The sequence below is a fragment of the Pholis gunnellus genome, assembly GCF_910591455.1.
Source record: "Pholis gunnellus genome assembly, chromosome: 24".
In the NCBI taxonomy this organism is placed as follows: Eukaryota; Metazoa; Chordata; class Actinopteri; order Perciformes; family Pholidae; genus Pholis; species Pholis gunnellus.
Window position 1 is genome coordinate 6,201,814 of NC_136551.1, and position 131,624 is coordinate 6,333,437.

General features: G+C 44.4%; 8 protein-coding genes across 8 annotated transcripts; 5 read left to right on the forward strand and 3 right to left on the reverse strand.

Annotated features, from left to right (window-relative positions):
* Positions 1-1,347: 1,347 nt before the first annotated feature.
* Positions 1,348-2,334, forward strand: LOC306715166 (beta-1,3-galactosyltransferase 1-like; the record flags this gene model as incomplete). The annotated part of the gene is made up of 1 exon (XM_079185444.1): positions 1,348-2,334. The coding sequence occupies one exon, from the start codon at positions 1,348-1,350 to the stop codon at positions 2,332-2,334; it is 987 nt and encodes a 328-aa protein (XP_079041570.1).
* A 16,570-nt stretch (positions 2,335-18,904) lies between these two features.
* On the reverse strand, positions 18,905-31,674 carry abcb11b (ATP-binding cassette, sub-family B (MDR/TAP), member 11b; the record flags this gene model as incomplete). Its single annotated transcript, XM_079185352.1, has 25 exons — positions 31,639-31,674; positions 31,255-31,553; positions 31,024-31,111; positions 30,012-30,145; positions 29,749-29,920; positions 28,897-29,021; positions 28,644-28,818; positions 28,374-28,487; positions 28,142-28,252; positions 27,938-28,063; positions 27,293-27,496; positions 27,005-27,175; positions 26,466-26,667; positions 26,292-26,361; positions 25,770-25,890; positions 25,431-25,601; positions 25,142-25,246; positions 24,644-24,805; positions 24,089-24,292; positions 23,150-23,391; positions 22,183-22,339; positions 21,550-21,747; positions 20,256-20,462; positions 19,544-19,690; positions 18,905-19,105 (listed from the first exon to the last, which is right to left on the reverse strand). The coding sequence occupies exons 2-25, from the start codon at positions 31,521-31,523 to the stop codon at positions 18,905-18,907; spliced, it is 3,876 nt and encodes a 1,291-aa protein (XP_079041478.1). The 5' UTR covers positions 31,524-31,553; positions 31,639-31,674.
* Positions 31,675-39,274: 7,600 nt separating this feature from the next.
* LOC306715346 (retinol dehydrogenase 7-like) lies at positions 39,275-41,901 on the forward strand. The gene is made up of 5 exons (XM_079185673.1): positions 39,275-39,365; positions 40,192-40,506; positions 41,018-41,276; positions 41,365-41,528; positions 41,624-41,901. Exons 2-5 carry the CDS (start codon positions 40,194-40,196, stop codon positions 41,845-41,847), a joined length of 960 nt encoding a protein of 319 aa, XP_079041799.1. The 5' UTR covers positions 39,275-39,365; positions 40,192-40,193; the 3' UTR covers positions 41,848-41,901.
* An 868-nt stretch (positions 41,902-42,769) lies between these two features.
* atp5f1b (ATP synthase F1 subunit beta) lies at positions 42,770-46,327 on the reverse strand. Its single transcript, XM_079185945.1, has 10 exons — positions 46,172-46,327; positions 45,123-45,293; positions 44,864-45,038; positions 44,582-44,703; positions 44,265-44,449; positions 44,009-44,167; positions 43,744-43,866; positions 43,411-43,623; positions 43,122-43,323; positions 42,770-43,035 (listed from the first exon to the last, which is right to left on the reverse strand). The coding sequence occupies exons 1-10, from the start codon at positions 46,272-46,274 to the stop codon at positions 42,938-42,940; spliced, it is 1,551 nt and encodes a 516-aa protein (XP_079042071.1). The 5' UTR covers positions 46,275-46,327; the 3' UTR covers positions 42,770-42,937.
* A 7,149-nt stretch (positions 46,328-53,476) lies between these two features.
* LOC306715086 (uncharacterized protein) lies at positions 53,477-79,307 on the forward strand. The gene is made up of 36 exons (XM_079185317.1): positions 53,477-53,662; positions 53,806-53,963; positions 55,182-55,756; positions 57,328-57,348; positions 57,438-57,500; positions 59,554-59,607; positions 59,745-59,789; positions 59,957-59,983; positions 60,405-60,449; positions 60,553-60,597; positions 61,375-61,428; positions 62,667-62,735; positions 62,840-62,908; positions 63,767-63,835; positions 67,000-67,068; positions 67,962-68,030; positions 68,789-68,857; positions 68,989-69,057; positions 69,145-69,216; positions 69,315-69,383; positions 69,509-69,580; positions 69,731-69,799; positions 70,180-70,248; positions 70,620-70,688; positions 71,487-71,555; positions 71,927-71,995; positions 73,130-73,198; positions 73,313-73,381; positions 73,476-73,556; positions 73,705-73,740; positions 74,172-74,208; positions 74,399-74,956; positions 75,829-76,082; positions 76,164-76,377; positions 77,962-78,156; positions 78,342-79,307. Exons 2-35 carry the CDS (start codon positions 53,813-53,815, stop codon positions 78,147-78,149), a joined length of 3,627 nt encoding a protein of 1,208 aa, XP_079041443.1. The 5' UTR covers positions 53,477-53,662; positions 53,806-53,812; the 3' UTR covers positions 78,150-78,156; positions 78,342-79,307.
* Positions 79,308-81,945: 2,638 nt separating this feature from the next.
* Positions 81,946-87,706, forward strand: LOC306715598 (kelch-like protein 41b). The gene is made up of 6 exons (XM_079186019.1): positions 81,946-83,158; positions 83,944-84,101; positions 84,444-84,551; positions 85,970-86,155; positions 87,036-87,182; positions 87,261-87,706. Exons 1-6 carry the CDS (start codon positions 82,052-82,054, stop codon positions 87,370-87,372), a joined length of 1,818 nt encoding a protein of 605 aa, XP_079042145.1. The 5' UTR covers positions 81,946-82,051; the 3' UTR covers positions 87,373-87,706.
* Positions 87,707-89,856: 2,150 nt separating this feature from the next.
* On the forward strand, positions 89,857-90,861 carry LOC306715304 (2-oxoglutarate receptor 1-like; the record flags this gene model as incomplete). The annotated part of the gene is made up of 1 exon (XM_079185621.1): positions 89,857-90,861. One exon carries the CDS (start codon positions 89,857-89,859, stop codon positions 90,859-90,861), a length of 1,005 nt encoding a protein of 334 aa, XP_079041747.1.
* A 2,305-nt stretch (positions 90,862-93,166) lies between these two features.
* Positions 93,167-110,502, reverse strand: LOC306715445 (heparan-sulfate 6-O-sulfotransferase 3-B-like). Its single transcript, XM_079185821.1, has 2 exons — positions 109,700-110,502; positions 93,167-94,550 (listed from the first exon to the last, which is right to left on the reverse strand). The coding sequence occupies exons 1-2, from the start codon at positions 110,239-110,241 to the stop codon at positions 93,803-93,805; spliced, it is 1,290 nt and encodes a 429-aa protein (XP_079041947.1). The 5' UTR covers positions 110,242-110,502; the 3' UTR covers positions 93,167-93,802.
* Positions 110,503-131,624: the final 21,122 nt, after the last annotated feature.

Sequence of the window (131,624 nt, forward strand, 5' to 3'; positions counted from 1 at the left end):
ATTCCACCGGACCATGAGATTGATGACTCTGCTTCAGAAAGAGATAGTAGAGACGGGGGTGGGGGGGGATATGCGAAAAGCCCTGATGAAAAGAACCGACAGAAAATCCGGAGTCTGATAAAAGAATGAGCCGGCTTTATCTCGGCCCTTCCATCTTAAAACAGAGCACAAGCAGCATCTTGGCACATTTCAGTATCTCTAATAGGATCTATCCCACTTTTCTCCTTTTTTTTTTGCTCATCGTCAGTCATGCGTTATCCCCAGAATATAAAAGAAAAAAAGATTATGTCTGCAGCACATAAAAGTCTGTTTGTAAAGAAGGATTAGTTCGACACCAAACATCCTGTGAATTGATCATCCGGCGCCGCCGCTGAATGAATACAGGAGGCGAGCATCATGGCATAATGAAGCCGTATTTGGAGCTCGAATTCATCCGCTCGCGGTCGGTCAACTGTGGCCAATTAGAGCGGCCGTGCTAAAGGTTGCTTTAGCACGAACAAAGGAGGAGCGGAGTAAAAAAATATGTAAATATCCAGACGGCGAGTTCAGCTCGACACTGAGGTGTGGAAAGGGTGAGGCGGGAGGAAGTGGATGTTAATCTCTTCACATGAGAACGATTCATTTTCACCTCCTCTGCCTCGATGCCTCTCTGTCTCACCCCTCCTCCTCCTGCTCCTCCTCAGACTGCCGGAGTGGCTCTGATTCGCCGGCCTGTGTCTGGTCCAGGGGGGGTTAAGAGGGAGATAAACAGCGTTTGCAAACAGAAAGCGGTCGGAGCCGGGGCCCCATCGGCCAGAGCGTTTCCTGGGATATGCACTTTCTTCAGACCACATTCGGCATTATCGGCGGCGCTGATAGACTGATAGGGTAACTGGCGGTGGCGCCCGCCGAGCCGGTGCTGCTGTTATGGGCTGTCATGAATACTGAGTAAAGCATTTCGTTAGATGTGTCACACGCACTTTGCCGCTATAAATGCCTCTACGTGGAAATGAGATGCACATTTACTCGACATGCTTGTCACACTGTTTCATTATGTATTTGTGATTTACCTCGCGACTGACTGTCTGCATTCTCGTCTTTTCTTTTCTTTAGACTCCACCACAGAGGGCTAAAAGCATCCTGGCGAGCTGCGATGGGACCCGGTGAGGCCTTTGACGCGAGAAGACGTCGCCACAGCAGCGCTCCCTTTCAGTCGCACCGACTCTAGGCGGTAGAGAAGCCCATTATCTTGAGATTGATGTCGCGTCGCGGAGGCAGCCTCCAGCTGCGCCGTCAGGTCCGAGACAACCCCATGGAGGCGTGGCCTCGACGTTTCCAACGCTGCTAACGCCAGCCGAGTGAACAGCGATGCCTTCGAAGGTCTCCTGCTTGTACTTGCTGACCGTGGTTTGCTGGGCCAGCGCTCTGTGGTACCTGAGTCTGTCCCGCCCCTCCTCCTCCTACGGGGGCCAGCTGACCATCCCCATACGCAAAACGCCCAAGGCAGACAAGAACGGCACCTTCAGCAACATCCGCACGCGTTCGCTCAACCCGCACGACTTTGGCTACCTCATAAACGAGGCCAAGAAGTGCGAGGCGGAGCCCCCCTTCCTCGTCATCCTGATCAGCACCACCCACAAGGAATTCGACGCCCGCCAGGCCATCCGGGAGACATGGGGCGACGAGAGCACGCTCCCGGACGTGCGCGTGGTCACGCTCTTCCTGCTGGGCCGCAGCACCGACGTCGTCCTCAACCAGATGGTGGAGCAGGAGAGCCAGATCTTCCACGACGTCGTGGTGGAGGATTTCATCGACTCGTACCACAACCTGACGCTCAAGACGCTGATGGGCATGCGCTGGGTGGCCACGTTTTGCTCCAAGGCCCAGTATGTCCTGAAGACGGACAGTGACATCTTTGTCAACATGGAGAACCTCATCTTCAACCTACTGAAGCCCACCACCAAGCCCAGGAGGAGGTACTTCACCGGCTACGTCATCAACGGCGGGCCGATCAGAGACATGCGCAGCAAGTGGTACATGCCAAGGGATCTGTACCCCGAGAGCAAGTACCCGCCCTTCTGCTCCGGCACCGGCTACGTCTTCTCGGCGGACGTGGCCGAGCTCATATACCAGACCTCTTTGCACACCCGGCTGCTGCACCTGGAGGACGTGTACGTCGGCGTGTGCCTCCGCAAGCTGGGCATCCACCCGTTCCAGAACAGCGGCTTCAACCACTGGAAGATGGCCTACAGCCTTTGCCGCTACCGCCGGGTGGTCACCGTCCACCAGATCTCCCCGGAGGAGATGCACCGCATCTGGAACGACATGACCAGCAAGAAGCACCTGAAATGTTAGCAGGATTAGCACCAGAGAGTCGGGGAGGCACGGAATGGTCCTCTTATCGCCGGCGTCTCCGTCATTGGCAAATTGGCAGTATTGACGAAGCTTCCGGGGCTTTGTCCAGGCGCTGATTGCTTTGCAAGGAGTCTCTATAGTGCAAGGCCGAAGCAAACTCCTCTGTATTCTGTGTCCTTTCACACTCCAACATGTTCAAGAGCTCAGAACTCACAAAACAGCCACAAAGTTGGAAACACCCCCCCCCCCCCAAAAAAAAAAAAAATGAGCGAAATGTTCAGGTGGTTGGTTGTCATTGCCAGCAGCATTATGGTTTTTACAGGAAAATACCCGACAGGACGCTCAGAGGCTTGTGTTTGAGTACACAAACTGTCCCCGATTGCTAAAACTGCAGATTACACAAACACGATTCGCCTCTTGGGTCCATCACAAGCTGTAATCATGAATGTCCCTCGTGTTCTCTTCAGTTGTCGTGCTTTTCCGAGCGAGGTGTTAATGTTGGATGTAGTGTCTGGCGCCGCAGCAGCAGCAGCCGCCGTCGTCATGGCGAGGACCTTGGTGAGTTTTACAGTGAGGCGACTCATAATTGACTCATATGACTGTAGTATTCTTTTTCGGAATCGGACATATTTTCTTACAACCGAGCCGCTGATGTTTGTACGGTGCAGTGAGGGGGAACAAAGAAGTATCCGGACAGCGTTCAGATATCGGCGGCTCGTATTCCAAAGTGAATGTCACTTCTGTTAACGTGTAACGTGCGGTTGTTTGTCCCAGGCAGTGCTGTGAGCAGACTATTATATTTTCTATTACTTGAACATGGAGGAGAACAGATGTACTGTTCGCGCAGTGAGGACGAATATATCACACTTTTGAGTGCTTTCTTCGTTTCAATAACTTGAGATTAAATAAAGCGCTTTTGTAAGACTCAAACTTGTATTTATTGCCGAAAATGACTCTGCTGCATGTATGACACACAACCTGTGAGTGAACGCACCGGCATTAGTGAGGATTACGCTCCGAGGGGCTTCGGTGTCGACTGTTAGAAAAACATGAGCCGTAGAAATGGAAGCGTCTCATTAGGGCCGCCGTTCATCGCGGCAGCTGTGCTCAGTTTGAAGCGGGTCGCAGCTCTCGACGCTTCACCGACGGGGAGGACTGACGGGAAGCTGGGTGCTTCCCCACTACATGCAGGTGTGTGTGTGTGTGTGTGTGTGTGTGATGGAGAAATGACGCATCCGTGTAATTGGCAGCTAAATGGCTGTTTTCCAAAACGTCTTAACGAGGAATTACAGGGGCGAGTGGATTTTTTAATTAAAATACAATGCATAAACCTTTGTTTTTAAAGTGCCTTATAGGTTCTCCACATTGTTTCTATTATTTTATTTGTATTTGGTTTCTCCCCTGTGGAGAGCAGCAGCGTCTCCTCCTCCTCCGGTCCCCGCTGGGAGCCCACACCGACACCAGGACGTATCGCTGGGACCGCTAGATGGAAGTGGGGGGGAAGGTGGCACAGGAGGACCAGGACTGAGTGTAGCAGACTGTCCGACTCAGCTGCAGGAAAATGAGGTTTTTCTAAAGGGACTCTTGCTCATGGAAACGCTACTGTCTGTTCTTGTTACACAGAACAGACAGTGTTCTTGAACACAAAATCAACACTAAATGGAAGCTCTTTGTAGTAAAAATGAAATGAAAAATATTTGCATATTCACAAACCGGCCTGTGTGTCTCAATAGATCCTGAAATGGTAAATGTACTTTTCTCGCCATTTTATGGTCAATTTTAGGGATTCGAATGATTTCCGAGGAGAAGTGACAGATGCTAACCTTCAGTACTCACATAAGACGAACCAAAAATGTGCACGTTTTCCTGACAGCGGAATATTTAGTTGTACTTTAACCACGGATGTTTAGACGGTGATACTCTGCAGTGCAAATGTGTCCAATTCATAAGGAAAACGCTTATTTGTCATGTTTGCCCTCTAGTGACCACTCTAAACCAGAATATTACGACTGTGAAGCCTGTTATGTTCATGATGTCGTAAACACGGGCCATCTGTCATGAACAGATTGGAATCCTTAAGATGATGATGATAATGTTTGTGTTTTTCCTCGTAGGTTAGGAGCTTTTCATCTTTACCATGACGATTGTGAAGTGCATACATATGTGTAGGCATGATGTCAGTATGGGAAATCTGCACCGGGTATTTCCGTAATTAGGTTTCTCCAGTCTCTGATGCCTACAGGTGTGTGTGTGTGTGTGTGTGTGTGTGTAGGTGTGTGTGTGTGTGTGTTGGCTCTGTGATCCCTTTGTTCCGGGCATCATCATCATCGTCATCTGAGGGAGCAGCACAACACTCCGGCGGGATTTGGTGCCGGGAAAAAGAGAAAAGAAAAATGCCCTCTGTTCTTTACTCGCAAAGATAAATATAAAAAAAAAAAAAAATGTGGGAAGCACTTGTGGCGAGGCTCCTTCCTCAAACACTTCCCTCGGGGAAACCTTGCGAGAGCTCGTAGGCAGAAAAACACACCACTGCTGTTGTGATTTCCTCACGATAAGAACTATTCCCCCGCTTGACAGCTTCGCGTCAAACGCTTCCTTTTGATTCTCCAGAACGGTTTTGGGAAATAATTGAAACGGTTTTATTCCCGTGTATGTGTTGAGGGTTCTTTAGGTTTATCGTGTGTGAAAGAAAAGAAACCCCGAACAGCCACAGTATGTTATCAGTTAATGACTTTATTTTTTATCACCCTCCAAAAAAAAAAAGTATAAACAGTCTGCCCAATAGTACACATGTGAAATAATTGTTATTCACAGCTTCTTATCCTCAGTGCTGTGTTTTGCATTCCTCTGATCACCCCCTATGGCATATGCAATTTGATACAATATGCTGAGTAATAGAAAGTCTGCTCCGTAATTGGCCAAACAACCCAGTGGTGGTGCATTTAAAAGGCTCAAGCTTGGGGAAAATGAAAAGCGAGTGATTATTCCGGGGCCTGTGGTAAATGAACCTCATAACGAGCGAGGCGGAGTGCGAGACAATTGGGAACGCTCCGGTTTCAAAAACAAAGCAGCGGAGGTCAGGCCTGTGGAGCCTTGAGTGGAGAGGAGGGAGAAAAAAACCAGCCCTCTTACGACACAAAGTAGACCTCGCTTTGGCATCGTAGTCTAGTTAGATGGTGTTGAGGCTGGAGGCGAATTTCTTAATGCTGCATAATCCTCTGCAGAGAGGATCTCGTGGAAAAGCAGCGTCCTCGTATCCATATTCATAGTCTTATGCATATTCCTTTTCTTTGAATACGTTTTCCGGGGCCTCTCAGTTTGCATGACCTCCTCATGACCTGTCCTCTGAGGCTCGAGAGGATGCGAGTTTACGGGGGGGGGGAAATAGCCGCGGAATGATTCGGCGGCGTGCAATCTGCCATCTGTGCCCGGCGCAGTTATGCCAAGGTGAGAGAAAGTGGCTCATCAAGAGCAGCTGGGGAGCCGGCGAACAATCCTCTTCGTCCTCCAGCAGAAGAGTGGCACGCCGGGAAGCGATGTGCGAGCGGCTGCTTTTAACTCGGCCTGGAGGGGTTTTGGGGGGGTCTGCTGGATGTTCTTTTGTTGCTCGATAGCTGACTGGGATGTCTGGAGGTGCAGTTTAGTGTAAGTACGTGAATGTCGACACGTTCGTTCGGATGTCTTACGTTTTTGATTGCTTTAAAAAAGCAATATATCTTTTCATTCTGTTCTGAAAGTTCTGTTTGGAGAAATAGCTGATAATTAAGCGTGTCTTTAATGATTGATTAAATGACCTCTACTGATCAATATTAGACGTTTTATCTTGTATTATACATTCATTGATTATTTTCAATTCTCTTCATTTTGACTCGAGGTTCTCAACAAGCACAGCATCAGTCAGCAGTCGCTCGCCTCCCCCCTGCAGGAAGCGTGGCAGTGAGCGATATTTACTTGCCATTCAAAGGTCAAACCGTGACTCAGCTCAGCGATTAAAAGCACAGAAGCTATTAATCTTTGTCCCGACATTTGATAAATATACAGCAAACACAAGTCGATTTTGAACGTCGGCGTGCCTCTGAGACTCAACATTGAAATTTGTTGTGAGATTACTTCTCTGCAAAAACAAATCAACGGCAGAGGGGCAGAATAAGCTCCAGACTTATGCTTCCTGATGTGTTCGCCTTTGCGTCGCTGCATAAATGACTTGTCACTTGTTCTACAGCCAGTCACATTCCGCGTGGCTCACATCTTGCGATTATTATTGTGTGTGTGTCCGGCAGCAGTAAGTTAACCCCTGCTGCAGAACAACTCCGATACTAAGACAAAACCTTGATGTGGATTTCTGCCAGGAGAAACTGTCCTTGTCGTTTCAGCAGCATGAATTATTTTCTGTCATCCATAACAGATAGATGGGATTTAAATGGGAAGCATACATCAGGACGGGAGGCAGGGAGACCGCAAGCATTTGACAGAGATAAGTGTGACAGCCAGGCTGAATTTGAATTCCGTAAGCGATAAATTAACTCTTAAATCCCTGGGATGGAGTCTCCTGTGGAAGCATGGAGCTCAACCTCACCTACTTCCAAAAGCAGCACGCTCATATTTATGACCAGCTGCAAGGAGGATTATTTGCATATTTGCATGAGAGTGGAGTCTGATAAATAACTAATGAGCTTGTGAATATCGAGATCATTGGTTTCAGAGAGGTGGGACAGGAACAACATACCTGCAACGTAATTTAGCATACCTGGGGAAGTGTGTGACTCATATTTATGTCTTGAGGCTCATGCAGTATGCACAGTCCCTGTGAGTTATTCTGTTTGATGCATATGAAGGTTATCCATGTGCTCCTTTCTTCTGCTTGCATCCAGGCTCGCTCTCTCTCTCTCTCTCTCTCTCTCTCTCTCTCTCTGGGCAAGTTTGCATTCATACTACTTTCACTTGTACAAATGAGTGGCAGAGGCTGGACGCTTCAACACTTTATCCATTACTTTTAGCTCACTCGTTTTAGTTTATTATCCATTACTTTTAGCTAATTATTTGAGCTATTTATCCATTACCTTTAGCTGATTATTTTAACTATTATCCATTACTTTTAGCTCACTCGTTTTAGCTATTTACTCATATCTTTTAGCTAACTATTATAGCTGTTTATCCATTACCTTTAGCTATCTATTTTAAGCTAGTTAGCCATTACATTTAGCTAACCCGGCCCCAGATAAGACGATGAGGATGGATGGATCGATGGATGTTCCTCAAGTCCGCTATGATATGATATATTATACACCCAGCGGCTCACGCTACCGCGGTGTTTAATCACAGGTGTAATTGATGCAATTGTCACAGCCAATCCAGTAAGCCAGTATGCACAATTCCACCTGAATGGAACAGGGCTTACTTTCATCTGAACACATATAATATTTTTTTTTGTTATTGCTTGCACTGCTCCACAATTTGCCCCCATAACACGAGGCAACTGCAGAAGTACCCCCTAGGATGCCAGTTGTGCCCCACTGTGCTCACACTGTGACACGTTGTCTTGATAAATCATGTATTTTTTACAGACTGGTGTACAACCACAGCTCACGTTAAACTGAGCATAAAACAGGCTTGTGATTCAAAAGAGATGCATCAACAAGATTTTGCACTTAAATAAACATTACATTCTTAAAAATACATAAGTCGTAATTGCAATCCTTTCATATTTATTCCCAAAGTCTAGAATTACGGAATGTGTCCACTTTGCATGTGACTTCCCGTTGATGTAATACGAGGACACGAAATCCTTGTTGTCTTAATTAGTTAAGTGAAATGAAGCCGCCGAGGCCTGAAGCTACGTTGCAAGATACTTTTGGGAAAACGGTTAATTAGCTATACTGTTGCATGTACTCAAAGAACCGAATCAGACCGCCCTCCAAAACATGAACTCTTTTTACAGTTGAAATTTAGGGATTTTAACTCCGTCCCAAGACACAGAGCTGCTTTTTTGTACATCTATGTTTCATCTTTGACGGCCAATTCTCCAATGTGAGATCAACACAGACTTCTGTGGAAGGTCTGAAGTGGTCTCATGATAACACAACTTCCTCATACATTTTCTTACTGTAATTGGTGAGCTTTAGATGCTTTTGTTTTCAGTCAGACTTTCCCTGTTCTCAGTTGTTATGCTAGGCTAAGCTAATTGTCTCCTGGCTCCAGCCTATTGAACAGACGTGAGACTTGTATCAATCTTCTCATCTAACTCCCAGCTACAAAGTGCATGCGTTTCCTAAAATATTGAACTATTGCTTCATCGTATTTCACAGCCATAGTTGAGGTTTGCCACTCCCAAACGTCTCTTTCTTCCTCACTGCCCTGTGTGAAAAGCCTCTTGGTCTTTTTCACTGGGTCATTTATTCCAATATCGTTCCAACAACCCACTGCGCTAAAGGCTTTTAACGTTGATTTATCGGGGCTCGGTCACATTTACGTCTCATTCTTTACACCTGGAATAGAGATCCGGATTACCTTTTGTCCGCGCAGTTGCACTTAAATGCTATTGTGAGTCGATTGCCTCATATGGGATTTGCAATTAATCTCTATTAAAACCACATCCATCTCACGCCATACCTGAAGCCGCTGTCTCGCGCGCAAACCCTGGGGAATGTGCCTGAAGAGACGGTGGGAAATAAAAAAGTGTGTGTGGGGGGGGGGGGGGGGGGTTTAAAGGACAGAAAAACAATTCACTCGTGATACGTAGAGGTGATTCACAAGAATAATGGCAGGCTGTGTTTTCTCTTTAACTGCATACCTGTCTGCTTTTTGCCTCTCACTTTCTGAGCCCCGTCTCTGATAATCTGAGCTGGTCTTAAGCCTCCATCTAAATTTGACTTTGGAGTGATTCCGTCCTCACTGCGAGGCCCGAGAAATCCTCAGCAGATGACTGAGACTGTGTGGCTGTCTCCGTGCTGCTGACAGACGACACGGCTTTCAACGTGAAAACAAGGCTATTTCGAGCAGAGATGGAATGCATGAATTTATAGACAGAGTATGTGTGTGTGTGTGTGTGTGTGTGTGTGTGTGTGTGTGTGTGTGTGTGTGTGTGTAAACCTAACAGACGTTTTTCTTTGCACTTGTTTGACATTGTTTTCCGAAACCTGTCAACACGGAATGCTTTGTTGAGAACAGCGTAGAGGGAAATGCGAGCGTTTTGTGCCTGTCACGGTACTTTTATCCCCGAGACGTTTACACACACTGCACACGGATACGCTTCGGAAAATGAGTTCCTGTTGATCTGGATTGCACAGCAGCCATCTTACATTTGCTAATTTGCCTTCGGCTCACGTAATTTGCTACTAGTAGTTAGATTTAGCACGGTAGAGAGAACAACCAAGTTAATAAGTATACAAACTTTAAGTTTCGACAAGTTAACACAAATTCAGAGATAACTCAATCAGGCGGAATACCACCATGAATTACATTTACATTTCAGTTCAATACTTGGTTAATTATGCACTTAGTTACGGTACATTCCACCTCAAACATTGGCCTGTCTGACACTTTATGAATGCTGCTGCATGCCAAGGTCTCGTAAATTCATTTGGTGAGATCCCAAAATGACAGAACTGAGGTCAAACATGTTCAGCAACTGAATCTCCACTGATCCTGATTAGTTTTTTAAGCAATTCCCTTTCTCGACATGATGCCGTGCCACTCCGCCTGACCTCGTGTAATCATGTCAGCTCCTCTCTCTCCACCATTCTGGACCGATAAGCTCGCGCCGTTTGCAGGCCTCTCCCCGTCCACCGCACGAATCCAGGCCGGGGACGCGGCTAAGACATGACTGACAGCGTGGAGCCAGAGTAGATGAAAAAATTTAAAAAAATCCCGCGTGGGGTCAAGGCTAGCTTTGCGTAAAGAATAATCAATCACATCTCAGGTGTCTGGGAGATTAATAGCTGCCATTATTCATACTGGACTCCAGGTGCTCCGTGTTGATGTGAGTGTATGAATGTGTCTGAGGAGGAATGGATAGCATCACCTCCACGGAGACAGCCGATAAAAGTTTTTAGCCATAATCAAGCGGCAAAATCGATTCAGCAAAGTGCTGCTACTCGGGAAAAGTGAAGGTGGGGGGACTCAATTACCCAGCATGCTGAGGTCAGACGTGCAAAGGAGGAAACGCAAGGTCAAGCGTTACATTATATCTTCTCCCTCACTCCTATCACTTCCAATTGACTTAATACAAGAGAGCTGTTCTTTCATCCCCGAGCTCCGGAAGATAATGGACAATGAAATTAGGTGTCGGCGGGCTCGAGTCGGCGGGATGGGGGATTGGGGAGGATGTGATGGCTCGAGGCTGATGGGAGATAATCGCAGGACACAATAACTGGCAGCCAGGAGAACTTGCCCTCGGGGACCTTCTTCGTGGTCATAATAAGCGTAACCTTGTCTGGCTCGGTAAAGAAAGTCAAATACGTGCGCGCTAACATTTACTTTGGGTACGTGGACGCCCGTAAATAAAAGCTCAATAACATCCTCGTTCTCTCACACTTAACGGAAGCTCACATGTGAGTTATGTCACTGTCAGCTCAACTCCCCCCCCCCACCCCCCCACCCAGAGCAGTATTGAATCACACACACACACACACACATGGAAGGAGTGTACACCTCCCCAATCATGACAAATCATCCTTTTTCCACTGGCTGTCTCACTTCAGGGGCCTGTGACAACAGTGTGTCAGCCCAGATGAGGAAGAAGGCTCACCGACGTGGAGTCATTGAACACGGCGACCCGCTTTGACTTTCATGTTACCGGGGCTGCTTTATTTCATCGCGCTCTTTGAGGTTTTGTCCCGCTGATTGGACAAAGTCTCTCAGATCATGACTTTAATCATCCCAGTTGATCTTCTTTTCTTTTTGCTGAACAGCCGGCAAGTTGAAGCAGTTTAATCTCAAACTTTGTCTGACACGGAGTTTCAATGTTTTGACATGTATTGCTTTTTTTTTTTTATTCTTGCAATTGCAAATTCTGGATAACAGTAATCAGTCCTTCCTCTGGTTGTGGGCGTTCAGCTCGCTGACTATACACTGTAACAGACCGGTGTCTGTCCGTGCTAATTACTCATGCAAAGAGGCACAGCGCAGTAATTACACCCTGCCGACAGGATAAACACACGCACACATGTTGTAGACACAGGTCCCGCCATTGCAAGGAAAAAACACCAAAACAAAAGGAATCGTGGCTCAGTTAGTTCACCTGAAACCACCTGACTCACAAAAAAATAATAATATTGATGCTCAAAAAAGTAAGTGCATGACTATTTTGTCCATCTTAACATACAGAGAGAGAGAGAGAGAGAGAGAGAGAGAGAGAGAGAGAGAGAGAGAGAGAGAGAGAGAGAGAGAGAGAGAGAGAGAGAGAGAGAGAGAGAGAGAGAGAGAGAGAGAGCTCGTCGCTTTCAGCTGAGGGGTTAAACATGTGGGTGGAAAGCAATATGTTTTTGTGGCTGCATTGCATTGTGGTCTACGGAGACCGGCGTCGTGTGAGACATTGGTATCTTTGCCTGTGAACCCCGGAGCAGAATGATGCATCTAAAGAGAATACTCAATGGGACTGATGCTTACCTTTGTGTTAAACTTAGAATGACCTAAAAGGAAAGCATATCCTCAACATTAATCTAAACATATATTTTCTTTATTGCAGGTCGTTCTCTCTGCCGGATCTTCTGGCTCTCCACATTTTGAAAACCCTCTGATTGTAAGGTAGGTCAAATATAAACACGTCTTAATCATAATACCATTTTTACTTGCATGGTCACTGACTTTTGGCATCGGAGATCGAAGCACTTGTTACCCCTCTGGCGTTCATTTTTCATGTGTCAATACACGTAAACCTACGTTTTATTTTGAAAGGACAGTATGTATGTAATGTCCTTTCAAAATAAAACTTAGGTTTAGGCAACAAAACACTTTAGGATTTAGGAAAAGAGCGAGGTTCTGGCGACTCACGTGACGGACGAAAGTAATATACACTAATGCTACAGAGCTAAATAAGCGCATTTTCTCATTCAAACATTTTCTTATTCCTATATTTCTGTCGTGGTGGCAGCAGCACGCTGCCGGATGTTCACGGTAGATGCATTTCCTCAATTACTTCAATCATGGGTCTTGGGTTTGCACTAGTTGGATGTAATATGTCTATAATAACAAGAAAGAACATGGCTCCTGCGGAGCTGGTATTTCTGCAAACGGCATGCTTTCGTTATCAAAGACCGGCGAACGGAGTGATGTCTTTAGTTCTTCTTCTACGTCAGTCTGTCACAGCTCTCTGAGTGGGACGCCACAGTGCAACAAGACTCAATGAGCTGGGCGTGTGACAGCCGAGCTCAGAAGTTGTCAGCCAAGGTCAATCATGGCCTCGTTTGCCGTGGAGCCATTAGCTAATCCCGCTCATGGGCCTGTTCAGAGACTGTATCTGATTGGGAATGTGCTCTCAGAAGGCGTGCGACTCAGACTGCAGCGCATCAATGTTAGCACTGGGGCTCGATCCAGGGGGATTGAACGAGGGGGAGGTGAGAAATATCGGGGGGCCGAGGTGCGACAAATCACACGGAGCGCGGCGGCTCCGGCTCCTGGGAGCAGCGGTTGCATCCGCAATGACCGGGTTGAGGAGTTTAATACAGCTGTCCACACACCGGTTTATATTCATCCCAGTGGGGACATTTCTTTTTATCGCCGGGGTCAGGAGAGCGAGGGTCCCCGAGGAGCTCGTAAGCCGGCATCTGTGGATTGGAAGACGATTGTCTCGCCCTGCTTTCCAAGTGAATCAGGAGATTAACCGCAGACCCCGTGCATCTGAATCCGGCTCTCCCACTGAGCGACGTCCGGGGGTCAAAGAGCGGCAGAGCACACAGATGCAGTGAGCTCAGCATGACATCCGTCCAGGCCGGCCTGCGTGTGTACAGAACGTCGGGCTCACATCCTGTTGTCACATCCTTTCCACCAGGGTGCGTTTGATTTCACAAACAGCCGCGAGTGGCGTCGACAGGCTGTGCAAAATGTATTCATAAATGCCAAACGGCACATTAGCAGGGTTCACTTCTGTGGCCCTCAAATGAAAGAAGTACAGCAGGAAAGCAAATAATCACCTGGATTTTTTAAATCCACGCATCCCTGTTATTTAGAAACAGGGAATTTAGCCTGACGAAGGTCTGCACTTAATGCAAGCAGCGCCGTGTGAAAAGCCTCCACAACTTGCCCGCAGAAATGGAAAATATCACTTGAATGCCTCGGTAATAGACGGGCGTACCCGAGGGCCAGTTCCTCAGAACTCGACAATACTCGCGGGCTATAATTTGCAATTTATGTCTTGCTCTTATAACCGTGATTTTTTTATCAGGATTCAGCGTTAGGAGAAACGGTTAACGGTCCAGATAAGGAGGACATTGAGTCCTGTCGTCGTTCCTTGATATGTGCCGACGCCACCTGCAGAATACTGGATGCTCTCCTTCACAGTACAGTACAGCTGGAGGGTCACCTTGGAGCTGCAAAGAGATTTTTTGAATAAAAAAAAAAAATGCAAGCTATGCAGGTTAAATTGAATATTATTTTTAAAGACCCATTCTTAAACAGAGACTAAATAGCTACATAGGATATGGGAGGATGATAATTAATTTTGAGATGAGGGTTAAAAGAATAAAAATCCCCTAACATCAAATAAAACAGAATGTGAAGAGGTTACAGTGTTGATCGTGTGCAGAGGTGTGTGTGTGTGTGTGTGTGTGTGTGTGTGTGTGTGTGTGTGGGTGTGTGTGTGTGGGTGTGTGTGTGTGTGTGTGTGTGTGTGTGTGTGTGTGTGTGAGGTCCCAAAGAAACCCCAAAAAATCCCTTCCACACTTCTATTAATGAATGACTGCAAAGTTAGGGCCCTCTTCTAAGTCAGCCCCTCCCTGTTGTCACAGTCCCCCCTACTATTGGTGCTGTAATAATGATTAAGATACTGAAAAACTTTAATGGTATGACTGCCATCGGTAATGAGGAAATTAGGCTCTCGATACATTGCGGATCCTCTCCACTTCCCCTTAAAGTTAATGATACGTCCTCGAGTGTGAATTTATTCTACAATGACCGCTGTAATCTCAGTTTTTAATGGGACTGAACCTGACCGAGGGAAAGACCGAGGTCCATCGGCCTCTAACGTTTGCAGCTGGGAGAGTCAAGCCCAGACCCAAATGAATACATATCAAAGTAATATCCGATTCATGACAGAAAACTAATGAGATCCCCTTATGCCGCTACGTTAAATGCTAGTAATAGCTACACGTTTTGTTCATTAATAAAGGTCAAGCGGCTGTTTTCAGTATTGCAGGCAGAGCAGGAATATGAACTTCCTCTTCTCTCCAGCCTGAAGCCGGGTCTCATTTCAATTCCTTCTCTTCTCTGCAACATTTAAATTCTGACTCCACGCGCCACCGCCCTCGGGCCCGCTATCGACAAGGCAGAAAGAAAAAAAAACACAAGGGGGGGTCTCCTCCTCCATCTTATTTACCCCCCCCCTCCCCTCTTCGCACGCAAGCACCAACCAATTTGCCGGCCACCCTCTCAGTGAGCTGCAATGGCTTCTGGACTGTCAGCGCTTTGCGGAAAGCGGCAGGGCGAGTCAGTAAAACAAATTATCCTTATGGGAAATTAAGGGGAAGGTGTAATTATGATGCAATAATCAGTGTGAATGCACCTGCACCAAACGAAGGGAGTTTACTTTGTGACCTAACCATCAATATCCTATTCGAGCTTAATGGATAACATTTAACGAGCTCTTAAGAAAATCGTACTTATATTTAACACCCGGCCCACATTTGGAAGGAGAAAAGAAGCAGTGTTGCTTCGAATGTTCTCTGTGCTTCGGCTGGGCTTGTTTATGTGGCCCGAGATCATAGGAGGCGAACAGAGGGGCTCGCTTATCGCACCCGACAGAGACGCGTCCCCTCGGCCTCCGGCGTCTGTTTCCATCAATCCGAGTTGCACTGACACTACATGGCACAAAGTCAAACCGCGTCCTCGCGCTGGGTGAATTGGCGCGGGAGGGCCCAGCGAGATTAGATCGCATCCGAGGAATGCTAATTTCGCCCAGGAGTCTGCAAGACTGGAGATGTTGTGATTAAAGACTCAATTTCCCAGAGGTCAGCGCGGCGTGATCACATATTACCCCTGACTGATGGAGTGCCTGCGACATCTGCGCACTGCTGGCGGAGCGGCCTGCGTCAACACCTGTTAACACGGAGTAGGGAAGCGGGTGAAATATTCCCGTCATGAATTCAGTCCGTTAAGTAGCTGTGTCATGCTATCAAACTGCTTCTTCGTGGTTTGGTTTATGTAAGCTGGGAAAAGAGGAAAAAAAGGTGGAGAGAGAGGCCTACAGCAGCTCCCGGCTATAAAGCGGCCAAAGCCCTGAAATGCTGCCATCCAGCATTATCTTCACGTAGCAGGGAGCCTCTGCCGTGCATGATCCCAACACGAGTCTCAGAGGGAAAGGCTTTTCAGAGCAGCAGGTTCTCGTAATGCGATTGTGCTTCGCTGCGACGGCACCAACTGCCACTGACGGCGCTTTTCTCTGTTCATTGCAATCACGTCATCTGGTCATTTGAACAACCGACTGACAGCTAGAATAATACATTTCTGTTTTTGAAGGGGAATTTTTTTTATCCTCCAAATCGCATATACTTTTCGGGTTCTTCCACGGCCTACCATTCATCTTTAGGTGGCTCCTCTGACGGTTCCTTGCAGGCAGCATGTGATTGGTATTCATTTCTGCTGCAGGGTTGCTGGCACGGAAACTTGCTCCAGATATGTAATCCATCACGGTGCCCGCTTCCTTGCCCTTGTTTTTCAGTCAGAGTCATTCTATCATCATGCGGTGACGCGGATGAAAGCAGGAGCTATTTTCTCTAATTTAGCGGCTGCATTATATATATGGAGCCCCAAAACTGACTAAAAGACAGTATATAAGCACAGTATAAATAAATCCGTAAATGCTATGAGTATCATTTTTTGTTAACAATTTAGATTCAAATTTTCCTTATTTACAGATGAGTTTAAATCTGTAAATAAGTAAAGTTAAAAGAGGCAGAAATTGCCAAAATCCTATATTGGTTTCTGTTCATGGTCTAAGGGCCCACTAAAAAGATTACCATGCAAATATAAACGTAAGATGTAAATGTGTAATATTAGGGTGTAACAAACAGAGCAGCCAGAAATGGTAAAATATTGGTTTATGTGCCAAGAGGTCAAGATGGAGATCATTTCACTAAATTTAGTCCAGTGTTTGAACAAGGATGTATATACAGATTATTGGAAATATTTTTAATTTACCGCAGGCCTTTTAAAAACTGTTGGTTGGCCCATGGGTCGTAGTTTGGCCACCCCAGAGTTGCCTGGCAAACATTAATATGCTAATACAAAATGAATAAACTGGAAGTTAAAAATTGTAAATTTGCAAGTCAAAAATTAACAGAAGAGTCAAATTTATTTTGGTGCATTTTATTTATTACATCTACATATTTGAACCAGCTGAAGAAAAAAAAAGCTTTTCTCATTTCTTACCCATTGGAGGTTAAGATACAAGAATAAAGCTTTACTGTCCTTTTTACATTCCATTTTTATTATTTAATTAATAGCGTCGTTAACTAATGTATTCCGTTAAATAGTTTTGACTCCTCTGATGAAATAATTGTCGGCTTTAGGGTTCCATAGCTTTCAAGGACAGTTTGCCTACCGTTTGTTGTCAGACTTTGTTCGAAGTGTCCTTGAACGCACCACTAGTTAGCCCTACACGCCCATGACACAGGCACACAGGTGATTTCACTCATATAGGTGATTAGTCAGGACTGGGTGGGCGTGGACGGACTAATTAACCTCTTTCTGACACCCCTGTTGCACATGTTAAGGGCGGGAAAAACATTACCACTCTTATTGGTCCATAGAGTTCAGAGTCTAATCACCTAGTGAAGCTCCTCCCACCTCCAATGTGAGCAGAGGTCCAATTAGCTTAACTGAAAACACCTGTGGTGGTGATGTGATAGACATCAGATATTTGACCACTAGCAGGAAGGTTGTGAACATTGCTGATGATACTTGATCTCATTTTTATCAATGGGAATTTTATCACTCCACAACACAATTAAAGGGTTTAAAACTATTAGATAAAACTGGTTTTCAGCAACAACTTTACTTCAAAGAAGTTGAAATGCACCGATCTTGCTGGATTTCAGAGAATACCCACAATTACAGTATTTGCAAGTAAGTGCCCACTTCTGTGTGACGTCTCTTCAATAGCTGCCAACGGAGCCCAGGTGCTCGTAAAGACTGCAAGCCAGTTTATCAGAGCTCACCGGGACACGTTTGACTAATGAGGCCATTCTTCATAATCACACAAACGCTACGCGTGGAACAGTCAAGCTCAGACACTTTGTTTTTTATTTAATTCCCGCATAAAAAAAATAACAGCATGCATACAGCATTAAAGTTACAATCAGATGACAGTGAAAAACAGACAGAATAAGGAGCTGGGAGGAGGAATACATCTTATGAACCAATTAAATGTAGTTATTTAAAAACGGAACAGTTTGAAATGGATTCTGTCTAATAACATTAAAAAAAAAGGAACCATTTGACATTTGGGAAATACACTTATTCTCTTTCTTGCTGAGAGCTAGACGGGGAAGACGGCTACCACTCTCATGTCTATATGCTAAATATGAAGTTCAAGCCAGCAGGTGATTAGCTTAGCCTAAAGCTGGCAGCAGCTAGTTAGCTTAGCGTTAAGACTGAAAACAAGGGGAAATGGCTAGCCTGGCTCTGTTGACACCTCAAATAGTATAGATAGTGAGCTTTAGAGACTGAGCCGGTCTAGCTGTTTCAGTCTTTATGCTACGCTAACTAGCTGCTGGATATAGCTTCATAGTTAACATATAGACATGAGAGGTATCAATGTTTTCATCTAACTAAGACAGAAAGCAAAAAGGCTGATTTCTGGAACTATTGCATTTTGTCAAAACCGTTGATAAAATTCTATATTTCATATTTAATTATAATACATAAATATTCTGATCACATTTAGCAAGAACAATAGATTCCCTCTGTCACAGTGAGGGTACAGGAAATGGTAACTGTATGTGAAGGTAGAACTGGCGTAACTGCAATGTGTTTGGACATGAATAATAAATAATACTTCTGGAATTCATCTTCATGTCCGTCGATTGTTGTTAAAGGACTGGTTTGGAGCAGTAGACTGTGGTGAATTGTGGGATACACTTCTGAATAATGCTGCATCAAGTGCAGGTCATAGATTAACAATTGCCAACATAACCCAAAGGCAATTAGTAACTTCCTTACCCCCAATTGGGTGTGTAGCTCACAAAAAGGGACCCCAACCCAAAAATAAATACTGTAAGAGTGAACAGGTGTATGTTCTTTTCTTTAAAAAAAAAAAATCTGAGATGAATCCGGTCTCTGTCCATGTACAGCAATTTCATTGCTCCTTAACGTTCCCTTCGCTGCCTCGCTAATTGGCCACTCTTCCCCCTCGAGCATGTTAGCTGATTGGTGCTCCCGTGGTAACCAACTTGTAGTAGGCTCCATTCAGTGCCATGAGCTGGTCGTGCGTTCCTTTCTCAATCACATAGCCCCTGGACATGACGGCGATGATGTCCGAGTTCTGAATGGTGGACAGGCGATGGGCGATGACGATGCACGTCCGGCCCTCTCTGGCTTTGTCCAGGGCGTCTTGCACGGTCTGTCGTGACACAAACAACAAACACGAAGCGCTGTTCAGTTCTCCCCACACAGAAGACACACGAGCCTCACAATTATAGCAATTTCACAATCGCATGCTGATTCCTATCATTAGAATGTTCCAGTGCATCAGTGCACCGCAGAGGCCTCTTTGCTCCTCAGCGTGGTTCAGCCGTTTGAGGTGGAAAAGCTACTGCACACACACACACACACACACACACACAAAGAGGCTCTACTGGAGGCTGGTACGAACTGTGCACTGCTGGAGATAATAATAGAGATGATGAATGATAATGATGCTAATGATAATAATAATTAACTGCCGACCCGCCTTGCTCTCTGTGCCCGACGAATATCAAGCAGCTGCGCTGTACTGTGATGGGAAGTGTGTGGGTTCCACACACGGTGACGGCACTGAACAGAGTTTGATGAGGCGTACCTTCTCGCTCTCCGTGTCCAGGGCGGAGGTGGCCTCGTCCAGGAGCAGGATCTTGGGGTCGCGTATGATCGCCCTGGCGATGGCAATGCGCTGCTTCTGACCGCGAGACAACTGGGAACCCTGGGCACCGACGTTCGTGTTGTATTTCTGGAGGCAGGAGGAAAAATGATGGTGAGTCATATCCCCCCTTCACACAAGATTCAGTGTGCTTTGTGAACATTGTTCATTGTATTCGGACCGGAGGAACTTTTTCATTGTTTACAGTGATTTGTCGAACACATGAGCCAATGCAGTACCAGCAACCGACATTTTTAATAAACTGTTAGCCGTGTAAACACCGAAGAAAACCATCGAGCCGAAGAGCCAATTCGCTTTAGAGAAATCGCAACAGCTACTTTCGTGATGGATATTTTGCTTGCGTTAATATGACTGTGTTATTTATGCAAGTTGTTTATTTATTCTTATATTACCAAAAAAAATCTGAGTTTGCAGCAAACTCTTCACCTGGGACTGTATGCACAAAAGTCTTAACGTAGCACCGAACTTTCTGCAGTGTTAATGAACTTGAAATATCTGCGCTGTCAGCGGGTTGACTCATCCATCAAACCACAGTTGTAGCCTCCATAGAATAATTATATAGTAATTCCTTTCTAGTTAATGTTGTAGATGGGCCTCTGCGTTTGAGTCCTCGCCACAGACATGTCCACAGTACCTCAGGAAGCGACATGACAAAGTCGTGGAGCTGGGCCTTCTTGGCGGCAGAGATGACCTCATTCAGGCCGATTTCCCGCGAGTTGTCGCCGTACTTGATGTTCTCCTCGATGCTGCAGTCAAACAAGATGGGCTCCTGGGACACGATGCCAATCTTGGAGCGCAGGAAGGGCACGTTGACGCGGGTCGAGACGTGGCCATCAATCAGCTGCAGGAAGGAATTGATTTTACCATTAGGAGAAAGCAATATAATAACCAAAGACTGGAAATACAATCCACTTAATGAGCCATCATAACACCATCTCTGCCGTGATTTCTCCCCTAACTATGCAGAGGTGACGCTGTCCTTTTTTAAATCTCAAACAGGGAATCAGGACTCGCCGTTTCCAAACCACTTCCAACTCAATTAAGGCCATTTGAATGTTGGCAGGGATCCCTTACTGGCACAAAGGCAAACCTCCATCCTGGGTGGAGTGCCCCCTTTTTTTTATATAAAGCACAAAGTCAGCATAAATGTCTGATTGATGAATGAATTGAAGCGATACGAGAGTCAGAACTACGTCAGTAACTGAATGCCCAGTAATTATTCTTTGACTTTGACACAACTGAGCCTCGTGAGAATGTAAGCTGAAAGCAGACTATACATATGAATTATTTCACAACAAGATATCTGACATTTTGATAAAGGTCAGCATTTGTTGCGATAATGTTTCAGTCCTCCCATTTGTACATATCCTAGTATAACTGATGAGTGAATGAAGGTGCTCAAACCTGCATAAACTGTAGCTTTGCCTCTTGTAGGCAGTGGAGACCAGCTGTAAGCTGTAACTAGCGGTTAGCAAACCTATTGCCTATTTACAAATCAAGCAGACACGTAGCAACATTAGCTGTTTGTGTTTACCTGGCAAATGGAAGTCCAATATTAACTCTCCTTTTGGCTCCGTTTTTGGTCTCCACCAGCCTCTCATTAGCTGCTAAATGCTCTTTGATCACCAGCTAGCTGCTAACTTTGTCCATTAGCCGTTTGTTGCTCAGCTGACAGCGTACAGAAAGATGGTGTACAACCTTTCTCACAGGCTTATAGCACTTAATAGGACTGAATTTAACTTAACCTTGTGTAAAATCAGAGCCCCTTTAAAATCAACAACAAAAAGTCAAAACCATATTTTCCCTCCAATTGCGATTATTAAGTAGCATGAAATAAAAGTACCTCAAATTTGTACCATTAACAGAATATAATATGAAAAAATCATAAGGCACTTTGCATTCAAAGTGCATCTGCAGCGTGTCCTCACCACTCTGCCCTGGTCGGGGTCATAGAACCTCTCCAGCAGCTGCACGCTGGTGCTCTTCCCGCAGCCGCTGCTGCCCACAAAGGCCAGCGTCTGGCCAGGCTTCACCGACACGTTCAGCCCATTCAGGACCTGGATGTCTGGCCTGGTGGGGTAGGTGAACTTGCAGTCAATGAACTCGAGGTTCCCTTGGAAGTTTTCCTGAAAACGCAGCGGAGGGAGGGAGAGAGGGGGAGGAAAGAATAACAGAACAAAGGTTATAGGTTTCTCCGTGTGTTAGGGTGCCACCTCCTGTCCACCTCCTCTGGTAATAAAGAGTTTAATTTGGCTTAATTGTCTAATGCAGGTTTTTTATTATTCAAAATGCCTTGCATCTTTTAAAAGGGCTCTGGAGTGTATTTTTCCTTTGCATGTACAATGTTTGATAGAAGGACTAACAATCCTTCCTTGTCGCCTCCATCTACACATCTCTCTTTCATGACTAATGCAAAATTAATGAGCAAAGCAATAAAGGAATAATAAATTAGACTTTTCATCGTGGAGAGAGCAAGCAGCACTCATTTTGTTCTTATACGCTCAGCGTGCAATATGGTGGAATAGCAGATAATACGTAGCATGTAACATATGCCCTCGTACCCATTTATCTCCCTTATCGCTGTAGACGCTGATCTGAGGCACGCGGTCCAGCAGCTGGAAGAAACGTGCCGCTGAGATCTTGGCCTTGGCGTAGTCTGGTGTGTAAGAGGAGGCTCTGCCGAGGGCCGTGCCGCTGGTGACGATGGCTGAGATGACCCTGCCAGAGAAACCAACATAATGTAACTAATTATTAATAATCACCGGGGCCTTTCTCCCTCCCCTGGAACAGTGATTTATGTATTTATTATAAAGTCATAATTATTAATATACTCAAGAAAACAAAGCCAGTTTCTAAAACTATGTTATGGTTTGCATTCTTTAGCAATAGCTGTTACATTTATACATTATGTCTGTACAGTAGTTAAGTGGGGTAGGGGGTGACCTATATCTGTAGGCCAACCAGGAAGTTAGCATGCCGACTCATTTCCAGGTTTCACGACTCATTCCTGCAGCCCTTTATGGCAGTGACAGGGTCCGCCATGTTTAAAAAAATACAAATAAGCCTGGAATTTAAGGAGATATATTGTGCACATACATTAGTGTATCTAGATTGCCTACCAACCCTCTAACTGTGAAATAAGATCACACAGGAAGTTTTGTGGGCCGTCTAGATCAGAAAACATGTGATTCAACAAGCCATTCAGATTTGGCTCCCCTTCCTATGTCACATGCAGGCTCATTACAATATACCGCCCCCCCCCCCCATCTGAGTATCTCTACCTGGCTACATTTACAAAGGTGAGCCTTTTCGGGAGGGGGGGCTTAAAGAGACGGGCGCTAAAACGGAGCGTTTCAGACGGAGGGAGAATACAGGTATATTCAGTCAGACAGTATGTCCGAATAGAAACCCCAAATACAAGTATGACCCTGGAAATTAGCATATGTCCCCTTTAAGTTTGGATTAAACAGCAGTAAGGATAAGGAAGCGCACAGAATGGCACCAGACCCGACAGCCTTCTCCTCTCACCTGAACACCAAGCTGAAGTGGAGCCCCTCCTGTCGCACCAAGTAACCTCCGAACCTGTAGGAGGCGGAGTTGGTCAAAAAGATGACGCACTGGGCGAACCCATAGCAGGCCCCGTACACCTTCGCCTTCTTCAGGGCCGCGTGGTACGGAGCGTGTAGCTGGGCCTCGTACATGTCCACAAAAAGCCCCTCTTTCCCCAGGCCCGCGATGGTGCGGATGTTGTTCAGCGCCTCGCCGGAAATCTGCAAGTAAAAGACTCCTGTTGAAGTTCTGGTGCCAGATTAAAACGGCACAGTTAAGACCAGGCAAAAAAAGAAGTTGTAATTAATTCCTCAGGTCTTTAACGTGTGAAGACTTATGATAGAGATAAAGCATTTGCTCAGTTTTTATCTATCTTATCTTATCTTATGCTGCTGCAGAAAGCCAATTTCCCCCATAGGGATCATTAAACTTTCATCTAATCCACTTTATTGGGATGGCTGGAGTTTACTGCATTGGAATAGATGAGATAGTTTAAAGGAAGTTGACAGTAAATTGATTGCAAACTGTAACATAGTGATTTTTGATCCACTACGTGTTGTCTGTACCATGACAACATCTTAGGCCTGGGTGGCCCCAGTAGGTATTGAGCCGGACAGCTCTGTGCCTGGCTTGCCAAATTACAGCAGCAGCTAATAAAAAGCTACTGTACCAAGATCTGAGTTCAGCTGGAGGGCTGCGGAGCTTTTATTCAGTGATGAGAAAAACTGAAACCTGGAGCCTAAAATAGACACTGTGTTTAAGCTGTCTCTTATCTGCTGTCAGCTGAAGTCGCCCTCCACCAGACATTTATCAGGAATAATGACACGTCGCTCAGAATACTGTGGAACGTTCAAACTGGATGCTGATAAAGTCGCCAGCGACGGGCGAAGCTGTGCAGTACAAACAACAATGTCTGACCCGTCCGGCGGTCTCCATCGCCTGCTTGTCCTGCTTGGCGAACCCCGTTAGCATCTTGGCCTGGAAGGCGCCCGACAGGGCGATGAACGGCAAGAAGCACAGGATGAGCAGCGTGAGCTTCCAGCTGAAGACGAAGGACATGAGGACGGCCACGCCGATGTTGGTCATAGAGTTGACGATCATGCCGATCTGCGAACCCGTGGCCTTCGAGGAAGACAAGTGGAAAAGACTGGCTTGTGTTACTGTGCAACGTTCAGGTTCTCCTCATGGATTGAACCAGATTATCCAAGCAGAGTTCAATGCACATTTTAAATCAGGATACCACTGCCATGTTTCTACAGTAGCCCAGAACAGACAAACCAAACACTGGCTCTAGATAGCAGCTCTAGCGCTTTTACCTGAAGGCCATCATAGTTCAGTTGGACGCAATCTACAACCTCACCACTAGAGGACACTAAATCCCACTCACCGCTCCTTATGTTTGGATTAGCGCCGAATATGGGACCGAATCACTTTTCAAAATCCCTCTCTCCTAAAACGGGGGCCTGAACTCACTCCTTGAACTTGTGAGGCATCAGTCGCCAGACGGGTGGTCAGAGCCCCGGGGCTGTTCCTGTGATCGTCAAACCAGCCGATCTCTTGGCCCAGCATGGCGTGGAAGCCCATCCGCCGCAACCGGCGCGTCAGCAGCTCTCCAGACTTGGAGAAAGCGTAAGCCTGGAGACACACACACACACACACACACAAACACACGGTAAGTATTTCTAATTAAATCCAAAATACTATCACAGTGATCTTCAACATAATGTAAAACCAATCTGAGAAAATTGCGTCTTTGCCTCCCCCTACCCCAAAGGGTGTCAGAACTCTTGGATCAATCATAGAACAGTGTCTCTGCTAAACGGAATATCTTTTTTATCCCTAGAAGGTATTAATTCGACAAAAAAAATTATATATATATCTCTTGTGACTTTTCCCTCCAACCTTGAACCGGTGAGGCCGGCGGAGAACCACTAAAGCAATCAGTCGTGCTGAAGCAGCCTGCTATTCTACCTGCAGCATCTGGGTGAAGAAAGAGACCACGCCGATCATGACGAAGAACAGGCAGATACCATCAATCTCCTTCCTCTGAACCACGGGGTCTGTTATTGAGAATGTCTACACACACAGAGAGAGAGAAAGAAAACAGAACAGAAACATGTTAATATAGACCATCATACACAAACACTTTCAAAGGACTGTACTATAGGCTTGCACATGGTTAGCGTTGGGAATTGGGAATTTCGCTCTTATCGTTTATTTTTGTGTATTTCAGAACTTCCGATGACATCCGGAACCTCACCGCCAGGATTTGACTGAACAGCAGAGAGTAGACGGGGTTGACCCCTCCATTTATGGCTGCACCAAAGGATCCAAAAAGCATATAAGGCCACTCAGGTCTGTTGTACTTTAGGATTCTGGCAACTGGAGCAGGCTCCACCGGTTCCTCCTCCTCCTCCTCTGGGACGGCATCCTGAGCATTCACACAGACAAATACACATCAGTCGGCAGTCAAAGCTGTTATCCGATTATACGATCCGAGGATTAATATAGAAAAAATGAACGCAAAGTGGTTTGGCACTCCCAACGGTATGTAACTATTGTGGACCTGCTTCAACCACCCACATATAAAATTGGATACCGTGGATTTGTCTGCCTGTGACACGGAGTAGGCTCTGGGGCCGAGCTCTCCAACGATGGATACAGAAGACTCTGGGATCAGATTGGACAGCTGCGATCGGGAGCGCTGGCGAATAGAGGCTCTGCAAAAAGAAAAAAACTTCCAAAGTCAAAGGAGAAAAAAAAGAAAAAACATGAATATTCATTGAACACAGGAATGTATTTTCTGCTGCTGGTGTTCTCCGTGCACTCATTATTGGGTGCTTGTAACGGTGGCGTTCGAGGACCTCAAGCCTCCTCTGCTGTTTGCAGCACTTATAAGTGGCTCTGGATGATAGTGTCAGCTAAATGCTGCAAATGTCGAAGTAATTGTAACAGGGCAATTAAGTAAAATGAAGGCGCCAGTTCCTGCCATGACACAAAATGACTACTGTAATAATCCTATTTGTATGCACAGTCAGGACCGTGGAAATGGATACGACAGTTTACACAAATAAACAAATGAGTGATGAAGGGCGTGGGGAGGGGGGGGGGGGAGTAATACCTCAAACTGGCACGGTAGCTGCCTGCTCTGGATAGATTTAGCCTCTCTGGCTCTTCTTCCTTGTCAGCCACTAATGCAAGAGATCCAACAAAGGGCGACGATCACAATCAGATCCTCACAGTTTCCACATAAATATCTCTCCCTCCCCCACCTCCCCTTGGAGTTTGGACCTACTTTGCCGAGCCTTCTCGTTCAGAGCCTTGTCCCCCTGACTCTGCAGCGTGACCAGCGTGAAGTAGACACCCTTCCTCTCCAGCAGTTCGTCGTGTTTGCCCTGCTCCACAGCTCGGCCGTGCTCGAAGCCGACGATGACGTCGGCGTTCTTTATGGTGGACAGCCGGTGGGCGATGGAGATGGTGGTGCGACCCAAGCGTACCTGTGGCGAAACCAAACATGTCCGGGCATTATTTCTGCTGGGAATTAAGAACAACGGTCTTCTCTGCTTTACACCCTGTGAAGACCTATTTCATAATCAGTAGTGATAAATCAGTGGGGTAATCATTTAAGTTGGGGTATTGAATATTTTTAGTACATACTCAAAGAGGTATAGTTTTTATGTTGCCTGTTGTCAAAATATAAAAGGTCATCTTCTTCAAAAAACTAAAAAGATTACTGGAAACTACATTTCTAATTTAAACTGTTTTTTTCATAGTCCTGCTGGCAACGCAGTGAAACCATAAATGAGATGAGAACAGAAGCTAATTCAGACTTACTTTATCCAAAGCCTCTTGAACTATCGCCTCGCTCTCGTTGTCGAGTGCAGAGGTCGCCATGTCCAGCAGCAGGATACGAGGATTCCTGACCAGCGCTCGAGCGATGGCGATGCGCTGCTTCTGGCCGCCGCTCATCTGACCTCCACCCTCCCCCACCGAGGTCTCGAATTTCTGTCCGATTTGTTATTTTTTTTTAAATGACAGGGGAAGTTATTAAGCCCGTTGGTGGTTTAAAAACTCTGAATTTTCACATGAGCACTTAGAAATCTTGAAACTGCTGCTCTTCACCTGCGGCAGGTCCATGATGAAGTCGTAGGCGTTGGCCTGCTTTGCGGCGGCGATGATGTCTTCCATTGAGACGCCGGGCCGACCGTAGCGGATATTCTCAGCAATGCTGGTGGCGAACAGCACGGGCTCCTGCTCCACGATGCCAATCAGCGAGCGCAGCCACTGGATGTTCAGCCCTCTGATGTCATGACCGTCCAGGGTCACCTGAGTTGGAGGTGAAGAGTTTAGCTGGTTGTGCTAAAATTGATGGACGATGCTATTAAAGTACTTTGCTTGCTATAATGCGTTTTGTTTTTTTGCAACAATGCTAGTTTCAACTGGTAAGGTTGTTAGTCTTGTGCATAACCTTCATTGTGCTGTAAGAGGCTATTTCCTCCTCTAAAAGCAATAAGAGAGTAAGGTGTGCAAAGACCTCTAATTGCAGTAAAAGTGAAAAATGAGGCTGTTAGGACCCATTGGCTGAATAATGAAACAGATTATCATGTATTTCTATCACCCTCGGGGGATGGTTACTTTTGAATCTACTAGAATAAAGCTCAAAAGGAATGAGTCGGCAGCTGCAGCGTGTCGAGGGAATCTTCAATGTCGGGGGTTGACAAAAAGCACCACTGAGGAAAGAATCATCGTCTCGGCCGTCAAACCCACCATGCCCTCTTTAGGGTCATAGAAGCGCTGGAAGAGCTGAATGGCGGTACTCTTCCCGGCTCCGCTCGGGCCGACGAAGGCTGTGGTCTGCCCCGACTTCACTGGAACGCTGAGCTGGTCCAGGATCTGAGTAGAGATCACATGACGAAATCAAAATTCCACCCTCGGCTATACATGACAACGAGTGCAGAAGCACGCAAGTACCTTGACTTCAGGTCTGGAGGGGTAGTGGAAGGTCACATTGTGAAACTCAACATCTCCTTTGACCTTGTCAAGCTTATATCCAGCCTCAGATAGACAATCAATCTCCGGCTCCTGGCAGTAGAACATTTAAAAGAAATTTGACTTGTAAACCTGAAGCAATGGTTTCCTGTACAAAATATAGTACCTTGTAAGGGTTAAAATCTTGCAAAATTAGAACATGAAGCATTCTCACTCTATCAATAGTCTCGAAGATGATGGTAGCAGCTCCACGGCCTGAAGCGAATGCCTCCAGACATGGGGAGGCCTGCCCCAAATTCATGGCTGCTATCAAAACACCGAAGAACACCTAGAAGGAAGAGGTCAGTATATTTATAGCTCCAAAGGCTCTCTTGAAATTCAATATGTGAATGATTTGAAGTACATTTGCTCCAGTGCTGATCTGTCAGCAGTGGTTGTGATGAACCATATTGGAGCCACTATGGTGATAGTACTGGTGTAATACCTGCAGTAGTGTTCCTGGGGTGTACTCGTCAGCATCCAGCACCAGGCTGGAGCCATACCAGAAGGCCAGACCATAGCACAGGAAGATGATCAGCCACATATATCCGGTGAAGAAGCCCATGATCAGACCCTTCCTGATGCCCCAGCGCTGCGCTGAGATCAGGTTCTTGTCGTACCTGTAGAGGAGAAGAGCTCACCTCAGCTGCATATTAGGAAGAAAGTCAATCTTCAACTTTCATCTGGCAAATTTCTACCTTTGCACTTCTTTTGACTCCCCACCGAAAGCAGCCACAGTCCTGATGGAGGAGAGGACCTCGTCTGCTATGGCTCCGGCTTTGGCGTAGGCCTGCAGCTCCAGCCCCGTTAGCTTAGCAACAAACTACAGGAAAGACAGAGGGAGAAGAAGAGTAATCAGAAAGTAGACCGGAGTCAAGTCAAAAAAATAAATCAAAAGGGGTCAAGTCAACAAGTCAATAGAAGTCAAGCCAAGTTGACAAGTAAAGACAAGTTAAGAAGTCAAGTCAACAAGTCCCTAGAAGACAAGACAAGTCAACAGGTAAAGACAAGTTAAGAAGTCAAGTCAACAAGTCCCTAGAAGACAAGTCAAGTCAACAAGTTAAGAAAAGTCAAGTCAACAAGTCCCTAGAAGACAAGTCAAGTCAACAAGTCAAGACAAGTTATGAAGTCAAGTCAACAAGTCCATAGAAGACAAGTCTAGTCGTCAAGTCGACAAGTCTCTAGAAGACAAGTCAAGTTGGCAAGTTAAGAAAAGTCAAGTCTAGTCAACAAGTCACCAGGTAAAGATACATATGGAAGTAAAATCGTCAAGTCCTCAAGTCAAGAGAAGTTAAGTCGACAAGTGAAGACAAGTCATCAAGTTGACCAAGTAAGCCAAGTCGAGTCATCAAGTCGACAAGGTAAGCCAAGTCGTCAAGTTGACAAGAAGGCTTAAGACAAGTCTAGTGAACGAGTACAGACAAGTGTAGTCATCAAGTCAATGGAAGTCAAGTCAACAAGTAGGCTAAAGACAGAGTTAAGTCAACGAGACAGGTCTAGTCAACAAATCAAGTCAACAGATGATAAATCAAGTGAAGAGAAATTCTCACCAGAGCCATAAGACCAGCTCCAACACCGATCAGTGGACTTGCTGCGACAATGACAAGTGTTAACTTCCATCCTTTCACAAAGCCAATGCAGAAACCACACACAAAGGTGGTGAAGCGCTGCAGGAAAATGGCGACTTGGTCCGCAATGGCATCGTTGATCTTGTTGATATCACTGTAACAGAGACGGAACCACGTTAACATGTGACACATCAACACTCCAAATACACTCCGGACAGAAGTCATGTCGTCATTGCCTCACTCACTCCGACATGCGAGTGTTGAGCTCCCCTACAGAGGTGCAGTCGAACCAGCCGATCTCCATCCTCATCACTTTGCTGAAGTACATTTTCCTGATGAGCTGAATCTGCCTGGCAGCGGTCGTCACCCACAAGGAGATCTGTCAGTCGTAAAAAGAGCGGTTGCACTCGTGTTTGTTAGATATAAAAGCAAGCAGGGCAACAAGACGGCATCAAGACCCTGACCTTTGACCTCTTAACATGGCTTTTATATGATGAAGTTCAGCTTATTCAACATAAGGAGTACGGCTCGGCCTCAGAAAACAGCTGTATAATGACTTCTGTGACTTTGGAGGAGCCTTTTCAATTTGAGAAAAAAATACTTTGATGATGATAATGGGAAATGTAAGATCAAGCAATTTTCACCAATTCTAGGGAGTAACACTCAGGATATCTCCGCCTCTCCTGCTTTGATTAGATCAAAATCTGTCTCTGGTAAGCCTCCTATCTTTATGAAAAGGTAATACAATCTCTTAACTATTAAGTGCTCTATAAGCCAATAGTGTTTTAAAGTCAAAGTAGTCCCTAAATAAGATTCAAACCAGTTTTTAAATGTGCCACAAGGTCTCTTCCAGTTTTCCAGTCTAGTAATATGTTGTGGCCGACCGTGTTGAATGCAGCCGTTAGATCTAATAATTGCTTGGAATAACAGTACTTGTTCATGAGTGAGGGGACTAGATCGATAAAGGCTTTAAAAGTGCACGCTTCAGGGCCTGTGGCAAAACAGCCGGAGATAACAAAAGAGTTGTGCAGAACATCTGGTGCCATGCAGTTAAAACATATCATTAAAAAGGCTGTCGTCAGAATATCAAAGCCACCGGAGGAGGCTTTGAGAGGTTGCACAATACCCTTCAAGATGAAGAGGTGATATGATCAAAATGTGTCATGCTGACTGAATTGGCTTCAGGTGGATGACACGACGCTAATCTAATTTTAAATCAGTCTCTTTGTGTGAATACGATGACATTTTAAGACCAACCTGAAAGTATCCCAGCAGGAACACAGCTGCTCCAATTCCAACATAATAGAAGGCAAAATTGGTCATTTCATGTTCAATGTCGAGAATCCTGGGAAACAGCACAAATACAGTAAATGAATAATGTATGAACTACAGAGCCACATGCACTTCAACGCAGAAACTTCAAACCTTACACTATATTTGATGGAGGAAAAAAAAGTTGCCCTCATGCATTTCTCACAACCCACTTACCCACACGTCCTGTTCAGCGGTGTGAGCATCTCCCATATCGAATTGTTCATGAAGCTCGAGTTCGACCACGGCGGGATCCGGTCGTCCGGCGCCGTGTAGTTCCTCTTCCACTGGATGGTGTTGTTCACGCACTCCTTCCTGTCGTCCCTCAGCATGTTGAGCTCGATGTCGTACTCGATGAAGGTGTCGGTGAGCAGGCCAAACACCAGCAGCATGAGGGGCTGGGCCGAGCCGTGCACCACGGCGCACACGCTGCCCACCACCATCATCAGCACGTCGTGGCACGTGGCGAAGCGGAACTGGACGGAGGGCGTTAACAACACTCGCATTAGGCGGACGAACCTCAAAGTGGAGCTGAAGAAAGATGAAGAATGAACATCTTACCAGCTGAAAGAAGCCAACCCGTATCGCTGGTTGAGCTGCATTCTCCCGATTACTGTTTGGAATAGAACACCGATCAGTTTTTTACTGGAGGTGAATGTGTGAAAGTGCCTCTATTGCCATCTTGTACTCACTTCCCGTCATCGTTGGATGTTTTTGTGGTCCTGCATGGAAAAAGACAAAACACACGGTGAGCTGCTGAACTTAACACTTTGAAAAAAAAGTACAAAACACATGTTTAAAAAGGTGCAGTGTGTCGGATTGTGCACTGAAGACATACTTTTTAAATATCATATTCCATCTCTGCCAATAGATCCCACTAAATCCTACACATTGGCCCTTTAAGAAGTCATATTAATGCACAATGTAGCATGAATTTCTGTTGTAATGGATCATCAGGTAACAACTGTTAATTTAAAGTCCCTTCTATCAACCTCTCGTGTCCCCTTTCCCTCATCAGCCCTGAAGATATTTAACCAACCCTTTTACCACTCAGTCGCTGGCAGATGGTCAAAGCTTTTATGATGCTATGGCTTTGCCGACCTGTAAGCCTCTTCCTGACCTTTGCCTCAAGTCAAGTTGTGTGTGTGTGTGTGTTTGGGTCCTCATCCCATTGTTGCTGGAATTCACCAGTCGTGACACTTTAATCTATCAACTTTTTGTTTCGTTAATGATCCTGTATGGTGGTCCTGAAAGCTCAATGCACTGCAAATTAAGAGGGATTAATCAGTGATGAAAACAACCCTTAATTGAAGCCCAATCTTGCATTTAATCATGCAATAAATCATTTCTATTGCACATGGAATGCATTACTTAAAAATGTGTTTTGTACCCGTATTATAAAGTGTTACCTATTTTCTGATGCAGCAGCGCTGTTAAAGACACAAACAACTAGAAACCTCACCAACAAGTCTAGTAAGGACAAGTCTAGTCAACAAGTCGACAAGGAAAGACGTCAAGTCGACAAGGAAAGAGTACATCCCAAGTCTCTTAATTGTCATTTCCTCGCTCCTCGCTCCTCGCTTGAACCGGAAGTTGTTCGGCCGTCCCAAAGCTCTCATTTATCTCGGAGGAGTCGAGGATCGAGGAGCGAGGAGGGATCTCCGAGGAGCCATGAGCGAGGACGCACGAGAACAGCCTTCCAGGAAGTCTTTTAACGGCAGACACGCCCCCTCATTGTTCATCTGTTATGTGATTGGACGCTGCAGCCGATCAGACTGATAAGATTGTTTTCAACATGTAAACAGTGAAGATGGATCGCAGATTCAACTCTAGTTTATATTTGTTTCGTTTTCTGATTCACCATCTGGTTTAAATAAATGTTCATTGCAGTCCGAACAACAAAAGGACCACAAACAACTTTCTTCATTTATTAGAAAGATTTGTCTTTTCATGATCTGATATTTGCCTCAATAACTTTTATTATGGAAACAATTAAAGTCAGAGCTTTTTACATAATTTATCATAATTTCATTCAGTCACATGAGGCTGATCATTCCTGAGTGTCTGATTTGATGAGTTTTATAATTTGAGTTTAACCTGAAACATGGAGCCTAATAAATTAATTCCAGTAGTCAAGAGAAACAATAATCATATTCTGGGTTAATTTAAATTTATGTCGCAATCTGAATTTCAAAACGTACAGATGCAAATCATGTCTTTATTAGTTATTAGTATTATTAGATACTATTTTTAAGTACAGTGATCATGTGAACAGACACAAACTTATCAAAAGTCTCTCCAGCTGTTAAAGCCGACTGACAGCTGATCCAGCTGTGACCGGCTGTGATCAGCGGTTATCAGCTGATCCGCCATCATCAGAAACAGACGTCGCTTCACGTGACGCAACTGAGGAAAGGACATCTCGTGTCATAAAAATTATTTCCTCGTGTCCTCTCTCCTCTCATGGTTTCCTCCATGCATCCCTGGTGCGAGGGACTAAGACGCAAGGAAAGGACCCAAGTGAGGGAAACGAGGATGCAATTAAGAGACTTGGGATGTACCCACGGAAAGACGACAAGTAAAGACAAGACAAGGCAACAAGTAACATAAGTATTACTAGAAAACATTCATCATTTATAACCCTTAAAACTACATCCAAGATGATTCCTAAAAAACTCAAACAGTCCAAAGAATACTTACTTATAGGAGCCAGCTGGTTCTGCAACACAAGGATAGAATAAGCATTCAACTCTTTTAAAAATTACATCCGTATATTTAACTTTTGTTTCATTCAAATTAAATAACAGATCTCCATATCGTTTGATCACTTTTGGGGCATTGCTGTTTAACTTTCATTGAGCATTACCTTCACTGGAAAAGTCGTAGCTGTGGTTTTCCTGTCCCAGTTTTTTGATGCTGTGCAACTTCACTGATCCAGTCGGCATGTTGACTCATCTAGGAAAAAGCAAAAAGAGAGCACGTTTCACAAAGTCCAAGACCAGAACAATTAGTGTTTTGTAATGACGGTAAAGTCAAAAATTAAATCCCACTTGAGAGTACATTTATTTTGGACTTTCACGAGAGAATGAGACATACCTACTACACGTTTCCTTTTTTTAAAGAGAAATCTATCTTATCCACGATTGAAACCAAAATCAGCAGCACTCCTGCACTGAAGTCCAGCAGCCAGACATCCAGTTGTTACGTCCCCCAGCTAATTGTTGTAGTGGCAGCTCGTCGCGACTCACTGAGGATCTCAGCAGCGAGTCACATGTTCTTATTGGACAGAATTAGCTGGGACTCGGGGTCAGCGTGTGTTGTTTGAGGGTAAGTGTCCTGTCGGTTTATGCTGCTCAAAAGGCCAGTGACCTCAGCAGGGCAAATATTTTACCTGCGGAGGCCCTGCGCTGTTTGTGCATCCTCCACTATCTGAACGCGACCGATTTGCTTTAGAAGGGGATTATGTTATCCTTCGGAGAGTATTCTTTAGATGTCAAATTATTTAGTTAATGGGGGCGGCAGCAGCTCAGCCCGTGGGGATCCGGCTTGGGTACCGGAGGGTGTGCGATTCGAGTCCTATGTGTACTTGGCACACTTGGCACACACCAGGCGAGGTGCTAGTTCACCTAATGGGCACTGCCGACTAACTGACCCCATCACTCCAACGTCTCTCCGGCTGCATGTCAATGCCTCCCGTGTGTGCATGTTTGGCCTGAAATAAAAGACAAAAATGGAATAAAGTAATTCTTCTTCTGAATCAAATGCTCGTGTGTGTTAGCATTTCCATAAAAACAGGCGTTACCGACGCATTCTGCTGACTTTATGACTCTTCTGCGCTTTTGCTACGGCTACATCGTGTCTGCACATTTAATATCCCATCACACATTGGAAGCTACAACACATGCATGAGAGCACGGGTTGTGTTTAGATGTAGCTGCAGGTTGACATTTAGGTCATTGCCCTCTTCCAGCTCGACTTCCTCAACAGCTTCATGTCGCGAAGACTTCTGTCATCTTTTTTCACCTTGAAGGCAACAACAAGAGGAATCTAAATATGTTATTATTTACTGATGCTCATGACGCTTTGTTGACATCATTTGGTTTATATTTCAGGTTTTGATCATTTAAGACAATCACAAAAACGTGCTTAGTTGTCATCTCTAAAATCGGGCCCTTTAATTATGTCTGAGAATATAAAAGCCTGCTTGTGATTTTGTTGTTGTTGTTAGACATGGGACTGATTGGACCGGCATGCTTACACATGAAAACAACTGGTGTTAATATGCCGTCGGTCACTCACCGCTGCCTTCAGGCGCCGTCAGGAATCTACAAAGAGGAAGATTATGAACATGTGTCAGTTTCAGAAATCAGTGGACATGATTTATGCTGAACTATAATCTTATCCTTCAGTAGTCATCATCTGTAAAGTCCAGGTTGATAATAACTACAAAATGTAATACCATTAAACACATACCTTTTCATTTATTATTGTATTGTTGTTAGTGGGGTTAATGAAGTTTATTATTTATTAATGCCATTCATGAGTGTCGTATAAGTTCAACCTAAAGGGAACTGCGCTGAAATATTGTAACAAACTGATTGCACACAAACAATCCAAAAGAAATGGTGTTAATTGCAACTTTAAAGGTTGCAATTTTCTATGTTTCCCCGAGTTACTGTGACATTTAGAGGTTGGGAAAGCTGCATTAACAACTCAGTGTAAATGGATTTATTTTCTATGACCCATTTCCTACTGAAACAACAACACAGTCCTGAAGCATTTACATGTGCAAGACATTTGGACATACTACTTATTAGAAATAGGAGTGCTTGAAGGCAGCATTTGCACAACAGTGAAATTACAACATAGCACTGCTGCCACCTTGTGGTGAAAATGTAGAGAACCCTCAGATGAACCCACACATTCGGTTGGCTGTGGAAAATGTACTAGAATTAAATATAAATAAGCTATATAACTGGTGCACAGTGCAGTTATTTCACACATACCAATAAACCAGGCATAGGGACCTTCATAAGTGGAGTTAATACGATCTAAATAGACGTCCACTGCATCTCTGTTAATCAGGGGGAATGGGAAGCAGCTGGTTTCACCTCAGCAATTAGCACCGCAAACTGCCCAGAATGGTAACTGGGTTTCCCCACCGGCTAGCTCCCGGAGAAGGTCAAACAGCGAGCTAAAGACCGAGGTACGTTTTTAAAAAAAAGACAGAACTACAGTGGATATCGAGCTTAAGTTCACGAAGAAGACAGAGACACTCCAGTGTGTATTACACGTAGCCTACATCCGGGGTATTCAATTAAAACTCAACGAGGCCGAAGAGAGAATATCCTCACGTAACGGTCCGGAATACACAATAATGTCTAACTTATGCTGTGGAAGAAGCATTAACGTCTGTATGTAGACAACAACTGACTGTCATTTCAAGTATAGGAAGTTCAATTGAACGTTTTTTTAAATACATTTTTTAATTGAACTGTATTTTATGTGCCTTCATTTTGGATGTTAGTGGGTACGTTTGCTCAAAAGAGTTGTTTTGTCTCCTAGTGGCATATTAGCGCTTTTAATTCTGTCACAGTCTAGTTTTTAAACTGCCCGTGGGAAGAATTGACATTTAAGTTTGTCCATTCTTGTTTTAAAGGCTCTGGTCTCTCTGACCACTTGTGAAATACCTTCTTCACTCACGTATTTCTCTCGGACTACTCTGTCTCGCGCCCCGTCTCTCCTGATTGGGACAATCTCCCCCGAGTCTTTTTAATTCTTCTTCTTCTTCTGCATGTTTTACGGCGGTTGTTAATCCAGTTTATTGGTGCATTACCGTCACCTTCTGCTCCTGAGTGTGGATCGGCCAATACACTTACAATCTTTCTCCCAAAACAAAAATAACCAAAATAATAATACATTTTTTATTTATTTTTTTAATCCACAATACTAACCTATATTTTATCCTCCATGTTTTACCCTCTAGACCAGGGGTGGCCAACCAGTCAGAGACCAAGAGCCACATTTTTTACTGTGTTACCGCAAAGAGCCACATCATACACATGGGCACACATGAACATCACCCTATCCCTTCCTCACACACACACATACCTTTGCTCAGCCAGATTTATTGTAAAGGTCACACACCAACATGATAATGACAGAAATTGACTCCTAAGACCACAGGCCAGTCATTTTCAACAATGAACATTGTGTGCACTGTCTCACACAGACAAACTCTCAGTTCAACCAAGTCCACAAACAAAAATATAATAATTTACAATAGTGTTTTTCTTTTACTATGCATGTTACTTAGTGGGACTTCCCTGCATTCCTTGCCTTGAACAATCCTCTTCAAATCTGGCTTGTATTCCGTTGTTGCCACTCGAAGCAATTCTTTCACATGGGTGTCAGTCAGAACAGACCGATGCTTTGATTTCACGTGTTTCAGGGTAGAAAACACAGACTCGCAGACGTATGTTGACCCAAACATTGACAGTATCTTAAGCGCAGCCCGTTTGACATTGGGGTATTTTTTCATTGGCACACTTTTCCAGAACTCAATGGTCCCTTCCCTTAAAGCAGGTTTGAGTTGGTCCTCCTCACAAAGATCGATCATCTCCAACTCAGCCGCATCCTCATCTGTGACTAGCGGGGCTTTCAAACAGTCCGTCTCGGCGTTAAATGGGTCGACGAGGAACGTAATCTGTGGCCGCAACATGCGCGTTTGACGAAAATACCGTATTTCACTCAAGCGAAGCGAACACGCACATTAAAAAAACACAAATACAAACTTCGATATGAACGTAAGAGCCGCATGAAACCGGGCAAAGAGCCGCATGCGGCTCGGGAGCCGCGGGTTGGCCACCCCTGCTCTAGACCTATAAAACAAGCACCCTTGTACAATATCCCTGCATTCCTCACCTACCCTGGTAACTTTGACACTCTTTGGAATATGATACAAATGTCTCCCTTTCTCCTCTCTGTCCCACATTCATTTTTTGCCACATTTGCTTGATATGTTCCCAAATAATACCCTTGACCTCTGCCTTCCTGACACTAATCTTCATATCCATGTTAGCTTTCTTTGAAGCCCTCTTTGCCAACTCACCGGCGCTCTCATTCCCACTCATACATGTGCCGGAACCCTACAGGAATTGAACCTCACCTAAGTCTTTCCCATGCATCGTTAGCCTAATTCATTGACACGTCTGACTCTTTATGTGCCTGGGCCATTCTTACTTCAGTCTGTAGCCTTATCACTGAGTCCATGGTGTTCCCTCCCTCATATGAAGATCTTTCTGTAATCGTGCTTTCCATTATCTTTCGACTACTGGATGTTAGTGCTGTTGGTTTGTAGCTGCTGGGTTTAGATGGCTCTTTGCCAGCTTTTCTAATGGGAATCACTACTGCCTCTTTCCGTGCGCTCTGTAACTTTCCCTCCTCTCACACTCTGTTCTAAAGGCACAGCAGCTTCATGTGCTCCTTCTCCCAAACGCCTCAGCATAACGTAGCACGCCTGATCATCCCCGGGTGATGTGGGTCTTGATCCATTTATTGCTCTCACTATCCCTCCTCCAACACATCTGGATGCTGATTAATTCTTCTTTCCCGTCTTCTTGTTTCTTCTTCTTCCAACAAATGATCTGAACCATGAATCTTCACAAATGCCTTGGCCATCATGTCATTTTTTTTTTTTACATTGAACTGATGAGATAAGCTTGCTAACTGTGATTCACAGGTAGATTGTAGCGGTCTGATTTTGCTCATACTGGACAACTTTGGGGCCCACCTTATGTATTCAAATAATAACAATATCACTGCAATTAACCCTGACTGATCCTTCATCAGAGACCATCCCTGATTAATGAATGAATAAATGATTAACTAGCCCATGTAAGCATATACATAAATGAGTGATGAATAAAATTCCACTTTCAGGCCAGTCTGTGTTAATGTATAACAAGGACACTCAGTAGACTTAAAGTTAATATTCCCTGAGACATCTTCACAGATGGAAACGCCAGAGCAGCAGGAGATGAGCAGTGACTCTTTAATACATTCATATATTTCCACATTTATCATTAATCCGCGTCGCCACGAGCCAGCGGCCGGAGCTTTTACTTTCCCCGCCGATAGGGGGCGTCTTCGTGACGACATGAGAGGCTCCGCTCTCCTATTGGTCGACAGAGTTCCCCTTCACGTAGCGGTAGGCTGGACGCTCTTCACCTCCGGGCTGCATAAATCTGGAGACTGGGAAGGAAGCTAGGAAGACTTCGACGCATCAGGTAGGAAGCTTGTTATCACGTCTTGTTAACTTCCAGCTGAGGAGAAAACCCCTCTACGGTTTCTTATTTAACTATTCATAGTTAGCTAATGTGTCCGTTTGCTCGTGTTTCACGTGACGTTAGTTAGGAAACGATATGTGCGCGAGAGAGGAACATTGGTTTGGCGACGTTTTTATCCACTTTTTCCATCACATGCCTAATGCAGCTTATGAATATGCAATAAATCGTGTTTAAGTCCGTAGCGGACAGCATGTATTGATTTCTAAATCCGCTAGTTAAGTTCATCTCAAATAAAGCAACGTGTTAACGAACTTTGACACACACTCATAAACCTCCCCGTCTGTTTTCACTGTTATCTTGTTGCGTCACCAAAGAGTGTGGAAGATCATATAAACTACAATACATTTCACTTATCAAACATAAAAAGGAAGTCAACTATAGCTGCCTCTGCTATAGTTTTCTTTGTAGATATGTAAGTTTATTCCGAAGTTACTGTTCAAATTTAAGAATGGCACGAGCCACCGACCAGTTCCAGTGTGTAAAAGAGTTCGCTTATGCGTAAAAGTACATGAGTATTAACACAATGTACTTCCATACGAGCCTTTTGGTGTTATCGTTGATAGTAATGCAACAATGTAAAATGAGCTTTTTACTGTTGTACTATCATGTCTACTGGTTTAATCTATAACATTGTATTTTATAAACCGATTATATGTTTTGAAAGGAAAATATAATCTGAAGAATAACTCCAGTATTGTATCATACACCTCCAAACCGAAGTGCAGTACTTGAGAAAATGTAATGCGCTCCCCTTTTCTTTTTCCAGCCATGTACCTGTATCTCCTGGGGCTGGTGGTTTTCTACTACCTGTACCGCTGGTTTAGGGAGCTGCCCCGTGTCACCGACATCGGCAGCAAGTATGTGTACATCACGGGCTGCGACACCGGCTTTGGCAACCTCCTGGCCCGCCATCTGGACAAGATAGGGTTCAGGGTGATCGCCTCGTGTTTCAGCGAGAAAGGGGAAGAGGATCTGAGGAAGTCCTGCTCCAGCAACCTGATCACAACACACCTAGATGTGCGGTCCAAGGACAGCGTTGCCAAAGTTGCAGCGATGATCAAGGAGAAAGTGGGGGAGCGCGGTGAGTGGAGTGTTCACCCTCTCTTTTTGTTGAAATGTATCCAAAACTATTCGATTGATTGCCATGAGATTTTGTGCAGACATTCATGGTCCCCAGAGGATGAATCCTGCTGACATTGTGGGTCGCCTGACTTGTCCTCTAAAGCCACCATAAGGTTGACCGTTATGGTTTGAAGTAGCATTTCTCAGCAGTTATTGGACGGATTGCAATGAAATTTGGTACAGACATTCATGTTCCCCGCAGGATGAACTCTAATAACTTTGGTGACCTACTAGTGCCATCATCGGGTCAATTTTTTATTTTTGGCTGATTCCAAAACACATCTAACTCATTCCTCTTGTGGAGAATGTATTCAAATATATATATATATATATATATATATATATATATATATATATATTTTAGAATTTTTCTTATCTCTTAAGAGGACTGTGGTGCATCTCTGGGGTCAAATTTAGTTTCCGAGTGTTAAAAGGGATTCCTGACTGGATGTCCTCTGTGATCCTCCTAGGCTTGTGGGCTGTGGTGAACAACGCAGGCGTGTCCATCCCCACGGGCGCGTGCGATTGGCTGACCATCGACGACTACAAGTCCATGTTGGACGTCAACCTTCTCGGAGTGATCGCGGTGACGCTGAGCGTGCTGCCGCTAATTAAGAAGGCCAGGGGAAGGGTGGTGAATGTAGCCAGCGTGTTCGGGAGGATCAGTGTTACTGGGGGCCCATACACTGTTTCCAAGTACGGCGTGGAGGCCTTCAATGACAGCCTCAGGTGAAACATTAACTCACACAATCAATTATTTGTCAGTATGTCTGAGCAAAGATTCCTTTGTACTTATAAAACTGAATGTTTTCCTCAGGTTGAATATGGCGCCGTTCGGTGTCAAAGTCCTCTGCATCGAGCCGGGCTTCTTCAAAACAAACGTGACTGACACCACTATCCTGACCAACAATGTGAAGACGCTGTGGAGCAAACTGCCCCAGGACATGAAGGACGACTACGGACCTGAATTTCTACAAAAGTGTAAGTTCGGATTTTCTCTCTCCTACATTTATGCGGGGCATGTTTCTGTATAATTCCTCTATTTATTTACTCATTCTGCTCATTTCCCCTCCCAGCATTAGACATAATAAAAGACAAAGTTGCCAAGATCAGTGACGGGGATCTGATGAAGGTCGTCAACTGTATGGAGCACGCCGTATCTGCCGTCCGGACCCGCACCCGCTACTCCCCAGGCTGGGACGCCAAGCTGTTCTGGCTGCCGCTGTCGTACATGCCGACCTGCGTCTCCGATTACATCATGACCAGAGAAGCCATTCCTATTGCCAAGCCGCAACAATGAATTGTGCACATTTTATGCAATACAAGTTTACCAACATAATACTGATGTCTTTGTCATTCCTGATCAAAGCCTTATACCTATGAGTGTTTGTACACTGACATGAACAATGCAATTAAGTAGTACTTTGTATCCCTTCTCTGAAGACTTATTCATGCCACCTTATCTACAGGCAGATAAGTTTGTTCAAACCAATGTGGCCTTGAGGGTTGATGGGAATGTGTGAAAGGTCAGGGAGTCGCCATAAAGCCACACTTTATTACAAAGTAAGACTAGATAAGCTTAAAACGATTTGAATATTGCCACCAGTGATTTCTTTCAAAACCTTGAAATAATCTCTTTCAAGGCAGACCTTCAGACAGCCCTGTAGCCACTAGCTCAGCATCAAAACTTTCCTGTGCATCTCATTGTCAAAGTGCACAATTCACCTGCAGAGACAAAGCACTTTGATTTGGTTTCTACAGAACGTATTAAGTCTCTCTTGCCTGCCTTAGATGGTAATGTTAAATGCTTCAGGCTGTCAGCATCAAATATTTAATCTGGAATTCTTAATATGTATATTAGGCCTTGTGGTTCCTACTGGTTATTTTTTACATTGACCATTAAAATGCAAACCATGTAGTTTAAAAATGTGTTTTGTCCTTCAGATTGAGCCAAAGACCTGACCTAGAAAACCTTCCGATCCCATAATACATTCTGCTTATGGTAAAATAGATTTTTTTACACTCAAGTTGAAACAATCACTCATCCAATAGTTTGTCCACAGTTTTATTTCATTACGTGACCAGCTGCAACAGGTCAGAGGGCTTTAACATGACTCAACACTGCCATCTTGTGGTCAGAGTGGATGAGGACAGCCACTTCATAAACTCATTATGAACATTCTAAACTACTATTAAAGTATGAGAAATATACAGTTGACAAGTTGTGTAAAGACAGCGTTTTATTCCATCTTCCATTGGAAACATTAAATAGAACTTTCTTTCATGGATGACGAGACAGGTATATTTTGACATGTTTTACAAACCAAGTGCTCCTAAAGTGTAGAACCCCTCCTTTTGTTAATCCTCTCCTTAACAGATTGTTTACATGTTTATGAGTGCTCCTCAGCCAGCTTCGCAGCCTTCAGAACCACTTCCTCGATGGCGCCGACCATGTAGAAAGCCTGCTCGGGCAGACTGTCGTACTCGCCTGCAGGGAAAGAAAATATTAGTACTATGAAGAAAGCCGGAGAATTTGGGGGGCACAAATCTATAAAAGGGAATGAAAGTACTTACCGTTCAGGATGCTCTGGAAGCCCTTGATGGTTTCCTTGAGAGGTACCAGCTTTCCCATGTGGCCGGTGAAGACCTCAGCCACCTGGAAGGGCTGGGACAGGAAGCGCTGGATCTTGCGGGCACGGGCCACCGTCAGTTTGTCCTCCTCAGACAACTCATCCATACCCAGAATGGCAATGATGTCCTGCAGGGATTTGTAGTCCTACAGGGGGAAGTAACATGTTTAGTGTCACCACAATAAACCAAACAAAATAAGAAGCGGTTTTGAAAAGATAATCAAGTCCCAAACCTGAAGGATTTTCTGCACACCACGGGCAATTTCATAGTGCTCGGTGCCGACGATGTTGGGGTCCATGATACGGGAGGTAGAGTCCAGGGGGTCGACGGCGGGGTAGATACCCAGCTCAGCGATGGCACGGGACAACACAGTGGTGGCATCCAAGTGAGCGAAGGTGGTGGCGGGGGCAGGGTCAGTCAGATCGTCAGCGGGCACATAGATGGCCTGGTGGAGAGAATAGAGTCATTTAATAGCAGCTAATCAGCTCTTTAGAAATAGCTCAATGGTGGGTGAACATGTACGGGCACAGCTCCAGTCAGTTAGCCTCGCTGAAGTAGCGTTTACCTGCACAGATGTGATGGAGCCCTTCTTGGTGGTGGTGATCCTCTCCTGCATGGTACCCATGTCAGTGGCCAGAGTGGGCTGGTAACCCACAGCAGAGGGGATACGCCCCAGCAGGGCGGACACCTGAGGAGCAAGATGACTTTGGTCACTATCAAGCACACAAGTCAGCATTAAAAAAAAAAAGTGGGACTGCATCCGACTGTTAAAATTAGACACTACAACTCGATTAACTGTGATAAGAAATGCATCTTTGCTTCTGACGGACCTCAGAGCCAGCCTGTGTGAAGCGGAAGATGTTATCGATGAAGAGCAGCACATCCTGACCCTCCTGGTCACGGAAGTACTCCGCTACGGACAGTCCAGTCAGAGCCACTCTGGCGCGGGCGCCAGGGGGCTCGTTCATCTGTCCGTACACCAGCGCCACCTAGCAGGGGACAACCGTCGGGGTTAGCGGGTTGATGTTTGCTACCACGACATGCTAAATCTAAACTTTCTTCAATATCTCATGCCTAAACCCTCACCTTGGAGGTGTCGTCCTTCAGGTTGATGACGCCGGACTCAATCATTTCATGGTACAAGTCGTTTCCCTCGCGGGTGCGCTCTCCCACGCCGGCGAACACAGAGTAACCACCATGGGCCTTGGCCACGTTGTTGATCAGCTCCATGATCAACACAGTCTTGCCCACACCAGCACCACCGAACAGACCTGTGGCCATGAGGAATAAAAAGATTAGTTTTAAGACAATACCAAGTGGCTTCAAAGATCCCAGCATGTAAGCCATCATCTATCCCGTCTGTAGAGTCATAATGGTGGGCAAACTTGTGTTAAAGTTCATACCGATCTTTCCTCCCTTGGCATAGGGGGCCAACAGGTCCACCACCTTAATGCCAGTCACCAGAATCTCCTGCTCCACACTCATGTCAGTGAATTCAGGGGCCTCAGCATGGATAGGCGCAGTCCTGTGGGTGGGGGGGAAACGACATTTTAAGTTCTTTATTAAAGAGCAAAACTACTTTCACAATGCAACTTGCATTTTTTATATTGTCAATTTTTAAGACATTTTGTTTCCAATCATTAAAATAGTGTAATCCATTGTATCGTTATTTCAGATGAACTCACTGCTTGGTGGAGATGGGACCCCTCTCGTCGATGGGCTCGCCGATGACATTCATAATCCTGCCCAGAGTCTCTGGACCCACTGGGATTCTGATGGGGGCACCAGTGTCCACAACTTTCTGTCCACGGACCAGACCCTCAGTACCATCCATAGCAATGGTACGCACTGTGCTCTCCCCTATACACAACACATTTTAAATGTAATTTCCCCTGTATGAATGCAATGCTTTCTGCTCATAAGGTTATACTCATAGTTGCTCACCAAGATGCTGTGCCACTTCCAGGACTAGCCTGGACTCACGGCCGGCGACTTCCAGGGCGTTGAGAATGGGAGGAAGGTCCTCATCGAACTGGACGTCGACGACGGCACCGATGACGGCCACAATGCGCCCGGCGGGGGCGGCTGCAGCGGCAGGTGCGACATAGTCCCTGCCTGTAAAGTAATGCAGACAATATGTGCAGTTAGCTCGGTAGCATACATGCGTGCTACAGCCATGACCTTGCAGTGCCAGCGGTACTCAGGAGCCTTGAACGCACCAGCCTGTCTGCTGAAAAGCTCCAGAGACAGCTGCGTGTCTGGCCGGTCCGTCTCAATGTCAAGCGATTGTTGTCGGCCAAACGATGAATTAGGTTTAAACGCAACTGAAATAACCCGAGTGAGGCTCCTTTAAGAAGTCAGTAAGTGTACATGTGTGGAGTTTAGGTAGACTTCGATCAGTATATACCGTTGACAAGTCATTTCATCGACTAACGTCAGAGTGGCGAGACTGACAGATGAATGAAGTATAAGTCGAGCTAACATTGCTAATGACAAACGCAGGGCATTCAATGGCAAGTAAGTTTAACAGTTTAACAAACAACCTTAATGTTCTGTTTTTTTGGTAAATAAACTGAATGTGGGTAAACGTTGCAAAAGACTTCATATTGTTGCTAATCTACTAGCCCAGACCTTGCTAAAACTCAACATGTAACGCTAGCTTAGCATGCTCTGCACAGTCTCGCACCGCCTCATGTCATTACACAAAGGTCATTGCTGCTAGCACAAGTAAAACACAGCCTAGACGTTTTATGACGCGTGACATCCGTCAATAAGAGCATGTATGTACACGTGTAGCCGTATAAACGGTTTCAATTACTCCAGCAGATTTCAAATTAGACATGTTAATGTTGAGGCCTGCTACGCCGCCGACAGGGCAGCCTGCGTGTGGCTAGCAGCTAACGTTAGCCGTGCTCCTGCTCTTCTGACAGCCGCTAGATGCGCATTCTTCTTCGTACGATTTCGCTCAAAAGCACCAAGCATGCAGGACTTACGTGAGAGGACGGCTGGGGATCCAACGAGGGCCTTCAGGGGCTGGACCCCAGGCTTGAGAGCCTGCAGTGCCCCGGTGCAGCAGCGTCCCACAGCTCCTAACATTGTCAAAATGGCTGAAGGTGGAAAGAGACGGAGGAACTTGCGGCTTTATAATGAAGGGCCGATGAGGCGAACTGCGCGTGCGTGCAACGTAAGTGGCTAAACTGAGCATGCGCAGATGGTAAGCCTGTTCAGCTGACATTCTGCCCTCCAGAGCTGGACTATTTGACAGTAACTGTGACTGCTGAATGACAGTCCAACCTAAAAGTTACGTATAATACAAGTGTTATACATATTTTTGAACCAGTCATTACATTAATGTAGAACTACATGGGAACAAATCATTTTGGAATACTTGTGGTGTCACGGTCCCATTCATACAGTGTTTCATGTCAAGGGGACATTTGTTGTTCTTGTCTGGAGACCCTTCGGTCACTAACAGTGCCCTCATTCCCCAGAGCAATAGAAATAAATGTCCACAGTTGGTTCCATGATCTGACTGAGAACTGGACCACTCTGCCTGTGTTTACAGAACTTTATCTTGATATTATTATGATTGTCTGTACTGTTTTACCTCAACATGAGGTGTCAGTTGACCTCGACATGTCCGTGGTGTATACTTCAAACATTGTGTCTGCACCGACTAAACAGCTAGGTGGTGTACAGCAATTTAAGTACTGTACTTAAGTACAATCTTCATTTACTAGTACTCAACATGAGTGTTTCCGTTTTATGCCTTGACTTGTAACAGAGTATTTTTACAGTGTGTTGTTACTACTTTTACACAAGTATTGAATCTGACTTTTTCCACCACAGGCTGCTGACTATGTAATGTTGATTATATTACAGGCACCCACAAACATGCACACGCGCAAACAGCATTGACCACGGAACCAATCATGCTCTCTGGATAAGAGAAGGATGTGCGAACATGAACGTGAGTACAGCTGCAACCAATATCCAAAGTGTGGTGTATTTTTTGGAAGTGCAATTTAGGCTAATTACTGATTATACAATACACACGTTCATTGATTACTGTTGGGAAAACAAAAAAAGAGAAAGAAATATACATTTCAATCTGTGTCCTACTGGCTTACCATGTTGGAAGTATTCAGATTCTTTATTTCAGTAAAATTACTAAAAACACACTATAAAAATACTCCTGTCTTCAATACAGTTTGACCTAAGAGGTACAGAAGTATCATCAGCAAAAATGTACCTTAAGTATCAAAAGTGGAAGCATTCATTTTACAGATTCAGTTCAATTTATAATAATGTATAAGAATTATATCTGCAAAGTAACTGTAGTTGTCACATTTATGTTGTGGAGCAAAATGTATGATATTTCCTGCTGAGGTGTAGAGTAGTAACAGAAAATGGAAATACTCGGGTAAAGTACAAGTATCTCAAAATGATAAGTAAATGTACCACCACTGCTTGCTTATTCTTATGCTGGGACACAATTTCATGATTCAGCATGATTTTGGTGGTGGGTGGTGCAACATCGCATTTCTTCAGTGGAAGATTAGGCCCAAGTGTAAATATAATTATACATAAAAAGTATTTTTAACCCAAATAAATGTCTTCGACAGTACCTTTCTTTCTATCTTCAGCCTGAAAGGGAAACTTGCAGACACTACTCAAGGCTGAAGATAACAACCTTCACAATAACGTCGGGCAGCCTGCAGTGTAACAATACAACAGTGTGGAAATACAATACTGTTACAAGTCAAAGTTCTGCAGTCAAAACACGTACTTAAGTAAAAGTGTCAGAGAGTCCCCACTGTGAAGAATGGCCCATCTCAGATTCATATTATATTATTCAATTATAATTATTGATGCATCAATGTGTTGAGCACTTTAATGTTGCTGCTGGTAAAGGTGGAGCGATTTTGAACTACTTTAAGTACGTCTTGGTAGCTCAAATTCCCCTTATCTTTACTTAATTTATGATAATACATCATCATTTATGTGTTGATTATAATCAATCTGAATAGGCAAAGTAGTAACTAGATGTATTAAATACTTGTGGTGGAGAAAAAGGTACAATATTTGGTCTGAGTTGTAGTAGCAGAAAAATAGAAATACTCAAGTAAAGTACAAGTACCTCTTAATTGTTTTTAAGTACAGTACTTGAGTATATATTAAATGTCAGACAGAGGATCAACCTGAAACTATAAAAAGAGAGGGACAAATTTAGAAAAGTGTTGGAGACGCGCCCCACATTCCCAGTGGAAAGTGCACCATTGCTTGGTGCAGTTGTAGGTTAAGAAAAGTTTGCAGTTGCAGTTTGGGTCTCAGCATTTTTCAATTTGCTGAGCGGGATAACCACATTTTGTATGTCACCAATTTTGTCATGAACTAAGGACACATCACTCAGTGAAGTCTGCAGCTATGCAGCCTCACAGAAAGGGCGCATCAGAGTCCTTGTGCGGTTGTGATTTGACAGAGGGACATCCCTTTTGAGTGTGCTGTTGAGTGTCCCACAATGCAATGCAGGAAGGAAAGGGAGGAGCTGTTCACAGCTGAAAAAGATTGAAACAAATTCAGAAACCAAACACTATATATATATATATATATATATATATATATATAGATGTATGTGTATATATATATATATATATATATAGGAGTATATACACATGCCATGGTAGTAGTTCCAGTAGTCTATCTTTTTCTACCAGTAGAAACGGTTAATTGATATCTTGTATACGTAATAAAAGCAAATGTGAACTATAAAACTCAGTATCTACGCTACTCTACAACATTATAATGCAGACTGGAATTTGGGACACAGAACATGTGAGCATTGTCAGCCCTGAGGAGAGTCCACCATATTTACACTAGAGGGAGCTGCTGTATTAAAGGAGAAAAAATCCGCAGAGGACTTTTTTGTGCAGGTGTATGCTAGTGTGTGTGTGTGTGGTGTGTGTGTATGTGTGTGTGTCCTTTTGTTTTCTTAGCCTCAGTCTAAAGCATAATGTACAGTCTGTGATTTGTTCCCAGATTCTGAAGAAACAAAGCCCTCTGGTAGAATTGCAGGTGGAGCGGCGTCAACAAATCAGAAGTGTGTTCAGTCAAAATGAGTTCACTTCTCTTTGATTGTGTTTAAAACACACTTACTGATGTTTTGCATAGAGTAACTGATTGAGCAAGGCTTGGCATCACTCCTGCTACCCACACGTGACTATCTGTAGGCATAGCTGCATCTCTACTAGTCTGTATTTGTCTATGAAAACACAGCACATATTTGAATTAATCATCCTCAGCATGCCCCAAAGTGATGAGAGATAAGTGAGAATGTTTCTGTTGCCAGGCTTTTGTGGTCTGTGTTGTTGGATACAGGCATGGGAATACTCTGAATGAACTAGCTTTCCATATTATTACTCCGCCATGTTTGGAGAGGTTGAGATCTTCTTGCAGTGAACTGTAGCCACAGTGATCAGGCCCAATGAGCTCACGACGGTGAGGGACGCAAGAACGGACATGCTCCAATGCAGCAGAGGCTGATGCGGTAGAAATGTCTGATGACCCACTTTATGGAATGATCTGTGAAAACCTGCTCTGTATTCGAATCCACCACAATAACCTTTATTCAAATCACCTGTGCATTGTCTCTGCAAAGCACCCCCTCCATCATACTGCGCGACCATTGACTCTCCACAGACAAGTTCCATTCAGTACTGGACGAGGACACAGTTTTCTACTTTTCAAGATGGGATGTGAGTACAGTCATAATATTCGATGGAAACAGATGGCAGCTTACAGCACCGTGATGCTTGTGCAGTAAATGCTTTAGAGTATTTTTCTCTGGTCTATTAAAGCCTTGCTCTAGGCAATGTAGCAACGTCGGTCAAGCAAGGCTGAAATAGCTCAACAATTATCAAATGGATTGACATGAGGTTTTGGACAGACATTCATGGTCCCCGGAGGATGAATCCTGTTGACTTTGGTGATCCCCCTGACAGTCGACATTTGTGGTTTGGAGTGAAATATCTTCACTACTATTGGATGGATTCTCATAAAATCTCGTCCGCACATTCATGAGTTGCAATAACTTTGGTGGTTCCTCAACTTTTCATCCAGAGCTGTCATCAGACCAACATTTACGTTCGTCCAATACTTTGGTTTAGGACCAAAAACCTGCAAGACTAATAACATTCCCATCAGCCTCAGCTCTAGTTTGTGTTAAATGCTGATTTGAACATTTTAGCATGCTTTAACACGAAACTAATATACTGACAGTCAGCATGTGTGCATTATGAGACAATGGGCCCCTGGGCACAGACATGCAAACACACCCACCACCTCTCCTAGGACTAAGACACACAGACTTTATAGTTGTCTGTTGTTGTTTTGTGTCTCTTTGGGGTTGATTTTGTCTTCTTGAAGTCTTTTGGGGGCTCTTGTGGCCATTTTGAGTCTTTCTGTAGTTCCTTTGTGTCTGTTTCTCGTCGCTTTATGTCTCTTTGTGGTAATTTTCAGCCTCTTCCCGGTCTGTATGTGTCTCTTTGAGTGACATTTTGTAGGTGAAGGCTAAAGGGGGCCCTGACACTTTGGGCCCCTGGGCCTGTGTTCCTGGTAGGCCGGCTCAGTAATCCATCCTTTACTGTCAGTAACAAGACAAACAAAACATGTTTGAAACTCATTAATGCATTGTGATTGACAACGTACACAACTCTATCTGAACGTTTGCTGTACGGCAACCAGGAACACATTCCTCTGGTACGCCATGACAGCTACACTCTGAGGATTATGTCTGTGATGTAGCTTTCAGCTCTACTTAAGATCAGAACGGTATGAGAACTTGTCGGGACACACTTATCCGTTTTGTTGTTCCGAGTACTCTCACACAGCATTTGCATTTCACCCGCTAACATTCAACAGACACTGATGACAGTCGGTGCTGTAACTATACAGTCTGTTGAAGGAACATGCTTTATCTTGTAAAAACAGTGGTTAAACCAAATGTCACAGGAAAGATACCTGGAGGGGCAGGGAATATGAAAGAGCTTCCCCGGTGTCATAAAAGGAAGCCTCCGTTTTGCTTTGTTTTTCCTCCTGTTTCGATACCACACACACCTTTTAATGAGGAAGCTATTTGCTATTTAAAATTAAAAAAGGAGGCATTGAATAAAAATACATGAATGAATGTCAGCCTAATTGCTGGGTATAGAGACACTGTGGGGTCTGCTTTCAGCAGGCACAGAAAGCGAACAAGCAGGCTCATTATTTGAGAATCCCTGCTGTGAAAGAAATCACGACATTGAGAACTGAACTTTGAAACAGAATGGGTTTTTTTGTAAAAGATTGTCATAACAGTTGTGCGGATTTGTAGCCGTCCCATTTCTGCATATATTCTGTGGTTTTCCATCTGTATACGGCATTTCATATTGAGATTCAGTGCTATGCTGTGTCCTAGTTTTGCCATATATTGTGCAATATGCAACAAAGCAAGCATTACAACTGTAAGGTCAGACAGCAATGACAGCTTCCTGCTATGTCTCAATGCAGACTATAGTTCCAAAACAGACACAATATTAAAACGACAGAAACATTACCCCACAAAACACTTGCTTTGCTTAATTAGCTCCTAACACGAAGGAGAGGGGAGCCGAACCAGATTTGAGGAGGTCCATCTTTCAGAGGGAAGCATTCTTGAGTGACAGCTCACCTTTCCACGCTTTTAGTAATACAGTAGGCAATAAAAACACACGCCGCCATCCCCGCTGCAGAGTTATGTGATTCCACCTCGCAGCTTTTATGGCTGCAGACCGTCTCATGGGATGTTGAGACTCCTCTGATCCGGGACTACGTAGGAATTATAATACGTTTATGGAGTTATGAGACTTCCCTTTGGTGCTGAAAAGGACACCAGGTTTCAATAAAAACCAGACTGATTCTGTAGAAGGTATAACCTTTCACGTCCGGCTTTGAAGAGACCTATGCCAGAAAAGAGACGTCTTCTTGTGTAAACCAATAGAATCTGACTTTGAATGTAGACGTGAGGTGTATAGGATACACAAGCCATGCATATTGGGTAGATCGCACACATGTTAAAATCTGACTGTAGACAAAGAGACATGGAGGCTATTTAGCAGGAAATGCTACATGATACTACCCTTTATACAGATTTACTTCTCCCTGGCGTCTGTAAATGTGTGTTTACAGTAAATCAAGCCAAGAGAAAGACTAACAACTGCTCTGGGTGTTTTCTTAGATGAATCACAGCACGCTGCTCTTGCAAGGTGTGTTGCCTTAAGGTATAAATCTCCTATCCAAACTTTTCATCTCTCTGGATTAGAATGAGGGCGAGGTCTCTGGAGGGCACAATTAGGGAAAAAATTAACAATATTTACTTTAAAGCAGCGACAATAGATATTTTTACAACAACAATGGATTCAATTATTATGTGTAATGTGAAAAGCTAGCTTGTAGTGATAAACAGAATCAGCTCTGCAGCTCCCCTCAGCTTGATGGAACTATATATCGTCTTTGAGGTCATTGATCTGGTTTTACTGCCCACAATTTTACTGTTTTGGTTCACGCTCGCCGTTCTCATAGCGCCATTCATCAGTATATAAAAGCTGTAACTATCCACTGCACACTACCTGCCCAGCACCAAATGGCAGACAGACAAAGTTAGCAGCTAGCTAGTGAACGTATCGAGCAAACAAATCTGCAACCTCACCGCTAGATGCCACTAAATTCTACACACGGGTCCTTTAACAGTTCAATTAAAAGCTAGCAACTTTGAAAGTGAGACTATGTAACCATTGTAAATGCTAAAATACAGTTATGAACATTCGCTAACATTAGCCACCATTAGCTACCGTTCACGCCACACCAAATAAGGCTGTAGCAGTTAACGGTGTATTTTATTGCTTATGAATCCCACTTTGTCATATATGAAAGGAAGAATGTTTTGTAACCACTTCTGTGACATTAGAATCAGCCTTTAGATGTATAAAATGTACCACATGCCATTATACTCCCAGAAATATTGGGGGGGGGGGGGGGGGGGCACTCATTGCTCTGTCATGACGAGGGATTTCTGGAGTGTCTGTAGCTGCCTCCCAGGCACCCCTCCCACACGCTCCCCTAAATGGGAGTGGGTGAGTTTTTAAAAAAAGGGGCTGGACTCCCCTTAATTTGCTGCAAGCTTACAATGGTTTGGATCTGAGTCTCATGAGAGCCAGAACACTAACATTTTGGCAAAGCTCTGCTGCTGCTGCTGCTGCTGCTGCTGGTGTCACCATTGGGTGCCCACTGACCTACAGACTCAACTAACACCCAACCCTGGACAGAGGACACCCAGGTTATGGAACCAAACTAACTGGATGAAGAATCTCTCATCTTCCCTGTTTGCACTTCTCTGAATTTCCTCACTGCCAGGAGAGCTTTATATATATATATAGCTGAACACGTTGGAGTCCTAAGTCAGCAACATTGTGAGTTATGCATACTTGAGTGTCAAAACATGCATGTTAAAGCTTGTTCTCTGAGTATGTGCAGGTTTTTTTCTTTTGGGGGAAGGTATTAAAATGTGTCTGGGACTTTTTTTATCCATCTCTGTATTCTCTTTATCTCTCAGGGAAGTCATGGTCCCCTCGCTGCACTGGGTCCTGCTACTGTGGGGACTTCAAGGTCTTTGGGCACAGGACTATGAAGAAGACTATGAGGAAGAGGTGGTGACCACCAAGAAGAAGAGCAGACTAAATCCATCCAATGTCATACCTCAAAATGGCAAATGTAAGTCTTTTTTTTATTTATTTTGTAATATCTTTTCCACTGATGCTCTTACTCTTAAAGTGGTGTGGAATTTGTGCAGGTGCCACATCTTTAGCTTTTCACAAGGAAAAGAAAAGCTGCTGCCACAGGTGTACAAAAAAAACAGAACATGATACTCAACAAGGACATCGCTGGAGGATGCAATCCACTTGGATTGATCATATCTCCCGGGCTCCTCAGAGCCATCCATCTCCTGTGTGACCGCTCAGTGCTCCGTTACCCAAATGTTTTATTCGCTCAGAATCCTGTTTTGCCCGGGGCGCATTCTCCCTGTGACATGTTTCCTTGAAGATTAATGTGATTTATCCCCAGCCCACATCAGATCCGTGACCTCCTCCCATTGCCAAAGGTTGGTGTAGCAAGTTGAGTTGGCTTTATATCCTCTTCAAAGAAAACGATACGCCACATTCATGAACGTATCACACTTTTCCTGAAAAAAGGCATCAGCCTATGGAGGCAAAACAGTCAGTAAATCACGTGTACCCCTCCTGAAGGCTCCACAGATAAAGATTTCTCTCTCGCTCATGAAACCCATTTGACTGGGATGTCTTAGATCTTTATGTTTGGCTGCATATGAAAGTCTTCTTGGCGTGTGACACATACCAACTACATCTTGTTTAGCCATAGCGGAATGCATCTTTTGCTCTGTCGATATGAAAGTAATAAATGTTAAATCTTGATTGAAAAGGTCAAGACATCATGTGCAGTTAACTTGGTGGTTTGTTTTGAAGCATTAACAGCTATCATCTAATCGTGAAATACCAAATTTGCAGGGCTCAACATTAATGTAAATTTTTGCCCAGTCCAGCAACCCCCGTTTTAACTGCCTCGCCCTCAAACTTGCGGCAAAACTGTGTGGTTTATAGTTGGAGTTTCACGCCACACAAAAACTGTTTCCAAGCTAATGCTCGCTTTTGCTTCGGCTCATAAATTTTGTCTTTACCCGCCACCATTTTCTCACGAGTGCCCGGTCGGTACTGAGCATGTGTAACCCTAAACAGAGACGAGAAGGAAGCAAGATGGCTCACTCCTTAGCTACTTCCATCGTCAGCTCCAGAAGAAAAATGTCCGTTAATTCTTTTTTTTCAGGCTTTATGCTAAGCGAAGCTAACAAGCATACAAGAATGACAAACTATAGCTTTGATTCTTACCTTCTTTAATAAATCTCTTCCATTTCAGCTGTCATAAGCGAAGAATGCAATTTGGAGTTAGCCTTTCTGATCGACAGCTCAGAGAGCGCCAAGGACAACCATGCCCAGGAGAAGCAATTCGCCACGGACGTGATGGACCGGCTGCAGAACCTCCGGATGCAGACGGGCCGGGGCCTCAGCTCCCGGGCAGCCCTCCTTCAGTACAGCAGCCATGTCATCATAGAGCAGACCTTCAAGCAGTGGAAGGGCATCGATGACTTCAAGGCCCGAATCGCTCCCATCGTGTACATCGGTCACGGCACCTACACCACCTTCGCCATCACCAACCTCACCCGTATTTACCTGGAGGAGTCGGACCCCAGCAGCATCAAGGTGGCCGTTCTGCTCTTCGACGGCATCTCGCACCCCAGGAACCCAGACATATTTTCAGCCGTGGCTGACGCCAAGAACCAGGGCGTCCGCTTCTTCACCGTAGGCATCACACCTGAAGCCAACGTGGCCGCCAATATAGCGACGTTGCGGCTAATTGCTAGCTCCCCAGCGTCACGCTACCTTCACAACCTGCAGGACAGAGGCGTTGTGGATAAATTCATCAAAGAGATTGTGAGTAAAAAATATATACTCATTTTGCTTTGCTTTGGTAATCAAAGTCTACTTTTTGATTTTATGCATGATTAGGTCATTTCGGATAAAATGAAATAGCGCATTGTTGCTTTTACAAATCAAATGTTAAATTTAAAAACAACAAAACTATTGTCTCTTTGTTTAACAAAAGCATTATGGTCTTGCTAGATTATTTCATATTCATGGTAGTTATATATACAAATTTACATTTCAGTTTTTTTCCCATAAGGCTGAAGATCTTTCTCATTTACAAAAAACACTTGCAAGAATGTGTAAATTGCATAAATGTTTGATAATCGTTTATTCCCGGGAATGTCTGCCTGGTGGAAACTTCAAAAATCCATTATGCAGAGTGATTTTTGCCAAATTAATGAAACGTTAGCGTCTCTTACGTCTTTGACACCACCCACTCCTTTATTTCTTGTCTTGATGCATCCCTGATATACACCTGCTACCTGCTGCCATAGTAACAGGTCTGCTGTCATCACCTAAGTCATCACTGTAAAATGAAATGCACTCATTACATCCACCCAGTTGGCCGAAAACGGCGAAATTCCTCTTCGACAGCCACGTATTAAGTCAAGTCAATTTGTCTTTATTTCCAGTTTTTTATTTATTTGGGGTACTTTTAAAAAACATTAATTTCCAAGATAATTAGAAAGTGTGCTGCAAGGCAACATCCTGCAAACACAACCGGGCTGCTGGCTGTAACATATGCTCCGCATTAAAACTCTTTGTGGGGAAGTCGGGTGCAGCAAGAGCAGGAGCACAACAAGAACATGCTTGCACGCAACATCATTCAACCAGCTCCTCAAACACCACCTCAAACTCTCTGTTGACACAGGTGGTACATATCTAAATATTATAAGGGGGGGGGGGGACTTTATTGAAAATGTGCACTCCGGCTCCTACAATATTGGACCTGACAGCCTCCAATACTGCCGGCATGCAAGAGCCCGGCAGCAGCAGCCGGGCCACAACCAGACTTTCATCCCAATGGCATACATAGGCAGCATCTGTATGTCATAAGCATGTGCCTCCGTCTCAGCTGAGACACTGTCTTTAATCTTCAGTCTCAGCATCAGACTGCGTCGCCCCGTCGTCTATGACCGTCTGTGTAGTCTTCTCCCTACTACGGAGGCTATTTCACTGGTCAATGCATGTGGTTTGGGTTTAGTCTCGTGGAATTTCCGCCATTTCCCCTTGTGCAGAGAATGAGGTTAGCTTTGAAGAGAAAAAGCGACCCGTGGGGTGAAAAACGAGGCCGTCTGTTACAAGAGGAAACACAGAGTCCACTCACAGAATCAGGTGGAGGAGGTCATCTGTCAAACTGAACCCAGGCCAGCTGAGAACAAGTTTAATTGGGCGTTTGAGTAGCAGGTGTTTGTGGCTCCACACTTTTCCTACGATGTAACTCAGAGACCAGAATTAACAGCTTACCTCAGGTTTTGACTGTTTTACAAGATCTCTTGTCTGTAAATGTGTGCTGGTTGGATATAAATTAACCATATGCAGACAACATCTTGACATTATTGTTTCTTGCTCCACAGACGGCGCTGGCAGATGAAGGGGTAAGTCTCCAGAATTCGGTCTTTCCGCACATTTCCTGATTTGTGTCCCCAAAATGGCCGGTCTGACTCTTGTTTCCCTGTGTTTGTAGTGTCCTCTGGCCCAGAGCAAGTGTGCGTGTGACAAGGGTGAGAGGGGAGCCAGCGGCCCTCCTGTAAGTACCCATCCGACCCAGCATTGGCCTATGGAGCCCCAAAGTGTTCATTATTAAATAGTTAAATAAGTCATCATAACTATGAAGTCATTATCTTTTTAGTTTTCATTTAAATTTAATTAAAATTTCAGCCAATCACAGGCCCCCTGCCTCTTAAGCTGGCAAGCTCAACAACTGCGCAAATTTAGCCAGTTAGCATCAGTTCACAGGCACAGAAACTGACGTCTCCTTTCATTTATTAAGCTTAACAAGGCTGCTACAGCTAGCTACCTAGCAGGCTATCTAGCTTAGCTAGGCGGGATTGGGAACTTGGTTTAGAACTAAGCAGTTTCCTCATCAGTGTTTCTAAAGGTGTGTGCAAAAAGAGCGAGAGACACAACTCTGTGAGGAGTAAAATGTTAGGCGGTCTTTCTTGTTTTTGTTGCTCTACCCAGCAGGTGCTAACTAACACGGCTAACACCCTCCACACTCTTCAAGCCTAGCTTGTTAGCCAGCTAGGTAAGTTGCTTTAGCAGCCTAAACAATGGGAGAGGTTTAGTTACTGTGTCTGTGTGCTGTGTATTCAGTGTACTGTTGTCATGATTCATTATTTAATATCAAACTCTTTGGGAGTCCATATTGGCCGTCCTCTGCTACATACAATAAGATTAAGACTCTGCTTTTGAAAACCACTTGTGTTCTCTTTCGCTATCCCTAAATAACCATCATGCCCAGGCCAGCTCGTTTTGGAAAGTCGTAAATGACAACACAGCTGACAAAAGCCCCCTTGATGCTAACAGCCTACATAATTGCTGGGTTTTGGGGGGTGTTTAGTGAATCATGCTGTTTTGAGAATCTCTGTTTCCCTGCAGCAGTGAGAGTAAAGCAGTAAAGTAAATACCGTACATTCCTCTAACAGTACATTAACAACAGGCCTAAACAGATATTTACATGGGAAATCAGTAAGATCATGTCTGTCGAGAGAACCCTGCCGCGCGGCTGGGGACACATGGGTAAGATGTTACATGCAGGACTTTCTTCGCCTGCCAAAGCCATGTCGAGATGTGGGCGCTCCTTTTATTACAGACAATCAGCCGCAATTAGACGTAGCGGTTTCGCTTTGATGTATTTTCACAGGATGAGAACAGAGCAATTACCCTGTTAAATTTAATGCTCCGAACAAAAGCTGTTTCACATCACTGGCAGCAGGCGCACACTGGCGGAAGCAGTGTGTACAGATAGAGGCATACAGACAGGGAGATGCTTGAAAGATAAGAGCATACACAGTCCACAGCACAAACTGCATGAAAACGGAGAGAAGAGCCAGACAGTTGTTCAGGGTAAGTCCTCTCACACACAGACAACTTGAAGTCCCCACTGACTCATCCGCTGCCAGATACAATGGCCTTTATTCATGCTGCACTTCAAACATGTTGCTTCCATGAGGCCTATAAGATCAGAAGGAAGATGGCCGTCATCTGTCGTTCTACTGGCGGATAACAAAATCATTGCCAAACTTGGAGGAATAATTTTGACATTTTGGGAAATGCATCTTGCTAAGAGCTAGATGAGAAGATTCATGGTGTATATGAAGCTAGAGCCAGCTGGCAGTTTGCTTAACTTAGCATAAAGACTGGAAACATTGTGGGGATCACGAAGGGGATCAAATCAGCCAACTAGCACCTCAAAGGCCAATTGACAAGTTAAGCTTCCTGTTTCCCTCTGCTTCCTGTTTTTATGCTAAGCTAAGCTAACAGGCTGCAGCCTGATATTTAATGGACATATGAGAGTCATATCTTCTCATCTACATTTTTGTGATCAGTCCCAAACAAGATCATTAGTTAACCTTCAAAATAAGACTTTTTTATGTATTGTCTTTATTCAACAGATACTCTTCATTCGGATGATCTCATCTCGCTGATTGTCCTGGAAGCTATATAGATGACGTTGTCACGCTTTTCCTTTAAAGTAGTCTATGCTGCACCCCCATCCCTCTGAAGCTCTCCTGATTTATTTCCAAGTCATTATTACACACGTGTTCTGCCTAATGGTGTTTCCATGACTTTCTCTTCAGGGCAAGAAGGGTCGTCCTGGAGAAGACGGAAACCCCGGCTCAAAAGGACACAAGGTGCTACTACCTACTCATTTAACCATCAGTTGTTTATTATTAAATTTGCAATACACAAAGATATTGCCAGTTCAAGATATTGCTGGGGCAAGCCAAGAGCTTTTTCCCTGTTCAACTAAAATCCCTCTTTCCTTTAGGGTGAGGGTGGGCTCAGTGGACTTCCGGGTCGGGAAGGATCAGAGGTGAGCTGAGGGCCTTAGATCAGGTTGTTAAGATTCTTCTTTCAATCTCTCACATTACTCATTGCTCTTAAAGGAAAAGAGACAAGTCTTGTTCTGCGTTCAATGTGCCAGTGTTTTTGTTGTTGCCCGTGTCTTTGTGACTTAACAACAATGTTTTGTACACACAGGGAAAGTCGGGATACAAAGGAGAGCAGGTAGAGTATGGATTCTGTCTATGTATATGCCCCCATGGTTTGTTAAAGTATCGGGTTCCCACACTCATGGAAAATCTGCAATAGTGAGATACTCTGGAGAATTATGTTTTCCAGACCTGATTAAGTGCCTTGAAAGGTAACATGCAAAGAGAAGACTTTGGAAATATCGCAGCATTTTTTTCTCCTCTTTTCATCTGTGTTCAATGTCAAGCCTGTCCGCAAGTATCTTGAGTTACTTTTCTTTTAAAGGAATTTAATTACGTAAATCCCATGTCATCAGTTGTGGCACGCCAGCAGCTGGGATATTAAAACCCATTATTCCAAAAATAAATTTCTCCTAAATGAAACTTGAATTTATACAAAATGGAAACAAAATGCTATGCTAAGGACTTCACTTAACTGCTTTTTCCTTCTCTTACAGGGAGAGAGAGGGGAGTGTGGCACACCTGGAATTAAGGGAGACAGAGTATGTTGCCCTTTAATGTTTTAAGAACTTAAGACCTCTTTAAGGTGAAGTATTGCTTAGGATCACCATTGATCATGAATTTTAAGCAACTCCTATTTTCTAGGGTCCTGAAGGTACCATTGGCCCAAGAGGAAATCGTGGACTTCAGGTGAAATCGCCCATTCTTTTTTCTATCATAGAATCCAATGAACCCTTTGCTGAGCCCCATGCCCCATTAGTCATTGCTGCTACATCTGCCACCATTCTAGCATGGCACATATGCATTTTACAATGATACAGATGTACCACTCTGAATCTATAGTGATTTTCGAAACAATGCGTCTTAGATTTTTGTCTTCTGAAATGAAAACTCTCACGAGACAATTTGATCAGCTTTAGCTAGCTAGCTAATTAACACTAGCTCCACTAACGTTACACATTACACTCTGATATAGTAGTATTAGCATCTTAGCTCCATCTCAGTGGGTGTTCCTGTTCTGAAAATTAATTTTTCAAATGTAACTTGTAACTCCACAAATAATGTGGTAAGCTAATGATGTGCTCCTTTGCCTTGGGGTAACACCAGGTTATTAGTACAAGTAATAGGCTAGTTAGACAGGCATGCTAGCATTAGTTAAGTTATAGCACAAAAACATGGAGCTAGGCAGATCTAAAAGAAATACACCACCCTCCATACACAGATGCATAGAGTATATCTACAGCCCTTTTAGACACTGCTTCAACATGTGGACGAATCCAAAGTTTGACATGCCTAGGTATGGTTGCTAAGCTATGATTGGACAATCATTGATCAGTGGACGCGTTTAGCGTGCCATTTTCATTTCAACCATGTCATATTCAGGATCTGTCTGATCCTTTATAATCTAAATTAACTGCTACTTTATAACACCCATGTGTAACCCTCACATATCTATCCACAATTCAGGGTACGCTTGGGCCACCTGGCGATAACGGACCTGAAGGTGCAATGGGTAAAAAAGTAAGTATTCCTCAGTCTTGATGCCTTTGAAATCACGTTTGCCACGCTTGAACCAAACCGTTGAAATCTGGGAAGTGTTCAAGTACAAAAGGAAACTCAGAAAGAAGTAAATCAAACGTCCTCCCCTCCGACTTGTCCATCCTTTACACTTGAGTGAATTCCCTTTGTGCCGAAGACTGGCCTTTCCCCTTTTCCAAAACCAGATGCATATCTGAAGGAAACAGGGTTTTATGTTTTTATCCAGTCTGGTTTGAATTAAGTCTCTTTCATAGTTGTATGAAAGGGGAGTCCATGTCCGCGGATTCATCAGCACAAAGATAATGAACAACCCTGTTACCTGTGGACTGGCAGAGGTGAAAAGTTAAATGTGTTGCAGCATGTGGAAGAATATAAAGTGAGAAAACACATGTGACGTAATGAAGGGTTTTCTCTGTTCCTGAGGGTTTTCTCAGAGTACGGCTGCATTCTGGAAGTTGACATTTAAAACCATTTATCACAGGTATAACTAACATCACAAATGTCAAGTAGCCCTACAAACTGATCGGATGACCAAAGATTTGAACACTTGTTTGTGAGTTATGAGCCATCACCAGTGGAACATTTGAAACCCCTCTTTAGTAACCTCATCTGTTATTACCTTGTCAGCCTATTTGTCCGTTCCTACTTTTTAAGCCCCTTTCTCGTGTTTTATAGCTGCCAATTCTGTCATGAGCCCTCACTCCCCACCAAGTGTTCCCTCCTTAATTATTTTTGGAAGAATGTTCACGCTGATTGTCTGGCTGTCATTCTATATCACCTGAATGGCAGACTAATGTCTGGCTTTAAACATTGTCCCAACTTGCTTGAAAGGGCAAGGGAAATGAAAAAAAAGTGCCGGTATGCGCCTGCTAACATTTCCACACCCTCTTCACGCCTCTCGCGTGCCTTCATGCTGCACACTATTGCCGTGATTTACGGCCTCTGAGTGAATAATTACATTCTTTAAGAATAGAGTCCTGACTGGAGGAATGAAGGTTGCCCCATAGTACATGTCTTAACCCCCTTTTTAAAAGAGCGATATATTAGGAAAGCCAAGACTGGTTTGCTGGTTTTGGTCATCCGCAAACCTGGACAGCTCTACTGGTATCCCATCATGTCAAAGTGAGGCTTTAAACCCAGAAATGAGACTACCAAAGCGGTGTGTTTATGCATGTGTTTGTGCACTTGCACATGTCTTTCACTGCCTGTCTTTTTTATAGGGGGAAAGGGGACTTTCTGGGCCATCTGGAATCCAAGGGGAAACAGGGATCGGCCTTCCGGGGCCCAAGGTAAAGTCTGACTCCATATTGTTTTGGAAAAGTCATGAGTCTATAATAATCCACCTGTGTCTCACCTTGTTCGTGCACTCATCACACCCCCTTACGCTCCACAGGGTGATGTCGGTTACCAGGGTCAAACAGGGCCTCCTGGTCCTCGAGGAGTTGGCGAGCATGGACCACCGGTGAGTAAGAAGCACACACACCTCATACATTAATGGACCCTCCGCTAAACCCCAGCACCCGGTTACTGATGCTACTGTATACCTGTCAAGCTTTCCATTCTAGCACGGCACAAATGCAGTTTATAATAATAACATGGAAGATCTATCATCAAAATTCATTGTCATCTTTGATTTAGTCCTGAGCAGAGATTATTCTAACCTAATCTAACCTGTCATCCCAAAAACTAATTTAGTTATTAAATGATATGAGCAATAATATGATCCTTGGCTTTGGCCATTGATGGATTACTGAACTATGGAGCTTTTATCCTATCTTTATCCAAGAGCGTGGCCTTTCAATTTGATAGCATGACTCATTGATTTCTACTTCAGATTTTCCCTCAAAACCTTGTCCTCGCGCTCAAATAGCTCGTGCTTGGATTTGCTCTGCTTCTGCTTAAACTGTATGTTTGCACTCAGATATATTGTTGCTTGCACAGATTTCCTGCAATCCAGTTTCAGCCCTTCTCCTCACACTCACATTTTTTTGTGCAACAACCCTGTCAAAATTCCCCATCCAGTAGGATGCCAGGTGTAGTGTTGAGCAATTACATGATCCCTGCCTCGTTGCCTTCAATCTTACAAAGTGTCACTCAAAAGAGACACTTTCCGAACAGGTAGGGACTCAGGTAGGGCATGCTAACTCTTTTAGCTCACTTTAGAGCAGACAAACACTCTTTTGCTGTTGTGTTTGGTTTTGGAAAGGTTAGTGCCCAGTTAAGGTTGCTATGATTGAACAGTCACCGTTCATTCAGCAAATGGTCAGTTGTTAAAGAGGTGAATTTTCAGTGATCATTTACATCGTTTTGTTTTACTCAGGGGCCTCAAGGGCCACAGGGAGTCCAAGGAGAGAGAGGACAGATAGGAGAAGGTCTCCCTGGACCAAAGGTGAGTTTGTGTCTTCTATCTGGCTGTTGGGGCTCACAGTTTTTCTTGGCACATCTGCACTCGAACCAGTTGAAAGGTTTGAACCTTTTGACCCGATTTCATGCATTCACTTTCAATTCATCCACCTACCCTGACCTGCTCAAAGGCCCCGTCTGGCCTCCAGATTCCAAAGTGTAATGATAGGGCATTGACAATGTGAATGATTGCAAGAGATGATAACGCAACACAGAAGTTCCATGACTTCACACACAGCTACGGCTCTCAATTACCTCATGGTGCGATCCGCTCCATTGATCCACTGAGAACATGCCGGTGCAGAGCAGCAGCTGCAGCGATGGTGCAGGAAAATAGCCAGGACACCATGTGACGTGACGGAGTGAGTGACTCATTGAGAAAGGAAAGAATGAGTCTGTTCCTGTGTCTGTCTCCCCTCAGGATGCACAGACACAGGCATTCACGAACACACACATAGAGGTGCACACACACACTTAGAAATCCAAACATTTGATACATTCCTTGCCATGGCTTATTCCATTTTCTTTTCTTTATTGACTCAGTTCATCATAGTCTGTTATTTTTATATCTTAAAAAGTAGTAGCTTGTATTTTTCCTGTGAATGTGGCTTCTCTTTGTGACCTGAGGTGCAGTTGCCGTAATACAGATCTAACATTAGACAGACATCCTCAAAATGTATAATTTTAAAGCCTAAAAGATAAATGCATTCCGCTTTTTTCCAACAGAATTCCACAGATAAATGAATAAATAAAATGTGAAAAATAATTTAAGACCTCAGCCCACAGTTACAGAGTAAATATATGTGACCTTATGCCTCCGTGCCGGTGACATTATGTTTCCGGGGCTGTCTGTCTGTTAATAAATTGGTGTCAAATATGTAAAAATCAAGAAATAATTAGCTATGATTCCTTGATTTGTTAATGTTACGTAAGGACATTATAACATAACATCTGCCCCAGTACCGTGTCAGCTCTATTAAGTGAGCAAACCGCTCCCCAATCAACACCAGACCAAACCCCTTTGTTGTTTTGATAAATGCAGACAGTCGGCCTTAATTAAAGGTGATTAAGTTAATGGAATGTTTTTCGGTAACCACAAATGTCATCACTTTTTGGCTTCAGTATTGAACAACACTAGTGTGCCTTTACATCAGAAGGCTCAGTAACTATAATTCAGGTGAAAATAATACTTTTTAAAATAAAAAATAAAATACTTTTTACCCCACACACACCTTTATCTAATTCATCATTTGTCGACTCTCCAACTAGTTCCCACTCCTGAACAGGAGGCAGTATATCTCGTATCCTTAGATTGGCCTCGGGGGTGCTCGTTTATTCCTCGGCAGGAGATCTGACCGCCGACTCGCAGGTGGCGTTCATGTTCTAAAGGAGCGTTCCTCACATGGCGTGTCTCAACAAGTTCTGGATTCACAGGAGCTCAGCAGCAGTATTACCCCTTTTTTTCCACATCATTAGCGCCTTGGCTTGTGTGCAAAAATGAGATTGCAGAGTTATGATAATAAATCTATGCTTTTTTGACATACAAATGAAGCATTACTATGTTAATCAATGTACTTATGTGCCTGTTACTGTATCTGAAGTCCTTGGATGACCTGGGCATAAGGCAAATGTTCTATTCTCTGAGGAGCAAAACTCATCCACACATTATGCTGCACACTTCATTGTACTCACTGTCAACTTGGCCCTAACTGTATTTCTACTCCGGTTAGAAAAAAATATGAAAAAATAAATAAAACATACGCCCTCTTACAAATGAAAAACTCGGTTTTTGGTTTCGGTAAAATGACAATAGTGATGATAGGCTTAAGAGTTCAAAGACTTATGGCCTGTGGATAAAGCTGTCCCTGAATGTTTGACTTGACAAGAACCCGGATGTTGTGAAACGGTCTCAGTTTTAAACATATGGTTAACGTGGTTAACGAAAAGTACTTTGTTAGGTTTAGGGAAATATCATGAATATAAGTATGATTGTTTCATTAGTACGTTACAAAAATGTTGGTTTCTCTAGGGGACGGTAACAGCAGTCTCCTGCCCACTTCACTACAAGACACACCACTGTACTCCAAGACACGCCCACTTAACGTCAAGACACACCCACTGTACTACAATATACGCCCACCTAACTACAAGACACACCCACTTCACGCCAAGATACGCCCACTTAACTTCAAAACACACCCACTTTACTCCAAGATACTCCCACGTAACTTAAATACACACCCACTGTGCTACAAGATACGCCCACCTAACTACAAGACACACCCACTGTACTGCAAGATACGGCTGCTTCACTACAGGACACACCCACTGTAATACAAGATTCGCCATGTCACTAAATTACCCACCCACTGTACTACAAGACACACTCACTTTACTAACTTATACGCCCACTTCATAACACCACGGAGACTATATTACAAGACACTTACTTATTTCAACCCAAACCTCGATCTTTTCCTAAACCTAAACAAGTAGTTTAGGCGCTGAAACTTAACCAAACTGCAACTGCTTTGAGGTTGTGTCATGTAGTAAGCGTGTCCTGTAGTACCACGCATCCGCAGATAGTCCTAGTTTCAATTAGGAGGAACATAAATTATATTTCTGGGTGGTACAGAGAAGCCTCCCCCCTTCAGGCGAGGAATGTTGAAACAGCCCTCTGATGACAAACTGTGGAGATGCTTTAAATCAGTTTATATGGTAAATGTCAGATGGTGGTAACCAACAGGAAAACCATGTCGGGGTTGAGGGGTCTTTAAAGTCAAATGTGAGACTTGTAATAACTCACAGTGACTTTGAAGAGCATTGTGTTGGTTTCTGTGGTAACAGTCTACTCACAGATGGTGCCAAAACTATCCGACGATGAAATGTCACCGTCTGGATACTGTCTCTGTAAACAGTGCTGTCCATCGACTTCAGTCCATGATTGACATGTAAACATAAACAAGAATTAAAAAGGAATGTTTTTACCCAAGGCTCAATCAGTGAGCACATGTGGCTTCATGTGGATATCAGATTATGCATTTTCTGGCCTTCCCGTTGTCCTTCATGTGCTTTTAAGTTGTCTTTGTTTTCATATATTAACTGCTATTTCAAAAGGCAAGTTGCAATAACTTCTGTCCGTCTCCTCAGGGGGAGCGAGGCTTGGACGGGCCGCGGGGGCTCAGAGGACAGCTGGGCGCCGGAATCAAAGGAGACAAGGTAGAGTGCAAAGCGGCTGTAAATAAGACGCCTTCACACGGACACGAAGGCCGAGGCCCGCTGCGGAAAAAAACCCAGTTGGCAGCGTCTCTCCGCTGAATGCATTCAGCGTGGTGTTATATAGGAGGTCACAGTCTGCAGGTGATGAATCAAGGTTAGAGCCCAGTGTAGGAGGAGTGCAGCTTCACAGTTTTTGGGCTGTGGGAAAGCTACAGCTCTGCACTGGCACGGTCACACAAATACAGAAAGGTACTCTCTCTCTCTCTCTCTCTCTCTCTCTCTCTCTCTCTCTCTCTCTCTCTCTCTCTCTCTCTCTCTCTCTCTCTCTCTCTCTCTCTCTCTCTCAATCAGGATGTGTGCGCAGATCTTCACAGCCATCTGGCAATCCTTTAGGCTATGATGGAGCACAACATGATTTAAACATGTGTAACATGATCCGCGTTCGCTGGAACATTTGGTAATGAATTGAAAACCCCGAAAAAAACTAAGATTTGTTTTCCTGGGAGTTCCTGGCAGAGGTCGTGCTGACAGTTTTACTGTAGCCTGGTGTTGAAGTTCATCACGGATAATTGCAATGTTTTTGTGTTGTAATGACAAACCAGTGCCTACAGGCTTCTCTGCGCATTTACATCAGCGGTTTATGACGTTAATGTTGCATGTGACAGATGAAACGACGCAGGATTTATACGTATGAAAAGGATTTTAGCATCCATTACTAAGCCAAGAGGAAATGCACAGGATCTTGGCAACGACCTCCTGAATATTTGGGTGCTTTCCACATGCAATAAATCATGAAATGTCCTAGTTGGCATCAGAGTGTGATGCCCCGTCATGCTATCGACACTTAACACGCTGTTATCATCATTAACATCCCTTCATCTCTGAACCTGCAGGGGGATTTTGGCCCACCAGGTCTTCCAGGGCCCCTCGGCCTCCCAGGAACAGGAATACAGGGCGAGAAGGCAAGTGCTTGAATGAAATGACTCCCACTTTGGCGGAAACTGCCGTACAATTACACTTTTGCATGTTACTCTTTGATCCCATGAATGTAAATCGTTTTTAGGGACTGTACAGAAAGGATTGGGGTGGGGAAGGGGACCTAACCTTATGTTTCTTATAAATAATTCCAAATATTAGAAATACAGATGGATTAGATAACATGATGTAGCCTTTATATGAAGTCAGTCAGATTGATTGAGGAACAGGAAGTGCAAAAATGCAATTTCTTTAGATTTTCGGACTCATTCCGGCTGCACTCTAGAGCCATAGTTCACCAGTTTACCAGTCCTCTGTAGCTCCCAATCTCTGCTTGAAGCTAGCAGCTACATTAGACCGAACGTCCCCTGGCTAAGTTGCATTGTGGGTAATGTAAGCACCAGATTTTGACAAGGAAGAATGTGTAGTAGTAAAAAGGGATGTTATCTCTGGTTCTGCTTCATCGATATTGATCCTTTTTTTTAACCGTCCATCATGAGATCATCAATGTTATCGGCTAAATTGTTTTGCTTAATATTGCAATGTTTAACTTTTTTTTCTAACAAGCAGACTATGTTAAACGACTAATAACTATAAAGAACCAAGGGCAGTACGTGTTTTTCAAACTTTGACCATCTGTCAATCATTTTCGTACAGTCCCATAGGCGTCCAATTTTGACTTGGTGTTCGTTTTTTATTTTTAATAGATGTCTCTTTTTATTAATGTCTCCATTAATCCTTGTAGGGCGTTGAAGGACCAAGGGGGCCACCAGGTGGCAGAGGCCAACCAGGAGAGGGCTTTCCTGGATCCAAGGTTCGCACATACATCACCATCACCATGTTTTAGTTGTTGTTTTTTAAAGTAGGAGTAATATTCTTTCAAAGCTACACGTCAAAGTGTATAATAAGATCAAGATTAAGTTGCCGTTGTCTGGTCTCACACAGGGGGACCAAGGCTTGCCGGGCGAGGTTGGCGCCCCAGGAGAGAGAGGGGCCGGAGACGCTGGAGCTAAGGTAAGTAAAAACTCACATCAGCAGCAAACATTTATACTTTTACAGTGCTTCAATTTACCAGACACACATCCACGAATCTGTCCTCAGGGTGAGCCAGGATCAACGGGGCTGTCTGGTTTGCCGGGTCTGCCGGGGGAGGATGGAGCCCCTGGACAGAAGGTAGCTTAAATCCCCATCCTACTGTATCTACATGTGTCTGTTTCCTCCGATATCAAACCAGTGAAAGTAATACAAAAAGTGTATGTTTGTGTCTTTAGGGTGAGCCAGGACCTGTAGGTTTCAGGGGGTCAGAGGGGGCACCTGGAATCGGCACCCAGGGTGAAAAGGTAAAAGAAAAGTGACACTTCCTGCTTACTTTTTTGCATGTCTTGGACTTTGCTGACCTTTATATAATGAGGAACGTCACAGCTGCTATCAGATTAGTAAATGTATTCCCAATGTGATCTTTAAGGGTGACCAAGGCCAAAGAGGAATAAGGGGCTTGACGGGTCCACCTGGCATTGCCGGACCTTCCGGACCAAAGGTGAGAATCTGTTGAGCTTGATTAGCTATTAAATAAGTCAATATTTTTTGCGTGTGAAACTCTGTCCCTGCCCTGCTAGAAGGGTATTAATGGTGAGAAAAGATGTGAGTTAATGATTTCAACCACTTGTCTTGCATTAATCTTCTTCAGGGAGAACCAGGGACACAAGGAAGGGGGGGTTTACCCGGTCCACCGGGCCGCTTCGTCTCCGGGCCCAAGGTAACTGCTCCCAGATAGTGATTGGGATTGTTCCAAATGTTGATAAAAGTTTTTCATGATCTCCATACTCCTCACTTCAAGAGAAGGACAATTGTTTCTTCAAATAGTTTACAATAATGCGGAAGAACCTCTTGGCACTAGCGACTGTTTCTAGTTAACATGTTTCCTTTCTTATTTTAAATTGGGCATTGTTCACATTTGAGTTTGCTTGCTAGCAATCTTCTTTTTTCTTCACTGTCTTCGCGGTAACATTGCTGGTCTTTTTTGCGCATTTATAGAATGCATCATGTTTTATAATCTCCTCACAGGTTTTGTATAACTTGTACAATATTTTCCTTCATCTAGAATTAAGAGTTGATTAGTGCTAACGTGTGTTCTAGGGGGATCTTGGCCCAAGTGGTCTTCCTGGTCCGATTGGCGAGACTGGCTACGGACTTCCTGGTCCAAAGGTAACACTCATTCTAAACCTCTATTCGAAAACACAACAGTTTGTTACTCACGTCTTGGATATCTGCCTGTTAACACACACCTAAAGCACGCTGTCGTAGCTGAACAGTCTGTTTGGAAAGTCAATCATGTGAATGTAATGATTCTGCCAAGAATCCAAGAAGATTATATCCCAGCATCCAGAGAGGACGGAGACGATGGCAGCGGGGAAAAACGGGATGCATTCATCCTGCTGTGCTGTCCTTGCGCCAACATGTATTGCACAAAACAGAAGGATGGGGAGCAGCAGAAAGCACATGTTTCCTTTGCTTTTAACATCTATCTGTGAATCACTTTGTATCCTTTGCCTGAATGGAATATTTGTCTGCCGTAGGGGGACCGTGGAGATTCAGGCCCAGCGGGTCCATTCGGTCCCAAAGGAGACGGCTATCCCGGCCCCTTGGTGAGGAACTGATTTAGAGACTGACGTGCCCATTTGTCCCCTCATAAATCTGTTCATTCATACCATCCATCCACACATTACATTCTGTCGTCTATCCATCTGTCTTTTACCTGTCTTATTCCACCCATCAGTTCCAGCCATATATCCACATTTATTACCAGAAGTTACAGTACCTGACCCTCATAAACCTCTACCTTAATTAAGAACATAGCAAGGAGACACAGTAGGCGAATCAGGGGCCAATACAGAGCAAAGGAATTGCATCTGGGCTAGTAGGGGTATATGTCGTTACTATGGAAGACATTTAAAGGAACAGTTCATCATTTTGGGGAATAGGTTTAGTTCCATGTTTTTTTTTTTTGCCAAGAGATAGATGAGAAGATTGATACAGCTCTCGTGTCTGTACTTTAAATGTGACGCTCCAGCCAGGAGAGACAGTTAGCTTAACTTAGCATACAAACTGGAAACAGCTAGCATGGCTCTGTCGAATGTAACAGAATCTGCGTACCAGCAACTTTAAAGCTCACTTCACCCTTTATATTGAACAAACAATTATTTTAACTCTGCTCGTAATCAGTACGAGGCCAGAGGTAGGTTTACAGTGGTAACAGAAACTATTGTTCACAAAATCACATTGACAGCTCACTAATAAACACAGTATATCTTTCTGTTTAATCCGTATACAGACTGCAACACAAAGACAACAGCTTCCCAGTTTCCTAGCAAAATGTCAAATGATTCCTTCCATCATTTCACCATCTCTGAGTGTATTCTACCTCCATGTGCTGTGTTGTTTAGGGCCCTCCTGGTCTGCCTGGACTTTCAGGAGAACCTGGCCAGGAAGGACTGGGCATCCCCGGACCAAAGGTGAGAACTTGGACCCGTCAGATCCCCCAAAAAATGTTTGTCAAGTAAGTGCATGTCGGTGGCAAATGAGAAGAGCGTTACAGCGTGATGTAATATGATACAGATGAATTTAGTCGAGTAATGCTTCTCGTTATGACTTCTGCAAAATGAACCTCTGCTGTGAAAACTGAGCCAAAGCAAACGTCCGATACTGTAAGTTTTGTAAACTAGTTTCAGAGCTATGTGTGAATCCGCACTGAAGATAGGTGTAAGTATTTCCCCAGTTTGAGGAAACTAATTAAAGGAAGCACGATTCTGCTCAGCACGGGAGTCATTTGTTTAATGGATTGTAAATTGCTGTTTATATATCTCCACTGTTTTGTCCTTTGCAGGGGGATGTTGGTTTCCGAGGGTTGCCTGGTTTACCGGGACCTCCGGGCGAAGGCCTCCAAGGACCTCTGGTACTTCATAGCTTCTCAGATTTGACTGTTTCTGCAAACACGAGTCAAGGACAACATTGCGAATTGTTTACTTGCGCAGAAAGCCCGCCGTGATTTCATTTGACATACAGCCAAGTGGATGTGATTGAGTCATATCCTCTGAAGGATTACGGCTTTGCTGTAGTCAAAGAGTTCCAAAAGTAAAGGAGAAAAAAAAGAGTGCTTCGTCTTTTGTGCGAACATGTCGACCACATGGGCCTTATATCCTAAAGGCGGATAGTTAATTTGTTTCAGGGTATTCATCACGATTTTCCCCCACAGCGCTGACACATTGGTGCAGAATGTGAATCTCCACAGACGTATGTGTCTGATGAGAAGCAACACCCATATGTCCCCGAATACCCCATCCAGAGTCCCTGCAGGCTTCAGACTAGTGTTTCTGCAGGTCCGGGCACTGTCACAGTCATGCAGCGTGAGGCAGGATTTAATTGAGGACTCAACTAAAGCCGTCCTGTTGGCAGACTCCAGCCCTTATCCACACTGAGAGAATGGTGGTGTCAGAAATTCATGACTCAGGTTCATGAGATGGGGATAATCCTCACCTTGAAATGCTTTTTCCTAGATATATGACAGGCTGTTTCATGTTGTATCCGTTCAAGAAAGAGGAATCATTGGTTCCACATGTGGGATACATGGCTGGTCTGGCCTGTAACATGTTCGCTCAAGACAAGTTCAGGTTTTATTTATGTGGCAGAAATAAAGTCACAAGGTGCTTTCTATCACAAAAACATGTTTGAAGATTTACAACATTTTTTTTTTGCCTGACAAATACTGATATATATATTTGGTACCGTACAAAAATGCTAATATACTTCAATGCTAAAGATACCTTTTTGTTATATCCTTGTATAAAAGGGTTCGGTAAACGAGTATAAGCTAAATCAAATTAGACAAAAAATTAAATGAAATTATAGACATGAGTGTGAGTGGACATGATTTTACATTTTTTAACTAAATGATCATCATGCTGTATTGAAGAAGCATATAGAAGCCATAATGTGTAAGAGAGGGCCAATGGTGCCTAATGCTTGCGAGGGGAATTAAAAAAATGGAGTCCACCCCAATGTGATGCTCACTGTGTTCTCTGTACTGCAGGGTAACCCTGGGCGGCCTGGCTCTCCAGGGCCAACAGGGCCACCAGGACAAGGAGTCCAAGGACCAAAGGTAGGCAAATGATTGTTGTCCTTCCGATAGAAGTCCATGTGTCTGTAAACTCTATTTGAGAGCTCTACAAGTGCCCCACACATTCAAAGTAGATCGTTCCTGTGTTTGATTCAGGGTGAACAGGGGTCCCAGGGCGTGACAGGGCCAAGGGGGATTCCCGGAGAAGGCTTTGCTGGATCTAAAGTGAGTCGTCATGTTGTGCAGGACTTCTGAATGTGGGTTTGTGTGCACAAGCTGTGATACGTTGTGATCGCTGACATTTTGCCACGTGTGACAGGGGGACCGCGGCTCAGCAGGGGAGAGGGGGCTGAAGGGAATCAAAGGAGAATTGGGAGATTCTGGAACCTCGGGGGAACCTGTGAGTGACCCTCATGATGTCCATTTATTGTGTACTGCTTCGTGAGAATTATGCTCTGATCCTTATCACTCATTTCAGCAAATATTTGTCTGGTAATGGAATTCAGCCACGTTGACATTAATACAACTACTGTGTATTCTTATCTCAGGGCCGACCTGGTGTCAAAGGTGAAGCGGGCCTCACTGTGAGTCTTTCCCTTCTTTTATATACTTCTTCCAGTTAAACTACATTTACTCAAGTCAAAATTTGAGATACTTGTACTTTGCATGAGTATTTCCATTTGATGCTACTTATGCTAGTTTATACTTTTCCACTACATCTCAGAGACAAATACTCAAATACTTTTTTGTGACATTTGTTTGACAGCTTTAGTTACTAGTTACTTTTCAGATGACACTTTTTCATACGCTTCCTGTCCAGTGAAAACCATTTATCTCCAAATGTATTTAATTTTGAATTAGAATCTTCTAATAAACTGGATGATGAAGTGCTCCATGAAAAAAATATTGCTATTTTTACACACGTAAAGGATCTGGATACCTTTTTCTCCGCTGACTTTTGTTTGCCGCTCGTGTTTATTTATACACTCACACTGTGTTGGTGTATTCATTTCAGAGAGAGGACATCATACGGATGATCAAAGAGATCTGCGGTAAAGTATCTTGTGATCTTTGCAATATTTATTTCACCCCTCAATATTGACTTAGCTGCACAGATTGTTATTAGAGAAGATTCCGTTTGTGAATCCGAGCCACGGTCTCATCTTATCTGTAAGTCATTAGATCAGACCTCGTCAAAGTGACATTTCAGCTGTGATCTCATACGATGTGATGTGATTTCAGGATGTGGGATCAAGTGTAAGGAGAGGCCCATGGAGCTGGTCTTCGTCATTGACAGCTCAGAGAGCGTGGGCCCAGAGAACTTTGAGATCATCAAGAACTTTGTCAACGCGCTGGTGGACCGAGTCACAGTGGGCCGCAACGCCACCCGTATTGGCCTGGTGCTGTACAGCCTGGAGGTGAAGCTGGTGTTCAACTTGGCCCGCTACGTCACCAAACAGGACATCAAGCAGGCCATCAGGAACATCCCATACATGGGAGAGGGCACCTACACCGGCACGGCCATCCGTAAAGCCACCCAGGAGGCCTTCTACAGCTCGCGTGTGGGGGTCAGCAAAGTGGCCATCGTGATTACCGACGGGCAGACGGACAAGCGGGAGCCCGTGAAGCTGGACATAGCTGTACGAGAAGCACACGCCACCAACATTGAGATGTTTGCCCTGGGAATCGTGAACACGTCAGACCCAACGCAGGCCGAGTTCATGAGAGAGCTCAATCTAATCGCCTCTGACCCGGACAGCGAGCACATGTTCCTCATCGATGACTTCAACACCCTGCCAGGTTAGAGAGACGCATCTTTGGTGGTGTTTTGGTGTTAAACTACGTCAATACCAGCGCAGGGATACTAGCTTTATATATGTTGGATAAGAAATGTCAGTACACATATTTGGACAGAGCCAGGCTAGGTGTTTCCCCCTGCTTCCAGTCTTTGTGCTAAGCTAAGCTAATCACCTGCTGGCTCTGGCTCCATATCTAGCTTACAGACATCAGAGTGTTATAGATTTTTTCAGCAAGAGCGCAAATAAGCGTATTTCCAGAAAAAGTCAAACTATACCTTCAGTCTTTTGTCAAAGTCAATATTTCATAGTAATTCAGTTGTCAGCAGGGTAAAGAGTACGATTTGCAGATAATTAACTAAAACAAAACTAAAACACAGTTATGATCCTTTAATATCACAAATCTTTGCTATAATATACGCTCAGGCTTAAACCCAGTGTAATTCATCTTGTCCTGAGCATTCTCAACTAGCTAGGAATGTTTTAACATGACTGAGAGTCTACAGTCATGCTAGCAGCTCTGTATCTCAAAGCACAGCTTGGCTAAATGCTAACGTCAGCATGCTAACATGGCGAAAGGAGGTATATTATTCATTCACCATCTTAGTTTAACATGCTAACATTTGCTAATTAGCACTAAAAGTGCAGCTGAGGTCAATGGGAATGTCAATAGTTGTTCAGGTCGTATGCGTTGACCAATGGGCTGTCCTGAACCTAACTACTCAAGGTCAATGCCTCAACCAGCTACTCAGGGCATGTCTTGCCAAGAAAAGCGGTGGAATTTTATAATTGCACGCCAGGATTGAAAACCCACTTCAATCCTTAGAGACAACACACCCTGTACCCTTGACTCCTCTCTGTGTCTTCCTTTCTCAGCGCTGGAATCCAAGCTGGTCAGCCAGTTCTGTGAGGACGAGAACGGAGCACTGATATATAACAGAATAACAAACGGCTACAACGGCAACAAGAATGGCAACTATGCCGTCGGTGGCTATGGGTACCGGCCTGTGACGGAGCAGCAAGTACTGGGCGGCCGTCAGTCCGGCACCAACACTGGCACCAGCACTCACAGCCACGGAGGACGGGTAGAGACCACCCTGCATGGCAGCAAAGGATCCAGCACTGGACATGTACGGAACATATTAGTGTACGTTTATTATAAAAAACATAGTCATAAAACTGTTTAACACGGCTACTTTTGTCACCATCAGGGAGGAGCAGGGCAGCATGTGTTCACAGAGACACGCGGGGACACATTTAACCCCAACACCTCAGTCATCAGAACTCCTACCAGAGAGGACTCCTCCAGTACGCGAGGCTCCTCCTCATCGTCATCGTCTTCTTCTTCTTCTTCAAGAATTATCACATCATCCTCAGGTGTCTCCATACAGCATGAGCCTGCACTGAGGCCAGCTCTCCCTAAAGGTACAGTATATTCTGCTCTTCTACGTTTAGATAGATAATGCATCATTTATTAGCCAGTGCATGCAGAGACACGACACTATTACGTGAGTCACAAAACGGAAAAGTCGTCCAAAACAAACACGCTGATAGTAATTGCAGAGAAACACTATCAACAAAAGAAAACAAGTGAAGATGCTTCCAGTAAATGACTCCTCGGGCGACAGAAATGGAATCAATCATACCTCGCGGTTCCATTAAGATCAAACAAGCCACATTGTTTACATTTCATCATAGCGTCTACATCAGTGTTTTAAATGCATCATTCCTCCGAGCGTTTCAAAACAGTACTTACATTTGATTTTAAAAATAGTTATATTGAATATGAATAACTGTGGTTAAGTGTAAACCAGCTGCTATGTTTAATAGAAATCACTTAAACACCACGAGAGATAATCATATCTGAGGTTTAACTTAAAGACACATGTGGTCCCTTTTAATTTACCCCTCAACCATATTTATCAGATTTCAAATCACTCCACTTATGAGAGCTCCAGGAAGCCAATTTAGGAGTAAAAATGTATTTCGCTGAATTAAGTGAGATCTTTTTTCAATTGACTTACTCTTAAATCTTAACCCACCAGAGGCAAATTTCTGAAGAAAAAATGATGTAAATGTGAAATACATTTACTGAAAAAAAAGAGGAATATTTAAGAGCAGCTGTCCTAATATTGGTGTAAGGTCATAGAATTCAGTCTAAGGGCACATTTGTTCGTTTTATTAATTTATAAAGGTTCAAATCACGTGTCAAACTAATGTAACTGTGTAAGATGTGTTGGAGGATCGTCACTGCAATTTTAAGGTTAGCTGCTATATTTGACACTGCACTAGATTGTAAGGAGACATTACTGTTATTACTGCAGTTATTCTTGCAAAATGTTCTCCACACTAAATTTACGTTTGTATGAGAGTGAAGAAAATTTATTTTAGTGGTAATCAAAAGTTGATTGATCCAATAGTATCTCTATATTCTTTCCTTGGCAGTATTCTGTGGTGTTCCTCTAAATAGCTTAGCTGCTGTTCAACTGAACCTGCTCCACCTAACACAGCAACCAGGAGCTGGTTTCACAAAGACAGACTGTGACTGAGATCAAACTAATAATCAGATTTCAGATGTTTGTGCAGCTGTCTAGATCTCGACTATCTAAAATAGGACTCATTTGCCATGAATTCTGGGTAAATGGAAGACTTTTTTTTCCAAAATATAAAACAGCAACTGTATCAATCAAACTCCTCAGCTCTGTTCACTCCAGCAGGAAATCTTTGTCCTCTGGAAGATTTCAACAGTTAATTCATGAGGAAATGTTTCAGTTCTGCCCCAAACCACGCCAGGTAAACACGTTTAGCTTTGTCAGCACTGTTGCCGTTGTTAGCGCTGTTAGCCGCCACCGTTTCGGCTCAGCCGCCTCCATGTTTGCTTGTGACGTCAGAGGTCAGATTCATCGCCCTTAACACAAGTGAACAATGTTGTGTGATTGGGATCCGCCAATTATTTTTGATGCAGTGCGGATGATTTCATATGCTCATAGGCTGCTTTTTTCCCTGCAGAGACTGTACCCTTGGACCCCCGCTGCGGCCTGATCCTGGACCAGGGCACGTGTCGGGACTATAACATCCGCTGGTACTATGACAAGCAGGCCAACGCCTGCGCCCAGTTCTGGTACGGAGGCTGCAACGGCAACAGGAACCGCTACGACACAGAGGAGGAGTGCAAGAGGACGTGTGTGATCGTCTGATCCCCCGGTACTCTCTCATGACTCATCCCTGCCATATTAATGCATTTATATCACTCACACCTGTCAAATGTTTCTTTCTTCTTCTTTTTTTTTTTTTTTCAATTTCCTTAGCCAAAATGAGGTCATAACGTTTTTATCGGTTCCAAATGTTTCAAAGTCTTGACTCTCTCATATGTTCTCTCTTTCCATTAGGCCGAGTGAAGGCATCTGCCTTACATCAACTATAAATACTTCAAGGAGGGGCAGCTAATACCAGCCATTTTTCCACAGGGTTATGTCAAGTTTCAGCACAGTCCTCAGGCATATACATGTACAGTGATGTTCCGCATCACGGTTACATTTCAGTTTCCATTCTTTGTGCCCCCTCTTGTACGACTTATTGTATACTTACAGTGAAATGGAGCCCAGCTCTGATAGATACCTCCGCTGTTCTGTATTTTTATATCAGCATCTAACGCAGGAGATACTCCACCGCTCCTAATCAGGAATATAGATGAGAACACTAGCTCCGTTTGTCCACTTCCTCAGGGATTCCTGCATCTCTCGGACATGATCGTGTTTTTCATACACAGTCTGCGAGTGCGGCAGAGATTGTGAAAAAGTGGACTGGCCAGTAAAAATGCCTTTTCAAAGACAGAATCATAAATCGCGTCAGTCAGTCAATATGTCATAAAGATAGTGTAGCTATGTTTCTTTACTCAATCACTGTAGGGTGTACAAGTGCATAACCACAAAGAGCCAATAACACACAAATGAAGCCTCTCATCACTTATAATAATAAAATATAGTTTGTTATTCTTTCATATAAAAAAAATGACTGATGCTCTGTAACTTCATGGAATAATTGTGTGTGCTTGAATGTTTTTTTTGTTGTTGTTTTTTTTGATTTTCTGAATGAAAATGTGATATTTTGTGTTTTACATAATTGCATTTCTTTCTTACCACTAACCGTCTGTCTCTGTTCGACAGTAAACTGATGCCCTCTACTGGGTATCATATGCTGATGTCACTGAAGTCGGTACTACAGTGCACTAGACACTAGAACTGTACTTCCATTGTTGAGCAACTGGTTTGTCACTACATTACACAACTGTACTGACTGTATCAATCCATACTGTACTGTTACATGGACATTTGATGTCAAACTTTTTTAATAAATCTGATCCAAACGAATACAGTATGTGCGATGTATCACCTTCATGGTAAGGGACTGCATGAAAATTGTATTTGCTTACAGTTACTCTTTTATTTTGCATGATGACAGAGTTTTATATAAAGCTAGACTAGATTATGATGCAAGTTCAACAGTACATGTTGCCAATTGTTTTACTCAACAGTGTAGAAATAGGAAACGTGTTATATTTTGGAACATTTATAATCTGATTAGTTCTGCGCATGCATTTTCAGTTTATGGGCAATTTGACATTTAGCCAAACTGAAACCAAGAAACTTAATCACTACTGTTTCTATTTTTTTGCACTTGAAACCAAATTCCGTTACACGTGAAATGGGAGCTTACCGTTAGCATAGCATTTGGTACATCTTAGTTCAAACATAAAGAATGGCTGGAATATTGGGTAAACGAAGGGTATCATTTGTTTTCCATAAATTTCACTTTTGATGTAGTGATTGCTAATCCAATGATTTTTACTGGCGCGCATTGGGGAAACAATAATGTTCTATTAAGATATTAAATGTTTATTCCTTATGGTTCCTCTTAAATTATGAATGGCTAAAGGAGTTGTGTTATCAGTATTTTGGGGTATTGGTTTGGAGGGTGTTGCAGTTTTTTTAAAGAAAAACATAGGGTTCACCCCCTGTCCCCACCGTAATCATTTTCATACAGTCCCTAAATATTCCACAAAAATGAATACATATTTGCATGTTTAGTTTACTTCCGTATGATAAAAGCCTTGCTGTAGCATCGACCAATATGACAGCTACAGTAGCTTGGGAAATAGCGACACTGACATTGATGAATTTGCTGTTTATTAGACCACAAATGGGACATTACACCCCGCGGTCCCGCCGCCTCACTCCACGCTGCCGGAAGGCTAACTTTATTTTGCCAGGAGGAACGCGGGCGTCCAGCTAGATGGACCGTCGCGGCTGTAGCAGCTCGAATTCAGCCAGCGCGGACCATAGCGTCTCCAGAGAGGCCGTCCGCTCTCCTCCTGGATAACATGCGCTCGCCACCAGCCTGTTGTTCCGCTCATTTTATTTACCAGTGTAACGTTAGCATGAAAATACGGTGTTATAAGCAAGCTAATGTTAGCTAGCTAACTAGCCATTCACTAAAAAATGCGAAAAATGAATGCTTCGTCATTAACACTGATTCACCAGACATTTTAATGTGTCATTTCCAGTCCACAGAAAGAAGAGAACAGGCATGTGCTGTGATTGTAGAGCTACACAGTGGTCAGTGAAAAAATAAAAACAATAGACGCTGTGGCTAGATGAGAGGAGAGGGGTCTGAGTAGAAGGCGTTAACATTCTTTTATTCCATGATTAGTCTCATACGGTTCAACTCTATTTCAGATTTGACCTTGATGATTAGGGCTGATTTAAAACAGTAGATGGCGTTTTGAGGCCTTTTCAACCATGAAATGCCGATTTTATAAAACAATCTTTGGTAAGAAATGTAATTATTAACACTAGCATTGATGTTTAATCACAGCACGGTCATATCTTTAAGCAGTTACTCTTTAATCTACAGTGGCTTTGGGGAAGTGTCAGAGTTTTCTTACGCATAAATCTGCTCACCCCTTCTGCTTAAATTACATGTTAGACACTCCTCGACAAGTAGTCTGATCTATCTTTAGTGCTGCCCACGGGAGAAATGTTACCTAACTCTACACACTCCTCACACTTTATCAGGCCACAAAAATAAAGACTTAACAATACAAGATCTTATTGATCCACACACATCAGTAATGGCCTTTTTATAAAACATTTTGTGTTAAAATGTGTGAGTGAGCGAATTGCCACCATTTATCTTTAAGAAGAAAGAAAAAGACTTTTTCAGAAATGAACTGACTGAGTGCGTTTTAAAAGAGCAGAGCAGCACTCTCTCACTCTCTCACACTGTCACACAACAAGCTGGTCTATAATACAACCCACAGGGAAAAGGGAGAAGCGTGCTGATTGGTTGACAGAAGTGCTTGTATGTGCAGCTTCACCTGTTTCTGCACACAGCTGCTGCACCCAAACTTTTCTGGTCCATTTTTAGCTCAATGTTTTTGTGCTCTTCAATCTCACTTCAATAATGCCACGCTGTGATAAGATAAGACAAAATAAGGTATTGATTTTGGGGGTTCCTTTGAGGAATTGTAGCAAAAGATTCAGCTGAGAAGAAAACTGTGAAGTGCTGAAGGAAAGCTTCAAAATACCAACAAAACACCAACCTACAAACAAAATGTTAACTGGACTTAACTGGAAAAAAAAATGAATGAATGAAACCCAGAAATAAACGACATGGATCTATGTACACATAGTTTTGAACATGACCACGGCTGCTCTAAATATCTCTCCCTGTCATAGGTACAGCTTGAGGACGAGCTATTCGAGGGCTTTGACAGCATTGTCTCCGCTGCTCGTCGGCCACCTGACACTTTGAGGGCTGAATCATGATGGCATATCCCCGGCCTGAGTGGCCAGTTGCTTCTTTCAGTCTGTGACAGCAGCTGCGCTGCGATTTGGCCCAGTCGGATTCCAGTGGAGCTGAAGCAGGCAGGGGGCAGAAGGAGCTATATTTAGAGAGGGGGACAGGATTAAATTGCTGGGTCTTCACTCTGAGAACCTTTTCTCTGCTCTGCCTTTTCCAGCCAGGACCGACTGCCAAAAGGACCTGCGGCCGCCCTGTCTCCTTCCACTCTCCACAGACCCCCTTTTGTTCGCCCGCCATGGACCCCAACGCCATCAAGGAGGAGCTGCGCCTGTTCCAGAGCACCCTGCTTCAGGACGGGCTGAAGGAGCTGCTGAATGAGAACAAGTTTGTGGACTGCACCCTGAAAGTGGGCGACCGCAGCTTCCCCTGCCACCGGCTGATCATGGCCGCCTGCAGCCCTTACTTCAGGGAGATCTTCTTCACCGAGGACGGGAAGGAGGTGGAGAACACCAAGGAGGTGGTCCTGGAGGATGTCAACCCTTCCATCCTGGACATGATCGTCCAGTACCTCTACTCGGCCGAGATTGACCTCACCGACGAAAACGTCCAGGATATAATTGCTGTGGCGAACAGATTCCAGATCCCTTCTGTGTTCACGGTGTGTGTCAACTACCTTCAGAAGAAGTTGTCCTTGACCAACTGCTTGGCCATTTTCAGGATGGGCCTGGTGATCAGCTGTCCCAGGCTCGCTGTGGCGGCGCGCAACTACATCGCCGACCGCTTCGAACTCCTCTACCAAAACGAGGAGTTCCTCCAGCTCGCCGCCCACGAACTGTTCGCCGTCATCGGCGGAGACTCGCTGAACGTGGAGAAGGAGGAGCTGGTGTTCGAGGCGGTCATGGCCTGGGTCCACCACGACAAGGAGCGCGTCAAGGTCCTGAAGGATGCGTTCAACTGCGTCCGCTTCCGCTTGCTGCCGGAGAAGTACTTCAAGGACAAAGTGGAGACCGACGAGATCATCAAGGCCGACCCGGAGCTCCAGAAGACGATCCAAGCCGTCAGGGATGCCTTCAAGGGGAAGCTTCCAGAGACGCCGAAGAAGGAGGATGGGGAGGAAGGGGCAGACACGGAGGGAGGTGAGGTGGACAGCCCATTCCCCGGCTTCCTGAATGACAGCCGCAGACACGGCATGTACACGCGTGAATTCATCGTCATGATCAACGACGCGGCGGCAGTGGCGTACGATGTCAGCGAGAACGAGTGCTACCTGGCGGCCATGTCGGAGCAGGTGCCGCGTAACCACGTCAGCCTGGCGTCACAGAGGAACCAGCTCTACCTCATCGGAGGACTGTTTGTGGACGAGGACAACAAAGATGTACCCCTGCAATGTTACTTCTACCTGGTAACTATGTTTTTTTTCTTTCACTTGATACCCCTCCCTTCATTACAAAAAAAACCTATTATTTAAAGAAATAGTTTAATAGTTTGGGAAATATTCCTATTCACTTTCTTGCAGAGATTTAGATGAGTCACGTTAAAGGGCCTTTTTCCTCTTACCTGTAGTGCTATTTATCAAATTGTTTTGATAAAGAAGCCGAGCGCCATGTAGTCTCATAATGTTAGAGTGAAGGCCGATAACTCCAACACTCGGCAACTCACACCAAAACTATCTAGATTGATAAATTGCACTACATGTAAGAAGAAACATACTTATTTTTAAATTTGGGGTGAACTGTCCCTTTAAATATAAAGCTAGAGCCCAGAGACTGCTAGCTTAGCTGACCACAAAGACCGGTAGCAGTGGGAAACAGCTAGCATGGCGGTAACGTTTTTACGACTTTTGGTGGATAAACCGAAATTATATAGATTAGACTTTAGACTTTTTTTAGACTGTCTTCAGAGTCAGGCTAGCCGGTTCCTCCTGCATCCAGTCTGTATGCTAAGCTAAGCTAACCGCCTGCTGGCTAGCTTTTATATTTATCCTCCTGAGCTTTTATATATAATGTACAGATATGAAGGTGGAATTAATCTTCTCACCTAACTCTCAGCAAGAAAACAAAAAGAAAAGTCTCCAAATATGTCCAACTATTAATGAAACAGTGTTTAGTATCTTAGAAGTCTGTGAGGAGATAAAGAGACCTAGCTAACGGGTGCTAATACAGTGTTTTAATGTACTTTTCTTCACAGTTGGATCCACTCACATCTGAGTGGGTCGCCCTGCCGCCCATGCCTTCCCCTCGATGCCTCTTCAACGTTGGAGAGAGCGAGAACCTGCTGTTCGCCGTGGCGGGAAAAGACCTCCAGACCAACGAGTCTCTGGACACCGTGATGTGCTACGACGTTGAGTTAGTGGCAATTTTCCCTCCCTCTGTCTTTATTGCTCACCCTGTCTCTCACCTTTTATACATTTCTGAGGTGATAATTAACTCCAGGAAAGTAACAATATCGCTTACTTTAAAGATTTTTTAAATAAACAGATGTGATGTTTAGGTATTCATGATGTGATCTCACCCTCTTAATTGGTTTCTTCAATAATAATAGAGCTGCTTTTTCTTTGATTTATAGTTAGGATGTTTAACTGTATTTATGTTTATCACAAATCCAGATGGATTTGGCTCTACCAATACCCCACATGTATCAATTATTCAGCATATATTTTGAATTCTTCTTGAATATCAATTCTTCAGGAAGATGAGGTGGAGTGAGTCCAAAAAGCTTCCTCTGAAGATCCACGGCCACGCTGTCGTCTCCCACAAAGGAGTGGTCTACTGCATCGGAGGAAAGACGGATGACAAGTGAGTAAATGTGTGTGTGTGTGTGACCTTACGCTGTGAGCAGCAGCTGTTTGTGGTCTATCATTCTGCCGGACTGCAGAGCTGCATGGTACTTCATAGACAACAACTACACAATAAGAAGATATTGATCCTGTGCATCACTTGTTGGTGTATACAGTGATATTAAAGGGTCTGAACATTACTAACAGGTGTTGTAATCTTCACTGACTTTGCAGCGCATGCAGCAGTGGTACATGAACAAAACAAGTCCTGAAACCTGAAGGATTTAACGCGGCACCTAATGATAAGCTTAAGGGTGTATGCATTTCAGAAATAGTGGGGAAACAATTCAACCTGCATGGGAAAAAGGAAAATCCACAAAACCTGAATGCAAAATATATACTTTTCATAGGTTAAAACAGAACTCACAACAAGCATTTGTCATATCCTAATCTGTAGACAAACCATATACTGACAAAGGTTGTACTCTTATTTCCATCTTGACTTTCTCCAAAAATGTACTATATTTCTTATCATACATTTTAATATAATATCTCATCCTTATCTGCCAACCACATTGTCTCCAGTTGGGACTACATATACAGTGTATATAGACATGTGTATATAAATATATATGTGTGTGTGTGTGTGTCACATCTATTTATATCCAAAGTGCTATCAGTTGTGTCCAGATGAATCCTCTTGTAGATGCAATATAATATATTTCCTCTGACTACTGTACATCCAGTATTGTTCCACATTACATGGTGTTGTTTTAATCCAGCCCCATTATAAAGTGTCAGATACCAAATACCACACAATGGTACAACACCAAACTGTATGTGTAGTTAGGAGAGAGACTTTAGGATGTTACCTTCAAACGGTTAAACTGTTGATTAATAGTGACCATGCCCTTTTTCAGGAAAAGGTTCAATTAAAACATGTAAATTGTATCTATTTGCTTTATTCTCATTTATTTATTTCTTATTTACATTTTTTTATTTAATCATGTTTTACTCATTTTGTTTTCTTTTCTCATTCGGCTCAGAATCTTTGTGGATCTTCTCCTTTTCTCAGGTGTAACCGTATTCCTGCTGACTGTTGATTGGATGCTGTGTGAACTCAGTGATGCTCTGATGAAGGCTTCATGCTGAAACACATTGTCAGTCCATTTGTGAAAATAGCAAGAATGATGAAAACACGAGAAGACATTCTCATCATCATTTACCGGAATGCTGCCTTTAATCGTTTGGGGGGAAAAACAAACGCTTTGCTAATCACATTAACAAATCAATTTACTCCAAATGACCCTTTACTTCCAATTGTGTGATACGCTTTTGTCTTCATCTGCTATTTCTTGTATGTTTTTCATGATTCATGTGGAAGGAATATGCTTTTTCTAACAATATACATCAACATTCCTCCCTTCATCTCCACAGCAAAGCCCTCAGCAAGATGTTTGCATACAACCACAAGCAGTCAGAGTGGAGGGAGCTGGCGGCCATGAAGACGCCCAGAGCCATGTTCGGCTCCGTCATCCACAACGGCAACATCGTGGTGGCTGGTGGAGTGAACGAGGAGGGCCTCACCGCTTCATCTGAAGTCTATGACTTCGCGACAAACAAGTAGGGTTCTGGTTTAACTTTTAATTGTGTTAAACGATTCCACAAACCACATGTAGACGTCATTATTGTAACCGCATACTACGGAGGCCAAAAGTGTTAAATATTACATGAATAAATAACACACCATGAAATAAACACGTGAATACACTACGTCAAATAAGGAAACAAATTAAACCAATAAATTGTTAAATAATAATATATTAAATGTAGTCATTAAGATATTAAGTTATTTTGACTTTCTTATTTTCATAATAGAATTTGTTTTATTGTAAATTATGTTTTTTTCAAAAGCCTGTTTTGATTTCCTATTAGCATTTCCCCCAATGATACTCAAAGACCCCGAGCTTCCCAGCTAACTAGCTAGCTAGTTCCTGTTTACTCTAGCAACCACAGAGATCAAAGGTCTACTTCGTTAACTCTGAATCAACCAGCTAGCTGCTTCCGTTAGCACTAGCTCTTCAGCTTGATGCTGAGTAATAATCCGCCGAGGTAGGTAGCATGCACAGCTTTGTTAAGTTAAATTAAAACAGAGCTTAGTCTTAGAGTGTTCACTTACAGCAGCAGCTTCCAGGTTATTGAGTCATAATGACTTCTGCATTGTTGTAGCTAACAGGAGCTAACAAGCTAATTTTGGTAGCAGCCTTCTAGCTTAAGAGAGGCAGGGGGCACATGGTCGGCTAAGAGATGAGCAGTAATATGAAACGTGACATTATGCACTAAAATTAAATTTTATTTATTTATGTATATATAATATTGAACTTTTTGGGCCTCCATATCCCTCAGGCGGTTAAAAAAAGGAAACTGGATGAATGTACCAAGGTACAATAAAGCGAGAGCTCCATCTTACACCTGACCTTCTCCTAATGTCGCATCTCCTCAGGTGGGAGGCCTTCGCAGATTTTCCCCAGGAGAGGAGCTCCGTCAACCTGTTGAGTAACGGCGGCTTGCTGTACGCCGTGGGCGGCTTCACGATGGTTCAGACGGAGAACAAGGAGGTGGTCCCCACGGAGGTCACTGACGTCTGGCAGTAAGTCTTCTCAAGTGATGGGACCAAGGGCTTTTTACGTGTTCTGGGTACCACTGACTATCCTCTTCGTCTTGTCAGGTACGAGGACGATAAGAAGCAGTGGAGTGGGATGCTGAGGGAGATGCGTTACGCTGCCGGCTCCTCCTGTGTGTCCATGCGCCTCAACGCTGCCAGGATGCCCAAACTGTAGACAGAACTATGTTCTTTCTTTCTTAACCCCCCCCCCCCTCCAACAACACCTCCTGACACCCACCTCATCCCACAGCGAGCTGCCTCCGAGGCGTCTCATCCTCAGCACTCAGATTTCTGTGTGTCGAGTTGATCTTTGACATAAATTTTTCTCTGAACTCAGATGATTTCTATCTGTACTATAAACACTCGCTCCCGCTGCTGCTTCAAAGACTGCACCATCCCCACAGTATTAAAGAAAAAAAAAAAACACAATTTAGATTGATCTATAAAGCTGTTCACACCATTTCTAGCATTTTCTTTTTCTTTTGTAAAATAAACATTTGTAAACTTCTGCTTCTTTTACTGTTCCTGACTTTGTGTGATCTACAGAATAGTGACATTACAGAGACTGTATCAACATGTCGAGGGCAGCCGAGGCAGAGGAGATGTATATTTGTCGGCTTCTTTGTACTTTCAGGTAAACAAGGCAATGGAGCTGGGTTAATAGCAGGTAAGTATTAACACTTAAACGCAGCATAATGATCTTCCATGCGTGCGTCAACATGACAGTGGGCGACGGCGGGTCAAGAAGTGGAGACGACAAAACGTGATCTGGAAAAGTTGAGGTATGCCTACGCAGTACCACGGATGCACACTGAATCCCAACGGTGTTTTTTACATGTTCTTACACTTACGGTCACGGGATGGTGACACGGGAGATGGAGGAGTTTACACCACATTTAACCTGCAGCTGCGAAAGAGATGTGTAAATAATGCCATTACACTCATTAACACTGATATGCATTTTGTATGTGCCCTCGTTGAGATCTTGATTTTGAAAACCAGACGTAGTCACATTATTTACCTCCGGCTCCACCAACTCCATCAGCTCTTCTTGGCCGCTTGAATGCATTTACCGCCAACCGACGCTTTGACCCAAACATTTCAAATAAGAAGAGGAAAACAACCTCGTGTTTTCTAGTGATAACGACTTCATTATGCCGTTATCTCGAAATAACAAAGCTTGTTTTCTCTACAGATAACATCATATTTAACTTGTGATCTCGAGATAGCGGTATTTAAAAAAATAAACAAACCAAAGGTTTGAATTATGTCGGTTTAGGGCTTCCGCAGTTAATGGTTGATAAAAAATACAACACATTTCCACCACATTCATTTATTCATTACTTTAATCAGAAACCACTGTCTGTGTCTGTGCTAAATTTAGCCCTACATTCACACGGAGGTGATCTCATGCCTGTGTGAAGAAATACCAACTTCTAAAACAACGCCTGAGTTTATTTCTCTGAATAAAAGTTGAACTGTAGAGTTTGAAATCATCAGAAGAAAAAAGACTCGCCTTGCCCTTCTTTTCCTCCTGCAAAATCACCTGACACCTGATCCGTGTCAATACAGCGAACCTTGAGCTTTATCAGCTCAAGCATGACAGCAGGAAGCTACGGTGCAGCTGGCTGAAGGTGAAGCACACAACAGCGGCCTTTCAGACTAAACTATGCTGGAGTTTCCCCCCGTGGGCGTGGAAGACTGGAAGAGGGAAGACGAGAGAGAGAGAGAGAGAGTGGGAGGAGTGACGGAGGGATGGTTGTGAAAACAGAGATAAGAGACTCTGAGGGCTTGGAGTGAGCGCCGATGAGGACACTAGCTCAAAGTGAGTAGAAAAATACCTTTTCTTTTAAAAACTATGCCTTTATAACTCAGCCTCTCTCTTCAACACCCCTGAAATGAGCTTTTGGATAGACCTTTTCCAACAAAATATGATCATTTTAATGAGGACAGGTCCCTGCCTTATAAAATCTGACTCTACATGCGATGTGTAAATGACCTCTCTCACATCTCCTCATGTCTATAATGAGAGCAGATTGCACTGACGGCAGGAACCGGGATGCCAGATTCGTGTATCCTGGGAGGCTTTTTCACAAACCATGACTGTTTGTTGAGGGAAAGGAGGTTTTTGTTTGCTTCGTTCCCACTGAGTTTGCTTGAGTGTTTGTTTCTCTCCCACTCTGCTCGCCTCTGGGTTTACACCACTGCTCTCGTCTTCCTTCCTCGAGCAGTAATTGCCAATCGCCGAGGGAAAAGGAAATGATGACTTGTTTGTAGTCTATTTTTTCGTCAGCCAACAACATCAAATGTATATTTATTCACCTGAATTGGGAATTGGTAAAACATTAAAGCTGCACCAATCAATATTTTTACATGATTAATCGAATCACTTTATTTTACGTGGAAGGTGTCACACGTAGGTTCGAATCCACAGATAATTACCTCCTGACTATGTTGTACGCAACAACAATTGACCAGAATATCTCTGTACATTCATTATTGATCAAATTGATGCATTTTCTATTACGCAGACTCGTCATCTGCGTATTCTGCTATGAACACACACGAAATGTTGCTAAGCTATCATGAAGTCACACCCCCTTTTTGAGCATATCTTTTTAAACGTGGTTTGTAAAATTGCTTTTCATACTCAACAGCCATGGAACATAGCAACTGCACCGACGTGGACCGACTGATGACACGCTATTTCCTGCCCGTCTCCTACGCCATCATCTTCATCGTGGGCCTGGTGGGCAACGTGACCTCTATTTGCATTTACGTAACGAAGCTCCGCCCCTGGAGGAGCAGCAGCATCATCATGGTCAACCTGGCGCTGACCGACCTCCTCTACGTCCTCAGCATGCCCTTCCTGGTCCACTACTACAGCACCGGGGACTGGACGCTTGGCGACTTCATGTGCCGCTTCGTGCGCTTCGGGTTTCACTTCAACCTGTACGGAAGCGTTCTCTTCCTGACGTGTCTCGCGGTTTTCCGCTACGTGGTGGTGATCACGCCCCTGAGGGCGGCGCAGGTGCAGCAGAAGTGTTGGGGCATAATCGCGTGTGCAGCCGTCTGGTTCATCGCCGCTGCCGAAATCGCGCCCATGCTGTCGTTGATATCCCTGGAGAAGCGCGACAACGAGACCCACTGCTTAGACTTTGCTAGCACCATACCCGTCGACGACGTGCGGTGGTACGGCTGGCTGCTCACTGCGCTCGGATTTGTCCTCCCTCTCGCGGTGGTGGCCCTGTGTTACATCGGCATCGTGAAACAGCTGGCGAGAGGGCCCTACACGAGCAGCCCGTGTCGGGTGCGAGCGCGCCGCGTGACTGTGCTGATCCTGGTGGTATTCGTGGTGTGCTTCCTGCCGTATCACGTCTTGCGCGTGTTGCGGATCGAAACCCGGAAGAACGTGGAGCACACGGCGTGCTCGGTGGACCGCATCGTGCATGCAGCGTACGTCATCTCCAGGCCTCTGGCGGGACTCAACACCTTTTTCAACCTGGTGTTGTATACTCTCTCAGGTGATAAGTTCAGGAGGGCCTTCCTCAGCACTTTCTACTGGGACTACAGCCTCACCAAGACCAAGTCGCTGATCTGCGTGGCCATCATCAGCAAGGCAGGCCGCCTGCCGCATGACAGACCACAATGTCGGGAACGCTGAATGAAAGCCATTGTTTCTTCATTGTGTACTTCCCAGAGACAATAAATAGTTTTATGTGCCAACCACAGACAGGTAAATAGAAGTGACTCAAGGCTAAAGTTGACAGAAGTGCATTAGCCCTTTGTCTACACCCAAGAATAACTTACCTGACTAACAATGTAATGGATTATTTTGTTTGCAGCCACGAATATAGTCTTAGTTATAGAAGGTTTCAATATGTAGTCCTACGAACGGGACGTGAGTTTGCATTTCCAGTCAGTTTTCCAAGAAAATAAGGTGGTACTGTTTTTATGTTGTATATTACATCTGTTTTGTGCTTTAAAAAGGGCATTTTATATTTAAACTACAATGGCATTTCTTAGTGTACTACACCACACTTTTTTACTACATGATTGGCATGCTAAAATAAAATAAAAAAGTATTGAGTAGTGGAGACTACTAAAGATTTATAGGGAGCTAGCTCATTTTAGCCTAGCGTTAGCCTGCTGTAATTGTCTCATATAAAGTGTCCTATGAGACAACAGTTTATGTTCCCTCTGTATTTGTTACTGAGTTGTATTGATAATCCTATAAAACGTATATATATATATTAGGGCCATTGAAGGGAGTGATATTCCGAGAAGAAACTTGGTCGTAAATTTACGAGAAAAGCTTCAATGTTCTCTGATATTGAAGTTGTAAATTGACAAAAGTAAAAAAAACAGCTTTACTTTGCAAAGTTGCATCAACCTGAGGATCAGGTGATTCCTTTTGTGCGTCAGGAACTACAACGCAATATAAAACGTATTGCAAGAATATCACATGTTCCTACTGTTGCACCTCCACAATAACGCGTGTGGCACTCCCTGTTTACTGGTAGCGTCTGTCCAACTTTGCAAAGTGAAGCAATCTGGTTACTTGACAAAAGTTTTTTCAATCAATTTGTAAAGAAAATTGTAAATTTACGACTTTAATCTCTGATAGACTTTTTTCCCCTAAACATTACCCCACTCCCTCAGGGTCAATGGTTTTTCTTTTTTCTTTATTTTCTTTTATTCCTTGAGAGGAAGGTCACTTTATCTCAATTTATCATTTAACTTTTTTCTCTTTTCTTTTATTTTGTTGCATTTCCTGAGTCCCCGATACCTTAGAAATGGCTGGCAATTTTAAAACGACATCCATCATCATGGTTTGCTGCGTTTGTCTCCCCCAACAGTGTGATAAACCCGGCTTTTACAGCCCGACACCTCCTGCAGCTACTGATCTGTGAAAGACTCCGAGGTTGCGTCTGAGCTCTCCTCTCTGCAGATGCTCTCACCTTCCCCACAAGCTAACAAGGCGGGCGGCACACTGCTCTCCATGAGGGCGGGCGACAGAAGAACCAAAAAGGTTGGAATCTAAAAAACCTTGCACTACTGAGAGCAAATCTTAAAGAGCAAAATAAAAATCTTCATGTAACGGAAACCTCCCGGAAAAAACTCTCCCTGTCAACAGAGAGACGCAGTCCGCATATAGAGGAATCTGTTACACTGTTTGTCTATCACTTCCTGCAAACCGCTCCATCCTGGGTGCCATATGTCGCTCTGCCGTGTTACCCGGTTTATGGTTCAATTCAAGACAATCGGTACGCCGCGTCAAATAAAACAGCTCTGATAGAAAAGATGGAATTAATGTAACATTTTAAGGCATCTGTTGTGTGCATGAGTGTGCGAAGAAGTGAAATCCATCATTATCGCAGGCTTATGTAATTCTAATCTTTTCTCTGTTGCATGCTGTGCGAGTAGAATGCAGCTGGGGATGGAGGGACTATTTTGGTCTGTGGACACAGCCGTTTCCTTCTCTACCTCTTGACTGATCTGCTCATCTTCCTCCTCATGAGCAATAAGAATAAACCTAGTTGGAAGTGTTCATCACGGGAAACGGGACGTTAATGTGAACCACCCACCATCTCTAAAGGCGCGTCTGTAGAAATGTGTTGAAGCAGTTGTTTTTCTGCAAATGGAAGCGGAGCGCTTTGTTTGTCAGATTATTAGGAGGGGAAAGCATTCAGCAAGCCAATTAGTTCTTTCTATTGTCAATTGAACTTTAAATGATCAATTTGGAAGCGAAGAGGTCGTGATCGATGCCCTAATGGTGGAAAGGCCAATGTTCTCTCTCTGTGACGTAGGAGCACCGGAAACCGGCCGTGACAGCCCGTCTCTCTCAGGCCTCGGCGGTCAGAGGGTCAGTGTGTCTGCGTGGATGTGGAAGAAGTTGGCACACGGCATGAAGATTTCAGATTTTTATGGTGAGAACATGCTGTGAAAACAAAACAAAAAACAGGAGGAGCAAGGTAGAACACGTCCGTGTACACATGCGGACCAGAGAGAGAGTCCATCAAGGACAAATTTACATGACGGGAGGCTGCATATTTTTTTTTATTGAACACATTTCCTGTGAGAAAATTGCCTTTCTTAATCAGTCAGAAAGAAAATAAAACAACGCAGACTTTTTTGCCAAGTTTGTGCTTTGATATTCTTACGAAGCCGAACACCACAGAGTCACTACGAGATTTCACTGATCAACACGGCGCGAGATCACAAACATGACACAGAGGGTCCTTTCAGGGTCTTTCACCGCGTTAAAAATTGGCCTTCCTTGTGTTTTACATTTTTTTCAGTTCTACTAATCGTGAGCGAAATTGAAGAACCGCTTTGAAGAACATTCAAGGCTAATGAAAAAAAAAACAGAAATACAATTTACGACTGCATTGCCAAAAATATCCATAAGAAAGGAAAAACTAAATACAAAATGTTGCCATGACAAATACATCCATCATAAATAGTAAGACACCATTCGGCAGTCCGACATGAGAGCTATGAGGGCGGGAAGGTTTTTGGCAGATTCACAGCAGAGGAGAGTAAAGCGCAATGAGTCCAACAGCGATCAGTTAGTTCGTTGTTGTTTAGTTCCCGCGTCTTCCTCACCACCTCACCACCTGGCTGCTGTAGTCCTCTGTGGTGGCTACCTCCTCCAGTGCCTTCACCTGCTCCTCTTCCTCCCCTCCTCCTCCTAGTCTCCACAGCTCCGCCAGATAGGTCCTGTGTAGCCGCTGCCTCTGCTGCCTCTCCTGCCACCTCCTCTCGCGCTCCTCCTGGTGCTGCCTCTGGCGGTTGTGCTGATAGCGCCGGAGGAACAGCTCCTTGGCGTACTCGTACAGCTCCACGTCGAGGGCGTTTAGGCCCTCGATGCGCCAGCGCACCTTCTCGCTGATGCCCACGCTGGCGGCGCGCGTGCTGTTGATCTGCGTGAAGGCCCGGATGAAGCGCAGGCCGAACGTCCGCTCGAACAGGTACTGCGTCTTGCGCTGGAACTCCGTCAGGCCATAGAAGACCATGTTGCGCAGGTTGGCCTTGGCGCTGGCGAGCAGCACGCGGCCCCGCTCCAGCTCGCTCACCGACGACATGTTGTAGCATCCCACCAGGCTGAGGTCGGCCAGCATGCGCACCTGTCGGTTGTTGGCGAGGTTGGAAGGGCAGCTCATGAAGTCCGCCAGGGGCACGCCGGTCCAGTCCTCGCCGCTGTAGCAGGCAGGGAGCTCGTCCTGGGTGGGCTGGCGGCCGTCACACATGTGGAGGGCGGTTTTCCAGGTGGCCCCGCGCTGCACGTGCTTCCACTCGCTGAGGTAGCGTGACACGGGGTCACGCAGCATGGTGATGTAGTAGAAATTCCTGCGGAGACAGGAAACAAGATACATAAGATGAGGCGTCTAAGTAGCCGGCCGAAAAGACGACACAGTGTAGCTTACCGGTGTTGTGTCAAATACTGGTTCCCCATTGATGTGTGTTTCCCCTCTCCTAAAACTAAACCAACCCTTATCCCTAAACCACAGAGGGATGCGCCATCATTTTACTAGGAGGGAAACACTATTCAACAGGGGAAAAGACTTCGACATAACACCGGCAGCCTGCAGCTGCACTTTGAGTAATGTTTTAAACTTTTGTTTTGGAGAGCCGTGACACCCCTAGCATATACAGTGCACTGAGAGTGTGTGATTAGGGTTTAAATGAAAAACATCATCGATTTGAGTCTGAGGTTGTTTGAGAAGGACATAGAAAGCAATGCAAACCTAGCAGGTATTGCATTTAATATCGTGCAGATGTGTAATTAATTTTGTTTTTCTCACTCCAGCGTGCCCCTGCCTTCCATTGGTAATGGCTTTTCCCCCCTCTCCGGCACCTTTCGTGCTCCTCTGATCTGCCACGAACAACGCTTCAAAAAAATTGCTGTAACTCAGCTGCGAGGAAAAGAAAAAAAACACCTTTTCAACCAACAAACATGGCTCTCTCTTATCTATTGAGTTCAGAGATGACCGGCATAGCGGCGAGGTGACTAAAGGAGTCAGTGCCGGAGAAGAATTTCTGCTGTTTTCAAAGATAAAAGGGAAATTGAAAATGTTCGTCTTGTGCGTCGTGACCTCACGATGTCAGACCCCGACCAGATATAAAGCCCCGATGAAAGAGCTGAACATTTTATTTATTTATTTCCTCAAGGCTGCGGTTTATTTCCTGGGAGCTTAAATTCAACGGTTAAATAAAGAATTCACATGCAAGGACGTTTTACAGCAATGGCGCTCTGGAAAATTCTCTTCTAAACCCTTCTTACAGGAGTGAACAGTTCCCCGTTCTTGTTCCTTTTTCTTCGACTACCTGTTAGCCCGCTGGTGTACAACAGTATTTTACATTAGATGTTCTCTTGTGAGTTATAGTCTCGGTGGACTTAACCCTGTGTTTAGTCTTATTTAGTCTCTTAATAGACCATTCTCGCAAAAAAGAGTGCACGAGTGCCGGAGTTTACGGCAAACAAATTGCTAGGCTAACAGCAATGTCCAAAGTGACATCTAAGCTATAGGCAAATCGTGGCTAACTGTGGGAGATCACCATGGACTGAAAAACTGATCATGTCAATAACTATCCAAACCATAAACAACCAGTCTACATGTTTCACCTCACTGCGCTGATTTGTAGAATAATTGTCAATTTGCGATGCTGAACTTGCGTCCTATTATCTTTATAATGCAGAGTGATTGTATATGGAAATTGGAAAAATAAAGCACTCTTAGTGAGAGATAATGGTTCTGTTCTCAATTCAGTCCTATTAGCTCCTGATTTGATTATTATGAGAAAATAAAGTCCTGATATAGTCATCAATGTTGTCCTTTGCACACGGCTAAGCACACCTTTACGAGCAAACGTGAAAGCCATCTTTTTGTCCTTACTATTTAGATCTCTTTATATATAAGAAATCTCACAAGAGAAGGCTGAATTACAATATTAATTTGGGAATCTCTCTGACCACCGCTTCGTCCCTAATCATTTTCATACGGTCCCTCCCTGTCCTCAGTGTGTTGCCATCTTTTTAACATCGGTGCACACCTGCTCCACATTCCCTTGTCAGCTCCCCAGTGCACACGGCCTTCAGTCATTTGTTTGCTGCCATGTGTTCCCGTCTTCTGTGTTCCTGCCTGCTTTACTAATGATCCCTTACTGGCCTTTTTGCCACTTTGGATTGCTTCTTTTGACTACCTGCCTGTTGCCACACTCCATTTTCAGTAAGTTGTACTTTTACTTTACCTGTTAAATCTACAAGATGCGTATTTGAGTCCTGTTTAGAGACCCGTTGCAGATTTTCCTTTTCTTGACTCAAGAAAAAAACACTTTTCTATTACATTTTTAGCAAAGGACAGATTGAAACAATAAAAGGAAAGGATGTCGTGAAGCGTCACCGATGCCGATTAAAGGTACGTCACGCAAACATGACACCTTCTGTTAAAACGCATTGATCCAAATGCGTTAAGTCCCTTCGCTCTGTGCATTCTATGTAAAGACGGGCGCTTTTGCAATATGAGCAGCTGCGATTGTTTCGATTTGCTAAACTGAGAAATTAGATTAAGGGAGCAGTTGCCAGTGACCAGAGAGTGCACAGCCAAACAGCCTTAAAAGGTCCACGATTTAGCACTTATTACCAGACGGCAGATACCATCAATCAGGAGTGATATGTACTTAAGTGAGTGCCATGATGATATCATGGGGGAACACACCCGCAGACAGGCCCGCCACCCGGAGATAATGGCCATCCACAGTGGAACCTAAGTGAATTACCCTGCCATCTTTGCCGGGTTGAGCGGACAACGCTAGATGGATGGACACGCACACAAGCGCCTCTCAAAGCGGCCCCTTTGTTGTACTTCCTGGAAAGCGGCTCAGTCTTTTCCTCCTCCCCGTGCCTATCATCTATCTGTGCAGCTAACCGCGAGACAGCCCCGATCGATAAATGTCCACGCAGCCCCGCCTCTCTGCGTCTGCGCTTTCATCGTGACCTATTGACAAAGAGCAGCAAATGTCAAAGCTCTCCTCTTACTCGTGTCAGGGACAGAGGCCGGGTTCAGATTGTGAAGGTCAGGAGTAATTACTCGTCAGATGAGTGGCTGAGGGTTTCTCATGCAGGGAACAGGAAGTGGCACGAGCATTTGATCCTCGATCCATCCGTTCTGATCCAAAAATGGATTTTCAATAGAAACATCTCATCCAAAAATGTGATGTCTTCTCAAGACCTGTAATTGGGTTTTTTTGTCCACGAGGGGACAGACAACATGCTGGAAACAACACCGACATTATCGCCTTTTTACACATCCAGCAGACACACAGCAACATTTATTTGAAGCCTTGTTTGTGGCCACGTGATGATGTAATTCCAGTTTGGTTTGTTTGTTTGTCAGCAGAATTACAGAAAAACTACCGGCCAGATTTTCATGAAACTTAGCTTAAGGGTGTAATATGGGCCATGGGCAAAGCCATTACAATTTTTGAGCGGATGCATGAATTACTTTTCAATTTCATTAACACCGGTCGATAGGGCATGGTTCGTAACCAAAAGTGACCCCCACCTTCATATTACACATTGATCTATTATTTATATAGAGATATGGATTACTGCAGCTTTAAATGTGTTGGTTTTTAGCATATGAACCTAGTGTTTCCCATTAATTACCTTGAGTCCGGTGGCCCGCCAAAGTAATTTTTTTCCCACCACAGTTTCATAATGAAACCAAAATATTTTTACGCTAGGGCTGGCTGGCCCTCTGCAGCGGTGCGCATCAACCGGCTCTAGTTGTGTTTGAAAAGTGAAAGTGGCTTGCCGCTGTGGCCGTGTCAGCTCTACGGCACCCCTTCGCTCAGACTTTGCCGTTTCCCGTGGGCCTTGAACTTTGTGCTTGCTCAATCCCTTCAAGCCCCCGTGTTTCCAGCACGACTGCTAACCGGGGCGGACTGTTACAGCAGCTTTAAATGTTCAGGTGCTTCTAAATGATTAAGTGTTCTTGTCAAATTCCTGCATATCCAAAGATACGGTGCTGAGACCATCTTTGCCTTCTGCCTATAACTGTTCGTTGGTCGACTAGGTTATTTGATGACCTGAAAACAAGCCCTGTCCACCATCCATCTCTCAAACATCATCTGTCAATCGCCCCGGTTTATTCCACGCCAGTGCCTAAGCTCTCTGCTCATGCGCTAAATGGCTTTCAAGCCTTTCAGGCCTGAACGGGACGAAGTGGGAACACTTTCGATGTTTTTGGATTCCCTGATCGATCGCGCCCAAAATCTAATGCTCTCAGGGAGATTTGAGAGACGCGCGAGACACACATGGTACAATCGCCGGCAAAACACACATCCTTGTGCGATCATGCGTGATTGTTCCAGAAGGTAAAGTTAAATCAGCTTGTCGCATTCTGCCACCGATCAATCCGACGCCTCGTTCATGACCTTCTCGCTGTGTGTCACCTTTCTCCATACAGCAGACCTGCAAACACTATTGATCGGGGCCTCTCTGTCTCTCTCCCCAATTGTGTCTCTCTCTCTCTCTCACTCTCTAAATCACCATCAAACAGCTACAGAGGAAACTCGCAGCAAACGATCGATATCTGCCTTGTTAATTCACTCCCTACCATCAAGGACACAGTCAGGCTCATGATAAAAGCCTTGATGGAAACTATTTATGCCGCTGACGAAGCAGCCCATCTGGATCGACGGCAATCTTATTTAGTTAATCTTTTTTTCAAATTGTATATACATGATGTATCTACAAGTTGCTTTTCGTCAAGGCGAGTCTAAAGAATGGCTTCGCTGCCGCAGCGCCACCTCGCACTGTTCCAATGGGCGCCATCAATGACGTATATCACTCTGGATGCCGTTTCTATCAGCCGAGTCGGGAGGAGAAGCCAGTTTGAAAACAAGCACAGGACTGTACGTCGACTCCACACCGAAGTTGGGGTGTTGATAACTCTCACAGACGGAGCGCGGAGGTGTTTCTGTGCCCACAAGGGAGCCCGCAACCGTTGCGTTCACGATTTAATTACTATCTGAAGAAAATCATTTGTTGGATGCTCCTTTTGCGTGTGAAAATAACAGCTTCACGCACATTTCTCATGTCGAACAGAAGATGATTGATGCCATCAGCAGCTAAAAGAACACTGTAAAAATATCCTAAATGTAATTTAATAGATTTATAAAAATATAAAATGTGTATACATGAGATAAGAAAATGTGTTTGAAGCTGATCCGTATATTGTTTTTTTGTTGACAATGGATCAAATGACTGTGTAATGTAGAAGGTGACGTTCAGTGATTATCCCACAGGGAATCATCACCAAACTCCCTTCATCTCTACGGAGCGTTTTAGCGTCTTTCAGCAGATTGTTTCTGTTTAACGGCCCGCAGCTTGAATGTTTTGGTTCACTCTCACAGCTCTCACAGTGTCGTTTCCAGCTGTGGTTGCAAAAAAGTCCATACAGCAGGCAAAGTTAGCAGGTGAACATAAACAGATATTTACCTTTAGGAGTTGCTGGAGGCCAAAATAAAGCTAAAAGAGTGAATAGTGAAAGCTAATGTCTTAACTATGTGATAATAGGAAAGTGTTTGCCAACAAGTTAGCCATGTCAACTTATCAGGAAGTGTATTTTCAGCTTAGCCAAAAAAATCAGTTAATGACGATTTTAACACTTTGAAAAAGAAGTTCTATTTATGTAAATTCAAGGGTTTTAACTCAGTCAATCTTCAGGACTCTTTCGCTGTTGGTGCAATTTGTTAAATGTTCTGAGAAACTGATCAGTGATGGGCTCCATCATGATGGCAAAATATTCTGTGCTTTCCTCACTGGTTTGAAATGGAAAGTGTGTAGGAAAAAGGGAATAGAGATTGTCACCGCCCTACTGGTGTCAAAATGAAAACGCAGTCAGTCCTCTCATCAAGGTGGGTCTTCAGTTAGGACGTCACTCACTCGTTCACCTACCGTACTGGGGAGAAAGCCAGGTTCCAGTATATGGTGCAGAGTGATTGACATCCGAACTGAAGGCCCGCCTTGATGAGAGGACTGGCGGATTCCTTTTTATATTTCTGACACCAAAGGAGCATGCTGTCATGTAAATGCAACAGAATAGGGAAGTTGTTTCGCTGAATGCATTTGAAGATGCAGGGTAATCCCTTGAGAATTTAATGTCAAACAGCATTTTGATATAGTCATAAAACGCCCCTAAGAGTATGTGAAATTCTCTCTCTAACACAGACGCATGTGGAAAATGTCAACGCAACTGTGGAATTACATTTCCATGTAGTTAAGTGTACATTATCATTTTAACAATGTCCCCTATGAGCTTCTATACTCGTTCCATATGTCTGTTAAACCCTGAATTAAATTACCCCAAACAAGCCCTAAAATAAAATGAAATGAAATATCTTCTTGGATTGGCCATGTTTGCGTGTTGAATGAGCCTCTATACAGGGAGAACTTTAGCCCTCAGACCAGGAAAGATTTAGTGGAAAATCAGATAAAATATCAGCCTGGTTCGATTTTTCAGCAAGGCCAACATGACTGCGGGGGATTGGGTAATTACAGAGGAGCAGAAGTAACAAATGGAAAGAGCTATAAAACACAGCAGAGGGCCTAATATTCCCCCCAAAAAAGTGAATGAGGCTGGCAGTTAGATGAATATAAGAAGGATGTCAGAGGGCACAGACTCAGGAACAGCAGGTCTGCGTGTTAAAGGGGATGCTATCAAGAGAGAAGCTGAATTTCATCATATCAGTCTCCAGAATAAGAGGTCAAGCGGGATTTTCACTCCTCTGATTCTCTTTGTCTCTGTTCTAATTTAATCTTTGTGTGCCAATTACGGGCAAAATGAACCCGGTCCCCATCTGCGACACAGTGGGATCACCGCCAGACAAGCCCATACACGCAAAAAAACTACAACACTCTCCTTCAGGCCTAAATGATCCGTCAATAGCACAACCCCCTCGACGGCACAACCCACTGATGGGGAGTATCGGCGGGTAGAATCACCTGATAGATAAATCTGTGCAGAGTGTGAGGAGAGAGGAAATGAGCAAGGAGACTGTGATCTTCATCGGTTGCAGATATGAGATGCTATTTTAGGCGATAAAGGAGAGGAATAAAAAGCCCCAGGGAGGCTGATGCGGAGACGAGGGAACCGAGCGCGCTTCCGGAAACGCGAGGTGTCCAGGCAAGCGAGGGTGTGAAGATGTGGTTTTGCTGAAAACTAGGCGATAGACTCTGGGAGGGGCTGCAGCCGACATAGACTTAAATTAAACCCCGCAGAGTATTCAATGCGAAATCATCTTTGCATAGAAAGTCTTCTTCTGAGGGACAGAATCATCCATCTGTATTCCTGTAAAAACTTATTTCACATAGCTGCATTTTTCCGGAGTTCCCAGAGGTTATTTGTTTGTATTTATTATTTTCTAAATGCACCCACGACGTGCGTAGTGTTGGTCCACGCACGCTGCAACCTTCCGCGTGCAGCTTTAGTAGCTTTAGCGTCTTAACCTTTCCTCGACATCTTAATCTTTGCAGCTTTGCGAGGTGTCAGCCAGTCCTTTCGGTCCATGTAGATATGGAAAGGATGAATGAGAGACTGTGCTCTGCAAAGGTCACATCTACCCACACAAACCACTGAGGGATTTCTGAAAGGCAAACCACTTTTTAAGCAATATGTGAAGGCCGCTTCCAACGCGGTGTTTGTATGTTTTCTTGCAGCATTTTGGCATCAAGTCTTCTTGAAAGTCGAGAGAGCGACTTTACAGCTTGTATCGTTCCTGTTATAATCGCTCTGTAAATGAAAGATCATGCTAGATCCCGCTCCCCTACATAACATCATGAGCGATAAGGACTTTGACGAATCTGATGCAGTTCCCGTGCAATTGAAACAGTTTTGTTCCATGATGACTTACCAAAAAAGCAGCAATGAGGCAGTTTGATGGATGGCACATAATGATCTGTCTAGCAGAGGCTTCCTCCCTCTGATGTTTTTTTCTTCTCTTTAAACAAACGCACTGTTTTGTGAAAAGAAATCTCCAATCCAGCCGACAGGTTTCCGTATTTATCTGGAGTTCTGGATTAATCCCCCCCCCCCATCCTCCTCCCTGTATAATAAAACCTGTCTTCGACTGGCCCTAATCCCCCTAAGGAGAGTGGAGATTACCGAGATCCTCTGAATTTCTCACAAGAATACAACAAGCTGCTCACTGTCGTGGAGGGAGTGCTCTGATTTAGTTTAACAGAAACGACACACGAGTAACTTGATCCTTTATTTCACTATACAATCATAAAAAAAATAAGAATTAAAAATCAAGCTCTGTGATTAAAACATTTTACAATGAAACCTGTCCAATGGAGGACCACTTCCCTTACTTGAGCCTCATGATTTGGATATACTAAGTCATAATTCTGAGGGTTTCTCGCAAAGTAATTTTGATTTTGCATAATTATGAGTGAAGCAGCGATATTTTGACAGCAATCAATCGTCAACATGACAAAACGAAGGAAACGAGGGGCGATGATAACCAGATGCACCTTATTTTAAATCCCATTAATAAACTTAACTTTAAATGTTTTGTTTTTACTATATAGGATCAAGGTAAACATATAATTGTAAGAAAAAGGTAAATTATTTTTAAAATAACATGGCGGTACATTTTTAGACTAATGTCTTCCATATGCCGCCAATGTCCAATTAGCTGCTGCCTAGATCTTGCAATAGTGTCACTGGGTATTTGAACTAAAACCAGTGCATTGGCAAATAGGGCATTTAGCGAGGAAATGTTATAACTTAAAGATCTTGGCTACAGTGTTGGTTGCATGCTGCCAACTACAAAATGTATTTGCATCGGAACATTGTGGTAACTACGAGCAGGATGTATGTATAACTTTCAATAAAAGCTGTGAACAGAACATTAAAATCCACCAGTGCTGGCAGAGCAAGGTTTAAGAAATCATTATCAGTTAATTATTGAATTCACACTCGAGTACAGACATGTCTTGGCAGTTGGAAAGCTAAATAATTGATAAGATAGACCCAGGCTCGCTGTTTCCCCCTGCGTCAAGTCTTCATTGTAAGCTAACTGGCTGCTAGCTTATTCCCCCAGCGTCATGTCGTCCTTGTAAGCTAACCGGCTGCTAACTCTAGCTTCATATTTAGCATCAGTCTTCTCATCTAACTCTCTATAAGAAAGTGAATAGCTCTCAATTTAAGGGTATAATAAGCTTTATCTTTAAATTCAAATAGACTAATACTGTACATCTACAGATAAAACTAATAAACTGGAAGACAAACTAATTTTAAAGGGTCAATACATCCCACGGGTTTGAGCCACTTTGGAATATTTTTAAGGTGGTATTTTTAACTCAGCTAGACGTCATCGACAGGCTTTTGAGGACGATATGCTGAGTCATGAGTGTGAATAGACAAACTAACACTCACGAATGAGCTCACGTCACGTCTATACCTCGTTAGCAGACATTTTACGTCATTGCCTTGGCCTCCTCACACAGAAGTAAGCCAGTGTTGCGTAAGGATAGGAAGCGTTGACGAAAACTACAAATAAATGGTACCTGAAGAGACTTTCATACTTTATCGGCCCACATCACAACTCCCAAAAGACCCTTACGTTCACCCTTCGCCAAAAATATAACTGTGGTGTCGGGTACTGTACTACCTTTCCACCCACAAGAAGTGACGAATCAGAACTTCAGTGAAAAGCAGACTGTCTGCTTAAATGTACAGAATCCAACATCCATAATAACCTCTGCCTCTTTTTAGTTTCCTCAAAGTGAGACGAGGTAACTTTTTTTGGCAATAAGCTACATTTATGGGAAAATACTGTTTAGCCTTTAGCTAACAGTAGCACATGTGGGCCATTACAAACTGTAGTGTCAGTCATACAGGAATATTTATTTTTGGGTTTGCTAACATTTGGTGCCATGACATTGCTCCGATGGCCCATTATTCCGGAACGCCAATAGTCCAAAAAATGGCCCGTTGTTCCGAAGGCTCATCTCTCCAAAAATACACACGCTCCCTGCTACAACCAATCTTACTCCTCATGCCAACGAAGGTAATGCGTACTAGCCAATCAGAGGCAGAGTAGGGCGAGTCATGCCTTCGCCATAGCAGGAATAACTAATTGTGACGCATAATAACTAACCACGTGCTTCTGTTTGTTGCATTTTCGGAGAAATGGGCCATCAGAACAATGGGCGTTTGCTTTCGGGATAACGGGCTGTCGGACACATTTTTCAGACTTTTGGGGTTACGGAACAATGGGCCGTCGGAACAAAGGGTAGTCCCTAACATTTAACCACCTTACCAGACCTGTAGCAGCAAAACCCCTGAATGGTTTAAATTGAGCAAAGGGTGCGTTTTACTGACTGCCTGTGAACACAACTTTTCATTAGTTAGAGGAAAAATGTGCTATTTCATCCTTAAGAGGTTCTATAGTCTCACTTTTTAAGGCACCGCAGATCCACTGGGAGCAGTTTGTCTGACTTCTGGCGACTGAAGGTCACTATTTTTTTGTCAATCAGCGTTCTTGTCACGCTGAGTTTTTAGAACAATGCGTGGCTGTCAGCAGCTTGAATTAACTTGACGTGTAAGCCTCGAGACTGACACTGTAGTCAAAAGCAACGTTGACAGTAAAAGGGCAGTATTACGCCTAAAGCGTTTTTAAGGAATGCTCTCCGTTTCAAGCTGAACACATTTTCTCAGTAATATACATCCCTCTCTGAAATCTCTGCACATAGCTCTCTTTGGTTGAGGATTTAAACTGACTCACTGCGACTGCAAGGGAAGATTAATGTCAAAAACTTGTAACCGGATGTTTTTCCCAAGAATTTCAGTAAAACATGGTTAAGCGTTATGAACCTAAAAATCCCATATCTTAAAAACTGCATTTAGATACAATCATCTCTCTCACCCTCCCTTTTGAGTACTAAACCTCGTCAACTTCCTGCTTATTTTAATGCCTTTAGTGTCATTATCACCAGCAATCGAGTGCCATTACCAAAACGAATAGCTAAAACCACCTTAACTGTGAACTAATTAGACTCTGGCTGATCCGTCTGCCGGCCGGTCTGCGTTCTTTGCTCTAATCTGGAATAATGAGGTCAGTAATAAGGTTACACTCTCTGACAGCTCAGTGTGAGGCCGGCTGCCGTGGACGAACGGGGCAGCAGGGCGATAGAAGTGCGTCTGCTCCGCACGGCATTGTCGTAGCCCGCTGCGTTGCGAAAGCTGCAACTTCACGAGCAAAGCCCTGCAGGAGCCCCTGACCAGAACCCACTCGAACCGACCACGTGCTACTCGCTTAAGTTTGCGTATTAGGAGGGAAATTGCCAGACAGTGGGAGGGCGGATAGATAGATGTTGTTACGTGAGAAGTGAATGGATAAAGGAAGGAAGGAAGGAGCGAACAAAAGAAAAACCCTACAGGAGGCGAGGTTATAAGTCTCAGCATGGTTCTCCTTTGTGTGCAAGAGCTACATTCAACCAATTGCTCTGATTTTAAGGGTGTGTTTCAATGCCCACTAGCTCCCATAAAGCATCGCTCGCTGAGCTTAAGAAAACTGGAGCCGGTAGCCATACCAACCCGTCAGATGACCAAAGAGCTAATTAGTGATCAATGTGCCTGGAGCACAGCGACGATGTGTATAAAGAAAATATCATATCATAGACCAGGGGTGGCCAACCAGTCAGAGACCAAGAGCCACATTTTTTACTGTGTTACTGCAAAGAGCCACATCATACACATGGGCACACATGAACATCACCCTATCCCTTCCTCACACACACACATACCTTTGCTCAGCCAGATTTATTGTAAATGTCACACACCAACATGATAATGACAGAAATGGACTCCTAAGACCACAGGCCAGTCATTTTCAACAATGAACATTGTGTGCACTGTCTCACACAGACAAACTCTCAGTTCAACCAAGTCCACAAACAAAAATATAATAATTTACAATAGTGTTTTTCTTTTACTATGCATGTTACTTAGTGGGACTTCTGGCATTCCTTGCCTTGAACAATCCTCTTCAAATCTGGCTTGTATTCCGTTGTTGCCACTCGAAGCAATTCTTTCACATGGGTGTCAGTCAGAACAGATCGATGCTTTGATTTCACGTGTTTCAGGGTAGAAAACACAGACTCGCAGACGTATGTTGACCCAAACATTGACAGTATCTTAAGCGCAGCCCGTTTGACATTGGGGTATTTTTTCATTGGCACACTTTTCCAGAACTCAATGGTCCCTTCCCTTAAAGCAGGTTTGAGTTGGTCCTCCTCACAAAGATCGATCATCTCCAACTCAGCCGCATCCTCATCTGTGACTATCGGGGCTTTCAAACAGTCCGTCTCTGCGTTAAATGGGTCGATGAGGAACGTAATCTGTGGCCGCACATGCGCGTTTGACGAAAATACCGTATTTAACTCAAGCGAAGCGAACACGCACATTAAAAAAACACAAATACAAACTTCGATATGAACGTAAGAGCCGCATGAAACCGGGCAAAGAGCCGCATGCGGCTCGGGAGCCGCGGGTTGGCCACCCCTGTCATAGACTATGAAAAACAGGCTCAAAATGCACAGTAATATGATGATACACTGACCAAGTGTTCTGTACACAGAAGAATTTTTAGTCACACTTTGTCTCTTTTCTCTGCTTCGTTTGGCCAGCGGTTCCCAACCTAGGGGTCGAGCCCCCACCAGGGGGTCACAACATAATTCTCACCGGTCATGAGAGAATTAATGTGGTACGAAATAAGTTCTAATTATAGTAAAGATATTTGGACATGGTTAAAGGTATGCTTTTTGCTGAAACATAGGTTAATATACCTCTTTATGCCTCCATTTAAATTATTAATTTAGTTACTTGAGTAGCCTTGAGATAGGTGTGGGCGTCATCCATTCCCCTGTTGTTTGATCCCTGACTGTCTGCGCTCCCGTCGCTATATACGACTTGCATAAGACGAGATTCATCCTTCAGAGCATGCCATTACTGATCTGGATTGTGTTTCGCAATCCGACTAGGATAGAATGTTTTGAGTGCTTTTATAAAATACATTGGCCTGGAAAACTAAATGATTATGTCTGGACTTCTGGTACCAAGTACAGTAGAAAGCAATGGGGATTATACATAAACGTATATATCAATATATAATGGTAAAACAACTAATCTATCTTAACTTCTCCTATAAGAAAAGGCTGAAACACACAAATCTACCAAAGCGGAGTGATCTTACAGAATGGATCAGAGCTGCATTATATGTTGCATTAAGCGGAGCAGTAACATGCCGTGGCACAACCTCCTCCATCACTGAGCGGCGTCATCGCCCAAAGTGACAGGACGAGCTCCGACCCGAACCGCGGCATGAAACCCGGCGGGCAACACAGAATAAAAGCTCTGCGTAGGCCCCGTCCAGACGTTTGAATCTGAAGCGACAGGAGAGCTCTGCTTAATTCCACCGTCTTATTATTTCCGGGCCCATTCCGATGGCCCCCTGATATTTTCATACGTCTGGATTTCGCCGGTGTGTGGGCAGAAAAATCAAGCAGGCATTACCTCCGGGAAATGAGAAGCTAATGTGACAGATTTGCGGCTGCTGATGAGTTGTGACTCACAACCCGTTCGACATAATTCACGGGTATAGAGTGAGTTATGACTCATGGTGCGTTTGGCTCAAATTTGATACCTTCCTCTCTCTATCTATCTATCTATCTATCTATCTATATATGATGAGTGACGTAACTTATACTTTTGTTACCTAGTAAAAGTATAGTAATATGAGCGTTTAAAGGAGTAAAAGGTTATTACACTTCCTGAGTAACTTGCCCCACATTGATCCTGAGCAGCACAGTTAATTAAAGAAATATGCACGTTCCAACATCTTAATCGGTGCCTTTGAACGCAGCGGATACAAAATGTGTTCTGTCAGTGGCTGTACGCTGGATCCCCAAAGCTCCTCGGGAGCCGCGTTGACCTCTGACCTCTCTCTGACTCGGCTCCCGAGTGGAAACGACGCCCTCTAATAAACACAGCCGACTCGCATCTCTGCAGTATGCGGCGACGGTAATGCGTGCGGATTGTTTGATTGTATTGAGCTGACAAGTGTTGACTGGAGTGTTGTTGACTCGCTCGTAGTGCGGATATGGCTCTGAGGCGCCTCGTCAAAACTATTTAAAAAGGGTCAAAGTAAGTCTGATGGCAGCCACTGAGGACAGTTAATGGATTGGAAGGATTCTTGAAGTTGCCCCCCCCCCCTCCCTTAACCCTAACATATGGAGATTTGCTCTCTAGGCCAACTGCACGGGAAATTGGCTTCAACACGCGGACGGCACACCTCAGAGGACCCTGTCCTTCTTAAGCGATTTACTCCGTTAAGCTTAGCTGTATTGGTTCTGTAATTACAGCACACATTGACACAGACCTTCAGTGGGAGCGGGGGAGGGATGTTACCGGCTCTGACATGCCAGTAAGAATACGCGGCGGACAAAGAAAGCCGGGGAGAAATCGGTTAACACACAGAAAAATAATCCGGTTACCTTTTGACTTCTCTAGGTGAGCAGAAGAAGCTTAACAGTTCACTCTAATCTACCCACAGAACGCCTCTCGTGTTTGCTCCACTCACAGTCCATTAGGGACGTTGTCATCCATTCATTTTCTGTTAATTGATGAATCAATTAATTGACTGATCATTTCAGTTACTCTCTGGATTCTGTTTTAGTGCGCTACCATAACTCATTAGTCTTTTGTGAGTGAATACTGCTCAGTAGTTTTGTACGCACTTGAGAGTGAATGAGTGTAATTGAGTGAGTGAGTGAATAAGTGTGAGTGAGTGAAGGAGTGAATAATTGTGGGAGTGAATAAGTGTGAGTGAGTGAATAAGTGCGAGTGAGTGAATGAGTAAATGAAGGACTGAATAATTGCGAGTGAGTGAATAAATGGAGTGAAGGAGTGAATAAGTGAGTGAATAAATGAAGGAGCGAATAATTGTGAGTGAGTGAATAAATGGAGTGAATAAGTGTGATTGAGTAAGTGAATAAATGAAGGAGTGAATAAGTGAGTGAATAAATTAAGGAGTGAATAATTGTGAGTGAGTGAATAATTGTGGGAGTGAATAAGTGTGAGTGAGTGAATAAGTGCGAGTGAGTGAGTGAGTAAATGAAGGACTGAATAATTGTGAGTGAGTGAATAAATGAAGGAGTGAGCGAGTGAGTGAATAAATGGAGTGAATAAGTGTGAGTGAGTGAATAAATGAAGGTGTGAATAATTGTAATTGAGTAAGTGAATACATGTAGGAGTGACTGAGTAGAGTGAATGAACAGACTTAAAACTGAGTAAATGAGGATCCCCTCGTGAGAATATGAATGAGTGAATGAGCTAATGAGTTGAGTAAATTAATTGTATTCGATTATTAATGAACGAGTGGCCGCCCACGTACTGACCACACCTGTCCTGCAGGTCGCCCCTCACCTTTTGTTCTTTTGGGCGCTCTTCTTGTCCCGCTTGTTCATCACCACGGGCACGCAGCTCGAGAGCTCTGTCCAGTCCGCGTGCAGCCCGCAGCTCCAGCCCGTGGAGAACCGGGAGAAGAGCCACGACTCGGCTCTGCCGGGCCGGTGGCAGGTGCACTTCCTCTGGCCGGGCATGCAGTCGCAAGGCTGCTCCAGCTGGATGTTTTTCACCAGGTGCCGCCCGAACGTCGTGCCGCCGGTCTTCTGAATGTGGAGGAACACCATCACGTCGTCGCCCCGGATGTTGAAGTCGACGTGCCTGTCCAGGTCCCGCGCCGTGAAGTTAAATTTGGACGTGATTTTGGAGGGCAGGTCCTCGTCCAGCTCCGACTCCGTGTAAACTAACTCGAACCCCGACGAGTACCGCTGGTAGAGCCCTTTGTCGGCACTTCTGAAGTAGCATGTGTTGCTGTCCGCCGGGCACACGTACTGGTAGCCGATCATCAAGAAGAGCACCGCCGCAATGGGGATGAAGATGAGTCTATTGAACTTCTCCTCCATGGTGGGAAACTGAATCACGCCGCCGGCACTAACGGTAACGTGATGTCCCCTCGTCTCATCCTGCCGCCTCACTTTAAACTACGTGGCGCTCCTATCAGTTCAAAAAAAAGCTGGAGTTTAAGCCACGCGTTCGAGTGATTTCCTGCGGGGCAGCTTTGACTGGCCTCGTCCCGCACGAGAACGGGTCCACCTCTCAAACTTGAAGCTGTCTCACTGTACGCATTCAGTTATAGGCTATTTCCTAAAACATTTAGGCATCATTTTTTCCTTAAATATGTCAAACTGGTGGCGTTGCTCGCGTGCAAATCACGCATTTGTATTAAAGACGTCAGAGCGAAACAGCACATCCCCGCGCGAGGAGCGTTCGGGCTCGGCTGTCCTGCCAGAGCCGACTGCTGATCGGTATCTGAGCCAGGAGCACCAAGAGAAGGTTAGACGAAATTCACACGGTCACTTCCGGTCAATGCTTTCAAAATAAGATCTCTACAACCTATTGCGACATTTACCTGCTTTAAATAGGATTAGGACGAGCTCTAATTAGACGAGCTTTATTCAATTCAGTTCAATCAGAAAGAAGAAGAACAACAACCATCAAATTAAAAGAAACGGAATCTCTAAAAGCAGTAAATCACAACTATTTATTTACAGCCCCTGATTAACATAATTAAATCAATTAATTTATACCTAGCCTACTTGGTTTTTGTCACAAAATAAAAAATACCCAATTTGGTTTAAATGCTTCTGTTAACTTGAAAAGTATTATTCTAGTCCTGCATGAAAAAAGGCAGAGCCAACAAAAGTCTTAATAATCAAGCCAGAACCCCTTATTGTTAGGTCTTGCATGATATGACTGTGCTTATATGTCAATGCTTCTCCAGTGTCTAATCCCCTAAATGATACTTGCTGTAGGCGTGCACATCACCCCGTTAGAGGAGAAACTACTGACCAAAATCAGCTGGGATTGAAATAACCCTTTCGCGCAGAGGCTTGCTTTTATTTTGAAGAACTCATTTCCGTTTTTGTTGTGGCGGGCTTGACTCTACATCTGCGCCAGTCATCTGTCCCGGCTGCCGAGCCGGTGACGCAACCGCATCTCTAATCACACTGGCAATTTGAGCGGCCTGGAACGACTGCTGGCGGAAAAATCTCTAATTCCGATAATATCGGAAACGTATTGGGAGTTAAAGCAGAAATTATATAAAACGTGATTTTAAAGGCATGTTTTGCTTTTCTTTTTATTGTATTATTAAATTCATATTAGCCACATGTGCGCCTCTGATATTACACAGTGGACTTATCAATATCAGTATCAAACACAGCGGTGTATGTTTATTCCCTATGGTGTCATTTAAATAATGACTAATAAAAGCGCTCAGGTCCTTTGTACACAACAGTGTACGCCAGCTCACGAGGTATGGCTTTATATATGTGTTTGTTAGATTATTGTAAGTGGGGCTCCGTGGTGTGAGGAACGAGTTAAATCCTCAGGAGAGTGCAGCGAGTCATTTCAGCACCATGGACAGTTTCCAACACGTCATGTCAATAATTGGCATCGTGTGTGTGTGTGTGTGTGTGTGTGTGTGTGTGTGTGTGTGTGTGTGTGTGTGTGTGTGTGTGTGTGTGTGTGTGTGTGTGTGTGTGTGTGTGTGTGTGTGTGTGTGTGTGTGTGTGTGTGTGTGTGTGTGTGTGTGTGCGTGCGCCTTCCATTCCGTCATCATCCCACATAGGTTTTCTTATGGACACCAACGGAATCAAACACGTGACGCAGTTGAATCCACTGTTCTGTATGTCCACCGCAGACTCGGACTAAAGGCATGTCAGCCCCGCTGGTAATGGATTTCCTGTAAGCCCATGATCAAAAGCTTTTGTCATTTTTTTTGCCTTAAACGCCCTCCATCAAGGGATTTAACCAGCATGCACTCTGATGCCTATATTCTTTTCAATCCCCGTCCTGCACTTTGCCCCCCTTGTTTATAGACATTGACTTAATCTGCATGGGAGTTCAGCCTGTGGCTCACCTCTCTTTGTGTCGCAGAAGAGTCCCCCAGCCCTCAGAATCTGTTATGGAAGTAAGTGTCAGCACAATACACATATCTCATTCTCTAAAAGGTCATGCAGAAGGGAACTGCTGGACATTAGGTTGTTTTTTTTGCCTCAGTGAAGATAACATCCAGTGTCAGCATGCTCTTTACCGGTAAGGCCTCCTCCGGATACACGATATCGTACAGTCCTGTTTTTTGCAAAAGAAACCTTTTCTTTCGACAAATGGCGTGCTGATTAAAATCTGAGCAGAAATCCTGATGGGGGGGGCGAGGGGGTCTGTCTTGTGCAGCGGAGCGAGACTTGTGTTGTTCTGGATGTGCAGCTGGGATATTTACGAGGTCCCTGACGCTCACGCTACACAAGCCTTATGAGAAACGACCCCGGTAAAGTGCTGATTCAGCCGGCTGCTGCAGTGTACTATCGGGCTCCCAATAATGGAACTGAAGCTTCCTGGAAATTATGATTGGATTGGTTTGGGATTTCTGTGTTTGTCTTTTTCTAATTTGTTTTTTATTTACAGCGATCTGATGCAGCTGCAGATGTGCATGTATTTTTTTTTCTATTTTCTGAAATGAGTATTGATTTTTAAAGATGTATTATGAGGAGGGAAGTTCACGTGTTGGACCTCTGGAGAGCTGAATGTTTCTTGCAAATGAGCAGCCCAAGACGCTATTAAGGAAAGCAAATGGGGGGGGGGGACTGCTGCACAAGAAATAAACCGAGAACATTTAAAGAGAAAAAAGAAAAGAAAGAAGTGTGAGTTACCACAGCTGCTTGTTCCACAGAAAGAACAATTATCCCAAAACTCAGCCTCAAGATGGATCTGCCTCTTGCTGCAAGTCCTCCAGGTTATAGAGTGGAATTTAAATGAGGATAAACACGCACAAAGTGTGGAAGATGATACAAAATGAATCATGTTAACAATGCAAAATACTTTTTTTTTTTTTTAGCATTACACTTGCATGCTTAAATGTGACACAAACCGGCAGCCTAGTCTGCTCACATCATCATTATCAGATCTACAGGTGGAGGCCGAGCACGTGTGAAACGAAGCCTTTAGGCATGCAGATGTGCTCCGCACTAGCTGTCATATCTGGAGAGTGTGCAGATGGCGGCGCCTGCTGTCATGGTGACGGCGGCTCCTTCGTCCACCCCTGCCTCGTCCGCCTCCTGCTCTTCTGTGTTTTCCGTGAGCCAACTGTCCTGTCAGACTCCTGTCACGCCTCACCTGCCCACTACACTCCCACTGATCACCTGATCGTCACCTGACTGCTCGGCCTGCTTCCTTGCCACCTCATTAGTCCCCGCGCATTTAATGGGCAGATCACCTGCTGTGGTTTGTCAGGTGTCGCTGCAGTTTTTCTGGCTAATTTACTCTCTGTGTGTGTGTGTGTGTGTGTGTGGGTGTATGTGTGTGTGTGTGTGGTCCACCTTCTGTCAGATAGTTTGCTGGCTGGGGTTTGTTTGTCTGATTATGACCATGGAGTCTACTTATCGGCAACCACTTCTTTCAGTGGCGCCAGACAGTAGCAGCAAACTATCCGGCGATGTTAGTTTGGATTGGTTGAATTGGCCATGAAGAAGAAATGTTCTTTGCAAAATTTGATACAGTGGTTGGATATTTAATAAAGAAAAGGCCCTAACAAGGCTAAGAGTCAACAACCATGCTAGCACCCCTGTGAGGCTGTTTGAGCTAAACACCTGCATGCTAACAAGCCCACAGTAACGATGCTAACGTGCTGTAGTATGTTTATCATGCTCACTATTTTAGTTTATCGTGTAACCTGGCTAACATTTGCTAATTAGCTCAATGCTCCATCCACTTAATGTAGCATAAGGCTAGGTGGAGAGAACAGGAAACTCTCCGGTTCACCAAACCTTTACGTGTTGTTTACCACCACTGTTAGCCTTGTATCTACACCATTTATACAGCCTATATTAGTGAGTAAAACAAGGGAAGCCACATATAGTGTACTGCTTTTTAATTGGCTGAAATGAATATATTACTGTTGGTATTGGATTTTATATAGTAGTAACTGCAAGTAAACTTTCCACAAGTTATAGTTAAAACAAGGTTGGGGATACCTGTCAGTAGTCACTTTTCAGTTCTCTCTGATTAAACAAATCTTTATCCAGCTATTCTCTCTCTGGTATTTTAGAAAGTGCTTCACAGAGAAGTTGTGTAACTTTTTATTGACCTCCATCTGATAATCCATTAAAACGTAACGTCTCAGCAGCCATGAACTCCATTTGCTCCGCACTATCGGTAGAAATGTACTTTCTTTATTTGCAGGATTGAATGCTTCGGGTTGTAAATCGTATTATTAGGTGCCATAGAGTGTCTTTGGTTTCAGTGAAACCGATAACTCTGGCCGTTTGCCTCGGCCGCATGTGGCGCGAGTGACTGAAGATTTGTGAACTCTCCGCCACAGGGATCCAACCAGCAGGCCTGTGGCCCCGCACTGCAGCGACGGCACCACGCCAACATGTTTCGGGGGCCCCCACCACAGCCACCATCCAAAACGCTTAATCAAAAGGGACACTCTCTACACTTGGGCCCGCATGAAAAGGAAGCTGTCGGCCCATGCTGTGCACCGTGGCAGCTCGGCAGAGAATAACCCACATTTGTCTGCACTCCACTACAGAGCGAGGACATCGGAGACGAGGCCTGCGATACAATCTGCATTTTCTAGCAGGTAATTGAAGCTTTGGGGGTTGATGGTGATGTGTCTTGCCGCGACCCGATCAGCTTCCCCGTCTTCACCATCAGCACTGATAGATGTTTATTGTCCCCTCGAAACGGGGCATGCATGTCCCTTCCAGCAGATGTTGATTGAAGCTGCTGAATGAATGTCGGAGGGGAAATTACTGTAATTTCCTCTCGTCAAGCTTGTAGCATGTACCCCAATATTAAGGTCACCTTTCTCTGGCTGCACTGATTCATTTAGACACTGCCGTGCATTTTCATTGCACTTATGTCTTCTTCAATCCAACTTTTGAGTATGCCTCTTTCCCTGTGTCAAATTACGGAAACCAATTTCACACTTTTCCTTCAGATCGTGGTGCAATGAGAGTCAAACCCTGGTGTTTGACTCTCATTGAACCAGTCTATCAAACCTGCACTGAAACCCCTATTATACATGTTTCTTTAGATAGAAGTCCACCTGATAAATATTACCATTTGCAGCCAGGAGTGTGGCAGCGTTGAGGGGGAAAGTGGAACTAATGACACATTTCCTTTTATATTGCACAGCTTTACTCAACTCGCTCTTGCTTTGGTTTTCCATTAGCAAAAGTTTTGAATAATACCTGCCACCCGGTGCTTTTTTTTCTTGCTCCACCTCAGTCGAGGTTCCAAGCGAGCTGAGCAGACACTAGAAGGTGGAGTTAAAACACTGCAGGCCACTGACCAGACATGAGCACATTATTAACTAGCGTTAGCACTTCTATGCTACGTTAGCTACTGAAGGTATACTGAAAGAGTAAACATGTTGCTTTTGCTATTTAATGATTGTAACCGTGATTAAAGAGTGACCCGGCTTCACAGGAACAGTGTTGCTCCTGCTTCTCTCTGAAATCGCTTTTTAGTTTTTCCAAATAAAAGTTATTTAGGGAGTGCAGGAACCGTGTGGGCTCCATGGTAGCTCTGATAGCTTGACGGAGTAGCAGTGGGGGGTGGAGCTTCGCAAAGGGTCATTAGTGACTGTAATTGTTTTAAATATGTTGAGTACAATGTATGCAATAAAAGGGGAAGGGGGCCCATTGAGTCTTATAGTGGTTTGTTAGGGGCTAGTGTGTCAGGATCCCTGTTGGACCGTGTGTGTAACCTCTGTTTTCCCAATCTCCTCTCCTCATGTGGCTGTCATTTCCCTGTGTGTTGTGTTGTGCCATGTGCTCGGGGATTTTTCCTCTGCCTCCAGTCACTCCCATGGCCACACCCCTGACTGGTGCACGGCTGCTGCCACTCAGCCAATTACCTCTCGCAGGCTGACACACCAGACTCTAATTACACTAATCCTTTCCCCTGCCACTATAATAACCCTGGTCCTGCAGTCTGGGGTTGTCAGTTCGTCCCGTCTTTCACCCGCTTCAACCCCGTATCGCCTGCTGTCTCGAGCGTCTGCTCTCCGGTGTCCTACGGTCCGGGAATTCCCCGTTCCTCTGTTGTGTCCCAACAGATCTTCTCGCGGACGCTCTGCCTGCCTACGGTGTCTGCCTCCGGTGTCCTACGGTCCGGGAACCCCCCGAGCCTCTGTTGTGTCCCCACTGGATTGTTCGCCGACGCTCTGCCTGCCTCCGGTGTCTGCTGATCCGGGAATCCCCCCTTGTCCTCCGGTGTCGTGCCACGGGACACACACCGTCAATCTGCCTGCCCTCCGGTGTCGGACCACGGGTACCACACCGTCGATCCGGCCTGCACGCTGTGTCGGACCACGGGCTCCACACAGCCTTTCCTTTCTGTAATCAGCTGTGCTAATAAAGACTGTTTTCCTGACTCTATCTCCTGTGGTCTTGCAATTGAGTCCTAGTCCTTGCATTCCCGTGACATAGTGATGCCAAGAATGAAATTTGTGGGCCTTATTTGGCTTTTTTCGTAGACTTCGTCTTCAAACTTTAAATTAAATGTCCAAATTGCTTTCCTTGACACAAAGTAAGATACACAAAATAAAAATCTTTCTTAATGTGATGGATTGATTGAAAGAGATTCATTGCTCACTAATAAATGTTACACAGGTGGATTCAGGAGGAGGCTTTAATGCTGATTGTCCCAAGGACAGAATAAATGTACTGCGTACTGGGATTCAATGCGGCTATTAAGGGAATAAACAAGTAAAATAATCAGATTTAAAAAGGAATAAGACGTTAAAGGGGCAAGAACTGTCTAAACCTCTCCGGTAAACATCTTTTAATTAACATTTCTTCATTCTTGAGAAAACATTTCAAACACATTTCTCATACTGAGCGATATACAATGTTCAAAGTGAAACGCTGAATTTTAAATGTGATTATCGATGTGCGTGAACTTGAGTTTTGATCAAGGCAGAGAAAATAACTATACGGAATATTTGACAGTCGCCGAGGCTTTCTTAGTTTTTTTTATCTGCCTGCCTTTGTTCACGTGTTCAGTACCTCTCCAGCGACTCTCATATCCACCAAAGCAGTCATGTAATACTGGATCAAAAAGTTTAATTAGGTCAATGTGTTCTGAAGGTGTCTGTGAATGGTGTTTCTCTCTTTGAACGTAATTGTGTCAAAAGACGTTTTTTTTATCTTATGAAAGCCCAATATGTGACTGCAGTATGATGCCTTCTTTTGGGGGGGAAAAAGTGTGTGTGTTTGTTTACACCGTGACTTTATAGAGCCACTTATTCTGACATTCACAACCTGGATTATATCTATTCACTGTGAGAAGGGCATGTGCACATCTCATTTTGCTGTCAAAGTTAAATGTATTCATTTAAATTTCTTTGAAGAGATCGTTTAACTGTTATGAAACGGTCTCAATTTTATACTGAAGCCTTTATGCCATCGGCGGGAAGATTGGCTATTTCTATATAGTTATTGTTAATGCTTCTCATCGGTGCCACCCAGTCGACGAAATCTAGCAGGTTCACCTCATGCTACAAAATTCCAATTTATTACTACTTCATAATTTCTAATCGTTATATTAACATTTTTGATTATTGTAGAAGGCGCTTGCATTTGACCAAGACGTTGCACAATCATTGAAAAGAATAGTCCAGGGGTGGCCAACCAGTCAGAGACCAAGAGCCACATTTTTTACTGTGTTACCGCAAAGAGCCACATCATACACATGGGCACACATGAACATCACCCTATCCCTTCCTCACACACACACATACCTTTGCTCAGCCAGATTTATTGTAAATGTCACACACCAATATGATAATGACAGAAATTGACTCCTAAGACCACAGGCCAGTCATTTTCAACAATGAACATTGTGTACACCAGGGGTGTCAAACTCATTGTCGCTCTGGGGCCACATCAGCATCATGGTTGCCCCCAAAGGGCCGGTTGTCGGCGGGGGGGGGGGGGGGGGGGGGGGGGGGGGGTGCTGCTGCTGCTCCTTCTTCGTCGGCGGGGAGGGTGGCTGCTGCTGCTGCTGTCACATACGCTGGTGGAGGTGTGCGCGGCGCGTGCGGATCGGGGAGGAGCTCCGCCTTGCGCGATACAACGGATATTTGTAAATTGTCCGACTTTTACATTTTTACTTAAAGCGGGGCTTTCAAACAGTCCGTCTCGGCGTTAAATGGGTCGACGAGGAACGTAATCTGTGGCCGCACATGCGCGTTTGACGAAAATACCGTATTTAACTCAAGCGAAGCGAACACGAACATTAAAAAAACACAAATACAAACTTCGATATGAACGTAAGAGCCGCATGAAACCGGGCAAAGAGCCGCATGCGGCTCGCGAGCCGCGGGTTGGCCACCCCTGGAATAGTCCATCCAGCTGGTGTGTGTCTGCCAGGTCAACCAAGCCTTCTGAGCTGAGTCGGCCCGCCTAACTGCCGATAACTCCGGCAGTCAACAGTTCACTATTTCAATGCCAATTTACAACAAAGTTGCTTAAGCACAACTTCGGCCAACACGCATTCCAGGCATTCTGCGTGCTGGAAACCGCCCTCGTAGAGGTGAAATCATGATCGATTTGCCAAATCTGCCATGTGTGCTCACCCCAACGGGTAAATTCATGTCACAACATTGGCAGGTACTTAAGACTTAAACAAGTCGGGGGGGGGGGGGGGGGAGATTTGCACTCTTCCGTTGAGGTGTGAGTTGAAAGAAGTCATTATCTGCAGAAAACACCTTTGCGGGAGGCAGCGAGGAGAGGCTTCAAAGGGATACTTTTAGTTTTCGCAATCCAAACACTTTGCAGAAAATAGGGGAGAAGAGTGCGGGGGGGGGGGGGGGGGGGTCTCTGGGAGGCCGGTTATGGCAAGCTGCTTAGGTAACTGCATGAGACAACCAAACATCAAAGCCTTAAGTAGGCCTATTCAAGGGGGGCCCTCGGATGGTGAGAAAATGCACAAGTGGATTATTCCTCCTCGAGTAAACACACATAGAATGGATGCACGTGGCAGAGTGAGGAAAGCGGGTCTGCGAGGGAGCGTTTCATGACGATGGTAAAATATGTTGAGGGCGATGAATGACTAACGTTTCCAAGACGAGAGGTGGCGTTACCACAGAGCAAACGGAATCAGAGCCACAATCTGAGGGGGGAAACGAGTCCGCGGAAGTTCTCCTGGACCCGTCGGTATAGGATGTTCTCGTGATGAATGGCGAACCTTGTTTCCTAAACTCTATCTCCACGCGTCTGCAGCTCCCTGCCTGATTTATCGGCGATATGGCGTCGTCGCCGACCTTGCGTCAACAGCGTTTTTGTGCACAAGTACAAATGCCCTCGGAGGCCGCGCCGAGGGAGATACATTTCCAAGATGGATGGGGCGGTGCACAAATGAATTGCTAAATATTCAGGCGCTCTTTCACATGGATTTGTTCGATGAAGCATATTTCTTTCAAAGTGTCTCTGTGAAGACAAATCTCCACGTCCAGTGACAGGTTTTTGCCGTAGTTGAACAACATTTCACGCAGAAAGGATGACTGATCAGTCAAGTGTCTGTACCAGAAGACTGACCTTTCCTTACCTGTTCAATATTCACGCTGCCTTGTTGTGGAGGTCCCCTCAGGATAAATCCACATAAATATGAGATATTCAGTCTGGTATTTATGGCGAGGAGATTTTGGACGTGATTCAGGGGACACGAGAGTCTTTAAAAATGGCTGTGATCCACTGCTAAAATGTGTATTGCGACCATCTGGTTAAGATTCAGAATCCCAGTAAGCTTGCGTCGCCCACTCACAAAGCCCATCCTGTGGCCGACTGCTTAAAATTCACCGTGCATTTGTGGATTTCTCCTAAGGATAACAGCAGCCCTAATGTACGATCTAAGAAGATTGTTCTGTAAGCCTCAAAAGAACACGTCTGATAGAAAAGAGAAAAAAACATTTCAAACGCAGCTTAACGTGAGCCCCGGAACCGGTGCAAGACCAGAGGTCGGGTTATTCTGTTATCTTTGTGGCCAAAGCTCTCTGGCAGAGCTCCCCTCCTGGCATTTAAAACACATGTCTGCGATAACATCATTGCCCCCCCCCCCCCCCCCGGCCTCCAGAGAGAATCTCTGAGCATCTCTAAATGTCACGTTAAGTGCTTCTCTTGTCCCACACTGATACAAAAACCGAGGCGCTCCCGGAATACAAAGAAGGCCCACGCTGGATGGCTGCCATAGCTCGAGAGGAACGACAGTTATCTTCTCTCCTCTCTCCTGCTCGCTCCCCTCATTTGTTCAAACTGTCAAAAGTAACATTTAGCCTCTAATAGGGCCCGACAAAAGGCCCGGTGGTCTCAGCTACATTTGGGGGACTTACCCCATTCATAAAGTGCAAGTCATTTTCTGCTTTGAAGGTTGGTATTAACATTATAGTCAGTATAACTCACATTAAAACACTCTAAAAGCAGTACAGCGAGTGCACTAATTGTCCTGTGAATTAATACAATAATGTAACTTGTTTTTTTTGCTCTTTTTCTTTCTTGCCAAGACTTGTCCCACTCTCACATCGTACGCTACACATGAAGCTAAAACCAGCAGGTTAGCTTAGCTGACAAAAAAAGACAGAAAGCAAGCAGGCGGCAACCTCTGGTTCTGCCGAGTGAAACCATTGCGGAAGTGTCTTAAAACTAGAATTGTCTCTACTGACCAGCAGGGGGCGACTCCTCTGATTGTATAGAAGTCTATGAGAAAATGACTCTACTTCTCTCTTGATTTATTACCTCAGTAAACATTGTAAACATGAGTTTATGGTCTCAAGCTCTAGTTCCAAGTCTTCTTCAATACAGCATGATGTTCATTTAGTAAATTATGGTCCATTTGGAGTCAAACAGACCATAAAGCAGAGTATGCTTTATGGTCTTGCTCCCTGGATTTATTGTCAGCTGGGCTAACCTGAACCTTTAGCTTCATATTCAGCGTCTGATCTGATCTGTCCTATAGCTACACAGGCAGATGTAAGAGTGTTAAGTCTTGGCCAAAAAATGCAAATAAGGGTATTTCCCAAAGTGTAAAACTATTCCTTCAAAGTAATACAAGCATATAAGCCATCACAGAATACTTACTTTAGTCAGTTCACTCAAATTCCAAAGAAGAAAACATATTTTCACACTATCACACCATCTTGGAAATAGATGATGAAGAATTTCTTGTGAATGTCGCTCATCAGTACAGTTCCAATGTGCCTCCATTGTTTTGGGTGTTGTGACAGATTAACCTGAGAGACGGATATCTCAGAACGTCTCCTGCCTTTTCTTATTCATTTCAAACAGGTGACAAAATATTGATTCATTGCAGTGGTGCGAACATGTTAAAGGCATGAAATATATTGTTCCATGTTCCAATTATACTTAAACAACTATCACTTGTCGCCTACATGTGTGGCTCTTCTCAACAGCAAACAACACTTTTTTTTTAAATTTAGGAGACACTTTGACGGATCGAATCACACCACACTCTTATGTGTTCAAAGTGGCTGCCTTGTGAAAAAGTTTTGACGCCTTGTCATGTACAAACGTGAATCCATCGGATGCGCGGAGGCAACGAGCAGGGGTTTGGTGCCGTCTAGGCGTAAAGTCTGAGTTAAGTTTCCTACCCATGAGCACATTCATCATTGCTCCCTCCACATATTCGATATCCATTACCTGTGTTCCCTCCAAAGGCTCCGCTGCTGCTGCTGCTGCTGATTTGCCCTATAGAGCCTCGGTAGCTCAGTGGGAGGACAAGAAGAAATTCAGTGCCTAGCCTCGTCATTTGTCTGCTATATATAATTCGTTGGCGCCGGTACCTCTTCTGACCCGAGCAACATTCACAGGGTGACAATGAAAGGAAACGGTGGGATGCTTCTCTCTTTCTCCCCCTCCCCGCCGCGGCGCTCTTTTCATCTCTCCTTCCCACAAGGCTGATTCACCACTTGTGACCCCTGCGACTGCCTCGTTGAAAATAGACAACAAAGTGTCTGAGATGAAAACCGGTGGGCAAGTTGTGGGCTGGATTGCCGCCCCGGCTTCAAGACGGTCAGTCGGTCGGTCGGGCAGCGGCGAGCCGAGCCAACGCTTCCACTCTGCCCGATTGTGGTCGTGTGAAACGGGAGCGGGCCGGCACTGCCATGCACCTGCAAGGGTTAACAAACATTAGCCTCATTATGGAAGATTTAAAATGCCTTAATTAAAAGAAATCAAAGTAAATTAAAGCTGCAAGCAGCATTGGTCGGGCCCTCGCACGTTCACGCACGTCGAGGGTACCGGCAGGACTCTGGTTGACGCGGCCATGCATTTCCGTGACCATCATACACTGCGTGCACGAGTTAGATGATATTTCCTGCGTCGACCAGCAGCGTAGCAAGATCGTGTTGCCAGGTCTCAAGCCTCAAATGTTTTGAGGGTACCTCCGATACAATCATAAATGTAAGCCTGTTAAGATCATCAAGAAAATGAATGTGCATGAATGCGCTTCAGTGTTAGTAACATAACAGACTGTCAGTTTACTGGGATGGGGTTCAACTCCCTGCAGTGTCCTGCTGATTGGATTTGGACTTACATGAAAGTTAAGAAAACAGTAGTGTCATTTGCTTTCACTTGAACACTTTAATTTAACACTGTTTTCATTTTAAGCTCTTCTGTAACTTTAGATTGTAGTGTGAAGCATTCATTGTAATATTTAACCTGATTCTCATGTAGAAGCTCTGGACAGATCATTTATACTAATGTTGACTGACATGGTTTGAAAACCCACTGTTATCTAACTTTTGCTCTCCAAGCATCTTAGTTTGCACATATTTAGATCAGAGAAGTCTTTTTCTCATGGTGTGCCCACAAACTCTTTTAATAAGTTCAGTGTTTGGGCCGCTGTAATTATAGAATCCTGCTTACGTCCGTGCTTATCAGTAGGTGGCGCTATGACTATGAGTTAATATTGGCATGCAGAAGTCCTAAAGTCATGACAGTCAACAACCATGTCAAGTTTGGGACAGTTTTGACAAAGTACAGTTGAGTTACAACAGCTTGATGGATGATGGTGAACCATGTAAAATGGCTGCCACACCAAATCCACGTCGTTTGATGAAACCTAAAGCTTTTAGTAACTTTCAATCACTAATGTCTTGAGATTGTTCCGACCAAATTCTAAGTTGATCTGATTAGTTCCCTAGGAGGAGTTCGTTAAAGTGCAGTGCCTGGAAATGACGAAAACGACACTAGAAAGTCATAGAAAATTCAAAATGTCTGACTTCCGGTTGGGTTTCGAGCATGGTCCCAAGAGACTTTATTTTAAGTCCATTATTTTAAGTGAACTCACGGTAAGTAGTTGACAGGTCTGTATCAGTGACTTGGTTTTGGGGTCATCTGTTTTTTGGAATTTGGATGAGGAGGAAAATGCCATCGCTGTGAAACACATGAGAAACGGTTTATTCAATATGAGAGTGTACATGTAAAAGCACACTTTTTGGTATGCTAACAATAAACAGGAGTTTTGGTTTGTTTGTTGTTTGACAAAAAGGTGTGTTTGTAGGTGAACGGGACTTCCTGTTTGGTTTAGTGAAAAATTCCAAGAGGATTTTTTGTACGCCCCATCACGTTCCACATACCTACCAAATTTCATACAGCTAGGTGAAACCCAATGTTGGGGCTACTCAATAGGGTGTAGTGAGCCAAGCTAGTGAGCCAATATTTCATAATGCAGCTGGACACCCCAATCAGACTGCAATTTTCGCAAATTCTGGCTTGCGTGCCAAATCTCGAAAACTTTCCAGTATCCCAAGCACCTCCTTTTTGCGCCGAAACACGAAAAATAAGAATAAGAATAATAAACATTCGAAAAACAATAGGTCCTCCGCCCTGACTACGTCAGTGCTCGGGCCCTAATAATAATAAACATTACGAAAACAATAGGTCCTCCGCTCCGACTACGTCGGTGCTCGGGCCCTAATAATACATTGAAATATGTACATGTAGTCAGCTTACATCTTCCATAGTTTTTCCCCTTAGAATCATTAAGCACTTTTGAAAAAGTTTCCGTCTCTGCAACTCCTTTTGAAAGACAAAAGTCACTATATTTGTATGCACCCCTCCCTGTTTTTGTTGTTTTTTGTTGTTTTTATTTATTTCATGTACAAACACGCACACAGACAGAAAAAAAGGCGCAGCTGTATCAAAGGTTTATTTTCACCTTTTTGATCATCAAAAATATTCTCCAGATGCTTATCAGAGAGCAGAAACACAGCACGGATGTTTCAGTATGCAGTGCGTCCTGTGCAAGGGGGGGGGGGGGGGAGAAAAGAACCTCCCTCATGAATAAAGATGTTTTCGGCTGTCCCCTCCTCACTCTGCGCACTCTGTTCCAGCGGCCATTATTTATAGTCCCGCCAAGGCCCGGAGTGGCGAGAGCAAGGGGGTCTCATGGGGGAGTGGCGCCACTGCTATATAGCGGGGGAGATATACCACCCCGCCCCCGCAGAGGAAACCTGCGCGGGAAATGAACTCATAAATCAAGCAGTAAATTGAGTGTAGGGCCGCGCTTACTCATCTCAAGAGGTCTGCTCCTCTTCCTCCACACACCTCTGCTCCTTTTTTTTTTTGCCGCATGACTAATGCATCACCGCAACTTTTTTTCCCCGCGTGCTTCTCTCTTGGTAAACTCTTATCAAATAAGTGTGGATTTATTTTATTGTCATTTAACATCATAACTCCGGCCCAGTGGTACAATGAGTTTGGGGGGGGGGGACTTGAATCCGGCTTTCGGGGGGTCCGGAAACAAGCGCGTCAGCATGTCGTCCTCCAGCTGAACCTCAGCGGCTCATTGCGATGCCTCTGAGCGGCCCGTGTTCACCCGCCTCGGGCGATCCTAAGAGTCGTGGGCCGCGTCCGGAGGAATTAAAATCTCTATTCATTAGGACTCGACGGAAGCCGTCTGGGGGGGGGGGACCGGCCCGGGGAAATGGCACAGAGTCCCCCCCCCACCAGCAGCGGGACTCTGACGGAGAGTTCAACACGCTTTTCTTGAACTCGTTTCTTGACAGCAACTCTCTACACGGTTTCGCACTTTTGTTTCTTTTTTCTTTTTTGTGCTGAGCCAACGCTCGCTTAGTCCTGAATGTGAATCATTCTTTAATTTTATGCGTAACAATAAAAAATACACTGACTGATCCTTAGAATGCAAGCAGCGCTCGGATGAACGGGCACCCCCCCCCCCCCCCCCCCCCACACACACACACACACACACACCCACACACAATTACAGCGGGGACTGTGTCGCCTCCTGCAGCTTGCTCTCCATCACAGCAGCAGTAGGCGGCATTTCCTCTGACAGAAAGGGGGGGGGGGGGGGTCGCCATCACTCCTCCGCAATAAAACCACAGCGTCCGCAGAGCTGAGATCAGATCTCTACTGACCTCTGTCGGTGAGATTATGAACTTATTAGACCACAAAACAATATAATTGAATTTCATTTATTTGTAGAGGCCAATATCACAAATCACATACATCCTCTGTCAATTGACCCTTAAATCCTTAAACAAAGGGGGAGCAACAGAGGAGGGACCCCTCTGTCATGATGGACAGAAGGGCTAAATCGAAAAAAATTGGAAAAACGACAGAGTCCTGAGCGGGAGTAGGCAATATGGCCTGAAGCGCTGAAGGCTTCAGCGCATATGCAAGTTCGCCTATCCCGTTGTAAGGATAAGGATTACCAAGGGCACGAAAAGTTCGAGCAGAGTAAGCAAATCAGGCCAGAAGTGCTGAAGGGTCCAGCGCTTATTCAAGTTTACCTACTCGCGTGTGACCACTTTTGGTCGATGGTAACCAAGCCACCTTGTGCACGATTTCAGAAACCCAGTTTTCAGAAATACCTCTATCATCAAAAGGCAGCGACTCTTTGTCCAGCTGTATCCCGGTTTGAGGAGTACCCAGGGTGGACCTTTATGGGGGTAACGCGGAGAGTAACGCGGATGTATCTTATCCGTTTTGGGGCATTCTGATGGGCCTGGAAGAGGGCATTTTTGGCAGAGAACAGCGTGGTGATGCGGAGGTGATGTGGCCGACCTCAAGTGATGCTTTTTCGGATCGACAGAGCGGGTTTCGGCCTCTTGAGTCTGGTACTCCCAGTTAAGACAGGCACACTTCCTGGAGGTTTTGGATCCGACCTAAAGTGATTCTTTTTCGGATCGTAAGAGTGGGTTTCGGCCTCTTGAGTCCGGTTCTCCAAGTTAAGACAGGCACACTTCCTGGAGGTTTTGGATCCGACCTAAAGTGATTCTTTTTCGGATCGTAAGAGTGGGTTTCGGCCTCTTGAGTCTGGTTCTCCCAGTTAAGACAGGCACACTTCCTGGAGGTGTTGAGTCCGACCTAAAGTGATTCTTTTTCGGATTGACAGAGTGGGTTTCGGCCTCTTGATGCTGGTGCTCTCGTTTAAGACAGGCACACTTCCTGGAGGTTTTGGATCCGACCTCAAGTGATTCTTTTTCGGATTGACAGAGTGAGTTTCGGCCTCTTGAGCCTGGTGCTCTCATTTAAGACAGGCACACTTCCTGGAGGTTTTGGATCAGACCTAAAGTGATGCTATTTCGGGTTGACAGAGTGGGTTTTGGCCTCTTAAGGCTGGTGCTCTCATTTAAGAGAGGCACACTTCCTGGAGGTTTTGGATCAGACCTGAAGTGATGCTATTTCGGATTGAAATAGTGGGTTTCGGCCTCTTAAGGCTGGTGCTCTCATTTAAGACAGGCACACTTCCTGGAGGTTTTGGATCAGACCTAAAGTGATGCTATTTCGGGTTGACAGAGTGGGTTTTGGCCTCTTAAGGCTGGTGCTCTCATGTAAGACAGGCACACTTCCTGGAGGTTTTGGATCAGACCTGAAGTGATGCTATTTCGGATTGAAATAGTGGGTTTCGGCCTCTTAAGGCTGGTGCTCTCATTTAAGAGAGGCACACTTCCTGGAGGTTTTGGATCAGACCTAAAGTGATGTTATTTCGGATTGAAATAGTGGGTTTCAGCCTCTTGAGCCTGGTGCTCTCATTTAAGGGTCAACAGAACACAGATAACTGGATGCACACAAACATGACAATACTTAGGGAACACTACGATACGGTGATTACTGTGGGACTGGAAACAATCCCTCTGTTTAACCAGGTCATTTTTGACAAGTCGATCCAGTGGGGGAGAGCGAGATACAGGAGGAAGCTTACCCCCTCCTCCATCAACACACTGCGGGACATCACATCTAAGGTCCTACTAAAGGAGGAGGCCGATTCCCCTGGTCCACTCTCCCCCCAGGACTTTCCTCCACTTCCAACACCAGCCAACCCACCCTTCCAGCAACCCCACCTTATTCAACCTTCTCCCCCCTCTTCTCCCCCACCTCCTTACCTGGCACTCCCTCCTCCACCACTATACTCACTGCCCCTTCTTCCCCCCACCCACCTCATACTTCCTCACCTCCTCTCCCTCAACCCAATCCCACTTCAACTCCCCGAGACCTCTGTACCCCTGGAGGGGTTACGGGTGGGCCTGATGTGGCGGCGGCCCAGCAACCCAGACGCAACCCCGGACGGGAGGTTAAAGTACAAATCCATCCCCTCCCGCAGAGACAAGTCCAACGTCTACTGGGTGCACGGGCTGTCCATTCTGTCAGCCCACCCGCACCCCCCTCCTCCCCCCCCTTCTTCTTCACACACACACACTTACTCAGTAATGTTGCTCTACCATGCAGTAACACAATCTCATCCTCTCCATCTACAGAAATAACACCCCAACAGCAGAGGGAGCCAGTGCTGTGTGCCGTCGGGCCTGCTAATACAAAGGCAAGCACTGAGGTGGACAACAAATCCATGATGATGAAGGGAACAACAAAAAGCGAAAAGCTGACCTCATCCCCAACACCTGAGTTGTCCACCTCAAACCACAGCAGTGGCTCGACGGTGCCACCTGGCTCCCCAGGACGGCTAGAACCCCACAAACATCCCCACACCCACCGAAAGTTACAAGACTGGACGTGCGGAAGACGCCCCTGATTGTTGGGGACTCGAACCTCGCACGCATTCCAACATTCAGACATCCACACATACAGATAGACAGTTACCCCGGAGCCACCCTTTACCATATCACAGCAATACTTAAGAAACTCCCTCCTCAGTTAGACCCAGTATACATCATTCTTTCAATAGGCCTCAACAACTGTTTGGCAGAGAACCATCTCCTCACCATGCAAAAACAACTCGGACACCTGTGGCGCACCAGCGAACTCATTTTCCCCAACGCCACCATCTACATCCCAATCATCAACTTTTCAGACACACTGGCACCTAGAAAACAAGCACTTCTCACCCAATTGAACACCTTCATTAGCAACAAATACAACTTCATTCCAGAAATCAACCCACTTCTGTTTCACGTCAACCCAAAGGACGGCATTCACTGGACAGCAGAGACGGCCGGAGTGTTGCTCAGGTACTGGAAACAGCATTTAAACATGTAACTGGGGAGGAATGTAATCATACATCTCCCCACACCTCCAACATCACCAACCACTGTTCCACCTTCTCCCTTGTGGCCACACAGCTGGAGATACTGGAAAAAGGGCTCACTTTCATTCCCACACCAAGACCCCCCACCCGACCGGAGCTCAGGGGGGATCTCCACAACTGTTTTTAAACCTTTTTTGAATAATTAACTTTTTTTTTCTTCTTTTTTTTTCTTGTTTTAGGTTGTTTATCATGGGGGGACTTTTAGCAAAACCTATGCTCTAAATGAAAGAACACTGAAATCTTTTAGATAAATGTTCCCCTTGTGCCCGTGCCCCCCGTGACCTTCACCAGGAGATCACGCCCCCATCCAAACCTAACCCTTATCTTAACCCTAACCCTTATCGTAACCCTTATCTTAATCCTAACATGCACGGGTCTGGGCCCTCCTGAGACCTTTTTCCACCTATTCTTACGGGAACGCAGGCTGACCCCGGGGTATAGGTTTCAAACCCTTCCTACCACCGAACCCAGATGCCTCCCAATGTAGGACAAGGTCAGGTCTCAGGGCCTAAAAATGCATAAACTTAACCCTTACCTTAACCCTGATCTTAACCCTTATCTTAACCCTTATCTTAACCTCTTGATCCTAACCCTAACATGCACTGAGACCTTTTTTCACCTATTCTTACGGGTACGCAGGCTGGTCCCGTGGTGCAGGTTTCAAACCCTTCCTACCACCAAACCCAGATGCCCCCAAAAGTAGGACAAGGTCAGGTCTCAGGGCCTAAATTGCATAACTTAACCCTTACCTTAACCCTGATCTTAACCCTTTCAACCCTTTCAGCTTTCTTTCCTCCCTCCCGGTCGCTCCTCTGACTCTCAGATGGAGGACCTGGCAGGGATACAGAGGCGCCTAGAAAGGCGGGGGAGGGTGCTTAGATGTAGACACATCACCCCTCCTTATCTCTGTTTTAGAATCCGGCCTTCATCTCCTCTACTCATCACAGACTGGACTCCGTCACTCTTTCATTCACCACATTGGGTCAAAGTACATGCGGTGGGTTTTTGATACTGAGTTACATGCGCTGGCCCGTGGCTTGCCTTAGGTCTCGATTCAACTGCGAAGTATGACAACGCAGGGAGATCTCCGGGAATCCGATTCTTACCTAACCCTAACCCAGCAGATATTCATGAAAATTACATGAAACTGTTAAATCCACTGTCCTGAGCCACTTCTTTGAAGAAAATCTTTGAAACTATGTTTACTTTAACAAAATCCACCTTTGGCCTCTTCCCAGCCTGAAACATCTTTCAGCATAAACAGTGAAAATCCATCTTTAGGCAGTAAAGTGCTTAAAACAGCAGATATTCATGAACATGACATGAAACTGTAAAATCAACTGTCCTGATCCACTTCTTTGAAAAAAAGCGGCGAATGTGGCTGAGTGGAGAGCAGGGCCGTCTTTCATTCAGAGGGTTGGTGGTTCAAACCTTAACTCTGGCACCACTAGTTGCAAGTAGATGTGTCATTGAGCAAGACACTTAGCCCCAAAAATTGCTCCCGTAGCTGTGCCTGCATCTAAAATGTAAGTCGCTTTGGATAAAATTGTCAGCTAAATGACTGTAACGTAATGTAAAAAAGCTTTGAAACTATGTTTACTTTGACAAAATCCACTTTTGGCCTCTTCCCAGCCTGAAACATCTTTTAGCATAGACAGTGAAAATCCATCTTTAGGCAGTAAAGTGTTGAAAACGGCAGATATTCATGAAAATAACATGAAACTGTTAGATCAACTGTCCTGAGCCACTTCTTTGAAGAAACTCTTTGAAACTATGTTTACTTTGACACAATCTACTTTTGGCCTCTTCCCAGCCTGAAACATCTTTTAGCATAAACAGTGACAATCCATCTTTAGGCAGTAAAGTGCTGAAAACAGCAGATATTCATGAAAATGACATGAAACTGTGAAATCAACTGTCCTGAGGCACTTTTTTAAAAAACATCATCACTGCCTGTCTGCCTGTCTCACTCAATCAGTACAAATGACCGTCTGTCTGCCTGTCTCACTCACTCACTCCATCTAACTGTCTTATAAGAGCATACAAAATGAAAAATGCATCTTTAGGCAGTAACGTGCTGAAAACAGCAGATATTAATGGAAACATCATGAAGCTGTGAAATCAACTGTCCTAAGGCACTTATTTGAAGAAAATCTTTCAGGCAGACGTTTCAGGCTGAGAGGAGGCCAAATGTGGATTTTGTGAAAGTATACATAGTTTCAAACAAGTTTTTCAATAAAGTGCCTTAGGACAATTATAATTTCACAGCTTTATGATGTTATTATCAATATCTGCTGTTTTGAAAACGTTAGTGCCTAAAGATGCATTTTTCATTTTGTATGCTCTTATAAGACGTTTCAGGCTGAGAGGAGGCCAAATGTGGATTTTGTGAAAGTATACATAGTTTCAAACAAGTTTTTCAATAAAGTGCCTTAGGACAATTATAATTTCACAGCTTTATGATGTTATTATCAATATCTGCTGTTTTCAGCACGTTACTGGCTAAAGATGCATTTCTCATGCTCTTATAAGAGGTTTCAGGCTGAGAGGAGGCCAAACGTGGATTTTGTGAAAGTAAACATAGTTTCAAAGATTTTCATCAAAAAAGTGCCTTAGGACAGTTGATTTCACAGCTTCAAGATGTTACTATCAAAGATTTTTTCAAAAATGTGCCTTAAGACAGTTAAAATTT

Bases quoted from the DNA above. Each gene is read 5' to 3' on its own strand.
- LOC306715346 (XM_079185673.1), top strand. From the start codon at position 40,194: ATGTACCTGTATCTCCTGGGGCTGGTGGTTTTCTACTACCTGTACCGC. The intron at 40,507-41,017 runs GTGAGTGGAGTG...TGATCCTCCTAG, and splicing joins GGAGAAAGTGGGGGAGCGCG to GCTTGTGGGCTGTGGTGAAC. The intron at 41,277-41,364 runs GTGAAACATTAA...TGTTTTCCTCAG, and splicing joins GCCTTCAATGACAGCCTCAG to GTTGAATATGGCGCCGTTCG.
- atp5f1b (XM_079185945.1), bottom strand. From the start codon at position 46,274: ATGTTAGGAGCTGTGGGACGCTGCTGCACCGGGGCACTGCAGGCTCTC. The intron at 44,450-44,581 runs GTATGAACTTTA...TCATGGCCACAG, and splicing joins TGCCAAGGGAGGAAAGATCG to GTCTGTTCGGTGGTGCTGGT. The intron at 43,036-43,121 runs GTAAGTACTTTC...CTTTCCCTGCAG, and splicing joins CTTCCAGAGCATCCTGAACG to GCGAGTACGACAGTCTGCCC.
- LOC306715086 (XM_079185317.1), top strand. From the start codon at position 53,813: ATGGTCCCCTCGCTGCACTGGGTCCTGCTACTGTGGGGACTTCAAGGT. The intron at 57,501-59,553 runs GTAAGTACCCAT...CTTTCTCTTCAG, and splicing joins GGGGAGCCAGCGGCCCTCCT to GGCAAGAAGGGTCGTCCTGG. The intron at 68,031-68,788 runs GCAAGTGCTTGA...TAATCCTTGTAG, and splicing joins CAGGAATACAGGGCGAGAAG to GGCGTTGAAGGACCAAGGGG.
- LOC306715598 (XM_079186019.1), top strand. From the start codon at position 82,052: ATGGACCCCAACGCCATCAAGGAGGAGCTGCGCCTGTTCCAGAGCACC. The intron at 83,159-83,943 runs GTAACTATGTTT...TTTTCTTCACAG, and splicing joins TGCAATGTTACTTCTACCTG to TTGGATCCACTCACATCTGA. The intron at 84,552-85,969 runs GTGAGTAAATGT...TCATCTCCACAG, and splicing joins GGAGGAAAGACGGATGACAA to CAAAGCCCTCAGCAAGATGT.
- LOC306715445 (XM_079185821.1), bottom strand. From the start codon at position 110,241: ATGGAGGAGAAGTTCAATAGACTCATCTTCATCCCCATTGCGGCGGTG. The intron at 94,551-109,699 runs GTGAGGGGCGAC...CTGTCTCCGCAG, and splicing joins AGCGCCCAAAAGAACAAAAG to GAATTTCTACTACATCACCA.